The sequence below is a fragment of the Pinus tabuliformis genome, chromosome 2_1 (assembly GCF_031772625.1).
Source record: "Pinus tabuliformis cultivar Carrire ecotype Pingquan chromosome 2_1, CPIR1, whole genome shotgun sequence".
Classification (NCBI taxonomy): domain Eukaryota; kingdom Viridiplantae; phylum Streptophyta; class Pinopsida; order Pinales; family Pinaceae; genus Pinus; species Pinus tabuliformis.
The window spans coordinates 170,316,416-170,460,594 of record NC_142299.1 but is presented as its reverse complement, the minus strand read 5'-3'; the positions used below and the strand labels follow the sequence as shown (position 1 = coordinate 170,460,594).

At 38.1% G+C, this 144,179-nt stretch overlaps 1 protein-coding gene across 1 annotated transcript; it reads left to right on the top strand.

Moving 5' to 3' along the window:
* The first annotated feature begins 118,718 nt into the window (after positions 1 to 118,718).
* LOC149199251 (uncharacterized) lies at positions 118,719 to 119,441 on the top strand. Its single transcript, XM_089400506.1, has one exon. It carries the CDS (start codon positions 118,719 to 118,721, stop codon positions 119,439 to 119,441), a length of 723 nt encoding a protein of 240 aa, XP_089256632.1.
* Positions 119,442 to 144,179: the final 24,738 nt, after the last annotated feature.

Here is a 144,179-nt window from a genome sequence, read left to right as displayed (position 1 = left end):
CTTAAAAAGAAATAAAGACATCAAACAATGAACTAATGACATCGGCCCAGTATCTTTGTTGCTGAATGAAAATGAAAGTGAAATCTACACTAAATTCAATTAAAAGTAAGAACAACTGATCCACACTATTTCAACTCTTCAACTCAATCTTCCTTGTTAAAAGATATCATGAAATGTTAAGCAATGTGAAATCTAAAAGAAGTTAAACTGCATAAAAGAAACTAATCACACTACTTTAACTCTCTTGACCTTTTGCCTTTCAGCTTAATTTACCCTGTGAGAAACAATCATGAACAAGTCAAGCAATGTGAGATCTAAAGCAAACTAAATCAAGCTATAATGAGTGATATTCTGGTTCCTAGTAAAGTTATTTGATTTTAGAAAGAAACCATTAACAGATGAATAACATGATATCTAAGAGCAGAAAATAAATGTACAACTTAAGGAAATGACAGTACTGGAAATCAAACTTCAGAAAACAAGAGTCAGCGACAAAGACAAGATGATCTCGTATGCCAATAGTTATAAAAAGAAAAGGTGAAAAATTGCCCCGGGCTGCCTAAGAAAACCTGCAGAAAACACTGATCAGTTGTAACCATAAAAGAGCAGCAATGAAAATGTAAATCAACAGAAATCAAAAAGATTTGTTATGTACAGCTAATATACATGATGAAATAAGACGCAGCATTTAAATGACAACTGTACAACTAATATACATGAACAGGAAAAAAAAAAGTAATGCAAGAGTTAAAGGACAACTGTACAAGGCTTTAGTGAGCAGGGGCCCTCTGCCACTTCAGCCGATTCAATGAACAGCTACAAGCTTAAGTTTAAACCAGTCTTCTCATATATTAAACAGCAACGTAAAAGTGCAGTGGGGAAATACAACAACTTCAAATTACATTACAAGAGATTAACTTTTACAGCGTTCATGGACGCGTTATTTATAAGGAAAGAAAGCTAAACAAATTAACTAAATCTACGCTATTAACCACGCTGCCAGAGACACGTAAATCCTCTTTAGCCCGGATCTAGGTAACTGTCATCATGTTTATTAAATATGAGAGGTATGGCTGTTGGATTCACGCTACCAGGATGTCTTCGTGGCTAAGGACTGTGCCACGTTGCTTCACGTGCTCAAAAACAGAGCTACGCAGAGCCATGCCACCACTGAACACTTCCGTTGACTATCCTTTGCCCCTTGTTTGACCGCGGGCTTTTATGGGCGTGCTGGATGATCTGGAGGGACACATTCCATGTCCTTGACTCCTGTAACTTTCCCATGTGGCTCGTTTCTTCAGAGGACACCTGTAGCATGGTGTTTGACAAAACGGCTGTGGAATCCTGTGCTGGCTGCAGAAACCTGGGTCGGCTGCGGAAACCTGTGTCGGCTGCGAAAACTGAGAAGCTTCCGCAGCTGTCTGAAAATAATTCTAAACCAAACAATAGTCATCAGCGTAGTTAGAAAACCATGTCAAAAGCTCTTTTTTAACTAAAATACAATGATTTAATCAACTTGGTGGATGAAATGAGTGGAAAAAGAAGGCTGAGAGGGTGTATAGGAAGGTGCAGGTTCGAGGCTCAACATACCCCCACTGTAAAGGTGTTGCATGTCCTCATGCAACCAAAACTTAGTTATTTTCCCTTAATCCATATGCTCTGAGGCTTCTGGAAGAACATCTAGCCCTCTTCTCTTTCTCTTTGATGCTAAAATGGTCCTTGGTTTCCTGACTAGACATTTGAACTTAAGATTAATCAATGCCCTGCTCAACTTTTTACACTTTTTCTTCAGCTTCCTATTCTTCTTTTGCCACAGTCCTAAATGGAGCATAGTGTTATCATGGAAAATCTTGTCTACCTTACTCTGCTCTTTGAGTGCTTCGTTTTCCTGTTTGATGTGCCTATTTAGGACTTCCAATTCAAACACTTCTTGTTTTAAAGACTATACTTGTGCATCAAGTGGCAAGGTGGCGCTTGGTCCTGCAGCTGATTGTTCCAAGGACTCTAGGTAGTTATATACCTCTTGCTGATTAGGATCTACTTCAGGTGTCTTTCTTGGGCTAGGCTCAAAATCAAAATCTGGTGGAGGAGGAAGACTGTCCTCTCTTTCTGGCCGAAAAGGGCTTTCATCACGTGGAGGACTTGACTCAATGTCTGGCTGAGCTGGAGCTTTTTCAGGTGTTTCTTCACCTAAATCAATAAAGTGTGATTGTTTTTCTTGGGTTACATTCTTCTTTCCTTTTAGCCTACTGCTCCTCCTCACGTGTGGACTAGTGCTCTTTTCCTGTGCACTCTGTTTTCCTTTTTGTTTCTTTGTTATGGCAGCAGCTTGAAGATGTACTAATCTTTCTGCCAAAGTTTGAGAATCTTCCTCTATGGATGGTTCAGGTGATGGATAGGTTTCTTGAATGGTTATTTTGCCTTTGTCCTTCTTCTGTTTCTTGTTTTTAGCTCCCTCTTCTTCTTCTTTCTGAATATTTTCCTGAATGTCTATTGTAGGAGAGTCTTGGGCTGTAATATTCTTTTCTTTCCTCCTACTTCTCTTTGGAATTTTTGGGGAACTGCTTCCAGAGGCTTCAGTCAGTTCTTGGAAGTGGTTTCTTGTCAAAAACTTTTCCCAAGTATCCTTGGTGTTTTTCAACTGATCTTCAATAAGGATTTTTATGAACCCGTGATGGTAAAGATGGGGTTCAATATTGCCTACATGTTTTTGAACAGGAGAGCTCATTTCTTCAAGCTTGATAACAGAAAATAAGGCAAATTAAGGGTATAACCTTCCATAAAATTCATCATTAGCCTGGCATGATACATGTACATGGAACCAAAACGACCCTCACATGTGATAAATTTCTGGATAAGTAATAACAGAGTGGACCATTCTTCTTTTATTGCATGCACAGGGATTCCTTTTGTAAATACAGAGGTATCCATACCTAGGTTTTGGAGCATGATTCTCCATCCTTGATCGTCCACACTTCTGTTTTTGAACCACCTTTCACCTTCTTGTGGGAGACTTGTTGCAGCTGCTATTGTGGCCTCAGTCACTGTAAATTTTAAGTCTCCTATCTCCACTGCGTGTCCATTAAAGAACCGTGCAAAGGCTTTAGTCACTTCTTTGTTATAGCCCCTGAACTTTTGAATGAATCTCAACCACCTTGCTTTCTTCAACGACTCCTTCGTTTGAGGATAACCCTCGAGGTATTTTGGTCCTTCAGGTTCAGCTCTTAGTAGTTTTCCCATTCTCGGCTTTAAATTCCGACTGAAAATTCTACTGCGTATGAAGGTTCAGGAAAAAAATGGGCTGATTACGGGATTCTTAGGGTAACTGGAGTGGCCGTAATCGAAGTTCAAGATGTATGTGGTGACTGTAGCCAGGGTTTGGAGCAAGTTGTAGTGGATGCAGCGGAAATGGAGAACAGGGAATGGTATGAGTACCGAGGGATTAAAGGGTAAGCAACGGTAACGAGTTCAACATCGAATGCATGCGGGAGTGAAGTGATAAATGGGCAGAATAACGGCTGAGTCCTTTTGGATCGGATGACTTGCGCACACGTCTCAGCAGACGGCTGCGGAAATTATGGTGAAGGAGAGCCGTAGTACAGTAGGTCACGTCTCAAAAGTACGGCCAATAAATGGGAGAGTAGTCCATCTCGAGTTTAAATTTAGAATGATCATGGGACCGTCAGAAATGAATAAGGTGTGTGGAATGACATCGTGGAAGAGGAGTGGTATGGGGCTTGTCGTATCAAATCATTGCATTTAGTGGAACTTGCCATGGTTTAATAACTATGCATAATAATGACATTGAATTGTTATTTGGTAGAGATTTTTGATCATACCTTTGGAAGTTTATCATTTCTTGATTAAGGCTTCTGACCCATTATTTTTCTTTGACCTTGAAGATGCCCCATGTCTTTGTTGCACTTGGTGATGATGACACTAACCTTTGAGAGTGATGCCGGCTGTAAAGACAGAGTGATGCTGGCTGCGGAAATCGTTTCTGGCTGCGGAAACTGGTTCTGGCTGCGAAAACAGTTTCCAGCTGCGGAAACTAAGACAACACTCCTTTAACTCCACAAAGATAGTTAGAGAAGAACTAACTAAATAAAATAGTCCTGAGAGGGACTTTTATTGATGGAATGAAATGAAATGAGTGGAATGAGATGGAAATGAAGTGGAGTGAAGATGGAGATGAAAATGAGATGGATGAACTGAAATGGCAAATGAGGTGGAGTGAAGATGGAAAGAGAGAGAGATTTTTTTATTTTTTTCTTGGAAAATATAGAGTGTCAGGTGCCCCTGATTTTCACTCTACATTTTCTGTATAAGACTGCCAATCTATGATTGGTTTTCAGGCTTATACAAAAGATTTTTTCTTTTTTCTTTTTTTTTTTCCTTTTTTTTTTCAACTGAAAGAAACAAAGACTAGGCTGATGGAGGAGAAGGATTCCTCTCCACCAGCCTTACTGCAGAATTTTCATGAAACATTTTGACAAATTCCTCTTTTGAGAGTGGCTTATGATAAATTTTCAATCGTTGGCCATTCACAATGAGAGGAGTTTGAAACTCATCAATGGTCTTGACTCGAACTGCTCCATTGCTAAAGACTTCGTCAATCTCATATGGTCCAAGCCAATGAGTCTGAAATTTTCCTTTGAAGTCTTTAAACTTGGAATCAAACAGTAACGCCCAATCTCCCTTTTGAAACTTTTTCTCTTTGATATATCTGTCATGCCACTTAGTTCTTTGGTGCTGAACTAGATCAGTCCTTAAAATTGCATCTTGTCTTATTTCATCTAGCTCATTCAGCTTTTCCATTCTGTGCTTTTGGGTTTCTGATAGATTCATCCCCAACTGAACTGCCATCTTCAAAGTCTTGACTTGAAACTCAATGGGGAGCAGGACTTCTTTCCCATAAACAAGTTCATAGGGAGAATGTCCTGTTGTATTCCTCCATGTAGTTCTATAGGCCCATAAGGCTTCAGGAAGCCTTTCTGCCCAATCTCTTCTATGTAGATGAACAGTTTTGGTGATGATGTTCTCAAGGACTTTGTTTGTAGACTCCACTTGGCCATTTGCTTGCGGATGGTACGGAGTAGATTTTTTATGCTTGATTTTGTATTCTTCCATCAGCTTCTCCATCAAATTAGATCTGAATTGACTTCCCTGATCTGTTACAATTTCTCTTGGGACACCAAAACGAGTAAAAATATCCTCAAAAAGAAATTGAACAACTGAATTTTCAGTGGCAGAAGGCAATGCCTTGGCTTCTATCCATTTAGTAACATAATCAGTGCAAACCAATATATACTTCTTTTGTTTAGATGGTGGATTAATAGGTCCAATGAAATCTAAAGCCCATTTTTCAAAGGGTTCGATGAGTACCTATGGCTGTAATGGCATTTCATTTGAAAGAGTTGGTCTCGCAACTCTTTGGTAGCTGTCACACCTCCTGACATATTGCTTTGCATCTTTGAAGAGAGAAGGCCAATAATATCCTAAAGAAAGGATTTTATAAGATGTCCTCTTGTCAGCGAAGTGCCTACCGCATGGCTCATCATGACATGCCTTGAGGATGTCAGGCATTTCATCTTCCCGAACACATCTTCTGATCACACAGTCTAACCCTGTTTTGAACAATTTATTAGAAATCCCTGAATAACTCGAACTCTCCTGAATAATTCTTCTCCTTTCATTAGGAAATAAATGTGGAGGTAGTTTCCCTGTAACCAAATAATTAGCAATATCTGCATACCAAGGAGTTTTAGTAGTTACTGCAAACAAATATTCATCTGGAAACTTATCCTCTACAGGAGAATCTTCATTAGTATTTTGGATTCTATACAAGAAATCAGCTACCGTATTTTGTTTCCCTGGTCTATCCAACACGGTAATATTGAATTCTTGTAAAAGTAAGAGCCATCTGGTAACTCTGCCATTAGTAACAGGTTTTTTCATTAGATATCTAATTGCAGAATGATCAGTATGGACAAAAGTTTCATAGCCAGTTATATAGTGTCTAAATTTATTGATTTCATGAACAACAGCTAAGAACTCTTTCTCAGTCACAGTATAATTTAACTCAGTGGGAGTTAGATTTTTACTGGTGTAGTAAATGGCATAAGGAACTAAATCCTTTTGTCCCAATACAACTCCTAGAGCTGTATTTGAAGCATCTGTAGAAATATGGAAAGGAAGTTTCCAATTTGGTCCTCTCAAAATGGGTGCTTCAGATATTCTTGTTTTCAAAGTTTCAAATGCAGATTGACAGTCAGGATCCCAATTGAATTCACAGTCTTTTGTAAGTAATTTGAAGAGCGGAGATGCTATCTTGGTGAAGTTTTCAATAAATCTTCTATAATATCCAGTACTTCCAAGAAAACTTCTAACATCTCTTTGACAATTTGGAATAGGTAACTTGGAGATGACTTCAACTTTTGATCTATCAACTTTAATCCCATCTCCCGAAATATGATGTCCTAAAACAATCCCTTTAGTAAACATCATAAAACATTTTTCATGACTTAATGAAAGATTTGTTCCTTTACATATTATAAGGACTTTTTCCAAATTTTCTAATGCCTCTTCAAATGAATTACCATAAACTGTAAAATCATCCATATAGACCTCTACACAATCATGGATTAGATCGGAAAAAATTCCTAGTACTGCCCTTTGAAATGTGGCAGGTGCATTACATAATCCAAAAGGAAGTACTCGGTAGGCAAAAGTTCCCCATGGACAAGTAAATGTGGTCTTGTCCTGATCTTCAGGTGCTACCTGAATTTGATTATAGCCACTAAAACCATCCAAAAATGAAAAATACTTTTTGCCTGCTAAAGTATCTAATACCTGATCAATAAAGGGTAGAGGAAAGTGATCCTTCAAAGTTGCTTTGTTCAATTCCCTGTAATCAATGCAAACCCTCCATTTACCATTCTTTTTAGGTACTATAACCAAGGGAGAAACCCATTGGCTATCTGAAATTGGATAAATAAAGTTTACCTTGAGTAGTTTTTGGAGCTCTTCTTTCACTATCTCCCTAAGCTTTGGATTCATCCTTCTCTGAGGTTGTCTAATTGGTCTACTGTTTTCTTCGATGTAGATGTGATGAATGCAAGTCTTAGGGTCGATACCTTTCATATTGGTATACTCCCATGCAAATGCAGTAGAATGCTTTTGCAAGAGTTTGGTTAACTTTTCTTGTTGTGATCTTTCCAAGTTTCTGTTGATATTCAATGTTTTCCCTGGAAGGATCTCAATGGTGGAACTACCAAACTCTTCCATAGAGAAAAGAGACATTTGTCTAGAGGATAGATACTCAATGTTGGCATCCAACTGAAATCGTGTGTAGTCATATTCTGAAAGTGTTCCAAAGTTTTCTAGTGTGTTTAGAATGTGACTATCTTCACTAATCTCAGAAATGGTAAGGACAGGTTGTATAGTATCTTCATCATCGACCCACTCATCTTCTTCTATTTCTGTTATTGCCTTTGCTGGAGGATACAGATTGAACTTCTTTGTTGAATTACCATCTGAAATATACATATCCCCAGACCTACAACTGATAAAAGCATCAGCTGTCGCTAGCCAAGGTCTTCCTAAAATAAGAGGATGTCCTCCTAGATTACTCTTGGGAGTTAAAATCATGAAATCGACTGGATATTCCCAAGAGTCTAAGGAGACTGGAATGTCTTCTAATACACCATCAGGTTTGATAATTGATCGATCTGCAAGTTGCAGTAAAGTAGGTGTAAAGAGAAGATTAGGAAGTTTTAGCTGTTCCATAGTCTGTCTACTCATAATGTTGATAGCAGCCCCTGAATCAATCAGAGTATTTGGAATTTCAATTCCATTGATATGTGTTTTGACAATTGGACTACCGGGATCTATATACTTCTGCATGGTAATTTTACCCATCATGATATCTGCAATTTTTCCTACCAGGTGGATTCTTCTTGTGTCTCTTGGTTTCTTTCTTGGTCTTTTAAGGCTCAACTCCTTTATTGTTTTTGCTAGAATAGGAATCTCTTTAATGGCTTGTAACAAGGGAATCTTGATACAAACATTCTTCAATTCATCTAGAAAATTATAGTCAGGCAACCAAATTTGTTTTTCCACTCCTTTGTCAATTTGTAATCTTTCAGGAAAAGGAGGTGTGGATAAAGATGCAGGTTGCTCAACTATGGGAGTTGTGGGGGTTAACTCTTTTTCTTTTTCTTTTTGAGTGTTTGGGTTTTGAAGAGATGCTTCAGAACCTTTATTGGCTTCAAGAGACTCTTCCTCAAAAATGTCTTGTTTTTGGGAATCTATAGAAGGCTTATCTAAAATTCTACCAAATCTGAGTTGTACATCATTGAGAGGAACAATCATATAGGTAGGAAATTGTTGTCCTTCTACGATATAAGCATTTTGAGGGTTTTTATTATTGGGGTTTGGCAATGGCTGGGAAGGAAGTTGATTTGACTTCTGTTGGAATGGAAGCAAGAGTTGAGAATTTGGATTCTGTTGAGAAGGTTGTTGTTGTTGAAATGGTAATGATAATTGTGGATTTTGATTTGGAAATTGTAAAGCTTGTTGATTTGGAAAAGATGGAGGATATTGATAAAATTGAGAAAATATTCCATAAGGATTTTGCATACCTTGTGCCCATGTTTGAAAAGGATTTTGAGATTGGGACCAAGATTGCCAAGGATTCCAATTTGGTGGGTTTTGGAAGTTCATAGAGTTGTTAAACCCTTGATTTTGTTGCCCTTGCCAAGGTCTCCTTGCCACAAAATAGAGAGACTCAATTGTATTTGGATCTTCTTGAAAGACAGCTTTAAGGCCAGGGATTGAAGGACAATCCTTGGTCTCATGATTTTCTGAACAAATTGCACATGTGTCTACAAATTTTGCATCCAAGGGACATTCCCTTAGAGCATGTTTTTTTCGGCATTTTGGGCAAAAGATGGCCAAAGCCTCGGCCTCTGCTTTCTGCTTATTATGTATCTTAAGGGTGTCTAGTTGTTCACTAAGACTCCCTAAGATATCAGTTTTGAATTCATCTAGCATATTGCCAATCTCAGCCCTACTTACTGAACCAGTTGCAGATTTATTTGCTCTAATGAGAGAAGGATCTCTAGGCCCCTTTTTAGTTTTAGATTTTCCCCTTGAGAGATGGATACATAGCTCAGCTATATCATGGAGTGAAATTAGAGATATATCTCCCTTCCCCATCATGTTCAAAATATCTATCCATTCATCTCTGATGGCTTTTAATAGAAGGGCTTTTAAGGTATCCTCATCTTCATTACTCATTTTTGCTCTTTTCAGGTTGTATTGGAATCGTTCAAGCAAATCTTCCAAGTTTTCATCTTCTCCTTGCACCATTTTGAATACCTCATCCTTGTGATTGGTGGGCATACAATAGTCCAGGTACCTATCCAAAAATGTTTGTTTCATGTCATTCCAAGACCTAATGGATTGAGGATGAACCATTTCAAAGCTGCTCCTTTCAATGTTGAAGGAAACAGTTTGAGTTTTTGAGAGTCTTCCAAATAATCATAAGTTCGACACACGACCTCAAACTCAAATAGAAATGTTTCAGGGTCCTCATTTCTTATCCCATGAAAGTTTGGGAGGACAGATGGTGAGATGTTTTTCATGGTTGCTCGAGAGTCTTCATCAACTATATGAAACCCAAATGAGTTATCTCCATCTGTATTTCCCCCAATGTTACCTCTACCTTCTCCATTATTTCCTCCTCCACCTCCTCTACCTCTACCAAATCCGTTTACTCGTTCCTCTGTCATGATAGTTTCCCTAGAGACTTCAGAGTCCTCTGGTTCCTCTATTAATGGTGAACGAGGAGGAATTCCTCCCTCTTCTTCCTCAGGTGATTCTACTTCTTCAATTACAATTTGTCCTCCTGTGGAAGGAAGGAAAGGGTCTCTTCCTAATTCAGACTCGATAGATGGTGTGGGTGAGTCAACTACTGCATCTTGAATTCAAGGACCCTAGGACTAGGAGTGTGGGTTGGAGATGATGAAGATGTCTCTTGTCTATCCCTTGAAGTGGATGGACTTGTAAAAATCGAACTCTTAGCCCTAGCTAAAAACCTTCCCCTAGAATCTCTTGCTCTATGCATGTCATTTTTATTTTTTCTTCAAGTCGGGGTAATAATTCCTTTTCTGATCTTCCAGGTCACTCTAGGTGCAAGAAGAGAGCATACTTAAGAAACTATTAAACCAATAAATTTCTCTTTTCTGATCCTCCAAATCACTCTAGGTGCAAGAGGAGAGCATACTTTGAGAGGTTATTAATTTTCCTTCCTTGAAATTTTCTTGTTATTATATCTTTTTTTTTTTTTTTAAGAATTTGGCTACCTAATTTCACTTCCCCGGCAACGACGCCAAAATGTTTGGTCAATTTAGTGAGGTCTAAATTGCTACTTTAAAATGTCAACCCGGGGTTCATAAACTGACGAAGTGAAGTGTACTATATGTACTAGATAACCATTTCCTTAGTCTTTTGTCGTTTTTAGTTTTTTAAGTTTGTTTTTAGATTTATCTTTCCCTAATTTGAGATGATGAAAAGGTGATAAAGCAAGTGAAATATGGATGATTATGGTGATCTCTAAGTGGTTTTTCAAAACTTAAAAGAAAGAAAGCTTTAAAATAACTGCAATGAAATCAATTCTTAAAAAGAAATAAAGACATCAAACAATGAACTAATGACATCGGCCCAGTATCTTTGTTGCTGAATGAAAATGAAAGTGAAATCTACACTAAATTCAATTAAAAGTAAGAACAACTAATCCACACTATTTCAACTCTTCAACTCAATCTTCCTTGTGAAAAGATATCATGAAATGTTAAGCAATGTGAAATCTAAAAGAAGTTAAACTGCATAAAAGAAACTAATCACACTACTTTAACTCTCTTGACCTTTTGCCTTTCAGCTTAATTTACCCTGTGAGAAACAATCATGAACAAGTCAAGCAATGTGAGATCTAAAGCAAACTAAATCAAGCTATAATGAGTGATATTCTGGTTCCTAATAAAGTTATTTGATTATAGAAAGAAACCGTTAACAGATGAATAGCATGATATCTAAGAGCAGAAAATAAACAACTTAAGGAAATGACAGTACTGGAAATCAAACTTCAGAAAACAAGAGTCAGCGACAAAGACAAGATGATCTCGTATGCCAATAGTTATAAAAAGAAAAGGTGAAAAATTGCCCCGGGCTGCCTAAGAAAACCTGCAGAAAACACTGATCAGTTGTAACCATAAAAGAGCAGCAATGAAAATGTAAATCAACAGAAATCAAAAAGCTTTGTTATGTACAGCTAATATACATGATGAAATAAGACACAGCATTTAAATGACAACTGTACAGCTAATATACATGAACAGGAAAGAAAAAAAAAAAAGTAATGCAAGAGTTAAAGGACAACTGTACAAGGCTTTAGTGAGCAGGGGCCCTCTGCCACTTCAACCGATTCAACGAACAGCTACAAGCTTAAGTTTAAACCAGTCTTCTCATATATTAAACAGCAACGTAAAAGTGCAGTGGGGAAATACAACAACTTCGAATTACATTACAAGAGATTAAATTTTACAGCGTTCATGGACACGTTATTTATAAGGAAAGAAAGCTAAACAAATTAACTAAATCTACGCTATTAACCACGCTGCCAGAGACATGTAAATCCTCTTCAGCCCGGATCTAGGTAACTGTCATCATGTTTATTAAATCTGAGAGGTATGGTTGTTGGATTCACGCTACCAGGATGTCTTCGTGGCTAAGGACTGTGCCACGTAGCTTCACGTGCTCAAAAACAGAGCTACGCAGAGCCGTGCCACCGCTGAACAGTTCCGTTGACTATCCTTTGCCCCTTGTTTGACCGCGGGCTTTTATGGGCGTGCTGGATGATCTGGAGGGACACGTTCCATGTCCTTGACTCCTATAACTTGCCCATGTGGCTCGTTTCTTCAGAGGACACCTGTAGTATGGTGTTTGACAAAACGGTTGCGGAATCCTATACTGGCTGCAGAAACCTGGGTCGGCTGCAGAAACCTATGTCGGCTGCGGAAACTGAGAAGCTTCCGCAGCTGTCTGAACAGAATTCTAAACCAAACAACAGTCATCAGCGTAGTTAGAAAACCATGTCGAAAGCTCTTTTTTAAAGTAAATACAATGATTTAATCAACTTGGTGGATGAAATGAGTGGAAAAAGAAGGCTGAGAGGGTGTACAGGAAGGTGCAGGTTCGAGGCTCAACACATAGTTGGACTTCTAATTGAATAGACATTAAACAAGTGTAGCACTACAAGTTGTGAGTCAAGGTATCTTATGTGTTCTATTATCTTGTTCAATGTATGTGATGTGAATTGAATTGAATTTACATATGTCACAAATGCTTATCTAAAACATGATTTTCCAATGCATATGTCAATGTGTTTAGACTTCTATGGTTGTGTTGATAATGGATATAATCAAAATTTATTTCCAGAAGGCGAACCCTTAAAAACATATGAAACATAGTTGGACTTCTAATTGAATAGACATTAAACAAGTGTAGCACTACAAGTTGTGAGTCAAGTCTAACAACTATATGGTAGGTACCATTAGAAATAATATCAGACAATAGCTTGATCACTGTGTTATACTCAATGATGTTATTGGTAGAGCGACTGATACAAATCCCTTGTAAACTTAGTAACTCACCACTTGGAGCATATATAGTCCATGTTGCAGAGGAAAGGTTTCGAGTACTACGACTAGAGCCATCAGCATAACCAACATATGGTTGTAGGGACACTGAAATATGTAAACCAAATGTAAAGTAAGATTAACAAAGATGGTAGGAATCTCCAAAGGGAACACACTAAAAACACACTCAACACACCAATAGATAGTATGTACATAGTGAACTACACAAAAAATTACTTAAGCATTGTATTTTTTGAGGTGAAGTCCATTTCTGGGCTACACGAATAGAACTCCATCGAAATCAATAATCTCGTAAGCCCCTTTAGCAAGAACATGTTTAACAATGTATATACCTAGCCACATTGGCTCGCACTTCCTAAACCCTGACTTATCAGACTCTGGATCATACAATAGGACAATATCACCTTCCAAGAAGGCACACGGCTTAAAATTATTATCATGTTTCTCCTTAATGCATTTCTTGTGGGCCTCATTGGCCATCACGACATCATGTTGGGTTTCATCTAAGCATGTTAGATGCGAAAGACACTCTTCTTCTAAGGAGGTGGCAGGGAGGAGTTTGAAAACAAGTTCCAAAGATGGAATTTTTCACTCGATAGGAAGGTCGCTTCTAGACCATATACCAATTGAAACAGTGTGAATCCAGTAGCGGATTGCACTATTTGATATTCCCATAAGGCTGCATAAAGGATAAGATGCCAATCTGATTTGTGGATCCCTATCATGCACTGAAGCATCATTTTAAAGAATTTATTGATTGCTTCGACTTGCAATTCATCTATGGGTAGTAGGGAGTTGAACTTTCATGGTGGAGGCCCAACTTGGAAGTGAGCTTAGACATCATGTGATTATAGAAATTCTTCCCATGGTCTGTAACTGTAGCTTGTGTTACACCAAACCTTGCAATGGCGTGATTAAAGAGGAAGAGAGAAGTTGTTTCACTAGTGTTCTTATATGTAGGCATCACCTCGACCCACTTGGTAAAATAGTCTACTTCCACAATGATGTAGCGACGCCCCTTGACCGAGTGATGATTACATGTCATAAAATCAATGCCCTGTTTTGTGAAAGTTCCAACGACGATAACAAGGTGTAAAGGAGTTGGTGGAGCATGGGTTTTATGATCATATATCTGGCAGGAATGATACTTTTGGATCGCGAGGATACAATCGCGAAACATAGTATTCCAAAAGTAGCCAACACACAAAATCTTTTGTGTCATGGCATAACCAAACATGTTTCCACCACGTGCCCCAGCATGACATTCATTTAGAGATTATAGGTCGATCCCCATTGGAGTTGCTAATTTGTCATACAGAATTTACGATTGTGGACAAAGGCGAATTCCCTAGACCTAGTGGACTAGTCTAGAACAACAGAAGATAAAAAGCATAGAGTTTTGCCTAGAGAAGTTAGATAATGGGAAAGAGGCCTACCTCGAATCTGTAGCAAGCTTTCCTTTCCTCCTTTCTTGTAAGCTCCAATTATAGCTCCAAGTAATTAGAATTTGCACACACGACTAAAATAAGAAAATGATCCACAACAACCAAGTAGGATAATCTAACATCTCTATTCAATTTGAAATATATGATTTCAAAAATAACATGAAAAATATAGGACAATAAGATACTTTTGGTATTAATAGAAATAGGAGAGATTTTACAACCACAAATAGTAGTTGATATTGTAGATGTCTCCCCAAGTTGAATTGTGCTTCCTTGTCAAAGTTCACACCTCAATATCAACCCCTAATGCATGAATATGATGAATCCTTTAGGTTCAAGGTAGCAACATAAGGGAACTATAAATCTCCAAAATCTAACCTTGATGTTATGGATGGTAGTAAATTTATAGGATAAGGATGGTCGTTTAGGATTTACCATTATGGGCTTGAGATCCACATATGATGGGAGGACGAGCTCAATGGATAAGGGGTGAAGTCTCCAAGACACGATAATATAGGATTCGAGCTTCTTGTCCATGGTAAATGGTTAAAACAACCCTTGGAAGCTCCTGGAAGAGGAATCTTTGGAATTATTTTTAATTTTCCTGAATTTCTAGAATCAACACACGTGTAGAAGGGATCAAAATGCGTTGACTATTGTTGGTGCAGAAGGGATTAAACAGCGCTAAATGCAGGTGGCTAATGGGGCAGGGTGCACTGGGGCTAAAAACATTGGCTTTGAGTAATTAATCCCAGAACCTTAGAATTTTTAGAAATGTCAAAATGCTAAATCCTAACACTATATTAAAGGGACACAACATTACTTTGATCAACATATTAAGACATACCCTTTGAAATACATCTTACTGTCATCATGGCATACATATGAATAAGGCTCAGTAGTGTGCTCAACACTCCCTCATGACACTTTCACTTGACACAATAATATGACCATACACTAGACATGTAGTACATCGAATACAAGCATATAATCACTATGTGCACTCAGTTATCATTAAAATTCGACCACGAACCCTACTCGCCATAATTATGCTCTTACCATACAATAAACATGCTAGTTAAAGTATATGTATGATACTAGCAAGACATAAACATACTCTACTCTCATGCAAGCTACAACATACAAATATCACTTCCATAAAAAAGAAGCAAACTGATGAATGGAAAGTGCTCCAATCCGGGGTCTGTACTTAGCTATATAAATACTTTAGTAATGACATACTAGCATAAACGATTGAGACATAAGACAAAAAAATATGCTACCGTAGTCACTTTCCTTCATGCTCTATTATAGGTTTACAACACAATCAAAGTCTGAATTGAAGTCTCACACAGACCTCTCTTGTGATCAGCTACAAGTATACTCATCATGAAAAATGCTCACACATTGTCTCTCATCTACATATATTCATGCCCTTAATTCAACTTTGGTGACAAGTTCCAGAAACAATACTCTAACTTCTAGGGACTCCATCCTCAATATTATCCTTATACAAGCATCAATGACATCATAGTTCAAGTATGCATGATTATACAAAGTAGCATATACAATAGTGAGAAATTCAACACATAAATAATTACTTTCTCTAAAATTGACATGCATACATCACATATTACAGAAGTATGATGTTACTTACACACATGATCCATACGCACAGGTACCCTGCTAATTAGACTATATATAGGGATAATCATTGATAGGTGTTGTGAAGATAAATCCCCTCTATGGACAGAGGTGATCTCTCTAGTCCAATGAGTGGGTCTAGCAATAAACTGAACAAAATAATGAAGACTTTCCTATATTATGTTTAAAATGCAAAGAGAGAGAGATACCTACCTCGCTATGATGCTAATTGCTCAATCCTTTGATGGTGACTTTGATTCCTTCACTTCCAGGCTCAAACCTTGCTTGCTTCTTACGTCTGAGTACCTACAAGAGAGATAAAAATACAATACAAGATAAAAGAGCATGCATAACATATATCAAACATAAGCTACTTAATAGATCGAGGAGTATTAAGTTAAATGCATAAAAATTTACACATTTATGGAAATTGAACATCAAATGTATATAGTAATAAATTAAAAAGGGAAGCATACAACCTATGCCTTGATGTTGGAGACCTCCTTTTGGTGGATGTCCAAGTCCAAGACAAGACTCGTCAAGCACTCCTTCTCCAAGTTAGAATGGGTAGCATTTGGGCATAATCTCAGTATAGGAATGCAGCAATCAATGACCAACCATTTGGGGATGGAAGGAAGTTGATTTATAGGAAGGGTGAGGGAGTTAGGGATCCAAAAAAGAGGGAGAAGGTCCAAATCTCAAGGGGAAGGCCCTTAAAGGTAGGATCAAGAGCTCCAAATGGGAGAGCTCGACCATATCTGCAACCAACAACATCCAGTTCATTGTTTCTAAAAGTTTCTAGCATACAAAGCTTCTCCCCCATTTTGGGAAAACCTGCCAAAAGAGGTTCAATGCGAGTTTTCAGATCAAAACCCACGTTGGTATCACTAGGTCAAAGAACTACAAGCTTCCATCAACATGGGCAGATAGTGGAGCAAAACGTGTTGGTCTTGAAACTTAGGGTTTCAGTCAACCTTCTTCAAAATTGACTCAGGGAAGTTTCCTTTAGTTATTTAGGGATGTTTTTGTCTGTCTATCATGATGGACATACTTCAAATCTTTCATCATTTTGGCACTTTGGGATATGGAACAAGAAGTGAACAGGATGTGTGAAAAAATAATGTGTAACAGATTCCCCCTAAAGCATGAAGATAGAACATGGAGTGATGGTTGGAATGCTTTACAAGTCAAGGCAAGGACCAGAGCAACACCGTCAGGATACTTGCAAATCAAGCATATACATATACATATATAACATCTCTGGTATAAACATGCCTAATGATACATGAATAGGCATCTAATAATACATGAATCCATAGTATGGACACAACCATACGAGAAGAAGGGATTATGTGCATGGATCCACGGTATGAACGCAACCATCCAAATAGAAAGGATCATATGTATGGACCCACGGTATGGTCGTAGCCATCCATATAGAGAGAAACATGTGTACAATCATGAATAACTCATAACTCCATGCAACCTGTATTTTACCAGACAGAATCCAAGGTATTGCGCTTTGTCTCGACCCGGTAAATGTACGAATTCTAGCATGTGAATAGATGTGTTGAAGTCGAGCAGGATAGAAAACCACCTGATTACCAATCAATGATGTAAACCATTAATATGCACGAGAGGAACCACCAATAATGACAATGGATCTCAAGTTATAATTAGCACAATCCACGAGTGTGAATGATGAAGCTGAAGTCAAGCACCCATAGAATCATTCGATTGAAGGATAATGATGTAAACTTGTTTTCGAATGAGAAGAAAATGCCATTGAGGCATGCAAGCACCAAGGTACTGAAAGGAGTTTCTAGATTATCTTCCCAGATTATGAGCTAAAGATGATAGGATGTTATCTGTTGAAGGAGGGCCATAATGTATCCCACATAAGAGACACGAAACAAAGGAGATAGTAGAGTAATTGAGTATGATTCAAGACTATGGCAGAAAGTGAGATAGGGTATAAATGGTAAAGAATAGTAGATAAGACTTCTCTTGAACATATCATCAACATGACTCTGGAGTTCAGCAACATTTGACTCAACATAGGATCTGAGGTCATGATGACGAAGTAGTATAATCAGATGAGAGGAAAAATGGATTTCCCAAACCCAGGAAGGCAAGTGACTAAGTGAGTATATCCCCAAACCTGACACAAGCAATAGATGAGTGTCATGTTCAGAAGAAACATGCTACCTTTACAAAAATACAAAATATGTTTTCTTTCATTCCCCCCCCCCCCCCACCATTTCTAATGAGTACCCCATTATTTTTTTATTGCAAGCTTGAAGGGGATAGCATATGCTTGCAATATAAGTTCACCATTCGGATGAATCCATCCTAGTAAGTTTAACGAGTTCTAGGAAGGAGAAACTCGGTCTTTTCGTGCTGAGAAGTTCTGCATCATTTAAGTTTTAAGAGTTTGATGGAAGTGAAACTCAACATGTTTTTCATGTTTAGAGAGTTTGGAAAAAGAAGTGGAAAAGAAAACTCCACAGGTCAGTTTTTGTAAATCGCCTCTTGAACCCGAAAGTGTAGACAATGATATCCAACAGAACCTCTTAGCCATGTTCGACTAAGATATTCCTTTTTCATACAATAGTCTATCTTAGTTCAGAAAAGGGTTAAAATTATACCGGGTAGACATCATTTCATTTACTTTAACGAGTTCGAAACGACAAGTACTCAACAATATTTTCATGTTTTGAGAGTCAGAAAAGAGATTAAAGATGACTCTAGGGGGTCATTTTTTCTTCTATTTTTGACGAGTTCGAAAAAGTGATAAAATAAAACTTGTTGAATCAGTCAAAATAAATCACCATCACCAAATATTTATGACGCGTTGTTTCACAAGCAAACACACATGACCAATTTCGAGGAGAAATATTAAAAACTGAGTGAAATATGCTCTAATTTGGTAAAAATATTACTTATAACTTATAAAAAGCCCAAAAAGTAAATCAATTTTACCATTTTACCAATTTGCAAATTTGAGAGCATTTTTACCTCATTTTACCTCGATCTTCAGCCAAGGAGCATGATCAATCCCAAACACCATTCACCGAGTTGTTTGCTATAGGTAAGAGATCTACCCTTCCCTTCAGTTTGGCTGTCATTTCATGCATTTTCATCCATATATTAGGATGCAAAGAGGATTTTCAAAAAAAAATGTTGAGGGTGGTCAATGTGGATTTTACCCATTGGACCCATGCTGATCACCCTATGGTCAACTAGGCCAGCGCGAGAAAATTCATAAACAGTTGCACTGGCGTCGAGGTAAATTTTTTCTTATGAAATCTTCCATGTTGAATGGTTGTTTCTCAATTTGGTTTCCATAGATGTTCAAGAAATGTTGTTTTATGGATTTTCGACAAGATATTCAATCAAAGATGGCAATTTAATGGAAAGAAAGAGGACACGAAGTTGAAGGCCATCAAGCAGTTCAAGATCCAAATTGTATTAATGCCCTTCAAGCATGCGGATTGCTCAAGTTCTTTAGGATTCCTAGGATTAGAACCCAGCAATACTTACTACAACATTTGATTAGTTGGTGGGACGTGGATCGCCAACTATTCATGATTGGGGACCAAGAACTCGAAATAGATGTCGTGAACATTTATTTCATTACTGGTTTGTATATAAAGGGACAACATATTTAGCTGTATAGATCTCGCACTGGAGGGGAGAGTACAAATATGTTGATTGCGAGACACTGTCCAGGCACTCGAAAAATGTAGAGTGGAAAGATAGATATTAAGACCATCACTAATCTTCCACTATGAACAATCCTTCATACTATGGTTCGAATAGATGGGTGTCAGTCATTGTATGAAGCAACAAAGTCTCATTTCCAGTATGTAATCAATTGTCTAAGTCCCACGGTCTTCAACTGGTGTGAGGGTTTGTTGGTAAATATGAAGAGCCAACTTACAAAGTGCAAGTTAGGAAGGCTGAAACAATTTGGTTTTGGATCCATCTTAGTGATATTCTTCCTGGAACGTGTGCCATTGTTTTGATATCAGTGGATAGAAGTGGATGCACCAACACCCAGAGATCAACGATTACTTATATGGGGTGAGTTGATGCCTCAACATGGAGTTGGTCATCAAATGTCATTCCCTCTAGAATTTTTTGGATGGATGCATCAGAAGCTAATCATGGTTGATGATTAGGCATATGCAAGAACGAATTTCTGAGGAGATACAGATCTTCCACTTCCACCAGGTGCACAGTGGATTGATGTAGGTAAAAATAATTTTTAATTTTTAATTTTTAATTTTTTAATTTTTTTTTGTTTTATTTCATGTGTACTGAGATTTTATTTGTGATGATTTGCAGATGTTGGACCAGAGATACCCCCAGGGGTTTCTCCTATAGCCAGACGAGTGGCACGTTAGATTGAGGATGCTCCTTATTAGGAGGGATCAGACCCTATCATGAAGGTAGAGCATGACCTGGAAGCCTTAACAAGGGGCATCCTAGAGTACATATTGATTGATGAGGTGCCATTGCGGTACCAGAGGCACACAACAGGGGTTTCCGCCAGACTGCATCGGTTGTTGGGCCGAGTCATCAGGTTTATTTCATGCTATCATGAACACGACGTTAGTGAATATCCATCTCTAATTTAGTTTCTGCACTTACGTATGATTGTGAAGCCATGTGACTCAGAACATAATTTTTTACGTTTTGATGTAGTAAACTTTTTTCAAACACTCTATATATATATATATATATATATATATATATATATATATATATATATATATATATATATATAGATATATATATATATATGTATATATATATATATATATATATATATATATATATATATGTATATATATATATATATGTATGTATATATATATATATGTATATATATCTATATATATATATATATATATATATATATATATATATATGTATATATATACATATATAGATATATATAGATATAGATATATATACATGGTTTTCCTATTTAATGAGTCTACTATGTTATGGTTTTGTTTTACATATTTCACAAATGTCTATCTAGTACATAATTAGCCAATGCATCTGTTAATGTGTTCAAACATCTTGGAATATGTTGATAAGTGATATAGTCAAAGTCTCGTTCCAAGAGACGAACTCCCAAATATATTCTCAAAATTTGATGGTTTCTAACTGAATATTGTCTGTTAAGTTGTAGTACAATGATGCCAAGAGCTATGGATTCTGACAAAAGCTCGATAACCGCACTATATTCGAAAATGTTATTAGTAGTACGACCTAAACATATGCCCTGTAAATTTACTAACTCGCCATTAGGGTCATAGATTTCCCATGTGGCGGAAGATAGATTCTGTGTACTACGACAAGCTCCATCAGCAAAACCAACATAAAGGTTCGATGACATCCACAAACCAAGTAGAACACGTGGTAAGCAGAGGAAAACACGTTTGCAAAAGAAAACAAAAACACCAAAACCACAATGCACACTAATGTACAAGAGCATTTACACAAAAATTTACGCATAATAATTCTTGAGGTAAAGCCCATTTCGGGGCTCAACCAATTGATTACCTTCATAGTCAACCAACTCATAGGCACATTTTTGTAAGGCTTGTTTAACAATGTAAGGCCTGTGCCACATTGGTTCAAATTTCCCAGCTCCAATTTATCATTGGCTTGATCGTATATAAAGACCAAGTCACCTTCAACAAAAAATGTGAGGAGTAACAGTCTTATCATATTGTGCTTTAACTTGTTTCTTTTGAGCTTCAATTACTAACACAACAATACAACAAGTTTCATCAAGCCTTTTGAGGTAAAGTAATCATTCCTCCTCTAGTGAAGTGCCAAGGGAGTAACTCGACAACTAGTTTTAATGAAGGAATCTCATATTCAGTCAGAAGGGTTGCCTCTAGACCATACGCCAACTGAAAGGGTGTGAATCCAATGGTGGTCTTAACTATGGTTTGGTAAGCCCATAGAGCTGAAAAATAGAATAAGATGCCAACTTATTTTATGCATCTCAACAATGCATTGAAGCATTGTAACCAAGACTTTGTTGACTGCCTCAACTTGGTCGTTGTACTTTGAATAATAAGGAGTTGAGTTGTCATGACACGAACCTAATTGAGTAGTAAGCTCTGTCATCATATAATTTTGAAAATGAGAGCCATGGTAGGTGATGATGGCTTGAGGGACACCAAATCGAGCTATGACATCAATGAAAAGGAATTGAGCCAGAGTTTTACCATTAACATCATATGTGGGCATCTCCTCAGCCCATTTAGTGAAATAATTGACAACGACAATGATATAACCATGCCCCCCAACCGAGAGAGGGTTACATGTCATGAAATAAATACCCCATTTATAAAATGGTCCAACAGTAACAAAGAGGTGCAAGGGTGTGGGTGGGGTGCATAGTTTGCGGTTATAAATCTCGCAGGCATGACATTTTTGGACTGCTAAAATGAAATCTTTGAGGATTGAAGGCCAGAGATAACCGGTGCAGAGGATTTTTTGAGCCATAGCATATCCTGAGATGTGATCACCATAGGCCCTAGAGTGATGGTCATTTAGGACTCTCTTAGCTTCTTCAAGTGTTAAACATCGACGAAGGATGGAATCGACACCAACATGGTATAAAGTATCCCCAATAATCCGATATGGTTGGGACTGATGTCGGATAAGATGACTTTCAGAGTGGGATAACTCTAGTCGAAAATTTTGGGTTTGGAGATAGATAATGATATCCCCATACCATGGGTCGATAGTACTTATGAGGAAGAGATTTTTGTTTTCATATGTAGTGGACGTGGTTGCAGAAGGAAGGTCACAAATCAATTCGGTGAAAACTAGTGATTTCTTCGATTTGGCTGTACAAAATTCCAAATCAAATTCTTGTAAGATAACAATCCACTTAGAATACTTGCCCCCATCAACTAACGAGTCAGAATTTATGTCATGGGGTTGCAGTCAGAAATCACAATGGTCTTTCGTAAGAGGATATAGTGTCGAAAGTGTTGAACGTCGTGAACAACGACTAAATCTAGTTTCTCGACATGGGAATATTGAGTTTCAGTGTCAATAAGATTTTGAATCAAGTAGTAAATCACGTGTTCATTTCAATCATCATCATCTTGAACAAGTACCGTAGCAATAGTGGTGTCTGTTGCGACCAAGTAAAGGAAATACTCACAGTGATAATTTCGTGGATGCAGTAAAGGAGCACTAATGAAGGTGTTCTTCAATGCATCAAAGGATTTTTGAGCAACTTCATCCCAAATGAATGGGATCCCTTTCTTTAACAGGTGAGTAAATCCCTTGGCAAGTCCAGTATAATTTGGTACAAAATGATGAAGGAAATTCACTTTCCCTTGTAAACTTTGCAACTGATGTAAAGAAGATGGAGGGGAAAATCTACAATGGCCTTCACCTTAAGGGGATCGATCCATATATCTTCGTTAGAAACAAAAACCCTAGGGGACAACCAGAGTCCACACAAAATACACACTTATGTGGATTTAATCGAATATTGTAGTGTCTACAACAACAAAAAATTCACTCGAAGGTGATCAGAATGGTGTGGATGCTTAGCAGAATGTGTTGGTAAGTCATCGAGATATGGTTGAACGATGTGTTTAATGCCATGAAAATCATAAGAAATCGCTCGTTGGAAGGTATTATGAGTGTTCTTTAGAACAAAAGGGATTTTTTTGTAAGCAAAGGTTCCCCATGGACAAATAAAAGTGGTTTTGTGTTTATGAGCAAGTACAATGTTAATCTGGTTGTTCCCAAATATCCATAAAAGAAAAATTCTCACTCCCAACATACTCGTCAATAATCTGATCTATAAAAGGATTCATATAATTATCTTTCAGACATGCCCAATTTATATCACGATAGTTAACACAAACGTGGATAGTCCCTTGTTTCTTAGTCCCAGGAACAATATTTGAGACCCAATATGTCAATGGAATAGGATAAATTAAACCAACTTTAAGAGGTTTTTCAACTTCTCCCTTTATAGCAGCTTCTTTTCTAGGGTGCACTCGGCGAAGACGCTGAAGAATAGGCTTCACATTCAGATAAGTGGGTATTTCATGCACTACTATACTTGGACTAGTGCTAGGAATTTCTTCATACAACCAAGCAAAGACATCACGAAATTATTTGAAGAGGGCGGTATAAATATTGATCTCATATAGAGAACAAGAAATCCCAATATGGATATTTTTTACATTTCTTGGTTTAACAGAAATGTTGATGGGCATCGTAGTAGTAATGTTTCCCATGTTTCTTTCAGACAAAACTTCATGAACCAAAATAGGTGTTTGAAGTGGATGAGTCAGTGGGAAACAAAGGTTTCTAAACACGATGAAATCTCACCAAGACTGGGGAGAAACAAGGAACGATGATGGGCATCATTCTAGGGATTTTATTCAAGAGACATAACCTCGGTGATACTCTCATTAGTTGGAAATGTCTCATTCAAAGGATCCGAAGAATCCTAAGAACTGAGCGAAGGAGACTGCGAATATGTGTCTAGATGCATGCTGAGATTAACATGACTTTTAGAATAAACCATGGAAGCCAAAACAACAACTTGATACGCTTTCTATACTGGGCTAAGCAACATAACATCATAAAAACTGTCAACTTGATCAAGACGAGGAACGATCCAAGGATAGTGTGAAGTCAAGATCATGTTAATGGAAGTGATGTGTGGAGGTGGGAGGGAAAAATTTCCCATAACAGCATAATATTTAAAAATACATGCTCCAACACTCTCATAAGGGATGTCAATATTCCCAAAATATGGTACTAAACCGTTTGAAGAATCGGAAGAGAAAAAGGTGAGTTGATTGACTGTGACTATTTTCCCTTGATGAGGAAACCAGAGCACAAGAAATAGGGTAGAAACCATGCAAGACATTGCATGGGTCCAGCTATGACAAAGTAGAAGATTGTAATTTAGCTTGGCATCAACAACTTCTACTTCCAGATTAACTATTTTCCTTTCAATGATATGGGAAAATCAGTAAGAATGCCATATGGAAGGAATCCTTGACCATCAAAAGCTTACAATATATTAGGAGATTAGTTGAGAGGTGGAGAGCCAATAGCTTTCCAGCATGAAAGGGACATGATGCAAGTGAAAGAACCCTTGTCAACAACAGTCCTATAAATATTATTTCCTTTAATGATAACTTGGATCAAAAAGGCAAGTTGATGTGGAATATGTGGAACATTTTTTTCCAGATCAAAAGTAATCATATTCTAATCAGTAGGGTCAATTACTCCTATAGTGGATAGTAATTCCTTCCTTTCCCATGGATATGTCTGGAGGACTTCCAAAGCAGACATCGTCGAAGGTGCTTGAACTAAATCTTCGACAATATTATAATGTTGAGAAGCTCGCACATTCAGATTATATGATGATTTACGAAGAACACCTTTGGGAGGTGGTAGGATAATGGAGTCATTACTAGGTCATTCAATGTGAAAAGGACCAAAATTGGGTGGAGTGCAAGTAGAAGGTGTATCATTGGCTTCCTTTTCCACAACCACTTTGGTAGGAATCTGATAATCTTTCGATCAAGTGGCAACAGATATAGGAGTCGTGCCACTCAAAAGAACTTGATTGCCTCTAGATGTAGAGGATTGAGGTTGACCTACCAATTGAGTCTATTGTGATGGAAAGGGTTCTTTCAACACGACTGACGTCCCTTGGGTTCCTTTTAATAAATGACTAACCTTAGCACAATGGGGATAATCCTTGGTATAATGATCTTAATCACATATAAGACAAGTATATTTTGGCTTACATTTAGATGCATCATCAGCGGTTGATTTAGGAGGATCCTATTCCGGGGTATCATATTTGGCTTTACCTTTACCCTTCTTCTTTGTTTCAAGATTTTGCCTACTGTGGTAGATTGGACAGCATTAACCTCAGAGGTTTGACTAGGATTTTTAGAAGGATTCGAAGGAGAACAGGATGCAATAGTTGTAACAAATTTCTAATTTGTAGAAGAAGTAGTACTAGGAATTTGAGCCAATGATACAATGATGCCATCAATGGCCGGTGCCTCCACAAGTTTAGAATATGCTAGATTAGTGGACAGTCTCATAGCATCAGGCAAGAGATCATACAGTGTGCCAGATTGGGAATATACAAAATCTAGATACTAGGCACGAGCAATGGCTTGATCTTCAGTCACATGGCCACCCACATTTATGTCCTTGGAAATTTTATTAGTGATTGATTTGGTAAACCATTAAGTTAAAATTTCATTAGGAATATTGAACTTGATAATACGACGCTGACGTCTCCATTCATGGATGTGATTGGAAATGTGTGTAGCAGTTGTCTATTTCAAAGACGCAAGGAGATATTTATATGTTTCATATCGAACCAGTAGCTCGAAGCGAGTAAGGAAATCCATAGCCAAAGTGTTGAAATCTTGAAGACACCTTGAGGTAACTTGATGTACCACTTCGCAATAGCACCTGTTAGGGTTCATTGAAAAAGACGCAATTGAACGAAATCCTCGACCCAAGAATTGGAAGAAAACCATAAATGGTAAGTCATATCATGAGCTTGGGGGTCTTCTCTAGAATTCCCTTTTAATTTCAAACAATCACTAGGAATATTGGTAAGAACCGGAGGCCAATACGATGGATGAAGTATTGGGTCATTTGTGAGCCTCAACACATCCGTTAACTCCAATGTGGCTAAAAATGGAAATTGTGGATTAAAAGGCATAGGGGGCCTTTGATAAGGCCCATATTATGAATTCCAACCTTGTTGGTATTGATTCTTCCCCCAAAGTGGTGGATTTTAACCATAAGGATTTTGATATTTCCCCCACGGGGAGGTGTTCTGACCATACAAAGGTTGATTTTGTCCCCAAAAAGGTGGGTTCTGCCCAGGGTAAGTTTCATATTGACTCGACATAGGCCATTGAGAACCATAAGGTGGATAAAAAACCTGTGATGAGTATTGAGTATAAGGTTGTTGGTGTAACTGTCAACCTTAGTGATACGATTGTTGACCCCGTTGATACAAATATTGACCCTGCTGCTGCAAGGGTTGACCTTGTTGGTATAAGGGTGGACCTTGTTGATACAAAGGTTGACCTTGCTGTTGCAAGGGTTGATCTTGTTGATGCAATGGTTGTCCTTGTTGTTACAAGGGTTTGTTTTGTTGCTGCAAGGGTTGCCCTTGTTGGTACAACAATTGGTTTTTCTGCTATAATGGTTGTTGAAAGGCCCTTGCAGTACATAAGGTCCTTGCTATATGTAAGCTCCCTACTATTGATAGGTTCCTTGTGGAATTTTATGGGTTTTGGTTTGATACTGATAGGTCCCAGTAGTAGATTGAAATTGACTATATTCCCCAAATGAGGGATTAGGACGAGATTGCATTTGTGATCTTGCATGTTGATTAAGAGGTGGATTTGTAGGCTTTTGTGAGCCATAAGGAGGAGGGTATGGCTATTGGTAAGGTATTTGAGCTGAAAGAGGTTGTTTATATGGGATTTGACAAGATCCAGTTGGAATGGAAGATCCACTAGGATAAGGAATACTATCAACAGTTTGACTGACTCCCATAATGTGAGTTTGAGATCCACTCACATAAGCTCCACAAAATACAGGAGGTACATCTAGAGGAGGTTGTTGTTGCTCCCCATGCAGTGTCATAGGTGGTGGCACATATATCCCACTCGATGGAGGATTTGAGGAACCTATACGGACATTAACTGTCCCAACCGTAACTGTAGGTTGAACCAGATCTGAAGAAATCGCAGTGGGTATGGGAATTTGAGAGGCCACACTTGAAACAAATGGACCAGAGGTAGGCAGAATGCCATATGACTAAATAGCATGATGATAAAGTGAAGATGCACTTAGAGTACTTGAAACCAATTGAGCCAAAGAGGTATAACCTAGTGGAAACAAAGGTTCACTACTTTCAGGTGGGATAGGTGGTGGAGTTGGTCCACTCCTAGTATGAGGAGAAGACATATATGGAAAGCCTTCAGGTGGAAAATGATATCCATATTATTCACCAATACTAGGAGTATGGGTTACTGAGACTTCTGGAGGAAGATATCGAGGGGAGGTTGGAATCTCACCTTCTAAAGACATGGGTGGAAACAACTGGCGAGGAGGAATCCGCAATGGACTAGGAGAACGTTCCAAAGGTACATTGGGGTTATCAAATGGACTATATGGCTATTGAGGAGATATTACCAATGAATCGAAAAGAAGATTTAGAGTAAATAACAAAAAACTTTCAGGAACCTCAACAGTTTCTTTATCAGATTCCTGAGATGACTATAACGACTCTCCAGGTGGAGGATGAGAAGCAAGGGGTTGAATACTCATGAAAATTCTACGTTCACAAATTTGGGCTTCAAGTGACTCTATAATATCAGGATGGACTCCTTGTGGTGACCCTTCAGTGTCAGATTTTGAAGGGTGTTGGAAATAATACTGAGAGGGGGGGCTGAATCAGTATTATTATATCAATGATTTAATTTTCAAAACTAATATGTATATGCTACTTTAGCCTAGTGAACTAGTGTGTATACGCAACTATACTGAATGCAACCAGCGTATATGCAGAGATCTTTTGATTTACCCAAATTATCATGCATTGAACTTTAACTAGTATATCAAGAATTCATTAGACAGTGCAGTAAAAGAAGAATAAAGCATCACACATAAGCAACACACAAGAACACCAAGATATAAGGTGGAAGCCCAATGTGGGTGAAAACCACTTGTTGTTGTCGTCTCTGTCTTCTTTTAATAATTAGAAAAATCGGTTTACAACTTTTGTACTGGTGCAGTCTTATATCAGTATGCAGGCTTCTACCTGTAGAAGGCTACAACCTTCTCTCATTTTCCAGCTTCTACTGGAAGGGAGCTATAACCCCCTAGCTCTTGTACTAGCTGATATGTTTACTAGTACATAGGTGCCGGCCTACAGAAGGCTACAACCTTATCATTTCTTTCAAGGACCATGTTTCATAAATTTTCAGACTGGACCCATCAATAACATCATTCAATCATCAAATATATCTGCATCAATCAATCTCCTTTGAACCAATCACAATTGAATCAATCAATCACTTTGACAACCCATCAATCTGATCTTTCAGAATTTTGTCACCAAAATACAGTAACCAGAACCCAAGCCAGAACCTAGAACACTGCAACAGCAAACAGAAGCAACTAAAACATATTTTATAAGGTATACGCTACCCCCATGTGTCGAACCTACGTGCATATGTGCTTTCCTCAAATCAAACCAGCGTACAGATCTGCAAATCAAATTTATGATATATACGATGCTTTGATATGCATAACCAACATGTATACGCTCCTTTTCTAAATTGAACTTGTGTACAGATATGTAAATGATGATTTAAACATTACAACTATTCCAGACTTCAGTCATACCCAAATCATCATATTTACATACTACAACATGCGCCAGTTATTCAGATACATGATCAAACCACATAAAGATAATTCACTTCAAGCCTTGAGATCCTAATACATCATTAGATCTTATCTTTCATCAAACGCTAAGGTTCCTCCTTGGTACAGATCTAGCAATGCACCATAACCCAATAACTTGCATACTAGATCACAAACTTCATCAGATATTCAATGCTTGTGTCTCTTGGCCTAATGATCTTCTCCTCCTTTTATAGTTTTAGGCCTTTCTCAATACCATGGACCAAAACCACTTAGGAGCAATACCTTGGATCAAATACCTAGGGTCAATATCTTGAACCAGATACCTTGGACCAATACCATGGATCAAAATACCATAGACCAAATACTTTGGACCAAAAATTTAGTTTTCCAAGGTATACGTGCTTTTCCTTTTGTGAATGTACGTGTGTATGTATACCCGACTTGTATACAGTGAACCTACGTGTATACGCAACTTGGTCAATAGTGAACCTGCGTATACCTCTCTTTCTTCATTCTGTGAAGAGTGATCTACAATTCTTTGATGTATACCTGCTATACTGTGATCTTTCATCAGAGTGAGTTGCCTTTTGAACTGATTCCTTGAAGCTTCCCTGTATTTCATCACATATATAAACACTACTGTCATGCATTCTGTCACATCTGATATCTCTTCTATAGCTTCACCTAGTTACCATATACAGGTGAGTTGTTTTGCTACAAGTGGGTTGCCATCAAGTACAATACATACATCATAATGCCAACAATCTTCCCCTTTGGACTTGATGGAAACAACAACCATACCAAGCCACTGCAATAACCATACCAAGCCACTCTCCCCCTTTGACATCAAGGGCAAAGGGTCACGCTCCCGCTGAGTGCATGCTGAATTTTTTGATATGTTGAAGTGTGTTGATTGAGCTCCCATGATCGAGTCCATGCTCCCCCTGAGCATAAGCAAAGTCTGCAAAAAGATGTTCTAAAAGAAGAACATGACTCTATACATACATCACAAATGACTTTCCTATCACCAATGACTCATACATACATCCATCTCCCAACCAAGTGGGGATATACCAAATTTGACTCATCTACCCAACCAAGTGGGGATATACCAATTGTTTATACATGTCAAAAACAAGAAACATTACATCATCCATCCCATGCATAGTGAGGTTACAAATTAGGTCTTTTCATGACCTTTACATTAAAAGATATACATGACATATATAACAGAGACCAAATATCTTAAATAAGACCATGATAGTCATCAAAAGCTATCATATGATCTACACCATTAGCAGCATCTGTCTATCAGCATCCAGACCAGCAACCTGTATATGACCATAATCCGTTCCCAAACTATCATCAACCATGTTCTCCCCATGAACCTGTGCCACCTGTTTACTCTCAAATCTGATCATTGCATATGTCAGTAAGAGATATCAAAACATCATCATCAATCAGATATATATCAAGTTATCAAAATCTTTATGAGGACCAATATATTTCCACATGTTATCAGCAGAGTGAAACCATCATCAAACAGAACAGATAATTGACAGAACCATATCAAACCCCCCTTTTTTGAGTTTTGCCCAGTGATTTCCTTTAAACTAACATATACGCGACTGTGCCCACAGAAACCCACGTATGTACGCGACTACGCTTTATGAAACTCGCGTATAACCACCTTTCTTTGAAGAAAATAGGATTTAACAGCAGGATGATGTAGCAACTACTCCCAGCTTTTGTCTGAGATATTCAAATGTCTCTCTAGGCAGTGGTTTAGTAAATATATCAGCAACCTATTCTTTGGAGGGAACATATTCCAGTTTGACAGTTTGTTCAAGCACTTGTTCACGTAGAAAATGATATTTGATGGCTATGTGCTTGGTCTTGGAGTGCATGACTAGATTCTTTGAAATACTGATGGCACTTGTATTATCACATAGAATGGAGATGGGTGGAGTACATGTGATCTGAATGTCTTACAAGGTTTGCATCATCCAAAGTAGTTGTGTGCAGCAAGATGCAGCAGCCATGTATTTTGCTTCAGCTGTAGATAATGCAATTGAACTTTGTTTCTTGTTGAACCAAGACACTAACCTGGAACCCATATAGAATGCACCACCACTAGTGCTTTTTCTGTCATCAACACTTCCTACCCAATCTGCATCTGTATATGCATGAAGTGTAAGATATGTATCTCTAGGATACCATAAACCAAAGTTCTGTGTTCCTTGAATATATTTGAAAATCCTTTTGACTGCCTGAAGGTGTGTTTCCTTAGGATTTTCTTGGAATCTTCCAACTATTCCCACTGCATGCATGATGTCCAGTCGGGTACCTATTAGATAAAGCAGACTTCCAATCATGGATCTGTAAGTTGGTTGATGTATTGCTGCTGATTCATCATTTGAGCTAAGACTGCATCCTGTTACCATTGGGGTACATACTGGTCTAGAATCTTCCATGTCGTACTTTTTCAAGATCTATTTGAGATATTTGGTTTGTGAGAGAAAAATACCATCTTTATTTCGTTGAACTTGTACACCAAGAAAATAGGTAAGCTCTCCAAGCAAGGACATTTCAAATTCTTGCTACATTACTGAGGCAAAATTTTGACTCATGGATTCTTCATTGCTACCAAAAATGATATCATCAACATACACAACAATTATTAGAAATTTATCAGTGTCCATCTTTGTATATATATTGCTATCTGCTGACCCCTTTGAAAAACCTTGTTGGTGGAGATATTTGTCAAGATGGTAATACCATGCTCTTGGAGCCTGTTTTAGACCATAGAGAGATTTTTTGAGTTTGCATACAAGTTTTGCATCATTTCCAAGAATGAATCCTTTTGGTTGTTCAATATAGACTTCTTCTTCTAAGTCTCCATTAAGAAGGGTAGATTTTACATCCATTTGGTATACTTTGAATTTCTGAAAACTAGAAAGAGCAAGAAACATTCTTATGGCTTCAAGTCTAGTAACAGGTGAAAAAGTTTCTTCAAAATATATACCTTCTTGTTGAGCATATCCTTTGCAAACAAGTCTGGCCTTGTTTCTAATCACTTCTCCATTTTCGTTCAGCTTGTTTTTGAATATCCATCTAGTTCCTATGATATTCTTATCATGAGGCATACGAACTAATTCCCAAGTATTATTCTTTTCAATTTTCTCAAGTTCTTTATTCATGGCCTTGACCCAACATTCATCTATGCATGCTTCATTTACATTTTGAGGTTCAGTAGAAGATAGTAATGCTAGATAGCTTGAGGTTTCGACAATAGTTCTTCTTGTCTGCACACTTGCCCCTTTTTCCCCCAAAATTTGAGTTCTGGATGATTTTTCTGAACATATCTGGATAATGTATTTTCTTCTATCATTATGTCTTCTCTTGGTGCTTCATTGGTTTCTTCTTCAGAATCAGTGTGATTTGATGTGGGAAAATAATCCTCATCTTCTTCATTGTCATGGTCTTCGATTTTTATTTGTTTTGGATTTTAGCATGCTTCATCAACTACAACATCAATACTTTCAATAATTTTCCCAAGTATTTTATTATAACATTTATATCTTTTACTTCGAGAAGAGTAGCCAAGAAGAATACCTTCATCTACTCTAGGTTCAAAATTACCAAGTTTTTCATTAGTCCTTTTGATGTAACATTTGCTTCCAAAAACTTTGAAGTACTTTACAGTAGGAGTTTTACCATACAAAAATTCATGTGGAGTTTGAGTGTTGTTTACCCAAACATTTGCTTGGTTGAGAATAGTGATAGCGGTGAACGCAGCTTCACCCCAAAAGGTTGCAGGAGTTCCAGATTCATCTAGCATAGCACGAGCCATTTGTTGAACAGTTATGTTCATCCTTTCTACAACTCCATTTTGCTGAGGAGTCCTTGTAGTGGAGAACTGCCTTTTTATTCCATGTTGTTCATAGAAGTCAAAGAATTCATCCGAGGTAAATTCCCCTCCTCAGTTAGATCTGAGGCATTTGATTTTTCGATATGATTCATTTTCAACCAAAGCTTTGAAAGCTTTGAACTTTTCAAATGCTTCATATTTATGCTTTAGAAGACCTATCCAACACATTCTAGAAAAATCATCAATGAACAATATAAAGTATTCTTCTCCAACAGGTGACCTTTTCCTTAATGGTCCACATAAATCAGTATGAACAAGTTCAAGAGGTTTACAAGCTGACCCTTCCTTTTCGATGAATTGAGATTTGGTTTGCTTACCGAATTGACATGATTTGCATATAGTATTTTCAGGAATGTTGATATCTGGAAGATCACGAACAACCTAGAATTTGCATGCTTTTCTTATTTGAGAAAAGCTTAGATGTCCCAATCTTCTGTGCCATAGCTAGTTTTCATCATTTTTGCTTAGATAGCACTGTTGTTGTCCTCCCTTGAGTATGTATAGGTTGTTTGGAGTTCTTGTACCTTTAATCACGGTTTCTCCTATATCAAGCTCACGAACAACACATCCATTTGATCAAAACACTACTTCATTTCCTTGATCACACATTTGACTCACACTCAACAGGTTATGCTTTAAGCCATCAACATACATAACATTCCCAGCTTTAACTTTTTCTTTCAAGAAAATAGAACCTTTACCTTTTATGACAGCAAGAGTGTCATTTCCAAATGAGACACTTTTTTTGCTTTTCTAAGGCATTATATGAGTATAGTTTTTCTCTGTCACCTGTCATGTGTTTTGAGCATCCACTGTCGATGCACCACTGGTTTTCTTATACCACTGGGATTTAATGGAGTTTTCTCCTTTTGAGATATTTGCCAAAATTTACTCCTGCATTCAAATTCTTCATGACCAAAGTTGTTACAGATTGAGCATTCTATTTCATTTTCAAGAAGAGAAAAGTTATTATAGGAACTTTTCTTGATCCTTGTCACATTCCTTTGATTTCGTGCTTCTCTAATCATGATGGTTTTGTAAACAACAAGTTGAGCAACTTTGTGTCCAAAATTATGACATGAAAAACATTGACCATTAAAGAAGTTTATGTGATTATCGAATCTACTGACCTAGTGATTGTAGTTTCTATTGATATTCATCTTTGAGGAAAATGGAGTACAATTTACTTGAGATTGGTTGTGGCTTATGTTCATCCTTGAAGTAAATTGAGCCTTTTACTTGGTGGTCTACTTTATGCCTTTGCTGACGATTGTCAAACTACTCACTGCTCTTTGCTGCATCACGATAGCTTTTAGTGGAGGTTAACGACTTCTGTGCTTGAGATGCTTCTTTAGTATATCCAAGACCTGTCTTTATCAGAGGAGAATGCTACAATTTGATAATTTCATTTAAGGTTTCATATCCTTTAGTAAATCTAAGATTGAGAGCCTTTGTTTTCTCAAGATCCTTTCTTAGACCCACAATTTCACATTCTAGTTGTTCATTGTGTTTTTCTCTTTTAGCAAGTTGGTATGTCAAGGTGTCTATAATCATATTCTTTTCTTCCAAACAGATTTTGATTTTAGATATTTCTTCATAAAGGTCATCTTCATCTAAAGCATCCAAAAAGTCATCATCTTCATAAGCTATCAGAAGTCTATAGTCATTACTATTTTCATCTTCATCACTATTTGATAAACTATCGCTATCTTCATGAGTATAGTAGCTCTTTTTACTTACACTTTTTTTTCTATTCCATTTCGCAGATTCCTTCCCTTTATCATATTTATCTTTATGAGGACATTTGGCAGCATAATGACCTACTCTACCACAGGCAAAACATTTGAAAGGTAGTTTACCTCTGAATTTTCTGGAACCCCATTGAAGGTTCTTGACAAAGTTTGCTTCTTCTTCTCCTTCTGAAATATGTCTTGATTCATTGAGTTCTTCTTTTCCTTTTGCTAAAGCTTTAAATGTAGCTTCTCTCATATCTAATGGACCTCCTTTTCTCATCTCAAAGGCAGTTAATATTCCGTGCAGATGTGTCATAGTAATAGTCTGTAGATCCTACTTTTCTTCTATGGCAGATACTTTTGATTCAAACTTAGCAAACAAGGAGCTTAAAACTTTTTCAACTAAAGTAACTTCCTTTATCTCTTCACCTAGATTCTTCATGCAATTAACAATCTCATCTATACGTAAGAAGTAACTAGCTATAATTTCATCATTATGCATCTTGAGAGTTTCATATTGAATTATGAGAGTTTGCAGTTTAGCATGTTTTACCTGAGAATCTCCTTCGTAGCTTAGAACGATTTTGTCCCATATTTATTTGGTAGATTTTAGCTGCATAACTTTGAAAAACTCTGATTGTGATAGACTTCCCAACAATGTATTGACAGCCTTGTGATTGGTTTCATATTTCTTTTTACCTGTCATGTCTATAGGAATTGCTGATGGAAATGTATATCATCCTTCCACGATTTCCTAGACATCTGTTCCAAGAGATTGAAGATAGGTTTTGGTTCTTACCTTCCAATAAACGAATTTTTTTCCATCAAATATTGGCGGTCTAATGGATCCCCTGCTTTCTTGATTACTCATGATGATGGATCTTCCTTCAAGAGATCAAGCTTCTTCTGAAGGACCTGCTCTGATACCAATTGTTGGAAATAATACTGAGAGGGGGGGTGAATCAGTATTATTAGATCAATAATTTGATTTTCAAAACTAATTTGTATACGCTACTTCAGCTTAGTGAACTATCGTGTATACGCAACTATACTGAATGTAACCAGCATATATGCAGAGATATTTTGATTTACCCAAATTATCATGCATTGAACTTTAACCAGTATATCAGGAATTCATTAGACAGTGCAGTAAAAGCAGAATAAAGCATCACACATAAGAACACCGAGATATAAGGTGGAAACCCAATGTGGGTGAAAACCACCTGCTGCTGTCATCTCTATCTTCTTTTAATAATCAGAAAATTCAGTTTACAATTTTTGTACCAGTGCAGTATTATATCAGTATGCAGGCTTCTACCCACAAAAGACTACAACATTCTCTCGTTTTCCAGCTTCTACTGGAAGGGAGCTACAACCCCCTAGCTCTTGTACTAGCTGATATGTTTACTAGTACGTAGGTGCCAGCCTACAGAAGGCTACAACCTTCTCTTTTCTTTCAAGGACCACGTTTTATAAATTTTCAGATTGGATCCATCAATAAATCATTCAATCATCAAATATATATGCATCAACCAGTATCCTTTGAACCAATCACAACTAAATCAATCAATCACTTTGACAACCCATCAATCTGATCTTTCAGAATGTTGTCACCAGAATACAGTAACCAGAACCCAGAACACTGCAATAGCAAACAGAAGCAACTAAAACATATTTTATAAGGTATACACTACTTCCATGTGTCGAACCTATCTGCATACGTGCTTTCCTCAAAGCAAACCAGCGTATAGATCTGAAAATCAAATTTATGATGTATACGCTGCTTTGATATGCAGAACCAGCATGTATACGCTCCTTTTCTAAAGTGAACCTACGTACAGATCTGTAAATGATGATTTAAACATTACAACTATTCCAGACTTCAGTTATACCCAGATCATCATATTTACATACTACAACATGTGCTAGTTATTCAGATACATGATCAAAGCACATAAAGATAATTCACTTCAAGCCTTGAGATCCAGATACATCATTAGATTTTATCTTTCATCAAACGCTAAGGTTCCTCCTTGGTTCAGATCCATCAACGCACCATAACCCAATAACCTGCATACTAGATTTCACACTTCATCAGATATTCAATGCTTGTGTGTCTTGGCCTAATGATCTTCTCCTCATTTTATAGTTTAGACCTTTCTCAATACCATGGACCAAAACCACTTAGGACCAATGCCTTGCATCAAATACCTAGGGTCAATATCTCGAACCAGATACCTTGGACCAAATACTTCAAACCAAAAATTTAGTTTTCCAAGGTATACGCGCTTTTCCTTCTGTGAAAGTGCATGTGTACGTATACATGACTTATATATAGTGAACCTGCATGTATACGAAGCTTGGTCAATAGTGAACTTGTGTATACCTCTCTTTCTTCATTCTATGAAGAGTGATCTGCAATTCATTGTTGTATACCTTCTATACTGTGATCTTTCATCAGAGTGAGTTTCCTTCTGAACTGATTCTTTGAAGCTTCCTTGCATTTCATCACATTTGTAAACACTACTGTCATGCATTCTGTCACATCTAATATCTCTTCTGTAGATTCATCTAGTTACCATATATAGGTGAGTTGTTCTGCTACAAGTGGTTTGCCATCAAGTACAATACATACATCATAATGCCAACAATGGAAACAAAGGTTCACTACTTTCAGGTGGGATAGGTGGTGGAGTTGGTCCACTCCCCATATGAGGAGAAGACATTTATGGAAAGCCTTCAGGTGGAAAATGATATCCATATTCTTCACCAATACAAGGAGTATGGGTTGATGAGACTTCTGGAGGAAGATACTGAGGGGAGGTTGGAATCTCACCTTCTGAAGACATGGGTGGAAACAATTGGTGAGGAGGAATCTGTGATGGACTAGGAGAATGTTCCAAAGGTACATTGGGGTTATCAAATGGACTATATGGCCGTTGAGGAGATATTACCAATGAATCGAAAAGCGGATTTAGAGGAAATAACAAAAAACTTTCAAGAACCTCAGAAGTTTCTTTATCAGATTCCTGAGATGATGATAACAACTCTCCAAGTGGAGGATGAGAAGCAAGGGGTTGAATACTCATGAAAATTCTACGTTCACAAATTTGGGCTTCAAGTGACTCTATAATATCAGGATGGAGTCCTTGTGGTGACCCTTCAGTGTCAAATTTTGAAGGGGATATGTAAGGTGAACTCAGTGGTTCAGCCATGATGTCCTTTAATAAAAAACAAAAGGATAAGGGGTGGTTTATTTGAGCTTGAGTTAAAATTTACCTTTAATCAGGAATGAGGAGGCCAAGGAGACCTACATAGGTATGTCATGTTATTGTGGGAAGTTAATTTTAGCATTTAAAAAAAGAAATAAATAAAAAGGGTAAACTAGGCAAGAGGGCTTACCAAGTATCAGTGAACCGCTCTATACACCTTAGCCAAAACCAAGGACTTAACGCACGTCAACCGATCTCCCTGAATGTTTTGTTTGGTGTATCACATTTATAAGGTGGCTAAATCGGTTACATGTGGCTAAAGGATAGGAACATAATGGGGTCTCCCAATATATATGCGATGGTAGGGGGAGCACAAGTTTGTGTTAACATTGTCTAATGCATAACCGTTTGATGAGAGTGTTCCCATATACTTGCCATACATGGAGCGCCTTCGATTTACCTGAGATTATTGGAGAACAATCCTATATACTTCCGTACGTGGAACGAGATTTCATCCCCGAGATACAAAGAAGACAGTTAATGACAACTGCTAGGTTTATATATGATGGAACACATCTCTAGCCTAGACCTCTAAATGTTTGTGTTAACGACAAATGCTCCTTAGGTTGATTGAGTAAATTTAAATGTTTATCTTGAATTAAGTTTCAATTTTTTGGGCTCAAACGATGTCACTTGGATCCTAAAATGAAACTATGTGAGAAAGGGAAAATCTCCACTTCAATCAAAGCTAAACTAACTGAGGGAATAAAATTCAATCAATTAATGCATCAAACAACACGTCTTTCACTAATTTTCATTTTCTCTTTTCCAAATGCAATGTTCAAAATAAAACCTAATCTTCACTTTCACTATCCTAAATGCAACTTTTCGAAAGAAAAATGATTATTACTTTTACTAAGATGCACTTGTAGAAATGATGTTTTTCTCTTTGATTTTTGAATGCTCTAATGCAACTAAATCATAAACTAAAGCCAAATGAAAAATTAATTCAAATGCTTCTACTGCAACTAATGCACCAATCAAAGCAACACCAATCAAAATCAAAAGCACTAAAATGAAACTAATTTTCATTTTTTCTCTTTTGAACAAATAAACAACACACTCTTTTTAGCTTGTAAACCAAACAATGTGATCCATGCTTGATGAATAACAAATATGAATTCCAAATGTAAGATGACCTAAAGCAATCGAAAAACAAATTTGTAAAAGACAAGCTAAAACAAATGCAAACTGATGTTTTGAATGGTTTCTATAAAAAACAAGATGCAATCAACCAGCAAACCAATATCTCAGCAACATAAACAAGAAACAAGTGAGAACCAATGGACCTAAAAACACTAGAATTAAATCTAATTCCACTACAAGAAATTTAAAGTTAAAACAAAAATATTGTCCAATTGATGAAGGTAATCAGATAAAACACTAGTAAATACAATCACACAGAACATGAAAAATACCTCAGGGCAAAGACACACTGTATTCTAAAGCAAAAACCCTATTTTTTTCCAAATCTTTGATATCAGTGTGGCTGTAATAGCCAAATCCGTGCTGAAAGGGGGTTCAACGTGACTTATTTAAGGAAATACGTGCTGGAAACGCCACTGTCCGGGTCAAAAATTCTTTGGGTAAGGAATATGGGAAAAAATTAAAAAAAAAAATCAGAAAACAATCCAGACTTAACACTCTAAGATAGAAATAATTCAATGTGTAGACCTATACAAGCTCAAAATAACTAAGAGTTCTACTGTCAGTCAAACTGATCAGAAGATCAAATCAAAAAAGTGATTGAAGAGGCTATAACGTTGCCTAGTGGAGTCGCCATTTTTTTGTGAAGATAAATCCCCTCTGTGGACAGAGGCAATCTCTCTAGCCCAATGAGTGTGTCTAGCAATAAAATGAACAAACTAAGGAAGACTTTCCTAGTTTACATTTAAAATCCAGAGAGAGAGAGAGAGAGAGAGACCTACCTCATTCTAATGCTAATCACTCAATCCTTTGATGGTGACTTTGATCCCTTTGCCTCCAGGCTCGATCCTTGCTTGCTTCTTATGTCTGAGTACCTGCAAGAGATATCAAAAGACAATACAAGATACAAGAGCATGCATAACATATATCAAACATAAAATACTTAATAGATCAAGGAGTATTAAGATAAATGCATTAAAATTTACACATTTATGGAAAGTGAACATCAAACATATATATTAATAAAATAAAAAAGGGAAGCATACAATTTATGCCTTGATGTTGGAGACCTTCTTTCGTTGTATGTCCAAGTCCAAGCCAAGACTCAAGCACTTCTTCTCCAAGTTAGAATGGGCAGCATTTGAGCATATTCTCAGTATAGGAATGCAACAATCAATGACCAACCATTTGGGGATGGAAGGGAGTTGATTTATAGGAAGGGAGAGGGAGTTAGGGATCCATAAAAGATGGAGGAAGGTCCACATTTCAAGGGGAAGGCCCTTAAAGGTAGCATAAAGAGCTCCAAATGGGAGATTTATACCATATCTGCAACCAACAACATCCATCTCGTTGTTCCTCGAAGTTTCTAGCATAGGAAGCTTCTCCCCAATTTTGGGGAAAACTTGCTAGAAGAGGTTCAACATATGTTTTCATATAAAAACCCGTTCTGGTAGCGCTAGGTCAAAGAACTACAACCTTCCATCAGCACGGGTAGGCAGTGGAGCAAAACACGTTGGTCCTAAAATTTTGGGCTTCAGTCCAACTTCTTTAGAATTGACTTAGGGTAGTTTTCCTTTAGTTCTTCAAGGATGTTTTTCTCTATGTATCGTGATGGATATACTTCACAGTTGCCATCATTTTGGCACTTCAGGATATGGAATAGGAAGTGAATAGGAGGTGTGACAAAACATTGTGTAACAACATGATAAACACTTAGATTCACATTTCATGGCATCTAATCGCTGCAACAATACCATGTAATTTGTTATTGCAATAGTCTTACACAATCAACTATAGGTCCCAATCACAGTTTTGTTGCCATCCACTACACGTAACTCAGGTTGTACTGACAATATGTTGCACGTAGAACCTTAATCGACACATCATGTGATTACTGACTCAACAATTTCACGATGCAAAGAAACACACACATTCATATGCATACCTGGGTCCTACAACATTTCTAGCACTACCACATCTTACAAGTGGATTCGGCTACTACCAATCATTCACTATTGAATAAAACTTCCTTATCTCAATTGATGTTCACATAATCATAATTGTAGGCCAATAAAAGAGTGCGAAAGTCTATATTTTTAATCAATCTTTGAACGTTCACGAACGATGCATTGCGGTCATGCGTGCATCCTTTGTTTTTATTTTCTTGACCTTGTGAGCTTCATACTTTATGCTTGTCCTTACAATTTATAACCATGACCCTTTGGTCGTTAATAAATTCAAATTATTAAAAAATACAATGTGGCCCTACTAATATGCTTTTGAAAATATCCACTACAATAGAGTCGAAACATCGATCTTCCACTTTGGTTACAATATGACTTGGATCTGTCATCCTCACCAATAAGCTCTTCACTGGTTCTGGAAGTCAGTCTGTCTTCACAAATGGAACTCATCTTTTGTTGGTCATCTCTCTCACTAAATTTCCACGCTCTTTCTAGTTAAATGGAGGGAAAATGTTTTATTTGAATTCATTGATATCGTTGCTTCATTAATATGATAGAATGGCTCGAGCTTCCGATCAATCAAAATTCTACAGAATCAAGGAATTAATTTTTCCATTTGGAAATGTATGAGTGTTGAATATTCTCTGGCCCAAATAAAAAATTTAATCCTTCAGGAACATGACTTTTTATTGGGAATAATTTCTTCCCGCCAGTGAGACTCGGTCTCCACTTAAAGAAGGAACTCGACCTTGGAAAAATATGGTGGTTTCTCCTTGCACAAATCAATTACTTGGTTCCTTGATAATGGACACTTTCAGCTACAGATATCGACCTCTCCTCTGGTGTTTCTTTAGGAGTAGTCTTCAACAATATATCTCAATGACTTCCTATAAAATGCACATAAATTCAATATTCACAAGAAATTTATTTGTCCCATGGACTTACATAGCTTGTTGGAAACATTATGTAAGAATTTGGTACACTATTTCAAATCAGAACAGTCAATATGCTCCTGTAATAATTAAACTCCAACAAATATACTTCCTTAGGCACCTTGCAAAATGATCTAAAATTCACTTTCAAATCAAACTCAATGATGGATTAGTAATTTCTCTACAATGGTCAAAAAGGGTGGCTATGGGAAACCATCCAAATTGACGAGATTCTAGCTAGGGTGATTATGGAGGATCATCGAAAAACTAGTTTCTCTTGCAACCCTCAATCTTGTCATGAAATTAAAATACAATAAACTTTTACGCTGGTAGGAAAACAAACTTTGATACCACTGTCATATCCCAAATACAAATTTTACAAAATATTTCTTCATAAAATTATGTCATCAATTCGATGAATAATTTGCATATATTGAACCACAAAATTAATGGCAAAAACTAGAAATATAATCTACAACTGAAGAATAAAAAAGGTAAGCATGCAAAGAATCTCAACTTTATTTTATTAATATGGAAATATGTTGATACAAGGAACATGAATATGGTTGAGGTAATGGCCCCAAATATACATGCAATAATGTTGCTTCAGCCACTCTAATAATTGATATGATAAAAACACCTGTGAATTCTAGATGAATTCACCAAGGGAAGAGATGGGTTCTTGCTCGATCTTACTAAAACACTTGAATATTTTTGTCCTAGGGCTACATAAGTAGATAAATAGGTTCTCAAAACCACACCAAAGAGAAATACTTAACTCCAATATATCCCTAAATGATTTCCTCCTCCTCCTTTTAAATGCATGATAGATAGATCTCCAACCTTGTAGAAGTATTTTATTTTATTATTTTATTATTATTCTAGAAGCTCCTTCTTGACTTCATCTTATGTGACATTTAATTTATTTAAGTCACTTTTGACACTTTTCCTTTATTTAATATTTTTCCTTTTTAATTAAGTAACTAATTAAAGTCATTTTTAATTCAAGAAAATGGTAAATTGTCCACCATATTTTCTCTAGCCAATGGAAGTCATTTCTCGGCATCCCATATTGTAGATCTTCTCATTCTGGTTCCAACAAGCTATTACACTAAGGGGTTTCGTCAAATATTCCTCTTGGAATGCCACCTTGACCGTAATTAATTATGTTATGTTCAATAATAACCCTGTTTACGAGAATTATCAGAAAGAAATGGAACCAAAAGCAAGTTGTGTGAAACTTCTCTTGATGATGAATATGCCAAGCGAACGTCATCGTATCCCATAAAAAATCCTGAAATCGCCTTCCGAACTCCTGATGACATAATCCTGCTTCTATGTCCCGGCCATCACGTACCATGAAAATTCATCCTAGTTGTACTATAGAGGAAACTAAAAATGGGGACATTACATCCATTTAAATTTAGTGATGGTTTCATTATCAATATTCAAAACCCTTATGTAGCTAGGATCATTGGCTCTTCATCATGTACAAATATACATTATGAAACTAGGGGTCAAATATGGGTTTTTGTTATAGCTCCAAATCTCACTCTCATGGTTTGTGATGCTGTATTCATGGCCTAGGGCAACCCCTCCTTCCAGACCTGGTCCTAAAATTTAAAAAACAGTGTTTTATCCCTTATACGTGACATTGCCCTGAGTTAAACGCGTGTATACATGGGTATGTGTATAACCAACCCGCGTGTATGTATTAAAACACTTAAAAAAATATAACACTCCTTATTTTCGGGCGGAGATCGCGGGTTTTACCTGCTGATCACCTATTAGTGCCCGTGGCCCAACTGTTCCCAACCAACTCCCAACTAAAAAACTACTTTGGAGTTGGTATAAAAAGACCTCAAAGGGAAGGCCTAAGGGAGGAGAGAAGAGAGAGAAAGGTTATATGCTGAGAATTTTCCTTTGACCAGGTCTGAAGTCCCTTGTGCCTTCTGCACTTCCCCCATTTTGTACAGGAAACCTGTGTTTCCTTCTGTGTTGATGTTCATCCACCATTTATGACATCATGGAGAGAGTCATGGAAGGAGTTTGTTAGAGGCTTGAGGCTGGAATGGATCCGGAAGGAAGCTTTGCTTGGAGCCTGCTGAAGGTGACTCAGGTGAAAATATTCCTCTTTATGTACTTTATTTGTCTATAATAAAAGAAACACATGTCTTGGTTCCCGAAATGAATCTTCTTTATGTTAATGATATTCATGTTTAGAATTCATATACAAAAGGTTGTTTGGATTTCATAACTAACTACCTTTCTTTATAACATGAAGATGGTTTCTTTATAAGTTTTTGTCCATATACTGTTGTGTTCTTTGAATTGGTTGTTTTGCAGGACAAAAGAGAAGAAGGGAACTCCAAGAAGGGTTTGGACCCTAAAGGCCTTCTCAAAGGTAGGACCAAAGGTACGTACCCTTATCATAGAATTTGCTTATAATAGCATAATGGCTGTATGAATGCATGTTTCTTTGAATAGATAACTTTCAGTCTGCTAGGGTTTCAACCCAAAAAGCCCTAGTGGAGTAATTCCCTCTATCAGAATTGGCGACTCCCCTGGGGACAACACTCTTGTTGTTCCTAGTTTGGGTATTTTTCAAGCCAATCAGGGCTCAGCTGCCTTGTCTGCTTGCTGTTACTGTCTGGTCTGTTCTTGAACTTTAATCTTTGCCAGTTTCTTCAGTTTGTTTTTTATTTTTCTTGAAGCTTTTCATATACGTTGTTTTTCTTAGATACAGAGGCGTATATACGCTTGTTTCTTTGAGTAAACCCGCATATACGCAGGTTTCCTCAAACACAGTCGCGTATACACGCAATCTGTACTTCAGTACAGTCGCGTATACATTGCAATTTTCAAGATTTATAAATTTTTTTTAGTCTTTGAAGGTTTGTCTGGTGGTTTGAGTCAGTCTGAAACAATCATTTTCCAGTATCTGTTATTTGTTTTATAGTGAGCATCTCATTCTGAATTCTCTCTGATTATAAGGGGTATTGGTCTTGTTTTTGTTGATTGCAAGCGTCATCGTTTTTGGCTAAAGCACGCAAGATTTCTTGCTAGGAATCTTGGCTGCTCTATTTCATCAGGGTAGGAAGATTGAATTCAATATTTGTGTTAATCTTGTTTTTGGTGACTTTTTGTTTGCTTGACAAAACCGCTTTTTGTGACCATCCACTTCTTTGTTTCATGAAAGTTGTTGATTGACACTTTCTTGGAATTTGTCTTTTTGGATCTTTTGGTTTTCATTGCCAAAGCTTTCATTGCTGCTTTTGATTGTTAAGAGCGATTTCAAGCACATTTATTTTTGTTGAGTTTTCATCCATTGAGTGGTGTTGATTCGCAAAAGTGTTTAAATTGCCTATTCTTCAATCACAAGTTTCAGTGTTGTTGAGAGCATTTTTGAAAAGACTTTTTTTGCTTGTTGCTTTGAAGAAAATCTTTTGAAAATCCTAATTTTGCTTTCTTGAACTTGCTTTTCATTTGGTTTCCTTTTAGTGAAGTGAAAGTTCTTTATGTTTGTCTTAGAACTTGTTTTTAGTGTTTAGACGAAATGAATGGTAGCATCTCATATTCCATCTATACATTGTAAGTGGCAAGATAAAGATTGATAAGCAAGCAACTTTCATTTTTGTTTTTAGAGTAGTTTTAAATCTTGCATCCACATATAGTTGTTGCATTAGGATAGATTTGCATCCCTTTTTTAGGCATATATAGCTTTGTTAGCTTTCGTGAGTGTGAAGTATGAATTAACGAAAAGAAAAGAAAAATTTGTTTTATTAGAAGTACCTCTCAACCCTATAGAAATTGCTCTTCATCGAAAAACGAAAAAGTGCATGTGCATGTAGTTAAGTTTTTATTAATTTCTTTTGCGTCAAAAAACACCACTAGTTTCACTTTCGTTACCTTGTGACTTAAAGAACAGCCTAATAAAATCAAGCGCTAACTAAAATTCACTAGAACTTTTTGTTTTAGTCAGTTACACCAACAAGATTAGGATTTTAGGGCCTTGGATTAGGCGAGTGGAGAGTTAACTCTCCAAGGCCATATAAACGTCAAACGTAGGAGTCTGAATAACGAGAGAAAATCCAATAGCGTTAGGAAGACCAGGAAAGCTCCGGATCTGAGAGTTAAGCACGAGGGTCTGTGAAGACAGGGAAGAGAGATACCCCCTCTCCTACTTGTCCGAACTTACCTCACGACTGTTCTGCCTGGCTTCTGCGACGAGTTGGTATCCATAGTTGCTACTCCTAGGGAACTACACAAGTGGCTGTGGAGGGGAATCCCATGGCACCTGAGGTTGACGTTGCATCACTCTTGGCAGTACTACTGGAGGGCACCCTTGCGAAGCTTGGGGGCTTGCACCGGCACAGGCTGTTGTTAGGAGGTCAGCGTAACTTCCTCTGATACCTTCGCTGATAGGACTGGGCCCTCATCATCCCAGACTATCTTCAGAAAGCCCCTTAATTCACTTTCTCGTATTTTGGTGTCTGGTATTAATCACCCGGAGCGGAAATACTTGGAAGTTGTTTGACTGGCTGTATCTTTAGGGACTTTATAGTGTGTGCTCTGTGCTCCTAGTTGGCCTAGATTTCAAATTTTTTTTGAGTCTTTAATTAGATCATAACAAAAAATTCAAAGTGGCTGACCGATCTCCAAGACGGTTTCGAAGACTTCGTGGTCTTTCGCCACCAAGTTTAGAGCCTTCTCCTAGAAGGCGTAGAGGAAATACTACCGGTGGGTTCCGTCCCACGCCAGTTGATGCATCGGGGATTGATCCTCCTCTCGGGGGCATTAGCAGCCAAGCAAGGCCTGGCACTCCTGAACAAGAGAGGGACACTCCAGTCCTTTCTCGAGTTCTCTTTCAAGCGGAGAATAGCATAGAGGTAGAAGAACTTTCAGAGTTGTTAGCGGCTCCAAATTCTCCTCTACCATCTAGTCATCCAGACATACTACAATACGTTGGGACTCCGACACATAGACCGTCAAGTCCAAGTTACGCTACGCGCTTACCATCGATGACCACTACTGGAAGCATGGCTTCTACAAGTGATACGACTATGCAAACCCCAACATCGGTGCAAGGGGGAGGAACCATTTCCATCTCCTCTGCTTCCTTGTTTGGATCTTTTGCTAGCACATCTTTAGTTGGGTCTACCTCCATTCCGTCCACGAGTGGAAATGCCCAAACCAATGCTTTTGGTACTAGATTCTTCCCATTTGGCACCCACTCGCAGGGTATTCCATCGGTTCCATTTAGTGCCGCTACGTCCATGATGGGCGGATCGGCTTCATTCCAGGGTTTTCCTTTTGGAAGTGGTCATATACCACATTCCAACCCGACGATAGGATCCATGCCTTTTTCTTCTGTAGGACAAAGCAGCAATCCTTTCCAAGGTTGGAATAACCCTGAGGTTAATAGCGCGGGAACTGGGAATCCGTTTATCGGCCAACAAGGGAATAGGCTGTACTCCACGGTTAGCTCGTTTCAAACTATTCCTCCTCTAGCTTCGGCTTGGAATCCGTATCAAGGGTTATCAACTCCTTACAATCCTTTAGGAGGAAACTTTGCTGGTTATGGAGTTTATACGGCCGGAGTTGGTCAAACTCCGAATTTTGCTGGACCGCAAGGCTTGCCTTTTGGTTCAGCCGGTTCTACTGGTTACTTCGGGCAGCCTGGTGCCTCCCAAATTCCAGGACAATCTTTTCAGGGCTTTAGGAGTTCTGCCTAGTCCGGGTGGAATCCCCAAGGTCCTCCTAGGCTTCCGTTTCTGGCAACGTTGAACTTGCCAAATCTCACTAAGTTAACAAATGACCCAATCAAGTACAATCTAGCCTGGCCTCCGGTCCCAACCAAACTCCCTTCGGACATTCCAAAATTCGAAGGGAAGAGTGGTGAAGACCCAGGCGACCATGTAACCACATTCCATTTGTGGTGCTCATCTAACTCCCTTATCAATGACTCGATTAGGTTGAGACTCTTTCAGCGCGCCTTGACTGGTAATGCAGCCAAATGGTATATAGAGTTGCCAGGGGGCAGCTTTACATCGTTTGCTGACTTAGCCAATATCTTCTTAAATCATTTTCAGTTGCATGTCTGCTATGATGCCGGAACTGAACTTCTGGCCACCTTTCATCAGGATAAGGCAACCCACATTTCTAACCATATTCAGGAATGGAGATGGAGAAAGAGGCTCATTAAAGCCGAAATCCCTCCGGAGTACCGTCTCGAGTGGTTTTTGAAGTCTTTACAACCCGAGATCTCCAAGGATGTCTCCATGTCTAGAGTCTATTCTGAGGAGCAAGCCATTTTTAGGGCCCAGCAATTAGAATTGATCTACTCTCAGTCTGGGATCCTACAGAAATACTTGCCAGATGCTCCTGGATCTACGGTTGACGTAGCTAAGTCGAAGCCAGGTCCACATGCAGATGGTATCATTGGGTCAATAGACACAACTACAGTGAACTTGTTGAATCAATTGCAGCAGTTGTCCTTGCAAGCTGCTTCTAACAACCAAGTCACATCATCTAATCCCCCCGCTTCCCAAACTTCTTCAATAAATGTCGTCCAATCTGATAACCCCAAAGGAAAGAAAAATTCCAATGGGAAGAAGAAAGGACGAGGTAAGAAAAAGAACCAGGATGGGAAGCCTGATGCAAATAAATCCGGCAACAATGCTGGTGGTGGTGGAAATGAGTCGCGAAAGAAAGTCAAGTTTCCATGCAAGTTGTGCAATGGAGACCATCTAACTCATCTCTGCCCCAAGATTCAAGACGCTCAGCGCTTGTTAGGGCAGCAAGGAACTTCTAGTTCTCAGGCTGTGTTAACCAACCCTTTTCCCCAAGGGTAGCAACTTCTTGCTGGCGCGAGTTCAAACCCTGGTACCTCCGCAGGGGGCAACCAGGATGGGGACAAGTCATCAAATGTTTTCATGATGGGTGCTCACGCTAATGTGACCACACGGTCATGCGATTATGGTGAAGGTGAAACTTCCAAGGGTAAATTAGTTCCCGAAACTAACAACCCACTTCATATTGAGTGACCTTCTGTTGAGACTATACCTCGGGTGCCGAAAGGTTCCGCTAAACGCGCGACTATCAACCCTAATATTAGGGCAGCCCAGAATTACTCCATTGTTGAGGATCTAGCCCAGAGTCCATGTGCTATGTCCACGTTAGAGGTTCTCCAGTCGTGTCCTACTCAACGAAGTGAATTGCTATCGACAATGGGGGCAGTATATCCAAGTAATTCCTTAGCGCTCACTTTTGACATGTTAAATGTCAAAAAGCGACTCCCTCATCATATGGCTTTCCAGATAAAGTCTACCTACCAGAAAACGAATATTTTTCGGACGGTTGTAGATGAGGGAGCTTCCCCGTGTGTCATGTCTATGTCATGCTGGAAGGCCATTGGATCACCGTCGGTTGTTCCTTCACCCACCCTATTGACAGCATTTGATGGTCATTCTCATAGGCCATATGGGATTATCCCGGCCTTTCTTGTATGTGTTGGAGGGAAGGTCGTTAATATTGAAGTAGAGGTCATAAATGCTAACCTAGACTATAATCTCCTCTTAGGAAAGGAACTGGGTATACGAGATGGATGTCGTTGTTTCGTGTCATTTGCTTTCCTCATGAGGGGAAAATCGTTAAGGTTGATCAGTTGGACTATTGCCCAGTTGATCCTCAAGCAAACTCTGACTCTACTATTCCTTTAGTGGGTAACCCCCGTCCGCCTACTGAGAGTCTAGGAGTTGGGATTTACTCTTCATTGATGGGTACGTTTAATCTTCCCCCTCCTACAGCTGGGATAGATACAATTTCATCCTCCAGGGATCCTTTACGGAGAGAGTTTTTCCAACCTCCTTATTCTTCGAATCCTAGAACCTTAGCTTCATCTGTGACCACATCAGGTGACGAAAAGGTGGGTGGAATAGAATCTCTTATATCTACAGTAGAACCTAGATGTGAATCTATCAATTAATCTGTAGATAACCATTCTACTCCTTCCTCTGGGAAGGAAATAGATGGTGATGTGGCTCATTTTCGGACCCTTGATTCCACCTCTACATCGGATTGCTCGGATATTGCTTTTCCATTGGACGAAGCAATATTCGAAGCAATGACGGCTGTAGATCGACCGTTGGAAGATTTACATCGTCGGTTACACTTTCGTTCCCCTGTGCATGAAGTCGAATCTCGGTCCTCTAGTTCGACTAGTGATGTTTGTACGGTCCCTTTGGCTCCAACAAATTCATTTGCCAAAGAGAGTATATTGATTGGTTCAATCGTTGTACCTATAAACATCCCTAGAAGTAAGTTGGCGGAGCCCCCTGACGGGCTCTACCTAAGGAAGTGCTTTGCTTAGCTTTGGCCAGGCAATGGCTTCTTTGTATTTTATGTATATTTGTACATATATCATCGAGAGTTTTCTGATATCAGCACTTTTTGGTCTACTGTGGTAGGTGTTGATGGATGATTTGGTCTATTTTGGGTTCGCCGATGGTGCTAGTCAGCACACTCGGAATCTTGCTTCCGCAGCTTGGGTACTCTATTATCCAACTGGTCAATTGATGGCATCAAGAGGCGTGTGCATCGGTCCTGCTTCAAACAATATGGCCGAGTATACTGCTGTTATTAATTTATTATCCGAGGCAATCTCTCATGGGATCGACTCGTTGGTAGTATATCTTGATTCTCAATTGATAGTGTCTCAATTAAATAACATTTATCGGGTACGGGATCCATCTTTATATCGCCAGTATTTAAGGGTGAGGTTGTTGCAAAGATCATTTACTTATATTAATTATTTGCATATTCCAAGATCTCATAATTGGTTAGCTGATTCTATCACTAATCAAGCATTAGACTGGCATATCAATCATTCATCACAATAAAAGCAAGTATCAAAAAGTCAAACTGTATATATATATATATATAGATATATATATATATATATATATATATATATATATATATATATATATATCTATATATATATATATATATATATCTATATATATATATATATATATATATATATATATATATATATATCGTAAAACGTCTCGAGTGTACATATGTGTGTCCAAAAAATATACAAAATTGGGACTCAAATGCCCATAATCATGTCCGGCATATCTAATGCCTCAGCTCAGGATGAGCGTCTAAGTATGTCACTATAGCATTGGCCACACACCGAAAAATGCGAGCCCAGTCACGTGGCATGCCAACCACATGACGCTGCATATCCTCAGGAAGGTCCTCTATGACGGCCATCGGTACTCGGCAGCTCAATCTCGCCAAGTGTCGCTGGACGTTGTTCAGAGTCCAATCTGTATTAGCAGCCGCCTCTTCGGCTCCTCGGCCGCGCCATCCATGCCATGGGAATCCATCTGGTCGTACCGGCCCGATGTCTGGAACATGATCATCATATCAGTCATTTGAATCTCATCAAAAATATTTTTCAAAATTCATCATATTTGAAAAATCCAAAAAATCCATAAAATCAAAAAATCTTACCAATCTCGCCCCATGCTGCATTCTGTGGTAACACTAGATCAGGATCTCCTCGAAAATCCAGCCCAGCATAGGGGTAGTCATCCACGACGATGATCTGTTGATCCCACCAGGTGAAGAAGTCATCGTCAAAGGCAGTCATTAGGACCTCCCCACCCCCCAGACGTTTCATCAGATCAACCCACCGACCCATGAGTGGATCGCGTGGGGTGTTGATGGAAACTGCTACCCTAGGACGGAGTGCGAGAACCTTCTCGAGAAAGAAAGTACACAAGATGCTCCCATATCCAAATTTTTTAGTCTGGCCCCTCCTGATAGAAGTGAGCTGGCTCTTCATGTTGGCCAGAAGAGGAGTACATCAGTCGAACACAGTAGTGAGACAGTCAACTGCCACGCTCATGTTTTGCCGTGACGCCTGATGCAGAGAGGATGATCCGTTCACCCGAGCCATGGTAAACAGGATTATCCTAAGTGATAAACTCGCCACATGTGTGATGGAAATCTGGCTCCCAACCTTCTTGGGATGTCCCGGGCAGTATATCTGTACATAGTCCTCTATCGAAAGGGCACTTCGTGTCCTGCCCCGGGACTGTACTACCTCTCCCCTTCGGGAAAGGCCCGTGATAAAATAGATATCCTCCACTTCTACCCTGAGCGGCATCTGATCGATCATAAAAGCTTCCTCATCGACATCCCAATAATCAATGAGCATCTCAAGCAGACGCGTGTTCGCTTTCATATTTGGCAATTTGAAAAATTTAAGCAAACCACATCCCCGTAGGGCATCTAATGCTTCTGGACTGTTCATAACTTCATTGTCTATCGCTGCGTGCTCTCTTTCACGCCACGTGACAGGCATCCTGAGAAAAAATTGATTCAAAACCGTTAGTTTTTGTTTAAAGTGGTTCGCGGCGTATACGCGGGTTCCTGTGCACACAGTCGTGTATAGGGCCCGGGTTCCCCACATTGGTGTTGAGAAATCTAGTTGATGATTAAATTACTTCATTAATTGTCAACCAATGTTTGAGTACTTGTGAAGTGCATGTGCAAAATATATGCTAGGAGTTCTATTTGTGATTAGAAATGGCAAAGCGACTTTTAATCTATTGAAAACAATTCAAAAATGACTAAGTCTAAATCATCTCATCTCAATTTTATACACATGTTCACTCTGTCAATTAAAAAACAAGATGAAATTGAAAAGACTATTCTACTTGCATCGAATTGAAAAGACTATCTAATTGTGTTGAATTGAAAGGACTATTCTAGTTGCATTAAATTGAAAAGACTATCTAATTGCATAGAATTGAAAGGAATATTCTAGTTGCATCAAATTGGAAGGACTAATATAATTGTATTGAACTAAAATCTTAATCTACTATAACAACTTAAACCATGTTCTATTCAACATAATCTAAAATTGAACTATTTGAAATCAAACTTGTTCCATGAACTAAAGAGCATAAATGGAATTTCAACTATGATAGGTTACTAGTCTGTGCAATAGAGATATGAATCAATTCAAGCATTTAAATATGAGACTAAGTGGAAAATATTAATGAGAAAAACTAACAATTACGATATTTTTGGTTGTTTTTAAACTTAGAGAGCCCTCAATCCTGTGCAACAAAATCAATAGTGAGTAAATGGACAATAACTGAATAGAATATACTAAATGCAAACCCAATTGTAACTAATTGAAATGACAGTGAAATCAAAACATATAAAGTATCTTACAACTCTCCAATGGGTCTTCCTATTGAGTGTAAGGCGTTATAAATTCAAATCAAATATGCTATAAACACATTCACACTTCAGGAACAACACATTTGTATTAATAAAAGCATAGAGCCTTTAACATAATTTAAAATAGAGTAATCAACATCTATCATCCATTATCTCGACTCATAGAGCAAGGATATATTTATACGTTAGAAAATTAACCACTTAAAGAAAGAAATATTGAGGGGCAAGTTTATAGATCAATAACAATTTGTTTATTTATTTTGACTAGGAAATAGATTTGGCATGATTTTTTATGTCATAGCAAATCATGCATATCTTCTTCTATATATCAGCCACATGAAACTCACTCGCTTGGTATCATTTTTTCCATGTTCGTTTGATGTTGAAACCACTTCCTAAAACTCTTGCGCATGAAAAAAATGGTGTTGAGCTGGATGTTTGATCTAGGTGGATATTGGTGGCCACCTTCCAATTCCACTTGGACCCCCACCATTGTTTCTTTCAGTTTTTCAGTTTTCTTAATTCTAGAATAATTTACTATTTTTAGCATTTTTTCGGGTCCTAAACTTTCGGAGCCTTTTTGAGGCACTAAATGAAGGTTTTTTGGCAATCTTGTACCAACAATTTTTTTATTATCTAAACCCGTCTTTTCTGTCGTATTCCTCGGAGAGATCTTTCCAACGGGGTGTCATGCACATCAAACAGAGATAATATGACCAAGTCGTGAACCCGGGAAGTTGGCTGTCAAACTAACCCCAATGAGGCCCATAAACTCTTGGTGTTACATCTCCTCAGGTTAGGATTTTGGTTGTTTAGGGTTTTCTCTTATTGTTCAATAATAAAAGGCCCTTGAACCTCATTGTAACGCAGTTCAAAGGCATGTAGCCACCACATCTCTTCTTAGAGATAAGCTACCATTGCCCGAGCTAGTCTTATTTCCATTCTGTTTGTAAGCATATTTAAGTATTTGATATTAATGAAATGAAGTGCTATTTCTACTACATCTTTATATTTATGGTTATATTTATAATTTGTTGCGTTCTTGTTTAAATCTGGATCAACGTTTAACCAAAATGATTCTCAACCTAGTCAATCTTTTAAGTTGGCACAATAGGTGGGTGAGCACGTCCTTGACATTTGGCATCTGCCTATATCCTTTTTCACCTTGAAAGTCTTTGCACCCTTTCTAACCATGGACTGAGCTACAAAAAATTCAATCAACTACGAAAATGTGACAATTCAATAGCTAAAGATATATTTTAATCAATTTCATAAATAAAGTCTAGATTATGGACAATAAAAGATTTGATATCTTTTGTTATAGCTAAAATGGCATTGATGACCTTATGACCTATAAAGGTATACCAAAACATAAATGGGATGGATGGAAAAGAAGGAAAAAGGATGTCAATATAGAGGACAATTCAAGAGTCCAACATTCCCCCACGTTGAGGGTGTTGCATGTCCTCATGCACAAAAACTCAATAATGAAGTAGTACCCATTGTCTTTCTACTGCTTATGAGGCCTGAATTAATACATCCTTATTTCTTGGTATCTACTTGTTTTTAACCTTAATATTCCATCTAGGTTTTCTCATAAGAATTTTTTCTTGTAGACCCCTGACTTTATTTCTTAGCACTATGTTGTTGGCTTTAAGATTTTTGTTTTTCTTATACCATAAACCAAATCTTAACAACATAGTGTCATTGTTTGCCTGTAGGATTTGATTTTGTTCTTTGACCATTTTATTTTATTCTTTGATATACTTTTTTAATACCTCTAATTTAAAAATATCTTCCTTCAGAGTATGAATGGTTTCTTGTTTCCCTTGATCAGTAGTAGTATGAGTCTCTGAACCAACTACAATATTTGTTTGGTAAATCAACTGATGTTAAATTACTTACATGAATTATCAGCCAGGGCTAGTAAACTGATGAAATGTATGTGCACTGTATGTGCTATGAGTCTTTGTCACTCACACAATTCCTAAGTTAATTTGAGATATCAAAATTCACATGTGTCTTGACAGCTATGTAAGTAAATAAATCACTCATAAAAATGGAATCAATTCTATTTCTCTTCCTTAAAAGAAAGATCACACTCTTCTTGAAATAAAATTCACACTTGCTTCACACTTAAAAATAAAATCACACTCACGCTTTTCTTGAAATAAAGTCACACACATACTTGATTTAAAATGAAATCACTCTTGCTTATAAATAAAATCACACTTGCAATAAAATCACACTATAAATAAATTTAATTTAATAGAAAGAAAGATTAACTCTGCAAATGAAAATCTTATTGATATCACTGAAATGTAAAGCTATGCTTCTAATCTATTTTAACTTATACTCTGACCATGTGCCCCAGAGATCTCGCTTCACTTCAACAATGAAATGATTAGATAAACCTGCTACAAAACAATCTTAAACTTATATTAAAAATCAAAACTTAAGCAATTCAATGAACTAACAAAAATCCTATAGGAAACACAAAATGAAATATTAACTGCAAATAAAATAAAACCTTACTATCTCAAGGGGGCCCTCCTACGAGAAGCAAGTATCACTATAATTCTTTCACGAGATGATTAACCACACATTGAAATCACACAACAGATAAATAAAATGAAATAGAGTTTGTATATAAAAACAAAGTGTTTACACTATCAAATTCAAGTCTATGTTAGCTATGTCGAGAGGCAAATTTATAGAACTCCTCGCATTAAATGTTTCAGAGCATTACGCCTGATGCTTAATCGACATTATATATAATTAAATTTGAAAGAGAAGATATCATGATCTGCTCATGATTTGCTATCAACGCAACAAATCATGAGGCTAAAAATCTGCATCTCGCTCGCCTGGTTCGCCTTCTATGGTGGTTGACTTTCACTTTGACTGGGCTACTAGGGTGTCTTCTTTATCGATCCAAGCTATGAAAGTAGGAACAAATAGTTTTACTAGCTAATTTTCATCTACCCATATGCCTCATTCTTTGGTTGAAGCTTCACAACCCATCGAATCTTGGACTTAGCTGCAGAATCATTGTAATTCAGTAGCTCAGGTAAATATTGAGTTAAATAATAAAGACAAATGATATTTATGAAATAGAAGATGGTTATGTACCTATTATTCTATCAACCTTGTAAACTGATACCCAAATTGGAGTTATGAAGGTCAAAAAGGGAGGAATGGAGTGAAAAAGAGATGTAAAAAAGAACAAATTTTGGGGTTCTATAGGATCATCATCATATAAAACTTCTTCATGAAATTAAGTTTCTTCAGGGGACTTTATCTTTTCCTACACTTTGTTCTCTATTCTCCAAATATTCATAAACTTCTTGTTGAGATGGGTTAATTTCTAGAGTCTTTCATATTGGACTGTGATGTGATGGAAATTTTTCCTTTGTTCCCATGTAAACAGCATCTTCCTTTTCACGATTGAGAGTTTATATAGGATGATGGTGTGTTGGCCCAATTGAATGCTTGGAAAGTCACTTAATTCTTCTCAATTTATGCTCTGGTTCCATTGTCATTTCGTTGGCTTTCTCTCTTCTAATCTTATTTTTCATGTTTTTTTGTCTAACCTTTTCTAGACATTGACTAAGTGGTGCTTCCTCCTCTGCTTCCTTTGGTGAAATTTCCATTGGTTCTAGTTCATCAGTAATGAAACCCTCTTCTTCCACAGTGAATTTAGGGTTATGGTTTTTTGATGTCCATCATTGACTCCACTTTTATTTTGGAAATTCTCCCTCCTTTGAAGCTTCTACAAAATGATTTCTAAGTAGAAAAATTTTCCAATTATCACCGATAGAATCTAGATGAGCTTCGATGAGAATTTTTATCAAACCATGGTAATACAAGATTTATTGATATTTCAAGATCCTCTTCAAATATTGAATGTCATTTTATTTAAAATCCACATTAAATAATAAGGTAAATTCATTTCCTTTCCTTCTACAAAGTGCATGAGAATCCTAGCATGGTAAAAGAGCATAGTACCAAACCTACCTTCACAAGTTAGAAACTTTTGGAGGACGAGTAGTAAGTTTCTCCATTTCGTCTTCAATGTAGTGTCATGTATTCCCTTATTGAATGTCAATGTGTCCATCTGTGGATTATAAAAATAATTTCTCCAGTATTCGTCCATAAGCCTCTTGCTTTTGAACCAACTTTCTCCAATTCGAGGCAGTCTTGTTGCCTCTGCTATGAATGACTCAAAAAATTTGAGCTTAATATCCCTTATCTCAGCCTCTACACCATCAAAGGCTTTAAAAAAATATCTTGTAACTTCTACTTCATTTCCATTTAATTTCTCAAAACACTGAAGCTATCCCACTTTTTGTAGCTAGTCTCTCCATCCCACTTTCTGTAGCTGGTCTCTCACCTTCAGATAGGATCTAATAAATTTTCTCCTTGTGGCTCAAACTTGATAGTAACTCCCATAGAAGAAGAGAAGTTGGACCCTCAAATTATGTCTTTCTTGAAAGCAACAGATGGAGATGGATATAACAATGAATGAGTAAGGCTAATGGAATAGGGTATGGATGAAATAGGCAAGTGATCAAATTCAAATAAGACACCTCCTTTTCTAATGATTTCCCATGAGTTTGTTTGATCCATTTTTGTAGGACCATTGAGATCATGCAAATCATTTGCATATGGTGGGAATATTTTTATTATAATGAAATGGATTATGGTAATACGGTTGGGTGTGAATATCATATATTAAAGTATGCGATCATAATTTTAAATAAAGGTGTATCAAATATTATTATTCAAGCCCATAGATCTGTCATTCTTTAATGAAAAATGTCTTAATATCCTTTGTACGTACCTTTTTGTACCCTTTGTTGTAACCATTTGTCAATTTTTCATATTTATGATTCCATTTGGATTCTTACTTATCGATTCACTTTTGTAGGTTCGTCACTAGCTGTTGAATTTGAATTGAGCTATGGAAATTGTAAAATTTTGTAGTTTTCTTCTAAACTTTATAACTTTCTGAAAACTTGTTGTTGATGATGTGGTTGATATTTATTCATGTTTTTAACTTTTGAGAATGCTTCAATAAAACTAGGTCTCGTAAAAATGTTGATTAGACATGAAAAAGTTATTAGAAGAAAAAGGAGGGATAAAAAGGAAGTGGGACATGACAAGGAATTATGAAAATCCAAACTACCTAGAATTCTTGGTTTTCAGTTAAGATTTTTTGTATAGATATGCCAACAATGTTGGTTTTCATATCTATATTTATTTCTTTTATCATATATATATATATATATATATATATATATATATATATATATATATATATATATATATATATATATATATATATATATATATATAGTTGGAGAACGAGTAGAAGAAGCTCGTTTTGCAACCAACTTGTAATTAGAATTGAATTGAAAATATTTGACAAATTCCTCTTTTATTAAGGGCTTATGATATAAATTTAACCTATGCCCATTAACAAGAAAGGTAATATTTTCTTCATCAATAGTCCTGATTCTAACTGCTCCATTATCAAAGTCAATTTCTCTCATAAAGACCAAGCCAACGAGTTTGAATTTTTCCTTGAAAATCTTTGAATTTAGAGTAAAAAATAAGAGCCCAATTAGCTGGCTTGAAGTACTTGGTTTTGATGAATTTATCATGCCATCTCGATCTTTACAACTACACTATGTTGGTTCTTTGGATAACCACTTGTCGAATCTCATCTAGCTCATTCAATTGTGTTAATAGTTTTTTTTGAGCTTCAGATAGATCAAGTCCCATCTTTGTTGTTGTTTTAAAAGTCTCCACCTAGAATTCAATTAGAAGCAAGAATTTATTTCCATAGACAAGCTCATCAGGAGTATGTCAAGTAGTGTTTCTCCATGTAGTACGATATGCCCAAAGTGCCTCCAAAAATCTTTCTACCCAATATCTTTTGTGCAAATGTACAGTCTTGGTCAAGATTGCTTCAAGTACCTTATTGATGGATTCCACTTGCCCATTGGCTTGTGGATTATAATGAATATACTTTTTGTGCTTGATTTTGTATTGCTCCATGATTTGCTACACCAATTTTGATGTGAAATGAGCACCTTGATATGTCACAATTTCCCTTTGGACACTAATACGAGTGAAAATATCCTCAAAAAGAAATGTAACTGCAACATTTTCGATAGCAAAAGGAAGTGGCCTAGCTTCTACCCATTTTGTAACAGAATTTGTGCAAACAAGAATGTACATTTTCTATTTAGATTGAGGATTGATTGGACCAACAAAATCTAGAGCCCATATTTCAAAAGGTTCTACAAGTACATGAGGTTGCAGAGGCATTTCATCTTACTATATGGGTCTTCCCATTCTTTGAAAACTGCCGCATATTTTGACATATTCCTTAGCATCTCTAAAAAGAGAAGGGAAATAATATCCCAAAAGAAGGACTTTATATTTCTATCAACAAAGTGTACTCCACATGGTTCATCATGGAAAGATTTCAATATCTCTAGTGCTTCATCCTCACGATTGCATCTTTGGATAATTAGATTAGGTCTATTCTGATAAAATTCTCCCTCTATCCATGTGTAAGGTGCACTGGTCTTGATACTTTCCTATCTTTCTTTGGCTGAAAAATGGGGGGGGGGGAGGGGGGCTGGGGGGGATTTAGTAGATATTGCAAAAGGATATTCATCAGGAAAATTTTCCTTTAAACGGGTTTCTATATTATCATTCTATATTATGGAAAGGAAATCAACCACTGTTTTTTCCTTCCCAAGCCAATCTAAAATGGTAATATTGAACTCTTGTAGTAATAACAACCATCTAATAATCCTTCCATTATTAATTGTTTTATTTATTAAATACATAATAATAGAATGATCTGTATGAATGAAAATTTCATAACCAATAATATAATGTCCAAATTTATTGATAGCATGAATAACAATAAAAACTCCTTTTCTGTTAATATATAATTTAACTCTATAGGAGTCAAATTTTTACTTGTATAATAAATAGCATAAGGAGTCATATATTTTTGTCCCAAAACAACTCCTAAATATGTGTCTAAAGCATCAATTGAAATGTGAAAAGGAAGAGACCAATTAGGTCCTCTTAAGATTGGTGCTTCAGTAATTTTCTGTTAGATGTGGAGCCTGATTATATGTCTGATTCAAAGGTGTTGTTTCAGCCAAAAGTATACCCCAAGAATACTATATACACCTCCACACAGGGTCGGGGGGGGGTGTGGTGTTGTCCCCCCCACAGGGGTCATGGGGGGAAATCCCTCCCGGCTAGGAGGTCCGGGGGCCCGAACCCCCGAAGCCAGAAATTAGAGGAAAATTTGCCTTGTAAAATATTGTAACTTCATAATCAATTTAGGTTGTTCATTAGGCAGATGATCTAACAGTAGAAGTTATGTTAATTTAGGGTTTTTTTCCATAAAAGGCAACCCTTCATTTATATGAAGGAATTATATTCTGGTTGTGTATTATGATTTTGTGCGAGAAAGAGAGAGGAGACTGTGTGAGAGGGAAGAGAAATTCTCCCTCCTTTGAAGCTTCTACAAAATGATTTCTAAGTAGAATTTCTTTCCAATTATCACCAATATAATCTAGATGAGCTTCGACGCGAATTTCTATCAAACCATGGTGATACAAGCTTTATCGACATTTCAAGATTCTCTTCAAATATTGAAGACCACTTTCTTTAAAATCCACATTAAATAATAATGTAAATTCATTTCCTTTCCTTCTACAAGGTGCATGAGCATCCTAGCATGGTAAAAGAGCATATTACCAAACATGCCTTCACAAGTTAGAAACTTTTGGAGGACGGGAAGTAAGTTTCTCCATTTCGTCTTCAATGTAGTGACGGGTATTCCCTTATTGAATGTCAATGTGTCCTTCTGTGGATTATGAAAACAATTTATCTAGTATTCATCCATAAGCCTCTGGCTTTTGAACTTTCTCCAATTTGAGGTAGTCATGTTGCCTCTACTATGAATGACTCAAAAATTTTGAGCTTAATATCCCTTATCTCAGCCTCTACACCATCAAAGGCTTTAAAAAAAAGCTCTTGTAACTTCTCATTCATGTCCATTGAATTTCTCAAAGCACTAAAGCCATCCCACTTTCTGTAGCTAGTCTCTCAATCCCACTTTCGGTAGTTCGTCTCTCACCTTCGGATAGGCTCTAAAAAAATTTTCTCCTCGTGGCTCAAACCTGATAGTAACTCCCATAGCTAAAGAGAAGTTGGACCCTCAAATTATTTCTTTATTGAAAACAACAAATGGAGATGGATATAACAATGAATGAGTAAGGCTAATGGAGTAGGATATGGATGATGTAGGCAAGTGATCAAATTCGAATAAGACACCTCCTTTTCTAATGATTTCCCATGAATTTGTTTGATCCATTTTTGTAGGACCATTGAGATCATTCAAATCTTTTGCATATGGTGGGAAGATTTTTATCATAATGAAATGGATTATGGTAATACGATTAGGTGTGAATATGATAGATTAAAGTACGCGATCATAATTTTAAATAAAGGTGTATAAAAGATTATTATTCAAGCCCATAGATCTATCATTATTTAATGAAAATTGACTTAATATCCTTTGTACATACCTTTCTGTACCTTTTGTTGTAGCCATTTGTCCATTTTTCATATTTATGATTCCATTTGGATGCTTACTTATTGATTCACTTTTGCAGGTTCGTCACTAGCTGTTGAATTTAAATTGAGCTATGGAAATTGTCAAATTATGTAGTTGTCTTCTAAACTTTATAACTTTATGAAAAACTTGTTGTTGATGATGTGGTTGATATTTATTGGTGTTGCTAACTTCTGAGAATGCTTGAAGAAAACTAGGTCTCCAAAAATGCTGATTAGACCTGAAAAAATTATTAGAAGAAAAAGGAGGGATAAAAAGGAAGTGGGACAAGACAAGGAATTATGAAAATCTAAACTGCCAAGAATTCTTGGTTTTCAGTTAAGATTTTCTGTATAGATATGCCAACAATGTTGGTTTTCATATCTATACTTATATATATATATATATATATATATATATATATATATATATATATATATATATATATATATATATATATATATATATATATATATATATATATATATATATATATAGATATATATATAAGATGAAAATATTACCTTTCTTGTTAATGGGCATAGGATAAATTATATCATAAGCCCTTAATAAAAGAGGAATTTGTCAAATATTTGCAATTCAATTCTGATTTCAAGTTGGTTGAAAAAGGAGATTCTTCTCCTCATTCTCAACCAACTTGAAATCAGAATTGAATTGCAAATATTTGAAAAATTCCTCTTTTGTTAAGGTCTTACGATATAACTTTATCCTATGCCCATTAACAAGAAAGGTAATATTTTTTTCATCAATAGTCCTGATTCTAACCACTCCATTATCAAAGACAATTTCTATCTCATAAAGACGAAGACAACGAGTTTGAATTTTTCCTTGAAAATCCTTGAATTTAGAGTAAAAAAAAAGAGCCCAATCATCTGGCCTGAAGTTCTTGGTTTTGATGAATTTATCATGCCATCTCGATCTTTGCAGTTGGACTATGCTAGTTCTTTGGATAACCTATTGTTGGATCCCATCTAGCTCATTCAATTGTGTTAATATTTGTTTTTGAGCTTTAGATAGATCAAGTCCCATCTTTGTTGTTGTTTTAAAATTCTCCACCTAGAATTCAATTGGAAGCAAGACTTTCTTTCCATAGACAAGATCATAATGAGTATTTCAAGTAGTATTTCTCCATGTAGCACGATATGCCCAAAGTGCCTCCAAAAGTCTTTCTGCCCAATATCTTCTGTGCAAATGTACAGTCTTGGTCAAGATTGCTTCAACTACCTTATTGGTGGATTCCACATGCCCATTGGCTTGTGGATGATAACAAATATACTATCTACGCTTGATTTTTTATTGCTCCATGATTTTCTGCACCAATTTTGATATGAAATGAACATGTTGATACGTTATGATTTCCCTTTGCACAATAAAATGAGTGAAAATATCCTCAAAAAGAAATGTAACTACAACATTTTCAGTAGCAAAAGGAAATGGCTTAGCTTCTACCCATTTTGTAACATAATCTGTGCAAACAAGAATGTACCTTTTCTATTTAGCTGGAGGATTTATTGGACCAACAAAATCTAGAGCCCATATTTCAAAAGGTTCTACAAGTACCTGAGGTTGCAAAGGCATTTCATCTTACTATATGGGTCTTCCCATTCTTTGACAACTGTCACATCTTTTGACATATTCCTTAGAATCTCTAAAAAGAGAAGGGAAATAATATCCCAAAAGAAGGACTTTATATGCAATTTTTCTATCAACAAAGTGTCCTCCACATGGTTCATCATGGCAAGATTTCAATATCTCTAGTACTTCATCCTCTCGAATACATCTTTGCATAATTAGATCAGGTCTAGTCTGATACAATTCTCCCTCTATCCATGTGTAGGGTGCACTGGTCTTGATAGCTTCCTGTATTTCTTTGGCTAAAAATTGGTGGGGGACTTTCCTATGGCCAAATAATTAGAAATATCTGCAAGCCAAGGGGATTTAGTAAATATTGCAAAAGGATACTCATCAGGAAAATTGACCTTTACAAGGGTTTCTATATTATCATTATGTATTATGGAAAGGAAATCAACCACTGTATTTTCCTTCCCAAGCCAATCTAGAATGGTAGTATTGAACTCTTGTAGTAATAACAACCATCTAATAATCCTACCATTAGTAATTATTTTATTTATTAAATATCTAATAATAGAATGATCTATATGAATGCAAGTTTCATAACCAGTAATATAATGTTGAAATTTATTGATAGCATAAATAACAACTAAAAACTCCTTTTCTGTTAATATATAATTTAACTTTGCAAGAGTCAAATTTTTACTTGTATAATAAATAGCATAAGGAGTCATATATTTTTGTCCCAAAATAACTCCTAAATATGTGTCTAAAGCATCGATTGAAATGTTAAAAGGAAGAGACCAATTAGGTCCTCTTAAGATTGGTGCTTCAGTAATTTTCTGTTGGGTGTGGAGCCTGATTATCTTTTTTATTCAGAGGTGTTGTTTCAGCCAAACGTATACCCCAGGAATACTATACACCCCTCCACATGTGGGGGGTTTCCCCCCCCCCACAGGGGTCACGGGGGGGAAGTCCCACCTGGCAGGGAGGTCCAGGGGCCAGCACCCCCGAAGCCAAAAATTAGAGGAAAATTTGCCTTGTAAAATATTGTAATTTCATAGTCAATCTAGGCCATTCATTAGGCGGATGATTTGACGGTATAATTTATGTTAATTTAGGGTGTTTTTCCCTAGAAGGAAGCCCTTGATTTATATGAAGGAACTGTATTATGGTTGTGTATTATGATTCTGTGCGAGAAAGAGAGAGGAGACTGTGTGAGAGAGAAGAGGAAATTATAGTGGATTTGTTGTAGGTTGTATCTATTCATGTTGTTGGATAATATAAAAGGAAGTACTGGTTGTTTCTCTGTGGACGTAGCCAAAATTTGGTGAATCGCGTATATTTGTGTCTCTCTTGTTTTATGCATTTTCTATGTTTATGTTTCCAAAATATTTTATGTGTTCCATTGGTCTGTAATATATAATTTTCTAACATTTTATGCTTCAATAATTCAAATTCTATCTGATATTCAGAATTCCAAACAAAGTCACAATCTTTTGTGAGATGTTTAAAGAGTGGAGAATCAATTTTTGTGAAGTTTTCTATTAATCTTCTATAATATCTTGTAAAACCAAAAAAACTTCTAACAACTCTTTGACAAGTGGGAATTCCAATTATAGAAATTACCTCTACTTTAGATACATCAACCTTGATCCCATCACCTGAAATGTGGTGACCTAAAAATATTCACTCTTTAAACATCATAAAACATTTCTCATGACTTATTCAAACATTTGGTTCTTTCTATCTAATGATTACTTTTTCTAAGTTTTCTAGAGCTTCTTCAAAAGTGTTTCCATAAATAGTGAAATCATCTTGTTATGCAAACCACTCACAAAATAAAAGAAGATATAGATCAATGACTTCAAAATAAGCCTCTTTGAGGGGGAAACCTCCTTTAAATTACAAAAATGAATAATTCTTGGATGACACAAATGACAAAACCTTCTTTCTATATATAGGAGTCTAAGGGGTCACAATACAATTAGAGCAGACATAACAATAATAATTTAAGGGCACAAAAATAACAATAATGGTATTCTATGGGGCACAATAATAACGATGTGGGGACTACATGGGCACAAAAATACAATAAGGGTGTTGCACTACACTAGTAGTATAGGGACCTAACATGCCCCTCTCCTTCAAAAAGTGTTGTCCTCAATGCTTGAGTAGTTCTGGATGCTTCTGTATAAAATTCTCATCCTTACATGTGGAATCTTCAACGAGTAAGTTCTTCCACTTGATGAGATACTCTGAAATTGATCGATTTCGTATTTGGCAAGTTCTTGATTCCATTCCCGCTTCAGGTTCTAATATGATTTTTCCTTCCTCGTCAAGTTCCGACAATATTTTTTGAACTGGGAGCTTGTCACTTATAACCTTCTTTAAGCATGAAACATGGAAGATGGGTGCACTCGGGAAGATGCAGGAAGCTCCAATTTGTATTCCATAGTACCAATCTTTTGCAACACCTTGTAAGGACCATAGTAATTTGGTGATAATTTATTATCCTTCTTAGCTTGCTTGAGGGACATTTGTTTGTATGGTTGTAGCCGTAAAAATTCTCAATCTCCTACATCAAAAATTATTTCGCTATGATATTGATCTGCCTGTTGTTTAATTTGATTTTGTGCCAAAGTGAGGTTATCCTTTAATATTTGGAGAACTTGTTGTTGATGCTTGATGTGATATTCCATTGCTTGAACCTTAGAATTTTCTCTTAAATATGATGTCATGGATGGTGTATGATACCCATAAAGTGCCATAAATGGGATCATTTTTGTTGAAGCGTTATACCACCATTCAACCAGAGGTAACCACTTGACCCATTGTGTTTTTTTATCAAATACAAAGCAACGAATATATCCTTCTAGACATTTGTTCATTATCTCCATTTGTCCATCTATCTTGAGAGTTTGAGGAGTGGTAGTTCTTGCCAATGCGCTGCAAGATATGGTTGGATTCATTTCTTGTTTCTCTCGGGTTGGGTCCTGGTGTATATCCCCTTCTTTTGACGTTTCTTCATCCTTTTCTTCCTCCTCTTCACATTCTATGTAAAATATTTTCTTCTCAGCACACTTATGACCTTTAGTGTATTTTCTATCACAACTATAACAAAGCCCGTTTTCTCTTTTTTCTTCCAATTTCTATGATGTAAACCTTGTAGGTTGTGGAAGGATAGGAACAATAACACTTCTATTTTTATTGTTGTGAGTGGTAGGATTCCTTGTTTCAATAATTTTGATTTCAATTTTTCTTGCCAACCTAAATGCCTTCTCCAATGGATCAGGTTTCCAAAGACGAACCTCATGTTGAATGTTATCCTTTAAAGTCCCTATGAAGACATCAATCCTCTGCTTCTCTGGAATATCATTTACCCTTATATTTTTTTTTTTTAAGTCATCAATGTTCTCTTCCATTGAACCCTTTTGTTTGAGATTTATCAATTGGCTAAATAAGGTGTTGCTCTTTGTATCCTCATAATGTGTTATCCTTTCCTCCGTGAAAATTGATCAGGTGACAAGTGGTTTATGAGAACAACGCCCCCTATATCAGGAAAACTGATTTGGTTCTAAATATAAAGATGCAATACGTACATTTTTAAACATTTTTCACATCATGTAGATCAAAATATTTCTCCATCTATAGTATCTTAGATACCAGATCCCTGCAATCAAACTTCCTCATACCACTTTTTCTTGCTTTTAGGAGCTTGATCTTGATACCACTATAACTCTGTAATTTTGGATCTCCAAGTTCCAAAATTATGTATTGTTGTAGCCCTCTGAGTCCTCTTTACAACCCCACAGGTCTGATCGAGATTTGATTATTCAAGAAATATTTATGCCCAATTTCCTACGATGACCTGATTATATATGGGTTCAGTAGAGAGAAATTGTACAAAGTGCCACGTGCCACTGTTTTGACCTTCAGCCCTAAAAGTGGTAACCAACCAACTAAAGTCCATCCTCTTTCTGTCACTTTTTACGAAATTTTAATCTGATGGTCAAAGAAAAATTTATGACAATTTTCCCAAGGTCACTTGTTTGAGATGGAATTCAGGAGCCTGCAAAAACCCTAATTTTGTTGGATCATATCTGGAAATATAGCGAACCAAGTTATGAAATGCGTAAATAGGGTGAAGAATGATTGTGGCTCAAATGGGTTTTAATTTCAACTTCCGAAGCTTCGTAGAAAAGAAGTTATAGCAAAAATTCCACAGTGACCTATTTGAGATGGAATTCTGGAGCCTGCAAAACCCTAACTTCCTCAGCTCATATCTCTGAAACTATAGTGAGACAAGATCTAAAATGTGGAAATGAGGTTCAAAATGATTTCGGCTCAAATGGTTTTAATTTAAGTTATGAAACTTCGTACAAAGAAAATCATAGCGAAAATTCCATGATGGCTTGTTTGAAGTAGTGAAACCTAAAATCCAAAGCTCTAATACCAAATGTTATGCAACCAACTCACAAAATAGAAGAAGAGATAGATCAACGACTTCAAAATGAGGTGGAAAACTCCTTTACATTACACAAACGAATAATTATTGGATGATACAAATGAAAAAACCTCCTTTCTATATATAGGAGTCTAAGGGGTCACAATACAATTAGACCCGACATAACAATAATAATGTAAGGGCACAAAAATAACAATAATGGGCTTCTATGTGGCACAATAATAACAATATGGGGACTAAATGGGCACAAAAATACAATAAGGGGGATGCACTAATAACAATAAGGGGCTACACTAGTAGTATAGGGACCTAACACATCCATATAAACTTCCATACTATCATGAATCAAGTTAGAGAAGATACCTAGAACTGCTCTTTGAAATGTTGCAAGTGCATTATATAATTCAAAAGGAAGTACCCTATAAGGATATGTACCCCATGGACATGTAAAAACTTTTTTGTTGCGATATTCTAGCGCCAATTGGATTTATTAATGTTGTGGAAGAAATGCAGAGGTAACCACATAAACACTTTTAAGTTTAGAAGATAGCCCTTCTAAACTCAGAGAGGGATCTCTCTGTCAAATTTAGCTTTGTTGTGGTGGCATTTTAGGCTAGAAATAAGGTTCCGAATTTGGTTTTTTGGATTGTTTGGTTGAGGCTGCAAGGTAAGGCCATTGGGAAATGGATTCAAAGTCTTAGAGTGATCAAGTGCACAAATATCAGACCAGAAATGATAGGGAAAGGTAAGCATGTTGTTGGATTCGGAGCTTGATGGAGTGATAGGGAGGAAAAAGGTTCAAAATTGATTAAACATAGAGCAATTAAGAATTCTATATTTAATTTATGTTGGAAAACATATATATTTTTAAAAGCTAGGACATAGTCTAATTAAACAAGTTCAACCCATAATTTTCTTTTAAACAATAGAGGAAACAAACAAATATGAAAAAGGATAGATATATTACAGAATTAAAAGTAGAAAAAACACCACCAATTAAGCTTGAAACATGAATCCTAGAACACTGCATGTATCAATGAAAAATGATCACTTTAGCTCGATGAACAACTTTACATCAAATGGTAGTCCTTTCTTGCTACAAGTCCCAACAGTTGTACTTCGATTTTGAAAGTACTTATAGAAAATTATCAAAAAATACTGATTTGACGGATCCATGAAGAATTATCAAAGTGCCGTGACTGTATCAAATCAGGACAAACCTCAGAAATTTATGAACAAAGAGTGATCAGGAATACCTCTAGACAGTGGTAGTTTGCAGCCAGCAAGGAAAGACGAGGACCTCGATCAAAGCACACTGACCGAGGCCATGGAGACCGCGCAAGAGGCAAAACTAGCAGTTGGGAAGCCCGGATCAGGAAATGGAGAGAATTTCTGATGCGCGATTCATGCATAGCGGGGAAAAACCCCTCAAGAAGGAAAGGCCCCCGAGTGCTCGGTCACATGAGAAGCCGGGAAACCGTGGGGAAAGCGCTAAGGCGAAAGGCAGGTCCCGTGCTCCAAAACCGGTAGTATATCGAGGGCACCCTTGGGCGGTAAGCGGATTTGGCTGAAAACGAGCAATTCCATTCATCGCATGATGCGTGTCTGGCAAATGAGATAGAAAATTGCCTCTCATCGCGTGCTAACGGTCGAGCAAGTCAACCATGCAAAATGAGCGAATATCGTAGGATCTAGGGGCTCCAAATCTGACGACGGAGATTGTTCCCGAATGAGAAACCGGATTTGACAGGGGAATTAAGTCGCGGCATGTAAATTCTGAAGTCTAATTTGACCGCTGAGTTGATGGATGAGTCATTCCACAGTGTAACTGAATTACCGAATCGTTGAGGAAGAGCTGGTGCAGTTCATGAGAGGACAAGTGGCCACTTCCTTGTGGACGTTGGTGATGATTCAGAGGCAGGGAACTCCAAATGAATAGCAGCAGGCAAACCAAAGGGGTGGAAGAGGAATCGAACAGTCAAGGACAGATTGGCTTTAATGCATGAAGATAGAGAACAGAATGACGAAGAGAGAAGAAGAGAACGAAGACAGAGAGAGCAAGAGCAAAGAAAAGATAGTGAAGCAAGAAGCAAAAAACAGAGAGCCGAGCTGACCTAAGGCAACATCGAGCAGACAAAAGGCTTGAGAGGTTCAAGCAAATCCCTATGAGGATCTGTCGGGAATTGAGCACCACATTGGGCTCCTCCCATTAAAGACCAGAGGTCAAGACTTGGAAAGGGAAAGAGTCTGTGCACTCTAGTGGCTTGGGGAATCCAAGAACCACCCTACCAAGCATTATCTGTTTCAGGAGACTCAAATTGAGCTCCTCATTGTAAATCTCTTCTTTAAGGACACAATGAAAAAAAGGCCACCGCTAAAAGCTGGACCAGAGACATAGCACTGGAGAATAGGGTGAACTCCTTATTAAATTTGTTGTGTTCTTGCATTTGCTTACTGTGTTTCTCTTACTGTTTTCCATTCTTCCAGTGTCTTTGTATTTTGCAATCTGATCGATCCGTTGCCTAAAATAACATAGACACACACCTACACATGAGTTTGTAATACCTTCATTCAATAATTATTTAATTGAGATTGCTTAAGAGTGATTTTCAGATCAAGTGGTATCAGAGCTTTAGGCTATTAAGGTTAGACAAGCTTGTGTTGGTTTAGCTGTTGAATGCTAACTAGATCAAAGCTCAGATTAGGAGAAGGAGAGTTGGTCGAAACTAATCTTGAAATTGGGAGAGTCTATCCTCGGAAGACAATGTCAGAAGAAGGTTCTATGGGGCCAGACCCTCAATTCATAGCTAGTTTCCTAGCCATAAAGTCCATGGTAGAAGAAATATATAGGGACTTTAGAAAACATAAGGATGAAGATTCATCAGGCTCTAAGCAAGACAAAGGAGAAGATGAGTCACACCCCCATGTCCACTCAAAAGGAAAAGGGAAAGAGGAAAGCTTTCTCTCATCTCCTAATAGCCCTAAAAAGAAATCATCTTTTATCAAAGTAGATATTAAATTTGATTTACCTATATATGATGGAGAGTTGAATGCAGAAAAGCTGGACAATTGGATTAGCAAATTGATGTTTATTGCAGAGTGCAGAATGTCGATTCAGACAAGAGTAAGATTCAGCTAGCAAGCCTACGCCTTGGCGGCACTGCCTTGGTTTGGTGAGAAGGCAGAACCCAAGCTGACATGAAAAGACATGTTAAGACCATATCTGTCTGGAGTGAATTTGTTTCTGCAATCAAAAAGCAGTTCTATCCATTGGCCTACATGCAACAAGCCATGATGAGATGGCAAACTCTTCGACAATTGAAAGGGCAAAGTGTGCAAGGGTACACTCAAGAATTTAGAAAGAGAGCATTGATTCTAGGAATCTCATTAGACTCACCTGAGACTTTGTTAAAGTACATTGGTGGTCTACACAGCTACATGAGTGTTGTGGCCAGCAACAACCCCCCCCTAGTTCCTTTAAGTGTTGACCATAATACTTAAATGAATGGGGACCCTTAGTTAATTTTTAGAAAAAACAAGAGTTTCCTTCCCTCAAGATAAGGTTACCATCATGGGCTTAGGCAAGTCTTTTGAACATTTTAAAACCTAAGTCTATGATAAAGAGAAAATCTTTAAAGTTGCGTTGCGAAAAGATAGGAAATACCTCCATTTCTCTTTAAATATCGATATGCGCAAAATCTTCGTGTTAAGAATGTCATCGCGTCGCAACAAAGTAATCCTCATAAAGAAAAACTTGAGGATTCGCCGATCTGCGATAACGCCGATCGCAAGATCGCATATCGCAGAAATGAACCGACAGGATTTGGCAAACATCAAAGTTCTGCGATCTGCGATGTTGCGATCGCTGCGATATTACAACCATGCGATTTGCGATGGGGCGACTTGCGATCGCGCGCTATGCGAGCTTACGTAAGCAAATCATAAATCACTTCAGTACGAATCCTTTGGGCGCGCCATTCAAAGAAAAAGCCACTTACCATAATCTAACTTGAAATCATGCGCTTTTAATGATAGTAAATGAATTAGTTGTCAGTTATTAAGTGAATTAAAGACGCGTGCCTTTGTAGAGATTTACTTCACGTAAGGTGGCATATTTGATATATCTGTTGCATTTAAAACTCTCCCATCACCCTTCTGGATTAGTCATTTCCATTTCACTCGTAATCTGCAGGAATGAAGAGCTAAGACGATTCAAACACAGACGCAGGAAGAAATGGGAAAGAAACACAAATCTCAAAGCTCCGAAGCAAGGGAAAAGACAAAGGAGATGGCGCCTTTGTATACAGACACAGCCTGTAACAAAGATGCAGGAATATCAACATGGGAAAGCATGTACAGGCTGCTGGAAGAGGAAAATCCCAGAATAATGAAAGTTGTTGCTTCTGTGGGCTCGCACCGTGTTAACACCCAGGTTGTTCCCTATGACTCCCAAGGGAATATGGCCAGGGTAACCACTAACCAATCTTTGGGTTACAGTTCCTAGCCTAACTGCAACCAGAGAGGGCTCTCTCTTTATGATTTGTCTCTGTTATGATGATGTTTTAGGCTAGCTATTATGCTCAGGTTTTGTTTTGTGTTTGGTTGAAGGATTTCTTTCAGGTCTTATGAGGCAGTGTTTAGATAGTATAATACCATTGGGCAATGGAGTCTGGAGTTGTGAAATGATCTGATATGATGGTTTGGTGTTGTTTTAACTGCAGGGCCTATTGTGTATTTTAAACAGACAAACTAGATCAAATTGTGATGTATGTCGATCAACAGAAAGCAATTAAGAATTTCCTATTGAGCTGGTGGGTGAAGGTGAGCACACTGCACAGGAGCAAAAACTTTTGAATTCCTGCGACAAAGGTCACTGTGATAGATGTATTCTGAAAGGGCAGCATTTAAGAATTACACTTAACTAGATTACAGCTGAAGAAAACATTGATAAACAACGCAGATTGAACTCAGGTTACTCAGTGAATAAATCCTGAAAGCTATTCTTTTTCCTTGTTGCTTAGTATTGAAAACAGATAACATATACGGATTTTAACGAAAAACAGCTAATTAACAGAGAGAGATACAGAGACTTATTGTATGATGAAATACACAGGGATCCAGTAGTTATCAACAGACACCAGAACGCATCCAACACCTCAGAAATCCAAGAAATTCCATTGCTTTGTTCTATTAACCTCTGAAAAGGATTACAGCATAAGAACTTCTTCAGGAGAAATCAACAACAACCCCTGCAATCTTATGTGAAGGGGACTTTATAGAAATGTGTATACAAAATATCTCAGGCATTGAGTCATCTGAGAGAGAAAATATCTTCATTATTAAGTTCAGAAAGTAGGCAAGGAGTTATTACAATGTTAAATGCAGCGTAAATGCCCTTTATGTCTGTCAGAGGATTGTTTTGACTTTTGAGAATCACTGAGTCGGTTGTATTACTCTGTTTTAATTCTGGAGATACGCATTTACTTTTGGCTGCGCAGTGCATTCTCGGGTTTGCCAGCTGTGGTTTTCTTTTTCTGCTTTGTTGGCCGCTACATCCGCTGAGTTGGCTCAGCTTTGATTTATGCTCCATGCTAACTTTGCTGAACTATGCTTTTTACAAAAAATTGTAATAAAACAGAAATTTGGTGAATGCCTTACTGATTACAAAATTCTGTGTATTGCATCTGTCCACCATTCCTGTGTAGGGAGCTGATGCTTGAGGATGGCCTCCATTGTCTCTTCAGCCTCTGTATATTTGAAAAAATTTGGGGCTACATCAAACAAGTGATTAATTTCATTCATTATAAAAAGTAGATTTTCTATCTTACTATAGAAAATCTGCCCTGTAATAGGCCCTGTGTCTTCTGAAGTGCTGGCCTTCTCATTGACCTGTGCTGAGGCAAAAACATTTACTCTTTTAGCATACTGTTCATGGGTGAATAATTTCCCTCCGTTGTTCAGTAAGCTAGGGAGTCCTCTACTCTGCAACACCTGAAACTTCTCCATGAACCTATTTACCTCTGTCTGCATATCCTGGGTTCTTCTGTCCAATGTCTGCACCAGATTTCTAAGAATAAGAACCCTCTTAATCATTTGAATGGTCTCAGTTCTATTTTTGATTCCAATGGTGGCTAACTGAGAACTTGTTTTGTGGTTAAGCACATTGATCATTCTTGTAGCAACTTCAGGCATATTTCCTAATAAGGCCCTTGATGTTCGGATTTCCTTCTGTGCCTTTGGGATGAGCTCTAGTTGCTCATGGATTGTCTCGATATATGGCCATTGGTTGTTGATGGATTGACCAATATTGGACCATATCATTGCTCTGATCTCAGATATGATTTTATCTAGCTTGAGCTCATTCTCAAGCTCTTTGATCCTGTCTTTAAGGGCCTTGATTTCCCTGGCCTTTTCTCCCACCTCTCTTTTTGTCTTATCATGCCTTTCATTTACCTTGGCCAGCTTTTCCTTAGTTTCATTCAGCTCTGTCATCTGGGCTTCCAAAATTTGTATTTCATTCTTTAGTTTCTGCATATCTAGGCTCTGATCTGTGCTGATGGGTGCTGCTGAAGTAGATGTGGCTGTTTGTTCAGCCTGCTGAGGTGGAGGCACAGTGGAAGGAGGAGCATCCTCAAGATTGATAACTTGAGGAGAAGGCTGAGAAGTCTGACCCTCTTGTCTTTGCTTTAGTGCTGCTTGTAAGGCCGCTTGAGTAGCCTCAGACTCTCCTAATTTCTCTTGTGTCTGCAGGAGTTGTTTATAAATAGAAATCAATAAATCTGTGGTGTCCTTCTCCTGTCTTTGTTTGGCTACCTCATCTGTTTGAGGGTGCATGGTGGCTGGTAGTTTCATTTTCTTCCTCATGGCGGCCAAGTCAGCATCCCTCAACTTCAAAAGTTCCTGTACCCCTGAGAGATCTTTGGGATCATGCCCAATTTCAATAATTATGTCTTCCAGGGATCTTATTCTGTTGTCCTTTGCCTGGGATGATGCCTTCTCTAGTTCTAGTTGAGAGGCTGTGGCATTGAGACTGCTTTTTAGCTTATAATTTTCCAATGTCTCATCTGCTAATGAGGCATACACCATTTCGCCAGTTTGTTTATGCAGCTCAATTTTATCCATTGGGTGTATGTCTTTGGCCATGACCTCCAGGTTAGTCCTGAGGTAATCCGAGGTAGATTGGGGTTGTAATGCAGTAGGCATGAAATGGCTCATTATCATTTTGCCTTCACTTACATCAAAAGCAGACATAAGTCTCTGCTGATTGGAAGGAGCCATGTTTAGCAGGTGATTGTACAGTTGCACTTTAATAGGATCACTCCTCCTCTTGATGTCTATAAATTGCTGCTTGATGCTTACTTGTCCTCCTTTTTGCTGGCTGGAGGAGCTAACCTCTCCTCCCATGGTCCTGTCCTGTTCCTGCTGGAAGGAACTTGCTGAAGCTTCTCTGCTGGGTGGGCCCATGCCCAATGCCTCTCTTATTGCTATATCCTCCTCTGGAAAATCATTTAGTCTCTGCCTTTTCTCTCCCTGATTTATAGAAGATGTCAGGGGAGTTTCTCTGTCCCTTTTTATAAAGACAAATGTATCCTCCTTTTGAGGGGTTTGGAGGACCGAGGCATCAAAGGTAGTTTCTTGTCTTGTAGGCATCGTTCTTTCAGTGGTTTGAGGAGTCTCTACTGTTTCCTTTTGCTGGGCAGACTGCTCCTGCCTTTGTTCTTCTTGATGTTGTCGCTCTTGCTGTTCTGATTCTTCTTGTTGCCCTTGCTGCAGCCCTTCTGCTTGCTGCTGTAACTCTGCCTGCTGCTGTAACTCTTGTTTATTTATTGGCTCTGTCTCCATTTCCGTCTCTTTGCCACTGCTGGATATATTCTCCGTTACTTTGGTATTTTGCTGCTTGGCAGTTGAGGAGGATTCAGCCGCTCCCGTTTGTGTACTGGGAAGTGTGAATACCTGTGGACAAAGCTCAAGGTCAGCCAACTTCTTTAGATTCCTTAGTGCCCTCTCATTCAGCTCTTCTTGTGACAAGGGCTCTTCTAAGGTCCCTCTCCTCCATTTATCTTGGTTTGCATATTTTTCAATGTGAGGGATGCTATGGTGATCGTAAGCAGACAACTTATATTTGAGCCTCCTTGTAGTTATGAAATGGTTAGGGTCATAAGGTACCCATAGGAAACTGGTTTGCAGGCCAAGGGCCTCAAGCATTCGCTCTGCTTCCCTCCATCCTTGTTCTCTCTCATTATAGATAATATGGCCAAGTTGGCTTCTGACCTTCAACTGTGCCTTTTTGCCTTTTCCTGAAAAATGAAGCACATCAACTCTGCCAAATTGTCTAAAGTACTCTAGGGCAAATAGCCTCATAGGCACATACTTGGGTAGTTTGAAAGGAGGAAGATCACACCCATATATCCTGATGACAGTGTGGTTTTGGTAGAAGTACCAATCCCCAATGCTATCAACTTTTGACAGCTGAAGAATCCTTTGCATATCCTCAGTGAGTCTTGGTGGGGGTGAGCTCAGCAGCATTGCCATGGCTGGATGGATGAACAGATCCATGAATTCACAGTATGTGTATGGAGACTCGGGTCTGATATGGAAGACAGAGGACCAATAGACTATTGATCTGGGATTGCCTTGGGCATCCATTCTTTTGATTGAAAAGTGAAATTTCTGATGTTGATGATATAAGATCAAATGGTAAATGTAGGAGGTGTATCTGAACACCCTATCTCTCCTTAAATTCATCAATTGCTCATGAATCTTGTCTGATATGTAGGTGGCATAGTCATAGCAGATTGGTGACTTGCCAGGAGCAAACATAAGCATTAATACCAGCACAGTTGTATCAATATGCTCGACTGAACTATACCCCAAGATGGGAGAAATCATATCTGCAAGGTCTCTGCCCAGCTCATTGAGATATACATGAAGAATTGGAGGGGCCATTACAATATTGGTTTTGATGTATAGTTGATTGAATTTAACAATTTGAGCATCTGTGAGTTTATCCCCTTGTTTTATCAGATTTATCAGTGATAAAGGAGCCAATTTCTTCTGAGGGTTGAAGCAGAGCATGTCTCTGATAGCCTGAGGGGTAACATAGAAAATTGCTGCACCGGATGGGTCAAGAACAGCTCGCTGAGAAACATCATATTGTTCAGCACAGAGGTGGATTAGTTCAGGGAACTGGTTGACCTGAGGGAGCTTAAAGATAGGGAGAAAAGAGTCCCATAAGCCCAGTATATCTGTCCCATTTTCATGCTTGGCTTTTAATTCATTTAGCAGACGAAGGTGGAATTTGCTACTCATAAGCTTCTCTTCCTCAATTTGGTAATCCATATCTGCTAAGGCTTGCCATTTCAAGTCCTTTTGAGGAGCATTCAGAGGTTGAACATTTAGCACTACAGGTGTCTCCATCGCACAGGAGGATTTTGAATCAAGTGTATAGTGATTTTGTTTTGAGCAGGACAGCACAGGGGAATGCCTCTGCACCAGGGAGGTTAGATTATCAGAAATAGAGAGGGATTCTAGGAAATAGCAGTTGAAATACTATTTGTGGCAACTGGGACCAATATTTGGCTTTTCCTTTCTCTCTCAATGGCGAAATTTGGTTTAAATGAACCTGCCGCAATTGCACAGACAGGACTTAGTTTTTCACCAGAATGTAGATAGAACAAAGCTCGGCTGGTGTTTTTCGAGGTGGTAGTTGGAAATTGGAAGCTCTGCAGAGGAATCCACTGGTGAATTTATAAGTTTTAACGTCCTTTAAGCTTTCGGAGTGATTTATAGAGAATTGCAGGCGCACGGAGGATAAATGATGAAGAATACCTGGTAAACAGTGAGCAGAGGTCGCATATGCAGGCTGGACTCGTACGCTGGAGGCCTCCTGGTCGATTTAGCAGGTTGACAGCAAGCTCGGACGTGAACCGCATGCAGCAGAGAGAATGAAAAATGAATGAAAAGAACGTAAAAATGCGATTTTTGGCCATAATATAGACTTTTAGCAATTTGGCGCCTTTTTGCGATGACGTCAGCATGACGTCATTGGTGGGGTCAAGGTCGGATGACGTCATGCTGACGTCATCGGGTGACGTGGCGAGCCCTGACTGGCCCACGGGGATGATGAGGTGGCGGGACAGATCGGCCAGCGACTGGAGCGCAAGTTGACGTGGCGGCATATGTGGCGGTGACGTAAGGCGACGGGGAGCTGACGCGGCGAGGACGTAATACAAGCGGAATGGGGAAACCGGAAACCGGCAGCGGTTTCGTATCGCACCGCTTACGGTACGGTGGCGGTAAATATCAGTTGTACCTCCGACGCGCTGTGGCGAGGGCGCGTGGCAGCGGAGTGACGTAGTCAAAATACGGCCATCGGACGATATCATTCGTACAGCAGATGCGCTCCGATGCCGCGATGGCCGTTGGATCTGAAGGGGTAAGATCTGACGGTTATCGGGAGTTTGACATGACAGGAAGGTAGCATAGTTAATGATCGGGCGTCGGAAGGGGTCCGATGTGATAAAGGCCGTCGGATCTGGAGTTCCTTGATCGGACGGTCGTCGGGAAGGTGAAGCGATAGGCGGGTACGGGGAGCGGCATAGTTATTTAATAATAATTCTGGGGATCTGTGCAAGGGCGGGGAACCTTGGCAAGGTGGGTTTTTTACGAATTTTAGTGGAATGCACCCGCCCTTTAGACTTAGGATAAACGAAAAATGTTGGTTTTTTGATGTTTTTAGCCATTTTGAAGCGGGTAAGGGTAGAATTTAGGCTTTTTAGGGGTTTTTATGTGCAAAAGGGGTCAAAATGAAGGAATTAGCTCATGAAGGGGTAGAGGTACTTGGCCTAGGTTCATCAACATGACCAGGTGTCATTCGATCCCTGACTCAAGACTTATTGGCTATAATACCAAGGGGTGGGTATTTATATAATGCTTGGGGTTTATACACCATGGTGTTAGTACTAATAGGGAAAAAGGTAATATAGGGGATTTACATAGTAGAATTAGAGTTAATATGGATGAGAGGGTGAGTGGAGGGGAAACCATTTAAGTTTATGTGAAACAAACTTGGTTTTGAGAGTAGATCAAAATGAAAAGATTTTTAGACAAGAAATGTGGCTTTTAAAGATTAAGAACCACCATGAAAGCTTAGTCTTTTCCATGAATCTTAGCTGATGGGGAATGTTAGAAATGAAATTGGAGGGGAATGAGGGAAATTAGTCATGCTTCCTGCTGCAATTCGATGAAGAAGAACATCTTTTTCAATTAATTGACTTTGCTTTGATACCCATAGTTACCATCTCAGCAATGGTAGGGATAACCTTTCTGCAACCCCAACTACTTACCCAGCTACTTGCCTAGCATTTTTATTTCTTCTTGGAGGGTGCACTTGGACTTGCAGACCCTTACTTGCCTTTTCTTTTCTTTGGCTTTTTCTTTTGCTTTTTCTATCTACCTCTACCCTTATCTCTTCCAAGGTCCCAGATTAAGCTGTTGGGAGCCTTTTCTTCTCTACCTGAACTAGTTGTCTGCCAAGATTAAGCAGTTTGGACAGACTTCTTTCTCTATTCTATAACTCAAAATTGAAACATGGCATGATCCAGGTTAAACTGTTGGATCATCCACCAAAATTGAAATAAGGTCATCAACATTTGAAACACTTTACACACCTCTTGTTCTCTAGGAAATATGGGATCTTTGTGATACCAAAGCAGAGCATATTTGGACTTTCCCTTGCCAATCATGAAATATGAAACCTATTGGTATAGGTATCCAACACACCGCTCTTCTGAGGCGTCCTTAGAGGACCTAGCATGTTCATTCCTTCACAGAATAGCGGCAAGACCCAAAATCCTACCATATATGGATATGATCAAGTGGATATTGGATGATGCAGACATGAACAACAGACAATTCAAAGTGCAAGGACACGGGCTCATCGGATCGTTTGTTGCGCAAGACTTGAAGCTCATGTATCATCTTCCTGAACCACAAATGACCTATAATGCTCAATTAGTTAAGAAGTTCGCGGCAGAGAACCCAGACCTATCAGATACCACCAAAGATTGGTCTAGGAAAGAGGAGCCACTCAAAAAGGACAAAAACGGTATGTACAGCACTAGTTCCCTCACCTCTCCATATTGTTTTGTTGCGGCCATGCTCTGTAGGTTATTTGGTATGCCGGATATCAACAAGTTTTCGGCTGAATGGCTACCATTAATTGATGCTGCCACAAACGCTGATATTGTGGATTGGGCCAAAATTCTTTCTGATAATCTTTACATGGCTGTTATCAATTACCGGTCTAAAAGATCCTTGTCTCAAAGGGTCTATCCTCCTTTTTATCTGTCTGCATATGTTATGGATTATGTTTGTCTTGTGTCCAAATTCCCTACTATGGGTTGGAAATGGACTACCCAAGACCCATTGCCTATCCATGTCTATCATAAGGTGTTATGGGATTCTCAGTTTGCCCCTCACTTCTATCAGATTTGCCACGGGCTTATTTTGCCCTTGTATAGAATAATGTATGATAAAGACCCCCCGAGGTGCTCTCCCGAGGCACAAATCGACATCATCCCCATCACAAGATGGTTCGGGGAAGAATGGTTTACTTATGTTAGAGTTTTTGGAAGCACTGTACCTCCACATGTCCTACCTCTATATATCCCTGATAAACTTTCGGCTCGGGAAATTGCTTATCAAACTTGTTCAGAAGGTGGTTTGACCAAAGACCTAAAAGACAAAAAGAAGGCCATATGGCCTCAATTTCCTGTAGCTTGTGGGGCCTTCTCATTGTTCGATGTAGGACACGCTTTCGGCGAAGTGGAGAATGTGACGTGTCTTCAATTATTTAAATTCCCAGCAAGGCCATTTGACCCAAATGATATCGCCCAAGAGTTCACCACGAACGTCAAAATAAGAGTGTTCTCTGGGAAGAAAGATTTGTTTGATGATCTATTTCAGAATAGAAGTTCGCTCCAAGAAGTTTTACGAGAAGCTCGGTCGAGGTTGTCTCCAGATGACCTCCAAAGATTCATGTCATACAGGGAAAGAAGGTTGGCCAGTATTCCGCTAGAGAAGCTGCGACTGCCTGCTAGAGAACCAACTCCGAGCATTAGCCTCAGCGAAAACTCTAGCACTTCCAGATCTAAATCCAACACCGCACAAGGAGCACCTGAGCATCCTAAAGAGTCTGGATACGACCAAGGGAAAAGCGAAGAAACAACTAAGGATACAGCTCAGTCAAGTGCAATGTCTCAGCAACAAGTTATCGCCTCTCCGACAAGAGATGTCCCCCCTCCTGTCATCGAAGCACCGCTCGTCACAACAGAACTGGACAAAGAATGGGAAACCTTCAATGAATTGATCAATCTTGAAGGGCAAGCCCCGAAAACACCTGTGAACAATACACAGGTAGTGCAAGAAGTGGTCCCGACCATAATCAGCAGTGTCACAGAAACGGAGCATTTTCCTATCGCTCCACCTTCTGAGCTTCTACTTAATGTAGAAGAAATTCCCCCACTGGATGTATTCTATAGTCCCCAACACAAAGCAGTTGTAAGGAGGCAGAGAAAGAAAAGAAAACTAGAAAATACACTGCCACAAGATGCCGAACAGTTGGATGTCTTATGGAAAGACCCCAATAATAACCCAACTGAAAACCTCACTAAGCTGTCTCAGATTGCAGGAGCATATGCTTCTGCAACTATTGATAAGGCATCAGAAGTTCAGCAGCTATTGAAAGAACAAGAAGACCAGATACAACTGCTACAACAACAGTTGCAACAAGCCAATGCTAACACTGAAGCTTCCAAACAGCTCGAGAAGCTGCAGGAAGACTTTCAACAGATGCAGATAGGCTATCAAAGGAGTCTCGACGAAAAAGGAAAACAATTGCAGACTTTACAAGAAATGCATAAAGATGAGCCTAAGTTGACAGAATTTGTTTCAGAAACTATTGGCTTAAATGAGCAACTACTGCAGCAACAGGAGGAGTTGGGACGTAAAATAGCACAGTGGAGTCACTATTGCGAGCTAAGCGATAAAATCACCAATCAGGTGGTAGATTTGCGGAGTGACTATGATCAGAGTGACAGAAGGGTGACGGAATATTTAACATGGCAGGATGATGATGAAGGAAGAAGAGCAGGTGCACCCAGGATAAACGAAAACCATAAAGAACTGCTCTTTAAAAGATGGGACGATCAAATCAGGTAGGCGGAGCAAGCAGCGGAGACAGCGGCTACACAGGCAAGCATTCTCATCGAATGTGTAAATGAGAATTTACACAGGGACAATTTAATCGCAGAGACCACCCCGGGGTATCTACCAAAGAGGTTACAACTGGAAGCAGAAAGCGCAGGCAAAGGAGAGAGCAATCCACGCATTAGCCAGGTTGAATTGGGAATGTTACTGGACGTACCTAGTCAAGCCGCACAGCCAATGGATGACGGTGAAATGCATTACAAACGCGGCCGAAAAAATAGTGCCAGCACTCGTAGATGCTATTTTCGCAGCACAGCTCAGCGCCAAAATCAGTCAACCGACTCTTCTTAAGCCTATGCTGGATACTTGCAACTTTAAGGACCAAGTTCAGAAGTAGCCTTACTTAGAATGTTGTTTTTTCTTTTTTAACTAGATTAGAAAAAGGACGGTCATTTGAAAACCGCATCCTAAATTTTGTAATAATACTATTATTAGAATTAGGAAGTAGTATTTTAACCCTTCTCATGCATTTAGAGAAGGGTCCAGAAATTTGTCAAAAACTTGTCCTCGGAACATGCACTTCTGCACCCTCAGAGGAGGTTTTGATGAATGAATGGATCGAGGTTTATTAATGTTTGCATTTTAATGTCTGCTACTGATGTTGCACTTCTGTACTCTTAGTAGATGTTAGAACAAGTAGAGATAAATCGTTATTGCTTGAAGTTTATGAGTGAAATCAGTCATAAATGGTACTTTTATCTCTTGACCAATTTCTGCTTATATTCTTAGAGTGATATGCAGTTTTAGTTGTTTATATGTTAATGTATGAATGTGTGGGTTACCATTTGGCACTTCTGTACGGTGGAGTCATTTATTTGTGCTTGATATATGAATAACTTATTATGCGATACGTTGTTCACAACTGTTTTGCTTAACTTCTTATGCAGAATGGTTTATCTTAATTGATTTCTATTCTTATGATAGTTGAATGATCTTTATTACCAGTTATTGTTCGAAATCTTTTTAGATCGCATAATAGAAGAAATACACCCCAGGTTAGCGTAGATTAGATGTGTTGTATTTATTAAATTACAATAGCATAGAGTCAGTTTAGGAGTTAGAATTAAATTAGCTTAAAATACTTCTAGATCAGCATCATCCAACTCTACACACACACACACCCCTTAGATTGGGAAACTGGTCCCATTATCCCTAGTCGGACCCGCTATACCAAACGGACAAGGAGCTGCCAACCAAGTTCCGAACCGGGTGGGTATCCCCCTTGTTGTCGACCCGATTTTCGGGGCTTCAACAATGAGGCACACTATCCTCATGTTTAATCCCACTACTATAGATGAGGTATCTGTACAAGCTACTCATCTAGAAGCTAGAGGAAAGAATGGAAATCCAGAAGTTGGGGGATCATCCCAACCTACTGCAAGCAAGAATAAGGAGAAAAGAAAGCATAAGTGGAAAGCAAGGAAGGCTAACACTGCACAAAAAAGCAAGGCTTCATGCACTCATTGTAAAAAGGATGGGCATGATGATGAGCATTGTTGGATTCTGCATCCAAAGCTGAGACCTAAGAAGTTTGAGGGCAAGAAGAAGAAGACTACTATAGCTATTCAAAAAGATTTGGGGTCAGACTTGGGAGATGAAACAACCATTGCAGCCACAGGTATAAGAAGTAAGAATTCTGAAGTGTCTACTAGTAATTCTGCACAATCTACTATTGATGAAGAAAATGAGAGAAAAAGACATGAGCTTTTCCATATTCGAGTTATTTCCAAACATCAAAAGATTGATACTTTGTTTGATAGTGGCTCACAAGTAAATTTAATTTCTGAAGCAATTGTAAAGAAGTTGGGATTAGCAACTACACCTCACAAGAAACCATACCCATTAGGATGGTTAAATGATAAAGCACAACTACAAGTGACTAGACAGTGCAAACTCAAGTTTTCTTTTGGGTCAACATTTGTAGATGAGGTTGAATTAGACAATTCCTTTGGACATATGTGGAATTGTCTTAGGAATTCCTTATTTGTATGATAGGAAAGTTATTTTCTATAGAGCTGAGAACAAGTATCTACTTGTTAAAGATGGAATCGAATACTTTGTAAGAGTTCATAAGCTCGAGAATAATTATACTCTCATAAACTCAGGGCAAATGAAAATAATGATAAATTCATGCAAACAATTCTTACTGCTGGTTGTAAAGGAAAAGAAACCTGATAAAACCAATCTATTTGAGGGCTGTAATGCTAAACAGCAAGCTGATTTATAAAAGGTTGTTTAAGAGTATGATATCTTGTTTCAAGAACCTAAAGGTCTGCCACCCAAAAAGGAAATAGTACATGATATTATTTTGCAGCAAGATGCTCCATTGCCTAACATTGGAATGTACAGGTTGTCCGCTTTAGAGAATGCTGAAATCAAGAAGCAGGTGCAGGAGTTGCTCGAGAAAGGGTTCGTCAGATCTAGCACATCACCATGTGGGTCACCAATCATTTTGGTGAGAAAGAAAGATGGCTCGTGGAGAATGTGCATTGATTACCAAACACTGAATAAGATAACAATAAAAAATCATTATCCCCTTCCCCGCATAGATGATCTTTTAGATCAACTGAAAGAAGTTGTTTATTTCTCCAAACTAGACTTGCACAGTGGATACCATCAGGTCAGAGTTGCAGAACAAGATGCATGGAAGACTGCTTTCAAAACAAAGCAGGGATTGTATGAGTGGTTGGTTATGCCTTTTGACTTAACTAATGCTCCTGCTACTTTCATGAGTTAATAAATGATGTACTCAGACCTTTTCTTAATGATTTTGTTATTGTGTATCTGGATGACATTCCTATTTTTAGCAAAACGTGGGAAGAACACGTAAAGCATGTTAAGAAGACACTAGATGTTTTGAAAAGAGAAAACTTCATGTTAAACTCTCAAAATGTGAATTTGGCAAAACATCTCTGAATTATTTGGGTCATATAGTAGGGGGTGGTGAATTGAAGATAGATCCCTCTAAGGTGGCAGTCATTGTAAACTGGCCTAAACCCAAATCTGCTACATAAGTTAGAAGCTTCTTAGGAGCAGCACAATATTGGAGGAAGTTCATTTCTAATTGCAGCTCCCTTACATGCTTTAACAGGATTGAACAAGGTGTTTCAGTGGAGAGGCAAATAGAAAAACTCCTTCGACTCCTTGAAAGAAAAGATTAGTACAGCACTTGTACTAGCACTACCTGATCTTCAAAGACCATTTGAGATCCAAACAGATTCCAGTGACTATGCCATGGGAGTAGTGTTGACACAACACGGTAAACCCATATGTTATCATTCTGAGACTTTTAATCCTGCAGTAGTTAACTATCCTACATATGATAAATAATTGTATGCATTAGTTTAGAGTGTGAAAAAGTGGAAACATTACTTAATGGGCAAAGAGACAGTAATACATATTGATCATCAACCACTTCAATATCTACACTCCCAAACTAAGTTGCAGCAATCAAGGCATTATAGATGGATGGGTTTTCTACAACAGTTTCATTTAGTCATCGGATATAAAAAGGGCATACACAATAAAGTTGCAAACACGTTATCTAGACCTATTATAAATGCATTTACTATACTTAAGCATAATTATGTGCTACATGAAAGCTACATTGAACAATATGCTCAAGATATAGACTTTAAGGATGTATATGCAACTTTAAGTCAAGGCAAATGAGTAGAAGAATTGGATTATCATGTAAAGGACCAACTCATATACCATTGTGGGAAGTTATGCATTCCACAAACTAAGAGAGTAAAGATAATTAGAGAAGCACACACTTCTTTGATATCGGGTCACTTTGGGGTAAGTAAAATAGTTGCACAGCTGCAAAGATTTTGTTATTGGCCAAAAATGAATGAGATAGTTTCTAGATATGTAAGAGGGTGTACTATGTATGCTAAAAGCAAGCCCAACAACAGAAAACTAGGCTTGTACACTCCGTTACCAGTTCCTTCTCCCCCTTGGGAAAGTGTTTCCATGGATTTTGTTGGAGGACTGCCTAAATCTAGGAAAGGTCATGATTATCTATATGTTGTTGTGGATAGGTTCAGCAAAATGTGTATTTTGATACCTTGTAATAAACAAATCACAGTTGAACAAACTGCAAAACTATTTTTTGAACATGTATGGGTTCATTTTGGATTACCCACTTCTATCTGATCGAGACACCCGATTTGTGGGGAAGTTTTGGCCGAGTCTGTGGGAACTGATGGACACCAAACTGAAAAAAAGCACAACTTTTCATCCACAAATTGATTGCCAGACAGAAGTAGTCAACAGGACAGTGATCCAGTTTCTCAGAGGATATTGCAGCAAACATCCTAAGCTTTGGGATGAACATTTATGTTATGTGCAACATGCTTACAACAAAGCAAAACATTCTTCTAAACAGAGATCTCCTTTTGAGACCTGTTTTGGTTTCACATCAAGGTCTCCTTTGGATTTTGTTTTTGGTAAAGACACCACAGTTGAGGGACACAGTGATGTGGATAGGGAAACTAGGTTCATTGAACAAATTCAAGAGATCAACCAAGCAGTACAGGAACAGCTGCAAAAGAGCCAAGCCAAATACAAGGCAAGGCATGACAAGCATCGGATGGAGCATAATTTCCAAGTTGGTGACCAAGTCTGGTTGTATATCAACAAGGACAGGATGCAAGGTGAATGTAAAAAGCTAAAGCCTATCAGGTATGGACCCTTCAAGATACTTTAGAAGTTTGGTGAAAATGCTTTTCGCCTTGATCTACTAGCTTACATGCACATCTACTTAGTCGTAAATGCAGATTGCTTGAGGCTATTGAACCCTCTCTAATTGAGGATCCTAAAGAGCAGAGTCAACTTCCTTCTATTGATGACTTGCTACCTGAATATCTTAATGAATTGCAGGAAGACACAGTTCTGGATAGGAAGGTGAGGACGACGTGTAGAGGAGATGTTGAGTACCTCAGAATTGGGCTCAAGGGTTCAAAGCCAAGTAGCACAAAGTGGATAGAGATTGGACAAGTGAGACAATTGTACCCTCACTTAGTCGATGCTTGAAAACCAACTTTTGGTGGTCCAAAAGCTTTTCAGTGGGAAGGTCGTGATCCGAATCGAATCCATGAAGAATTATTAAAGTGTCGTGACTGTATCAAATCAGGACAGACCTCAGAAATTTATGAACAAAGAGTGATCAAGAAGACCTCTGGATAGTGGCAGTTTGCAACCAACAAGGAATGACGAGGACCTCGGTCAAAGCGCGCTGACCGAGGCCCATGGAGACTGCGCAGGAGGAAAAACTGGCAGTTGGGAAGCTCGGATCAGGAAACGGAGGGCATTTTTGATGCATGATTAGCGCTTAGCGCTAATCATGCATCACTGGGCAAAACCCCTTGAGAAGGAAAGGCCCCGAGTGCTCGGTCACATGGGAAGCTGGGAAACCGTGGGGAAAGCGCTAAGGCGAAAGGCGGGTCCCGCGCTCCAAAACCGGCGGTATATCGGGGGCACCCTTGGGCGGTAAGTAGATTTGGCTGAAAACGAGCGATTCCATTCATCGCATGACGCGTGTTCGGTGGATGAGAGAGAAAACCGCCTCTCATCACACGCTAATGGTCGAGCAAGTCAACCGCGCGAAATGAGTGAATATCGTAGGATCTGGGGGCTCTAGATCTGACGACGAAGATTGCGCCCAATGGAGAAACCGGATTTGACAGGGGAATTAAGCCGCAACATGTAAAATTCTGAAGTCCGATTTGACCGCTGAGTTGGCGGATGAGTCATTCCATAGTGTAACTGAATTACCGAACCGTCGAGGAAGAGCTAGCGCAGTTCATGAGAGGACAAGTGGCCACTTCCCTATGGACGATGGTGATGACGCAGAGGCAGGGAACTCCAAATGAACAATAACAGGCGAACCAAAGGGGCGGAAGAGGAATCGAATAGTCAAGGATAGATTGGCTTTAAGCCATGAACAGACAGAGAACAGGACAACGAAGAGAGAAGAAGAGAACGAAGATAGAGAGAGCGAGAGCAAAGAAAAGATAGTGAAGCAAGAAGCAGAAAACAGAGAGCCGAGCTGACCTAAGGCAGCATTGAGCAGACAAAAGGCTTGAGAGGTTCAAGAAAATCCCTATGAGGATCTGTCGAGAATTGAGCACCACATTGGGCTCCTCCCATTAAAGACTAGAGAGGTCAAGACTTGGAAAGGGAAAGAGTCTGTGCACTCTAGTGGCTTGGGGAATCCAAGAACCACCCTACCAAGCATTATCTATTTCAAGAGACTCAAATTGAGCTCCTCATTGTAAATATCTGCTTTAAAGACACAATAAAAAAAGGCCACCACTGAAATCTGGACCAGAGATGTAGCCCTGGAGAATAGGGTGAACTCCTTATTAAATCTGTTGTGTTCTTGCATTTGTTTACTATGTTTCTCTTACTTTTTTCCATTCTTCCAGTGTCTGTGTATTTTTCAATCTGATCAATCTGTTGCCTAAAATAACATATACACACACCAACACATGAGTCTGTAATACCTTCATTCAATAATTATTTAACTGAGATCGCTTAAGAGTGATTTTTAGATCAAATACCTTGAGTGAAAACCTCAATATCTTTTACAAAATATCCTAAATTGCTTGTAAAAATAGAACAAAAGTATATATAACTGAAACAACTGTGATGATATGAACTATCTTCGAGGCTTGCTATTATGATTGGGCCTGAAAAATTGTTGCTCTATTTCTGAAGGTAAAATTGTTTTTACTCCAAAATTTGACATAGCTAGTCCCATCTATCTTCATCTGGAATTGGAATTTTAACCAAATTTCTGTAATTCTCATCTACCTCGATGTATTTCTGGAAAGTTGGTTTGACCATAAATAAATGATTGATTTCATCTCTGATAAGCAGATCGAATTCCAAAGCCTCCATGAAATCTTTTCCTGTGATTGAGCCTTTGATAGTTGAAAACTTTGATTTGTCCTGGGCTATTGAGTACAACTTCTGCTGATAATCTACTAGGGGCACTAACTTGTCTCCAATTCCCTTTAGTCCTGGCAGTCATTTCAGATGCAATGCATTGAATTTCTTATGAAACTTCTGGATGTTGGTCTCCAAATGTTGGCACTTGTTTTCCAACAAGTACTAGGAAGTTCCTTTTAGTAAGGACTCTCCTGACTTCCAAGATAGTCTATGTCTTATCGGCAATTTCAAAATCTACTAACTCATCCTTGGTTTTTGAATTCAAAATTTTAATTAAAGTGTTATCTCCTCCTGGCCTCTGTCCCAAACATTTTTTGACTTCTTCCATTAACTCCTTTGATCTCTAAGTTAAGTCCTCATGTTCAAATATTATTTCAATTTAAGGCAAAATTTATGTGATGGCCTCATTTATCTCAACCCATATGCATTCTTTAGCTTGTGCTAGTGTTTGAGACATTACAGACTCATTCTCTAGCTACTTAATCCTTTGGGTTAGCCTGTGAGATTTCTACAGTTCTGCTATGTATGAATTATCTATCTTTAACTTCTAATCCTCCAAATTTTTAATTTGGGCTTTTAATTTTTCAATTTCCTACCCTCTGATGGACCTGTCTTCCATATATTTAACCGACTCGTTTGAGGAATCTGCAGTCCTTGCTTTTGTTGTTGCCGATGTAGATGTTGTTGTTGTGGTTGCAACCAAAATAGGCATTGTTGTTAGAGGAACTATGACTAGGTGTGATGACTGCTCCTTTTCCTTGAGCAGTATTTCCATTTCCACTTCCATATCTTTAATCTAACTACTTTGTTCAATTATTATCTTGAACGTGTTCTCTTTTTATTTCTCAAGTTCCCCAACTTCCTTAGATTGGGGATTCTCATTGGAGGGAAGTTTGAGTTGTTTCCTCAATGCTTCTATGTCTGCGTTTTTCCTCCTCACAATTTCTTTTGCTGCTTTTACATCTTTGGGGTCATACCCCAGTTTAATTACTAGGTCCTCCAATGATTTGATCTTGGTGTCCTTAGCCAGAGATGAAATATTTTCAAGTTTCAATTGTGATTGTATGTTGTTGACTAAGTCCTGCAACTTGGAAGTTGTCATGGCAGCCTTGGTCAAAGTAGAGTACATCATTTCACGAGTTTTTTTATGCAGGCCTATTTGGTCAATGGGGTGAATCTTCTCAGCATCAAAGGAAAATATGGACTTCTTGTAATCAACTAGAGTCTTTGGAAATGGAACATGTGCTTGAAGGAATAAAATTTGCATCTTCCCTTTTTCTGTATGGAAGGCTGAAAAAAGCATGTTCTGTGAAGAGGTTGTTTTCTTCCAGAATTGGGATTATGTGGTGGCTTTAAGAAACTCATTCTTCTTCTTAATTTCTCTATATCTTGAAAAAATATTTGGTTCGTCCTGGTCGTGAACCAACTCTATTGTTTGAGCTATATCTGGGGGATCTTGGGAAGGTGAGGAAGCTAGGGATCCTATGAGGATATATTCTACTCTTGTAGAAACATGATGGTCTATTAGGAATATGGTGGCTTGCTCCTCATCCTCCTACAGAAAAATTGTCTTAGTATTAGTCTTCTGCTTCTTCTTGTACATCAGAAATTCTTTGACTCCAATCTCTGTCACTGAAGGGGAATCATCCTCCCTTGGCCTCTTGTACCCTTTTTCTTGAGGTACTAGGATCTATGAGGTAGTCATGGATATCATCTATTCTTCTACCTCATGTAGCGTATTCTCCTCCCACTGACTTTGATTCATGAATTTCTCTATCTCTGTTTTACAAGTGTGAGTGTAGGGAGTGGTTTTCTGCTCCACTCTCAGTCTAGAAATGATGCCAAAAGGGTCATATGACCAGGTGAAACTCAACTTGAAGTTCATATGGTTAAGGAGAAAAGTTTCCTCCTTATATGTTGCTCTGGTGTTACAAATAAATGGTCCAACTTGTGCCTTGATTTTAAACTGAGACTTGTTTCTTTCTACAGAAAAATGAAGATCATCCATATGAATTATCTGCCTTATATATTATAGTGCTAAGATCCTCATAGGAACAAATTTTGGCAACCTGTATGGTGGTAATTCACACCCATAAACTCTAATCTCGATATAATTTTGGTACAAGTACCAAGCTTCTGTCTTGGTCTGCTCACTGATATGCAAAATTCTTTGTATCTCTGGTCCTATCCTAGGCTCTATATTATGGTTTAATAAACAAGATATCATGTGTAAAAATTGATCAACATAATTAGAGAAGGTGTACTCAGTGGAATTTTTCCTCACCAAGGATGTCCAATGGATTACTGACTGTGGATTACCCTGCTCATCTAATTTTTGCAAAGGGAATGAAAAACTTTCTATTTGATGGTAAAGAAACATATAAACCAACAATGAAGCATATTTAAAAGTTCCTTCAGTAGAAAACTTGAGGATCTGGTCATGAATTGATTCTGCAATGAACTCACTATAATTGAAAATGGTGGGTTTCTCACCAGTTGCCAAAACTAATAAGAAACCAACAATGGCCTCATCAACCCACTGATTGGGTTGATAGCCCAAGATGCATGAAATAATTGAAATCACTTGTTTAGTCATCTTAGGGAACATAGAAGATGAGTATGGGGGATTCTTCTTGGGTAATTGGGCTTCCTTAGGGAGAAAAATCTCAAAAATCTTGGCTCTCTATGGGAAGTGTAAAAACCAATCCAACACAGAACTATAACCTGAAATACAAACACAGAACTATAACCTGAAATACGGAAGCCTGAACATTAAATCGGTACATACCTCAACTGCTGCTGATCCTGCTTCTGTTTGGTGAATCTGCTGCGCTGTGGTTAATTTGATTCAATTTTCGCGAGGCCAATACCTCCCAACCTGACAGAGCAACCTGGTTGCTCAATCCAGAAAAGCTCTCCACAGAGGCTCTCTGTCCCTCCGTGCCCAGAACTCAGATCACTTAAAGCTCTTCCACTGATAAGTCCCTTCTCCTGGTTTCTGCTGATGAATCTATACTTCTCTGGTTTTTTCCCCCCACTTCAGGTTCAGGCCTCTGCTATTTATTCCCTGACCTGGCGGTGGCCGCCCTCCCACTTGCAGCCACCGCCTCCCACACATTGATGGCTCCCGATATTTCTTACTGTCCCAACGCTCAGTAATAAGTGTTCAGCAGGTTCGACCGACTTTTATTAATGGCTGGGATAAGTATAGATTCTTTTAGGGTCGTTGATATTTACGATCATAACATTTCCAGCATACGTGGTATAAGTTTTATAACTGATACCTTTATAACTTACATTATAATGTTATAAAGTTTAATGACACAGTATAAAGTTTATGTTATAATGCTATAAAGTTTTAAGATATATATATTATAACATTTAAATTAAATATGATATAAAGTTAAGTAGTATATCTTATAACATTTCTTTATATATGTTATATAAGTTTAATGATATGTTTTATACTTTCATATTATAAAGTCTAACCATATACTTTATAAAATTTAATACATATATATATATATTTCTATAAAGTTTTTAAAGTCTAAAATTTTATTAATGGGTTGTTACAGGAAGGCTAGGATTTTGTAGAATTCCATAAGGGAATCTAATGAAAATGGTTTCCAAGAGTCAATATTTGGCAATTGGAGCATTTGGGGGATGGATTCGGCAATGATGGTGAAGAGGATGTCACTGTTTTGGGCCACAAATTCCATCTGACTAGGGATATAGCTAAATTGACACCAGGAGATGAATTCAGGGAAGTGGTGTGTTTGGGGAAAAATGAATTGTGGTAGGAGAGAATCTCAGAGGCTCATTTCATCACGCTGGTCCAAGAAGGTATGTTTTAACCAGTTGTGAAGCTCAAACAGGTTGAATTCACAACTAGTTTCAACAATTTTGTAGTCTTGGTCTACCAGTGGTTGGTGATCTAAGTCTATGGTAGGGGGCAACATAGGATTGTCATCAGAGGCCTTGGATTTTCCTTTAGGTGCCATGATAGAAGAGAAAAGAATAGGGAATTTAAAATTACCTGGGAAAAATAGGCGAAGGCTAGTATCTGGATGGAAATTGACGATTAGGCACTTGGTTACAGTGACTGGTTATGCTGACTGGTCATAGTGATGAGCATGGATCACTGTCTAAACATTGGGGCACACTCTATTTGGTTGATTGTGCATTGGAACTTCTGATTTCCTGTTATCATGAAACCACAAAAGGAGGTGATGGAATAGGTTTTGGTGGGTTATATAGGAGAAATAGAGTTTATCGTTGTTAATTAACAGTTTCAACGAAGCGGGTCCATTACAGTGGGAGTGGATAAGAATTTATTTACTCAACGATCTGCTGATGTGGTGGCGGGAGTACCAGATGGTAGCATTATATTGGGGGAGAAGTAGTGATGAGATGTCATTTTGGTGGAAGGGAAGTGGGGTTCGCCGATGTGAGGTGGTGGACAAGCAATCGGGGAAAATGGATATGATGTAGGATCGAGGTGGGGATGGGAGGTCCACCTGGTGGAAAGTAAGTGGTGAGAGATCGGAGGGGGGTCAATGGTCAGCATAAGTGAGAGCGGGAGGGTAGTTTTCAAGGGGGAGAGGGGCGGTTTGCAGTTTTAGGCGGGGGGGCGAAACACCCAGAAGATGCCACGTCTCCGAGGATTATTGCCTTTTTGAACCCCCCCTTGAGGGGGTGGGGGCCAAATATGATCCCATGTCGTTGATCCGGGTGGGATGGATCATGACCATTTAAATATGTGCCCATTTTATTTCATAGCGACAAAACATGTCGCATCAAAAACTTTATTTACAAATTAGAATTGTGATTAACTTAGCAATCTATTTTACCATTAAATCTTAATCAACCACATTTAAACATTGTGGTTAATTAATTGTATTCTAACTAATCTAATTCAACCACAATTACACTGTGTGGTTAATTATTTACTAACCTAAACTAATTTTATTTAATCCATCCTAATCTCACTTAAAAAACGTGATTAAAATAACTAATCTACTTCTCTTACTTCAATGTGGCATTTGGACTAGCATCACATTATTCAAAATTTCAAAGGTATTGCTTATGCATTTTTCATTTTTTGAGTGGCATTTAGATTTGCTCACTTATTCTTTTTTGGGGTATTTTTCATTATTTTTTCTATTTTCTCATATATTTTTTATTTTTTATCTTTTCACACACACACACACACGTATATATTTGTATCCATTTTTTATTTTTTCTTCCTTTTCTCTTTTTTTTTTTTTGGAAATAACTTGTAGAATGAAAGATTATTTACAACATCTCATATACAAAAATCAACAAAAAATAGTAAGTTCATCCTATAAAATATAGGACCCTAACACCTACTAAAGTATCTAAGACTTGATCAATGAAAGGTAAAGGAAAATTAATTTTTTTCTAACTAATCTAATTCAACAACGATTACACTGTGTGGTTAATTATTCACTAACCTAAACTAATTTTATTTAATCCATCCTAATCACGCTTAAAAAATGTGATTAAAATAACTAATCTACTTCTCTTACTTCAATGTGGCATTTTGACTAGCAACACATTATTCAAAATTTCAAAGGTATCGCTGATGCATTTTTCCTTTTTTGAGTGGCATTTAGATTTGCTCACTTATTCATTTTTGGGTTATTTTTCATTATTTTTTCTATTTCCTCGTATTTTTTTATTTTTTATTCTTCACACACACACACACACACACACACACATACACACATATATTTGTATGCCCTTTTTATTTTTTCTTCATTTTCTCTTTTTTTCTTTTTGGAAATAACTTGCAGAATGAAAGATTATTTACAACATCTCATATACAAAAATCAACAACAAATAGTAAGTTCATCCTATAAAATATATGACCCTAACACCTGCTAAAGTATCTAGGACTTGATCAATGAAAGGTAGAGGAAAATGATATTTTAAAGTAGCCTTATTCAGTTCCCTATAATCAATGCACACTCTCCACTTTCCATTCTTCGTAGGAAAAATCACTAAAGGTGAAACCCATTGACTATTTGATATCAGACAAATGAAATTCACATTAAACAATTTTTGTAGTTCCTCCTTAAGAATTTCTCTCAGATTGGGATTCATCCTTCTCTGAGGTTTTCTAACTGATTTGGAATTTACTTGAATCCAAATTTGATGCATACATGTGTTAGGATCAATTCCATTCATATGAGTGTATTCCCATGCATATGCTAAAGAATGTTTTTGTAGCATATTTATTAATTGTCTCTTTTGGAATTCTTCCAGGTTACTATTAATGTTTAATGTTTTACCTAGAAAAAATCTACTAAAGAATTTCCAAACTTCTCCATAGAACGTAAAGCTACTTTAGATTTACAAGTTGATAAATATTTGATATTACATTTCTCTTGAAAACTTTGATCTTGTTCACAATATGAAGAAGAATCATTATTATTCATCAAATTTATTAATTGATCCTCTTCATCAATTTGTGAAAGAGTAAATATAGGCTGAATATCTTCAAAGTCTTCATTATCATCATCAATCCAAACTTGATTTTCTACTTTAGTTATTGTTTTTGCAGGTGGATACAATGTGAATTTCTTAGTAGAGCTACCATCGGAAATATACATATCAATGCATCTACAACTTATAAATGCATCAACTGTAGCTAGCCAAGGTCTACCAAGGATCAATGGATGGCCTCCTAAATTATTCTTGGGAGTTAAAATCATAAAATCTATAGGATACTCCCATGAATCTAAAGACATAGATACATCTTCTAATATACCATCAGGTTTGATAACAAATCTATCTGCTAACTATAAAAAGGTTGGGATATACTGAAGATTGGAAAGCTTTAATTGATCCATAGTTTGCTTTCTCATGATATTAATGGATGCCACTAAATCAATAATAATGTTTGGAACTTCAATACCATTAATGTGGATTTTTACAATAGGGCTACCTAGATCTAAATCTTTTTGAACTATTGGTTTCCCCATCATAATATCTGATACCTTTCCTACCAATTGAGTCTTTTTAACATTTTCCCTTTTTCTTCCTGGTTTTTTAATGCACAACTCCTTTTTTGTTTTTTCAAATATAAGTATGCCCTTTATAGCTTGAAGTAAAGGAATTTTTATGCAAATAATTTTCAATTCATCTAACATATCATAATCGGGTAAAATTATTTGCCTTTCTATTCCCTTATCAATTTGAAGCCTATCTGGAAACAGGGGGTTTTATAGGGAGACAAAAGGTTTCTCTACTAGTGGAATTGTAGGAGTTGATTTTATTTGGTTGTCACCTATTTGAGTAGGAAAATTTTCCTTTGGAGGATTCTTTTCTTGATCAAGAGGTGTCTCTTTTTCAAGAACCTTATCCTCTTTAAATTCTTGGATGACAACTGGTGGTGAATTTTTCTACAAAACCCTTCCAGATCTAAGTTGGACATCATTCAAACCTAAAGGAGCTATCATGTAGGCTTGAAAATTTTGACCCTCAACATTGTAAATGGGTTGTTGAGGACTTTTATTGTTTGGATTCGAAAGTGGTTGAGCAGGTAGTTGATTAGACTTTTGAGGAAATGGAGCAGATGGAAGAGGAAGTGGTTGATTGGACAATTGGGGTTTAAATTGTGGTTGAGAAGGTTGTGAAGGATGAGGGGGATAATATTGTGGTTGGTATTGAGGATATAATTGTTGGAATGGAAGATAATGAGGATTTATACCATAAGAGTTTCAATAACCTTGTGCCCAAGATGGATTTTGGGGTTGAGGTGGCTAGATTTTCCAAGGCATAGGTGCATTCCAATTTCTCCGTGGTTGTGTATATGATTGATATTGAGCATTGGGACCTTGTGCCATACCTGCTTGTTGAGGTTGCCAAGGTCTCTTAGCAATAAAGCAAAGTGATTCAGCTTGACTTGTTCCAGCTTCATCTTGGAAGACAGCCTTAAGCCCAGGTATTGAAGGACATTCTTTGGTATCATGGTTTTCTGCACATATGACACATATCTCAACACTATCAAGAGGACATTCTCTTAGAGCATGATTTTTCCTACACCTGGGACAAAAAATAGATAATGCAACATTTTTGTATTTTTGCTTGTTTTGTATCTTTAGAGTATCTAGTTGTTCACTAATATTTCCAAGGATATATGTTTTAAAATTGTCAAGAAAATTTCCTAATTCTACTCTACTTACTGTTCCAGATGCAGATTTTCTTACTCTTGACATGACTGGATCTCTTGGGTTCTTATAATATCTTTCCCTACCTCTTAAAATGTGTTTGCATAACACACAGATTTCATAAAATGGCAGTTGGGAGACATCTCATTTTCCCATTAAATTAAGAATGTCAATCCACTCATCCCTTATAATTTTTAGAAAAAGAGTTTTTTAGTGTCTCTTCATCCAAGTTGTGCATCTTAGCCCTTCTGATATCGTAGAAAAATATCTCCACCAAATCTTCAAGGTTTTCATCCTCCCTTTGAATAATGTTAAAGGCCTCATCCTTAAGGTTACGATGCATATAATAATCCTTGTATTTGTCTAGGAATATCCTCTTCCTTTCATCCCATGTCATAATAGAATGTGTTCCTAGACCCATAAACCATTTAAGAGTTGCATCTTTTAAAGTGGCAAGAAACAATTTCAATTTTTGAGTATCAAGTAAATAATCATATGATATACATAGTACCTCAAACTCAAAAAGAAATGTTTCAGGATCCTCAGCTCTTAAGACATGAAAATTAGGAAGGATAAAACATGAGATATTTTTTATGGTGGCTATGGTATCCCCATATAATATGGGAAATCCATAATGATATTCATGTCCACCTCTCTCACCTCAACCCCTTTTACCACCTCCTCTACCACCTCCTCTATCACCTCTTCCTATACCACCTAGGTCCACCATCTCCATTATGAACGTATCCTTCTCCTTCTCCCGCCATTGTAGATTCTTCAGAACTAATGTAAGATTCAACAATGGGATTGTCTACTTGTTCCTCTGGGTCTTCTCTAAGGTTATGCTGGAGAAAACTTCCTCCTCCTCTTTACTAGGCACTTCCAACCCTTGTCCTATGAGTTGTTCACATGCTGAAGAGAGAAATATAACTGCTTCAATAGGGGATGTAGGTTCTTCAACTACGACTTCTATAAATGTGGTTGGTGAATCCCTGGGTTGAATTTTAGATCTATGTACTTCAATAATTCTATGTCTACTTGTTATGGATGGAATGCAAGTGTCGTTGGATGGTGTAGCACTGCGTGGCCTAGCAGGGGTGGTTGGTGATGTTGGTATTGAACTACATCATATACCTCTACTTACAAATCCACCCTAGAACCTCGTACTTTATACATGCATTCTAAATGATTTTAATATGATTTTAACTATGTATCTAGAAAATGAATGCATCTAATATGATATGCAAATAAAAAAAGATAAAAAAAAAACTATATACACTTCCCTGACAACAACACCAAAATGTTGAGAAATATAATGTATGATGAAATTACTTCATTAATTGTCAACCAAGGTTCATGTAATTTTTAAGTGCATGTGCACAATATATGTTAGGAGTTCTATTTGTGATTATAAAATGACAGCAAATTTTAATATATTGAAAGAAATTTCAAATGGACTAAGTATAAATCAACTCATCTCAACTTTACACACATGTTCCTTCTATCAATTCAAAAGTAAGATCAAATTGAAAAGGCTATTCTACTTACATCAAATTGAAAAGACTACCTAATTACGTTGAATAACATTAAATTGAAAAGGCTATCTAATGGCATTGAATTGCATTAAATTGAAAAGGCTATCTAATTGCATAGAATTGAAAGGACTATTATAGTTGCATAAAATTGGAAGGACATAATTGTATTGAACTGAAATCTTAATCTACTGTAACAACTTAAACCCTGTTCTATTCAACAAAATCTAAAATCGAACTATTTGAAATCAAACTTGTTGCATGAGGTAAAGAGATGAAATGGAATTTCAACTATGATAGATTACTAATGTGTGAAATAGACATCTGAATCAATTCACCCATTTAAATCTGAGACTAAGTGGAAAATATTAATGAGAAAAACTAACCACTAAAATATTTTTGGTTTTTTTTTTTTTTTAATTTAGAGAGCACTCAATACTATGCAACAAAATCAACAATGAGTAAATGGACAAGAACTGAACAAAATAAACTAAATGCAAATCCAATTGTAACTAATTGAAATAACAGTGAAGTCAAGAAATATAAACTATCTTACAGCTCTCCAGGGTGCCCTCCTGTTGAGTGTAAGACGTTATAATTCAAGTCAAATCAACTATATACGATGTGCACTTTAGGAACAGAGAATTTGTATTGATAAAAGCAAAGAGTTTTTAACACAATTTAAAATAGATTAATCAACATATGTCATACATTATCTCGACTCACGAATCAATGATATATTTATACACTAGCGAATTAACCACTTAATGAAATAAATGTCGAGGGGCATGTTTATAGATCAACAACACAATTTTTGATTTTGACTACGAAATATATCTAAGAAGATTTGCTCTATCATAGAAAATCATGAAAATATTCGTCTACACATTAGCCACATGAAATTCACTCACTTGATATCCTTTTTTCCATGCTTGCTTGATGCCAAAACTGCTTGTTGAAACCCTTGCACTCAAACAAAATGGTGTTGAACTGGATGTTTGACCAAACAAATTCTCAATCTAGTCAATCTTTTGAGTTTCCACAATACATGGGTGGGCATGTGCTTGAAATTTGGAATCTGTCTATATCCTTTATTCGCCTTGAAAGTCTCTGCACCCTGTCTAACCATGGATTGAGCTACAGAAAATTCAGTTAGCTACGAAAATGTGACAATTCAGTAGCCAAAGAGATATTTTAATTGATTTCATAAAGAAAGTCTAGATTATTAGTGATAAATGATTTTGTTGTTGGGAAAAGTATCCAATTCGGAATGCCCCTATCCCACTCTAAGAGGTGATAGTGCCTTAGCAACAAACAAGGAAAACTATCTGAGTATTCTTCTTTATGAGATGTAAATAGCGAAAGAAGGATGTAACTAACCGGTGTCTTCCGCTAGTTTGTCGATCCAATCACTCTCTCTTTTGTTCGCTTCCCGCTGCCTGCTCTTTCACTGGTCCAGCTTCACCCAGTTCCTGCAAGATCACAAGATAGGAAAACTACACAAAAGACATAGATTCACATTCATAACTAGTTTAGGATCAGATGTAAACTAAATATGCAAATATAACAAAACATCATTAAAATACAAGCATATAGGAGAAACTCAAATAGCTTTATTGATATGGTAACAAGGTTCAAGAGGAGATACAACCAAGTGAGTCCCGATCCAGCATCTACCTCCCAGCAAAGGAATCCCTTCCTCTCCTCCAACAAAGCATAAATCACCCAATGTACTAATCTCAATCTCAAAACCAACAGCAATTCTCTGCAAAGTACAAAATTCCAGCCTCCTGAACCTCTGGGTGAGAGATCCATATATAGATGTAAGTAGAGAGGATGAGTCAGCTTATGTTTTGACTTGTGGCTTCTCTCTGTCAGTTCTTGCTTCCACTTGGAGGTTGAGAACCTCTTACTCATCACTTGGTCGAATTCATTGAGGCAAGTGTCATTGAGGAAGATTCTGGAAGCTTCCAGGGTCTTTCCACCTCATTGAATGAACTTGCCATTTTTCATTTCCCGCTCAGCACACCCTGGTAGTGCTTCCACCTATGTTGCAATGCACCTAGCCAGTGTAGCTTCTGCATTTCAACGCATGCAGCTAGTGGAGCCACTGAATTGATCCTAATTTGACCATTTCTGAGTTGTTTTTGGTGGAGAACTTCTGGGAGAAGCTGTCTTTTGTTGACCTTGTTCCTTTAGGGGTAGGAACAACTCTTTTAGGGACTTTGGATCCCTTGGATTATGGACATTTCATGCTCAATGCTGTAAGGCACAAAAATGTCTATAACAGTTGCCCCCTAAAGTATGAGGTTGTTGATCGGGTGAAATGCTTTATTAGGACGATCCGAAGTTTTTCCAATGCTGGGAGGAGACCTGTAATAAGATACAATACAATACATTATTTTTCATAATGCTTTCATGATCTAGCTGAGGCGGGCATTCCCATGCTCAGCTTTATAAATTCATTTTTCTGTACATAGAACAGACAATCGTCTGATGGTAGACTGATGATTTTGATGAAATCATCATCCTTTTGGTAGGATGATTATCTGCTGCAATGCTGTACATGTCAATGTCTTTATTTTTCCTGAATATATATCGCAGCCCAGATGGATGGAACTAGATCCGGGGTCTTCAATCTCGTTCGATCTTCACTTTAAGTACAAGTCGATCCATGTGAGAAATGTTCTGAAGTCGAACATGGAAAGACATCGCTTGATTACCAGTCAATGATGTAAACTGTTAACAAGCGCGAGAGGAGTCACCGATAATGATAATGACCCTCAAGGTACTGCAGTACAATTCACGTGGTGTGAATAAAGGACTTGGCGTCGAACACCACACAAAATCTTTCGATCGAAGTTCATTGATGTATACCTGTCGTCGGAAGTGAGAAACTTGCCATTGAGGCATGCAAGCTTCAAAGTACTGAAGGGGGTGTTCCTAGATCAAATTCTTGGATAATGAGCTGATGTCGACAAGAAGCGATCCGTCAAAGGAGGGCCTTAATGTATCCCACATCAGTGACACGGAATGGAGCAAATGATTTTGATGGAGGTGAAAACGATCTGATGATATATGGTTCAGGATGGCGGTCATGAAAGGATGAAGGATAATGTATGGTAGTGGATGGGACACGGTTGACTTCTCTGGATGACTTCTCTTGAACATATCGGCGACACTTGTGTGATGGATCGGCAGCATTTACCCCAAAGGTGGATGGTATGGCGAGACCATGGCGATGTGACCGGTGAATGAAACAACCCAACCCGACTCACGCACGGAGTGGAAGTGTCATGTTCAAGAGCGACTTGCTACCAATAAAAGTTCTTTGAGTTTCTTCCCAATTTTCTCCAGTCATTTCTGACCAGTACCTCTTTATTTTTGTCAAGCTTGAGGAGGATAACATATGCTTGTTCTATAATTTTCCCTTCGGGCAAACCCATCGCTATGTTTTAACGAGCCTAGCGATAGTGAAACTCATTCTCGTCTAAAGACAAGTTTGTCGCTATTAATGCTTTTTAACGAGTCTAACGACAAAGATAACTCGGTCCTTTTCAATTTTAGAGAGTCTGAAAAGGTACGTAAAGATAACTCCAAAGTTCCTTTTTCATCATCTAATCCCTTAAGTCCAAAAAAGTATAAAACAATACAGAAGGGATGAGTTTTCGATAGTTTTAACGAGCCGAACAAAACAAGCGCTCGATCTTTTTGTGCAATAATCCCTCAGGTCCAAAAAGATTAAAATTTAGAGGAGGGATAGCACTTCCGGTCGTTTTAACGAGCTGGAAGGCCAAAACTCGACAATCTTTTCATATTTTACGAGTTAGATGAAAAGAGCTTAAAGAAGACTCGTCTTTTGAGGAACGAGTGATGAAACAGGTTAGCAGTTGATTCCAGGTAAGGGTTGGAATTTTCCAATCATGGCAGTGTCACAAGGATGGCTAGTGAAATCACTCTTCGCAGCTGTTCCTCAAAATGGGTAAACAATCAAATGGAGGTGAATGATCGGCCAAATGAAAAGTGGAGGTGACGGTGCAAACACGACCAAGGCTTTAATGGCTGATAATGTTACATTCACGGTGGTTATTTACCAGGTAGTTCATTTTTTAACGAGCTTAAACGCGGGTTGAAACACTGGCTCGATCTTATGTTTATTTTTTAATGAGCATTAACTATGTGTTAAAACTGCTCAATCTTATGTTTATTTTTTAACGAGCATGAACTATGCGCTAAAACTGATCGATTCCAGTCATATGATAAGAATGTCTCATGTAAGATGCCATTTTTTATGGAGCTTGCACCTTACAAATCTTTGCCCCGAAATCCTTTCGTTATGCAAGTTTGGAAACGACTAATCCTACGAGTTCAAAGGGTTAGACCTACAGGTTTAAAGGGAGGACCTAAAAATTTAAAAAAATAAATAGCCGCCCCTTGCTTGCACTCCAAAAGGTTTGCATGCCCCCAGGTATAAAATAGAGTTTCAAGGTTACCCCTCAATTTGCAGGAAAAACATTTGTTTAACCGAGAGAGGCCTACCTCTTTCAGGTTACCCAAAGATTGTTTCATCAATGCAGCGAACAAAACACTTCTTTGGCGATGTTTACCGAGATAGACAAAGGTGAGTGACAACGAGCGCCAAACACATAACTTTGACAAAAGAATCTTATTCTAGAACAACCCCTCTTCCAATCACGGACGGGGTACGGACTAGTCATATTCTCCCGCGGAAACCTACTCTATACCCAAAGTTTTCCTGCCGAAGCAGACCAGGACACATGCCCCCTGGGTTCCAGTCATATCCCTCCGAATCACTCGCGCTCATCGGGAGGACGGACCGTGGGTTGAGACATTTCTTACGTGAAGAGACCATTTAGGGATGGTATGTGACCATTTGCGATGCGTGATCTGGGAAATGAAAGCTGGTCCACGAGCTTGACCACTCTTCCTTCGTGCGGAAAACACATTACTCTAAAGAGTGAGGAGACGATGGCTCCCGTGCAATATATATAGTCTCGTTGTTATAGACAATTTTGTGCCTTGCATGAATTGTCAATAATCCAAGGGATCCAAAGTCCCTAAACATGATGTTCCTACCCCTAGAGGAACAAGGTCAGCAAGCCAACAGCTCTCAGATCAGTTCTCCACCTGAAAACACTCAAAAACAAGCAATCCTGAAATCAAAGCAGGTGCTCCACTAGGCTTCTGCGCTGAAACTCAACTCCTCCATGGTGTACCTGCTTTGCAACGCAGGTAGAACAAAGGCCACCTGCGCTGAGCGAGATGGGACAAGTGGCACACTGAGTCATTTCTCTGGAATCTTCCAAAAATGACACTTGGATCAGGTATTTCACCTTGTGATGAGTCAGAGGCTTTGTTTCTCCAAGTGGAAGCAAGGTTCACCAAGTGGACTCAAGAACTGAAGATCAACTAAAGATTAACTGAAGAGAGAGAGGACACAAGGCAGCTACACATCAGTTGCAAGCTGACTCATCCTTTCTCAATTCATCTATATATTGAGCTCTCTCCTATGAGCTCAGGAGGCTGGAATTTTGTGCAAAGTAATGATATGCTGTTGGTTTCACAATAGATCTATTGGGTGATTGCTTGAAGGAGGTGAAGAGGAGAAATTCTTTCTGCTGGGAGGTGTTGTTGGATTAGGGCCTTCAATGGTTGTAACACTCTCAGAACTTTACTTCTTCTATTAATAAAAGCTATTGAGGTTCTTCTATATGCACTTGTTTCAATGTTTTGTTGTGATGATTGTATATTTGATTTATGCTAATCCTTGAATCAGTTATGATTGCATGCTTCTTGTAGTTCCCTTCTTGGTTATTTTGCAGGATCTCATTGTAGCTGGGCCAGCAAAAGAGCAAGGAGCTGGGAGCAAGCAAGCAAAGAGAAGAGTTTGGATTCGACATTAAGCGCAAGACAACGGTTAGTGCATTTCTTCATTCTCTCTTGCTTTCATAAAGAAGTAAACCTTAAGTAGTTTTCCTTACAGTTGTTGCTGAGGTACTATCACCCTTAGAGTGGGATAGGGTCATCCGAGTCGGATACTTTTCCCTACAACAAACTGGCGACTCCACTGGGGATCGTATCTGTTTGATTGGTTGTAGTATTTTTCTATTCATTTCCTGAACAAAAGAGTACCAAATCGAAAAGCTTTTGACTATATCAAAAGCGAAGTAGAGGGCAGCTACTCCAGCTCATTTCTGAGCAAGTTCATGATTTGAAGAGCTGATCTACAAGGATCCTTGTAAGCTCTTAGTGATAGCTTTTCACCTTCCTAATCATCCCTTTGAGAGTGCTTGACTGATTGTTTCTGATTTGAGCAAAAATTGTGCATTTTTGATAAAATTATGACCCGGAAACTGTGAAAACGAAACTCTCGTTTTCCAAAGCAGGTAGTACACAGGCTACCTGCTTTGCAACGCAGGTCCCGAAGGGGCTACCTGCGCTGAGAGCCAGTTTGGCTGTGCAGAGCCTGCGTTGGCCCAAATTTGCCTAGTGCATTTGGGGTTTCCTCCTTTCTCTTGCCTGTTTTCACTTAGTTTTGCTGCTAGGTGTCAGTCTTGTGCCTGTTTTGAAACCAATATTACTTGCCATCATTCCGCCTCTGTTATATATCGAAATTGTACTTGTTCTTTTGTATTTCTTACTCATTTACAATTTCCCATAACGAAGAGTAAACTAATCTTGCTTTTGGCCTCTTAGATCTGAACCTGTGTTAGGCATTTTGCTGGTCTAAAGAGTTAGCTTGTTTGCTGTCCCTAGCTGATTAGTCATTTACTTTCGTCATTATGGTTTGATTTCATGCATTTCCAGTGATTAAGCAAGTGAATCATAAGGTGTCTTTTGATTTTGGACTAGCTTGTTTACTTTCGCTCTAAATCGAAATCAAAGTTATATAACCACTTTCTTTTTGTTACCCATCCACATTAAGAAAGAGAAAAGAAAATACATGCATTGTGCATTTTGCATTTGACTGTGTGCTTGACGATTTAGGAAAATTTGCATTTTAGTGTGTGCTCTATGATCTGTGTGAAAAGATTTGCCTTTCTTTTCCCTCAGTAGTTAAGGTTTTCAAAGTTGAAAGATTGAAAAGTTTGCTTCTCATCTTAGACTGCATTCAGGAATTTGTTATATACATCTCGTGGTGATCCTTAAAGGCAAACTGATAAGCAAGATCAACATTAAAATAAATCCAATTTACATAACAACGCTTTGTAACATAACGCAAACATATAGAGGTCTAAGCTAGAGACGTGTTCCAGCGTCGTTAAACTTAGTGACTGTCGATCTCTACGAAGGTGGGTGATTCCTCCTGAGAGTCGGTGGCACTAATACGGACTTGTGCTCCCACGTACCGTCGCGTATATATTGGGAGACCCCTATAGGAATTATCCTTTATCCATAGGAAGCCGTGTCGGCCGCCCTACTGATCGCGATGCAGTGAACACAGCATTCACGAAGATCGACCACCCGTACCGTAAAACGTATTCTGTGGTTTCGCGAAAAGTTTGGCACACCCTCTGCCTAGATCTCCAGAGAAGTTTCTTTTGGCCTTTTTCAAACTCTATAATTGAAAAAGTCCATCCGAGCATTTGTCACTTCGGGCTCGTTAAAACATCGAAGGCGACTAGAGTCATCTTTAGCTTTTTCTCGACTCTTAAAACATGAAAAAGCAAGTTTGTGTCTAAAAACGTCGTTAATAAAATTTATTTTAAGCGGAACATAATCACCTGTTATTCCCACGTTGATCTTTCAGTTGAAAAGTATGGAGCCCACCAACCAAGGAAGTAACCTTGGCGGAAGTCCAAATCCCTTCTCCTCTTGGGGAGATGTTGGTGCGCCTCATATGGCAACATTGTCACTTCCAGGATTGACAATTGGCCTACCTGTATGGCTCTTTTCAACTAATGTAGTCCAGATCGCCACTAATCCTGAGCAGTCGAATCAACAGTCAGACCAGTCTAGAGCTACCCACCAGCCTTCCACTTCTTACAATCCTTCCTCTGATCCTTCATCTTCGCAAGGTAGAGCCGGCAAAAGTCAGCCTCCCATGGAGAAGAAGGAAAAGAAGAAGAGAGAAAAGAAGCAGAAGGGGCCTATGGCGAAGGCGACTGGGGGCAAGCAAAAGACAGCTGACAAAAACCCACACACTGCACCAACCGGGCCTAAATCGCCATGTGTCATTTGCAAAGGGGCCCACTTCCATCGTGATTGTCCTTGTATTCCCCGGATACTAAGGGACTGGTCCCCAAGGTTGCACAATCCGGTAGCATCAACCTCTGGTAGTCATGTTGATTGCAGTTCGTCAACTAGCGAGAGTGAAGGACGAAGAGGGAGACCAAGATCACCCTGTATATTGTGTGAAGGCGATCACGCCATCCACAAATGTCCATTCTTAGATGAGGCAAAGAGAGTTTTGGAAGATCGTCCGGTTTCACCGTTGCGACTTCCTCCTGGATACCAAAAACTCGCGCCTAATCCCTCGATAGTTGAAAATCCAGCTGACCCGCTCAAGTGGTCGGCTGAAGTGTCGATCATTGAGAATGAACCTGCTGAATCCAGACCAGACGAAAGTCTAAAGGTCGAAACGGCAGTTGACCCGGTTCTTCCTTCAGAGGTTTCATCCTCAAATGACTCCGTCATTGAAGATCCATCTTCAAATGACACCCTCAATGAAGAGGATAAGGATGACACCGTCCATATTCTTTTCATCAGCACAGACTCTGATGAGCATCAGGGCAATGTGCCCATTCCTTTATCGCAGGAAGGAACATCGTCAGGGTCGTATCCGGCCGTATATTCGGTCCCACCACCAAGCAACCTAGTTGTATCCTTTGACTGGAATCAACTAGGCAGACCCCGGTTACCAGCCAGTATCCCATTCAGAATCATTGTCCAGATCTACAGAATGGTAATGGCTGGGACTATCATTGATGAAGGGGAATCTGTGAGTATCCTTTCCTCTGTTTCTTGGAAAGCACTGGGTTGCCCGGCGCTTTTACCTGAGATGAGAAATCTATCAGGTTTTGATAAAGGAACCAGTCACCCGTTAGGGATTCTCCCCAATGTTCCAGTTACATTGAAAGGGAAGACAGTTCATATGAACATCATGGTCGTCCAGGGACCCTTGGCATATAACTTACTCCTTGGACGAGACTATATATATTGCATAGAGGCGATAGTGTCCTCACTCTTTAGAGTTATGTGTTTTCCGCACGAAGGAAGAATGGTCAAGCTCGTAGACCAACTTTCATTTCCAGGATCACGCATCGCAAATAGTCAAATACCATCCCTTAACGGTTTATTCACTCAAGGAATGCCTCCACCCCCGGTTCTACTTCCCGATGAATGCGAGTGATTCGGAAGAAAGAACTGGGACCCAGGGGGCATGCACCCTGGCCTGCCTTGGGCAGAGGAAACCTTGGGTATAAAGTTGATTTCCGCAGAAGAATATGACTAGTCCGTACCCCGTCCGAAGGAAGGAAGAGAGGGTTGTTCTAGAATATGATTCTTTTGTCAAAGTTATGTGAGCGGAAAGATCGCTCCCTTTGTCTAAAAAAGTGGGCTCTCCTAAGGAGGGGGTCTATTTGTAGCAGCGAGAAGGCACCATCTTTGAATGTCAAGCCTCACCCATTAAAACAATATGTTTTAAAAGAAGTAGGGGCAGTCTTCAAAGAAAGAGAGGAAATTGCTACAACAAGTAGTCGCCATCCTTAGCAACCTAATGATAGACATCGCCGAAAAGAGAGTTTAGTTTGCGGCAGCAAACAAAACCATTTTTCGGATAATAAGTAAGAGGCAGCGCCTCGAAATTATACTTTATACCTGGGGGCATGCGAACCTTTTGGAGTGCAAGCACGGGACGACTATTTATTTTTTAAATTTTTAGGTCCTCCCTTTAAACCTGTAGGTCTAACCCGTTAAACTCGTAGGATTAGCCGTTTCTAGCTTGCACAAAGAAAGGGTGTGGGGCAAAAGTTAAAACTTGCCAAATTGGAGTAATTAGTGAGGTATCGCTCCTTAAATAAGATTACCTCACCTAAGGCGTTCCTTGTATTATGACTGGTATTGTCGAGCAGTTTTAGCAATGTTCATGCTCGTTAAAAAATAAACGCAAGATTCGAGCAGTTTTAGTAATGTTCATGCTCGTTAAAAAATAAACATAAGTTGTGAGCAATCTTTCCCTAGAGTTCAAGCTCACCCAGAAAAAATGAACCGGTAAATAACCTTGGTAAAATGTAACCTTTGACTGCCATATTAAAAGCCCTTGGTCGTGTTTATATGCCATCACCTCCATCCGTTCATTTGGCCAATCGTTCATCTCCATATGATTGTTTACCTTCTTTTGAGGAACAGCTGCGAAGAGTGATTTCACTAAGCCATCCTTGTGACACTGCCATGATTGGAATATTCCAACCTGTACCTGGAATCTGCTGCTACCCTGTTTATCACTCGTTCCTCAAAAGGCGAGTCTTCTTTGAGCTCTTTTCACTGACTCGTAAAATATGAAAAGTTTGCCGAGTTTTGGCCTTCCAGCTCGTTAAAGCGACCGGAAAGTTATCCCTCTTCTAGATTTTAATCTTTTTGGACCTGAGGGATTATTGCACAAAAAGACCGAGCGCTTGTTTGTTCGGCTCGTTAAAAGTACCGAAAACTCATCCCTTCTGTATTGTTTTATACTTTTTCGGACCTAAGGGATTAGCTGACGAAAAAGGAATTCTGGAGTTGACTTTATGTACCTTTTCAGACTCTCTAAAAATGAAAAGGACCGAGTTATCCTTGTCGTTAGACCCGTTAAATTTATTAAATAGCGACAAACTTGTCTTTAGACGAGAACGAGTTTCCCTATCGCTAGGCTCGTTAAAACATAGCGATGGGCTTGTCTGAAGGGCAGGTTATAGAACAAGCATATGTTATCCTCCTCAAGCTTGACAAAAATAAAGAGGTACTGGTCAGCAATGACTGGGGAAAAATTGGGAGAACCTCACAGCTTTAATGGTAGCAAGTCGCTCTTGAACATGACACTTTGTCCTCCGTATCACATCGGGTTGGGTTGTTTCATTCACCGGTCTCATCACCATGGTCCTCGCCACACCATCCATAGTTGGGGTAATGCTACCGATCCATCACATCAGTGTCGTTATATGTTCAAGAGATGTTGTTCTGCAAAGAGTCAACCGTGTCCCATCCACTGCCATACATTATCCTTCATCCATTTCATGGCCGCCACCCTGAATCATACATCACAGTTTGTTTTCACCTCATCACAATCACTAGCTCCGTTCCGTGTCAATGATGTGGGATTCATTAAGGCCCTCCTTTGACGGATCGCTCCTTGTCGACATCAGCTCATTATCCAAGGAGTTGATCTAGGAACAACCCCTTCAGTACTTTGAAGCTTGCATGCCTCAATGGCAAGTTTCTCACTTCCGGCGACAGGTATACATCAATGACCTTCGACCAGAGGATTTTGCATGGTGGTCGACACCAAGTCCTTTATTCCAACCATGTGAATTGTACTGATGTACCTTGAGGGTCATCATCCTTATCGGTGATTCCTCTCGCGCTTGTTAACGGTTTACATCATTGACCGGTAATCAAGCGATGTCTTTCCATGTTCGACTTCAAGAAATTCTCACATGGGTCGACTTGTACATCGAGTGAAGATCGGAAGAGATTGAAGACCCCGGATCTAGTTTCATCCATCCGGGCTGCGATATATATTCAGGATATAAAGACATTTGATATGTACATCATTGCAGCAGATGATCATCCTTCTCAAAGGATGATAATTTCAGCAGAGAATTATCAGTCTACCATCAGACGATCATCTGTTCTATGTACCAAAATGAATTTATAAAGCTGAGCATGGGAATGCCCGCCTCAGCTAGATCATGAAAAAATATGAAAAATAATGTATTGTATTGTATCTTATTACAGGACACTTCTCAGCAGATTGAATGAACTTCGGATCCTCCTAATAAAGCATTTCACCCGATAAACGACCTCACACTTTAGGGGGCATCTGTTATAGACAATTTTGTGCCTTGCATGAATTGTCAATAATCCAAGGGATCCAAAGTCCCTAAACATGATGTTCCTACCCCTAGAGGAACAAGGTCAGCAAGCCAACAGCTCTCAGATCAGTTCTCCACCTGAAAACACTCAAAAACAAGCAATCCTGAAATCAAAGCAGGTGCTCCACTAGGCTTCTGCGCTGAAACTCAACTCCTCCATGGTGTACCTGCTTTGCAACGCAGGTAGAACAAAGGCCACCTGCGCTGAGCGAGATGGGACAAGTGGCACACTGAGTCATTGCTCTGGAATCTTCCAAAAATGACACTTGGATCAGGTATTTCGCCTTGTGATGAGTCAGAGGCTTTGTTTCTCCAAGTGGAAGCAAGGTTCACCAAGTGGACTCAAGAACTGAAGATCAACTAAAGATTAACTGAAGAGAGAGAGGACACAAGGCAGCTACACATCAGTTGCAAGCTGACTCATCCTTTCTCAATTCATCTATATATTGAGCTCTCTCCTATGAGCTCAGGAGGCTGGAATTTTGTGCAAAGTAATGATATGTTGTTGGTTTCACAATAGAGCTATTGGGTGATTGCTTGAAGGAGGTGAAGAGGAGAAATTATTTCTGCTGGGAGGTGTTGCTGGATTAGGGCCTTCAATGGTTGTAACACTCTCAGAACTTTACTTCTTCTATTAATAAAAGCTATTGAGGTTCTTCTATATGCACTTGTTTCAATGTTTTGTTGTGATGATTGTATATTTGATTTATGCTAATCCTTGAATCAGTTATGATTGCATGCTTCTTGTAGTTCCCTTCTTGGTTATTTTGCAGGATCTCATTGTAGCTGGGCCAGCAAAAGAGCAAGGAGCTGGGAGCAAGCAAGCAAAGAGAAGAGTTTGGGTCGACATTAAGCGCAAGACAACGGTTAGTGCATTTCTTCATTCTCTCTTGCTTTCATAAAGAAGTAAACCTTAAGTAGTTTCCCTTACAGTTGTTGCTGAGGTACTATCACCCTTAGAGTGGGATAGGGTCATCCGAGTCGGATACTTTTCCCTACAACACTCGTCCAAGGAGTAGGTTATAATCCAAGGGTCCTTGAACGACCATCACGTTCATTTGAACGGTCTTCCCTTTCAATGTGATAGGCACATTGGGGAGGATCCCTAAAGGTCGACTGGTTCCTTTATCGGAGCCTGTCAGATTTCTCATTTCAGGCAAAAGCATTGGCGAACCAAGCGCTTTCCAAGCAATAGAGGAAAGGATACTCACAGATGCCCCCTCATCGATGATGGTGCCAGCCATGACCATTCTGTATATTTGAACGATAATTCGGAATGGTATGCTTGCTGGCAACCGGGGTCTGCCTAGTTGGTTCCAGTCAAAGGATACAACTAGGTTGCTTGGTGGTGGGACCGAGTAGACGGCCGGATATTGCTCTGACGAACTTCCTTCCTGCGATAAAGGAATGGGTGCATTGCCCCCGTGTTCGTCAGAGTCTGTGTTGATGAAAAGAATCTGGATGGTGTCATCCTTATCCTCTTCAGTGACTGTATCATTCGAAGATAAATCCTCTGAAGGCAAGACCAGGTCAACTGCCGCCTCGACCTTTTGACTTTCGTCTGGTATGGATTCAGTCGGTTTATCCTCAATGATAGACGCTTTAGCTGACCACTTGAGCGGGCCAGCTGGATTCTCAACTAACGAAGGACTTGGCAAGAGTTTTTGATATCCAGGAGGAAGTCGTAACGGCGCAACCAGACGATCTTCCAAGACTCTTTTAGCCTCGTCTAAGAAGGGACAACGGTGGAGGGCATGGTTGCCTTCGCACAGTCTACAGGGAGGTCTAGCCCTCCCTTTCTGTCCTGGAACTTCACTTTTGCTAGTTGACGGTGTACTTTCAACATGGCTATCAGAGGTTGACGACACCGGATTGTGCAAACGGGGAGACCAGTCCCTTAGTATCCGAGGGATGCAGGGACAATCTCTGTGAAAGTGGTCTCCCTTGTAGATGACACATGGCGATTTAGGCCTGGTCAGTGCTGTGTGTGGATTTTCATCAGACGACACTTGTTTTCCCTTATTTGCCTTTGGCTCCTTCTTCTTTTTCTCTTTCTTCTTCTTTTCCTTCTTCTCCTTAGGAACTTGGTTTTTATTTTTACCAGTCCCGTCACGCGAAGAGGAAGGAAGAGAGGAAGAATTATAGGAAGTAGAAGGTTGGTGGGAAATTCTGGACTCGTCTAATTGTTGATTCAACTGTTCAGGAATAGTGGTGTTCTGAACGACATTGGTTGAGAAGAGCCAGACCGACAGGCCAATTGTCAGTCTTGGAAGCGACAATGTGGCCATATGGGGCACACCAACATCTCCCCAAGAGGAGAAGGGACTAGGATTTCCACCAAGGGGAATTCCTTGGTTGGTGGGCTCCATTTTCTCAACCTAAAGATCAACGCAGGAAAAAGGGGTGATTGTTCCGTTTAAAATAAATTTTAACGACGCTTAGACACAACTTGCTTTTTCAATTTTAAAGAGTCGAGAAAAAGCTAAAGATGACTCTAGTCTCCTTCGATGTTTTAACGAGCCCGAAGTGACAAATGCTTGGATGGACTTTTTCTGTTATAGAGTCTGAAAAAGGCCAAAAGGAACTGCTCTGGAGTTCTAGGTGGAGGGTGTGCCAAACTTTTCGCAAAACCGCAGAATACTTTTTAGGGTACGGGCAGTCAATCTTCCTGAATGCTGTATTCAGTGCATTGCGATCAGTAGGGCGGCCGACACGGCTTCCTATGGATAAAGGTTTTATTCCTATAGGGGTCTCCCAATAAATACGCGACGGTACGTGGGAGCACAATCCGTACTGGCACTTATCGTCTCTCAGGAGGAATCACCCAACCATCAGTGAGGCGACCAGTGACCAGGTTTACGACGCCGGAACACGTCTCTAGCCTAGACCTCTATGTTGTGTGTTATGTTACAAAGCGTTGTTAAGTTCATTCAATTTATTTTAGGTTGATCTTTCTTAGAAGTTTGCCTTTTTGGATCACCATGAGATGTATGATACAATTCCTAAATGCAGTCTAAAGATGATAAGCAAGATTTTATATCTTTTCAACAATGAAAATCCTAGCTACAAGGGGAAAAGAAAGACACCATCTTTTCTCAAAGAGCATAGAGCACACAGTAATGCACTTTTCCCTAAATCAACATACAAACTGTCAAAATGCAAATGCACATATGCATGTATTTGTTTTCACTTTCTTAATATTGATGCCTAAAAAGAAAGCCGTTGTACAAATTTGAATTCGATTTCAAGTGAAAAACACAAACAAGTTCCTTTTTCGAAATCAAAAAGACGATTACAACACTTTATGATTTACTTGTTTCGACACTTGAAATGTATAAATTCAAACCAAAAGACAAAAGTAAAAGCTAAACCAACTGTGAACAGCAAACAAACTCACTCCTAAGATCAAAACGACACTTACGACAGGTCTAGATCTAAGGGCGACAGTATGACTAGTTTACTTTTGTAATGGGAAACTGCAAATGATGTAACAAATACACAAAGAACAAATACAATTTCTTTATACAACCGAGGCGGAATTGAGGCAAAGAAAAGGGGTTTCAGATAGGTACACTGACTGATAACAGGCTGCAAAAAACAGAGATAAAACTGAGCAAAAGGAAGCAGGGAACCACAGCTGCACAAGGCAAAGACTGATCAGCGCACCCTCAACACAGAGAAACTGAACTTCAGCGCAGGTAGCCTTCACGGGACCTGCGTTGAAATGCAGAACCTCTTCACAGAGTCTGCGCTGAAGCAGAAATGAGAGTTGTTTCTAGGTTCTGGGTTACGGTTTGCAGTTTAATCTACAGTTTTTGGCCGGATAAAAGCTATCAATTAGGTACAATTAGAAGGATGATTTAAAGGAGGACTAAGATCTATCACAAAGGGCTGTTAGAGCACTTGTGGATCAGCTGTTCAGATCATAAACAGGCCCAGTGAGTGGACTAGAGTAGCTGATTCGGCACTCTTGAGTTTATGAAATGAATAGCAATAGAAACACAAGTAAACTAACAAGATACTCTCCCCAGCGGAGTCGCCAATTTTTTGTTGGGAAAAGTATCCAATTCGGAATGCCCCTATCCCACTCTAAGAGGTGATAGTGCCTTAGCAACAAACAAGGAAAACTATCTGAGTATTCTTCTTTATGAGATGTAAATAGAGAAAGAAGGATGTAACTAATCGGTGTCTTCTACTAGTTTGTCGATCCAATCACTCTCTCTTTTGTTCGCTTCCCGTTGCCTGCTCTTTCACTGGTCCAGCTTCACCCAGTTCCTGCAAGATCACAAGAGAGGAAAACTACACAAAAGACATAGATTCACATTCATAACTAGTTTAGGATCAGATGTAAACTAAATATGCAAATATAACAAAACATCATTGAAATACAAGCATATAGGAGAAACGCAAATAGCTTTATTGATATGGTAACAAGGTTCAAGAGGAGATACAACCAAGTGAGTCCCGATCCAGCATCTACCTCCCAGCAAAGGAATCCCTTCCTCTCCTCCAACAAAGCATAAATCACCCAATGTACTAATCTCAATCTCAAAACCAACAGCAATTCTCTGCAAAGTACAAAATTCCAGCCTCCTGAACCTCTAGGTGAGAGATCCATATATAGATGTAAGCAGAGAGGATGAGTCAGCTTATGTTTTGACTTGTGGCTTCTCTCTGTCAGTTCTTGCTTCCCCTTGGAGGTTGAGAACCTCTTACTCATCACTTGGTCGAATTCATTGAGGCAAGTGTCATTGAGGAAGATTCTGGAAGCTTCCAGGGTCTTTCCACCTCGTTGACTGAACTTGCCATTTGTCATTTCCCGCTCAGCGCACCCTGGTAGTGCTTCCACCTGCATTGCAGTGCACCTAGCCAGTATAGCTTCTGCATTTCAACGCGCAGCTAGTGGAGCCACTGAATTGATCCTGATTTGACCATTTCTGAGTTGTTTTTGGTGGAGAACTTCTGGGAGAAGCTGTCTTTTGTTGACCTTGTTCCTTTAGGGGTAGGAACAACTCTTTTAGGGACTTTGGATCCCTTGGATTATGGACATTTCATGCTCAATGTTGTAAGGCACAAAAATGTCTATAACAGATTTGATACCCTTTGTTACAGCTGAAATGGAATTGATGACCTTATGACCTGTAAAGATATACCAAACCATATATGGGATGGATGGAAAAGAACGAAAAAGAATGTCAAAATTGAGGACAATTCAAGAGTCCAACAATTGTTTCCTTTGTAGTACAACAACAAAGGTCAAGTTTTTCACCTTGAATTAGCTTTGAATTCTAGCATGATTATTTCTCAACAATAAGCACAAATATCAACAATAAGAATTAAACAAGACCACTAAATCATATTCAAGATTTAATAATAAACATAAAAATAGGTAGTTCAATCGATTCTACCTTGAGATTCTCTTCTTGAACTACATTTTAATTATTTTATAATTCTTTCTCAACAATAAGCACAGGTATCAACATTGAGTAGCTAAGTTCCTTGATAAGAGAAATGAGCACCGAATAGCTAAGATTCGAAGTATGAGTAATAAGGTTATAATGAAAACCAATAGGTCTTTGGGCTCTCTTAAGAGTGACAATAGGAAGGAATGCTAGCGAACATACCAAGAGGTAGGAAGCAATGCACATAAAACCACCTATAACAAGCATTATCGAATACACCCCACACCATTCAAACACGACATTTTTTCCACATTCCAGTAGTGAAAAATAATCATCAGCTTGGATTTTAAAACAATTTCTTGTTCAATTTCACTGTATGTATCAAATATGTACTTTCTTTTAAATGCAAACAAAAGAGAGATTTGTAATTCTTTATTCATTCCATTTATAAATTCTCATGATATTGATTTCTATTGGAAAACATATATGCCATTTTCCTTTGCACCAATAACAATGCTCAATGAATCCTAATCAAAATTTGTGTTGCATTCAACCTAGTAAAGGAGAAAAGTATCACCCCAACAATTATTTAAATTGTTTCCTGTCTTCCAAGCTATCTAACGGTCCACACTTCTTCACATAAAATTGATACAACTCATATTTGAGACTAATATATGCATTATTCAAACTTTCAGAAACCTAAAAAAGGTTCACTATCACAATTATAAATGCACTGTATAAGTTAGTCAGAAAAACCTTTTGGTTTTATTATTCCACCAATGTGATGAATTCAAAACCTAAATGTATGCTTCTTTCCATTGATTAGTGTTCTTTCCAAGAGAATTTAGCTGAAGGATTTTTTATTTTGTTATGAATATTAATCTCATTCAATTAAATATACTCCAAAAAAATTCCATGGAATAATTGCAACCCTATACATAAATTCAATTTTTGTCTCTTCCAATATTTATGGTCAAAATTAAAATTAAGTCAAAATCAATAACTTTTATTATGGAATGTTGTAAAATGCTTCAACCAAGTTGGAATCATAGATGAAGAAACATTATTTGAAAAAAAAATATAATAATAATAATATATATATATATATATATATATATATATATATATATATATATATATATATATATATATATATATATATATATATATATATATATAGATATAGATATAGATATAGATATAGATATATATATATATATATAATATTTAAAATAGAAATAAGAAACAATGAATTTATAACGCAAAAAACAAAAAACAAAAACCAAAAACATGAGAGAATGCAAGAACTAATAGACAAATGTGGTTATTGAAAATAATATGTGACAAAATCTATTTCATAATATTTAAGATTTAATTACCAACATTACACCTATCAGAATATAGTGTGTTTGTTTACTTTGTTGCAAATTTACTTTAATTTTTTTGTTTTGTGATAGAAGTTGTTTTCCATTCTTTTTTACAATAACGGGTTCTATTTATATGATTTCATTACCATAATATATTTAATTTAATAGGTGGTTAATCATATTAATAAAATAGGTAAGGAGTCGGCTCTGCAACCTAGGGTTCTGAAGCGCCCCTGCAATGGTGCAACCTGCTCTCCTTTTTCTGACTCCTCTCTTCGTTGGGCACTCCATACCGTGACTACAGCCTATTGTTACTCGTTGTGCCACAATGGCATTTCCCCAGGGGTGGGTTTCAATGCCCTCCCCCACTTCTGAAAGTGTTCCTCAAGCGATGAATATGACTGAGCCTCTGGGGACTGATCAACATGACAAAGAAGAACGGGACCCTCCGATGCAGGAAACGACAAAAGACTTCACTGTGCAGCCTAACAGAAACAATGAAGAACAAGAAGGAAAGTCCAAGCAACAGGAAACGCCAAAGTGTACCTCATCGACATGCAGACCTATAGCCGCTAAAAGACCCAAAATAGAACTTCCCAGCCACCGAATCAACGGTCGGATCTAGAACATGAAGGACCATGCGCTCATTGGAAAATTTATTGGATTCTGGCCGACGGAAAAAGCTTTGCAAGGATGGATCTCAGCCAAATGGAAACCCAAGGGACAGGTCACTTTGCAGCTAGGACCAAAAGGGTTTTTCACGGTGATTTTCTTCTGCATCAAAGATCGAAATAGGGTCATGGATGAAGGTCCTTATTTCTTCAACTCTGCTGGTCTGTATTTAAGAGCTTGGAGAGAGAGATTCAACCCTGACAAGGAGGATCTCAGCTGGGCACCAGTATGGATTAGGCTATACTCGCTCCCCGCGGAATATTGGGATGAAGAATCACTCAGAGACATAGGTAAGGGGCTGGGAGAGTTTGTCAAAATTGCTGAAGAAATGAAGCTGTGTAGATATACCTCATACGCCCGCATCTGTGTCTTCATGCGCTTGGACAAAGCCCTTCCGGAATCGGTAAGTCTCTTCCATGATGACTATGAATGGATTCAACCCTTAGATTTTGAACATGTTCCCTTTCGTTGTCGTAAGTGCCATGCCCTTGGGCATCTGTTCAGGGACTGCCCTCTAAATGCTTATCCACAAGCCTCTGAACCCTCAGGCAAGGCGGACCATGAGGGTTTCACCAAGGTTGCAAGCCGTAAGAGATCGCACAAAAAACCTTCCTCTGGGAAAAACCCCATCAGGATGTTGCTTCCATCCCCTCCACGAGCAACAGCTTCGAGGTTCTAGCAAAAACTTCGGAAGACCCAACCCAGATCTCTGTGCCAATCCCTCAACCGATTATCCCATCTCCCCTCATCCCTCCTTCACCCTCCTCTCCCATCCCCCTGCCTCCAAAGCAGGCCCAAAAAACCTTGAATGGAAATCCAAGGAAATGGATGTGGACGATCCCCAAAGCCAATCCATGCACTTAGCTCTCATCTCAGAGGAAAGCAGTCAAGCGCAACACATGGATGAAGAACCGGAAAGCATAGATCTGGGCGGTCTAGACATTTTTGAGCTGGAACAAGTTTGCAGAAAGAAGGAGTATGATAAAATCCAAGTGCATCAGCTTAGTACTCTGGAAGTTATCATATCCAGAGCCTATCAGCAACAACAATTGGGAATACAACCGGGAAGTCAATGGGATGGCTACTTCCTTCCAAAAGACTCCAAAAAACGTGGAAGAAAGACAGATCTCCAGCGAACTATAGCCATAGGGAAAATCCTGGTTGACTCAGGCAGATATGCTAAATTGACAAAGTATTACAAGCCCACTACTAATAGTGAATCATGAAGCTCACTTCATGGAATCTAAGAGGGCTCAATAGCCCCAGGAAACTCAGAATGATTAAAAATATGATAAAGCAGGAACAGCCCCAGATATTCTTTCTGCAGGAAACAAAATGCAACAGTAACACTCTGGGAAACATCCTTTCAAAAGCTTGGCCAGGCTGTCACTCGGTTGTTGTGGATGCGTCAGGTGCTTCTGGAGGATTGGCAATTGCCTGGAATACGCAAGCAATAATGCTTTCAAATTTCCATGCATCCCATAACATTATTCAGGCAACGTTTCATATTATTGGCACCAACACTCATGGTCATCTCACCAATGTTTATTTTCCGTAGGAAGCAGCCAACAAAATTGCTCTTTTAGACACCATAGAAGCACTCAACTCCAATAGAGACCATCCTCTATGGATCATTGGAGGAGACTTCAATATGATCACCAAGTTAGAGGAAAAGACGGGAGGTCGGGCCAGGCTGGAACAGGAAACTGACCACTTCAAAGATTTTATCCACAACAATATGCTAATAGACATGCAAACCTCCAATGGAATGCACACTTGGAGCAATCGCAGGGCTGGGCGGCATCAAATTGCTTCAAAACTTGATAGATTCCTCATCTCGGATAATGCAGTGCATCTCGGCGGCGACCTCTCAACATCCATTCTTCCATACTCTGGATCTAACTACTGGCCTATCTCTCTCCAATGGCATCAACCAGGCAACTCAACTAGACGTCCATTCAGATTTGAGGCATTTTGGCTTTCCCATCCCGCTTTCAACGACTTCATCAGATTCTCCTGGAATAACTTCTCTGCACTAGAGGGATCAAAAATGTTCCAGTTTCAACAGAAGCTCAAATTCCTAAAAGCCCAAATCAAACGCTGGAATAAAGAGACTGTTGGCAACATCTTTCAGGCCCAACAAGACCTCAACAAAGAAATGAGAGACCTCCAGCAACAGATAATCATAGAGGGATATAAGAACGGGACTCTGGACTGGAAAGGCACATTCATAATCAATTGGAGGAGAGAAGAAAGCAGGAAGAAATTCTCTGGAAGCAGAAATCTAGGATTAGATGGCTGAAAGAAGGCGAAAGAAACACTAAATTCTTCCACAGAACTACAATTCAAAGAAGAATGCACAATACTATCTCTTTTATACAAAAGCAAGGAGGGGAAAGAGTGGAAAACCACACAGAGATTGAATAGGAATTCATCAATCACTTCCAGGAGGTCCTACAAGAACCCCAGATTGATAGACGGCATGCTATAGAAAAGATCACTCAAAATGTGCCAAAAATTATCACAGAAGAACACAACCAACTCCTTCTACGACCTGTAGCGCCCGAGGAGGTGGATTTGGCCATGAAGCAGCTTAAGGAGGGCAAAGCACTGGGACCGGACGGCTTCTCCACAACTTTCTTCCACTCTTTCTGGGAGCTTATAAAAGAGGAAGTGTGGCAAGTGGTGGAGGAATCGCGCTCTCTACACTGGCTATTGCCATCGCTCAATTCAACTTTTATCGCCCTCATTCCCAAAGAAGAAAGTACCCTCACTCCGGACAAATTTCGCCCAATCGCTCTTTGCAACGTCATATACAAGGTTATATCCAAAGTCATTGCCAACAGGTTGAAGCCGCTGCTGCCCCTGCTCATATCGCCTGAACAATCTGGTTATGTTGAAGGACGTCAAATTTTGGACGGCATCATCCTCACTCATGAAATCATACATTCCCTCAAGAATTCCAAACAGGTAGGTATGATTCTCAAGATTGACCTTTCCAAAGCTTTTGATAAATTAAGTTGGACTTATATTCAAAAAATGTTACGTGCCTTTGGTTTCTCACCAATGTGGGTTCGTTGGATTCAGAGTTTAATCTCCGCTACCTTCTTTTCAATCCTCATTAATGGCATTCCCTCTCGACCTTTCAGCCCCTCCAGAGGCATCAAGAAAGGGAATCCCCTATCCCCTTTCCTTTTTGTTCTAATGGCTGAAGGGCTAGGTCGACATATCAAGCATGCCCTTCTCTCCCAACATCTCAAAGGAATTTCCATTCACAATTCCCCTGCTACCACTCATCGACAATTCGTTGATGACAACATGCTCTTCGGGTACCCATCTGTTCAGGAAGCCACCATCTTCAAATCCCTCCTGAAGGATTTCTCAGACGCCTCAGGCACAAGCATAAACAAAGCCAAATCGCAGATCTTCTTTTTTCACACACCTCCTATCACTCAACAGGCTATTGCCCACATTCGAGGTTTTTCCATAGCATCCCTGCCGTCCAATTACCTGGGAGCCCCTCTTATAGACTCTGCTATCAAGCACGCCTCCTAGCATAGGCTCCTAGAGAAACTTGAATCTCATCTCTCTTTGTGGACTCATAGAGCTCTGAACATAGCCAGTAGATTAGTACTTATCAAAGCTGTGCTTCAGGAAATGCCCCTCTATCTCTTCTCAATCCTGGTAGTGCCTAAATGGGTTCTTAAAAAAATTAGAGATCTTCAGCGCAATTTTCTTTGGGGGGCACATGGAACAAATCGCAAATGGGCCCTTGTCAAATGGACTACAGCATGCAAGCCAAAGGAAAAAGGGGGCATAGGTCTGCGAGACCCTAATCACAGTAATGAAATCATGGGTGCAAGAATATGGTGGCAATGGCTTTCTGCGCCCAATAAGCCTTGGGCTGCCATCTGGACAGCCAAATACGCCAATCACAGACCAGCGGAGGAGCTTATAAGATTCACTCCTTCTGAGAAAGGTTCGCTAATTTGGAATGCAGCTAGTCAACATTTCTTGCTAATCCAACAACACAGCTTTTGGGAAATTAGAAGCGGCAGCACAGCTCGATTCTGGACGGACGCCTGGAATCAGCTTCCAAAGCTTGATAGCATCCTCAACCTACCACCCAGCCAAGATTGGGAGGAGCAACAAAAGGAATCTGTCAAGCAACAGTGGACTCTGGAGATAGAACAAGGGTACAGACAATGGAAGCAATCCGACAGGCTTATCAGAAATGTTGACAACCAGACTAAAGAAATCTTGGAAAGAGAGCTCCAAAAACGTCGAATCAGATACTCCAAAGGCAAAGACATCTTGAGATGGGGATATACCCCAAGAGGATCCTTCACTACGAAAGAGGCCTACAAAATTAAATGCCAAGATTCCACGCCTCAGGATCCTATTTGGGGAAGAATCTGGATTTCGGGCATTTGGCCCAAAGTTTCCTTATTTCTCTGGCTCACTGGGCACTGAAAAATCCTAACTTGGGACAATTTAAGGAAGAGAAACATTCACAGGCCCTCCATATGTCCCAACTATCAGTCTCAAGAGGAAACGTTACAACATCTCCTGGACTCGTGTTCTCTGGCCAACCATCTGTGGGAGAAGACCAGTTTCCGCTGCCAAAGAAAATGTCGAGCGTCCGAGGACATTATCAACTCCATACGCCTCTGGCACTAAAGCCCATATAAAATCGCACTTCTCAACCATCTATGGAGAATAATTCCTGGCCTCCTCCTATGGACTATATGGAAAGAAAGGAACAAGCGTATTTTCAAAGACCAAAGCACTCCTTTAGAAATCATCTGGGGCAACTTCTGTCACAACCTGAAAGAGACTTTGGCGCTGAAATCATGGCTTCAGGATGACTTTCCCACGCAAGCAAATGAGACAGCCATATGGGAAAATTGGAACATTCAACTCCCTCAAGGAATTCCTGCTTGCAAACCTTCAGAAAGCATGAATATCAGTAAGCACTCATGGTTCCCCCCTCCAAGGCATAGATTCAAACTCAACTTTGATGGAGCTTCTAAGGGTAACCCCGGCAAAGCAGGATTTGGCGGCATTTTCAGAGATCATAAGGGCTCCCCTCTCCTGATCTACCTCGGCAACATTGGATGGGACACGAATAACTCAGCTGAGCTGGAGGGTCTCTGGCAAGGATTACTCCTATCCCAGCACCATGGTTTCCAGCCTCTCGAGATTGAAGGAGACTCCCTAATCCTCATCAACTTGGCCAACCAGCTGCTCAATGGAGCTCATGCGAATAAAATCGCCAGCAGCTGGAGACTTGAAGCCAAGCTGGACGCTATAGAAAAACACTCAACACCAACAGAGCAATCATATTCAACCATGTTAAACAGGAAGGCAACAAGGTCGCGGATCTATTGGCCAACCTGGGAGTGGAAAATGGGCATTCTCTTCTCACTGGGGCTCTAGACATAATTCAGAATCATGAACAAGAACAGGAATGCAAAATTCTGGTCCAAAAGGATGCAGCTCCCCCGGATGCGGGTGCTTATACCATTGGTTAATGTGATGGGACAGGGGTGCGGCGAGGCAGGACGACACCTGCCTGCCCTGTACCACTTGGTGTATCACCTGACGCAACTTAAATAAGGGAATCTGGTTTCACTTTTCACGTCATGTGGCTTCGTTATGCCCAGCCTGTCCTCCGATTTCTCCATCGCTTCCACATGCTCTGGTCTGAGCTGGGCCTCGGCTCTCTTTAATGCTGGAGTTATGGCGGGTGCAATCCGAGGAAGGGCGGATAATGTTAAATACAGGCTCAGCTCTGGAATTGTTTTGAAGCCTATGGTGCTTTGCTGGTCTGGTAAAGGTGTGTTTTGGTATGCTGCTTGGTTATGCTCTATCGCCCTGTTATGCTCAGCCAATTCTGCGATGCTACCTCTGTCTTCTCCCAGGCTTTGTTTGGAGGCCTCCAGCCTGAGTTTGGATGCCCAGTTGAATAGGCCGAGCTCTGAGGAGGTGGTTGAGTGGTCTTGTTTACAAAGGGTGGCTGAGGTGCTAGTTATGCCCCGTCTTCGCCATAGAATGAGGAGCCGCAGGGGAACTCCTAGGCATGTGCCCTCCCGCCCGTCCTCCAATTCTCCCTCCGTCTCCAGTGATCTCTCCGCCGGCCATTACCCTCACACGCGCAATGGGAGAGGGTGTCTCCATCTCCCCAGCCATTTCCCTCCTGATTCCTCGTCGTCTCCCTCTTTTGGCTCGATGATTTTCACCTTCAATTGTTCCCTGAATCGTCCTCGAATCACTGCTCATGTCTCGGTGTTCTTTCTTGAAGAAGGCCAGGAGGTAGGGGAATCCAGCTCCCATCAGGAGGACCCTGCCTCTGTCTCTGCGCAGATTCCTTTCTCTATGCAGGTTCCAGCGGTCCCAACTCTCAATGCGATGGACATGGTAATGGAAACGGAAGCTCTTGGTCCTTCTGAACCTGATACTGCTCATGCAAGGGATGATACTGATGCTACTCGTGATGCTGCTGATACTGAGTTCGGTTGGTGCCGAATTGTGGAGGAGCCTCCAGACGCGTAGTTTCTTTCTCTGGTGTTCTGGTACTGGTCACGCGGCCCTTAATTGCGGGCACTTTTTGGTTTAGGATGCTATTTTGGGTTCACTTCTGCAAGTTATGGTTCGTTATGTATGCCTCTTTGAATTTTTGTAAGCTCAGTAAGAAAGTCTATACGTGTTCCCCCGCGTGGGATTTGAATACCAGCTCTCGGCTAAGTTCACTGACATAGGCAGTTTTTCTGACTCTCTTTGCCGCTTCTATAGGGCAGTTGTTTTTTACTACAGTCTAGATGTAAATTACCCCTTTAAAGTTAATAAAATAGTTTTATTTAGAACATATATATATATATATAGATATATATATTAATAAATTTAATAATATTTGAGATTTAATTATCAACATTACACCTATTAAAATATAGTGTGTTTGTTTACTTTGTTGCAAATTTACTTTAATTTTTTTTGTGATAGAAGTTGTTTTCCATTCTTTTTTACAAGGTTCTATTTATATGATTTCATTACCATAATATATTTAATTTAATAAATTTAAATATCGATGAATTTATATAATTGTAAGTTAGATAAACAAATGGTTTTTTAATTAAAGAAACACAATGTATATATTACTTTAAAAACACTATAATATATAATTCAAGTATGATTGTCGTTTATTTGACATTTAATTATAATATGTATTAGCCATATTACCTATAGTTATGTGGGTATAAACTTACATGACACTTAGACTCACTTCAATAAAAATACCTCAGATTTGTTCTAACGTAAATAACATAACCATTTTGTTACAATATGACTCTTGACCAGGTCGAAGGATATCATGTAATATCATGCATGCACTAACTAATAAACAATTGAATTAAAAAATGAATCTTTGTTAGATTTCTCAAACATATACGAGTTCAATTTAAATGTTTACTCAAAATTTCTTTTCATGAAATGATTAAAACAAAATGTTTTTAAATCACATTATAAACAAGTTTATAATTCAAACATAATCTAATGTTGAATACAATTGCAAAAGTATTTTATAAGAAAATCATGTTATATTTAGCAATTATCTCAAGCTGCAAGACTATGACATTAAAAGAATAAGGGGTAAATCCCTTCGTGATTTTGAAATATTGCATTAATTCCCCATGCTTTCCCTATTTTTGTTTCAACAATGATGAATCAAATTGAATAGTTATTTGTTAGTTGAGCTTGTCTCTCTCTATCATATTTGTAGGGCTTCAAAGACCATCCATTTTGTCTCTCACCCATCATATTCTAGTTCCATTCATTTCAATACTAATATCAAAATTTATCAAAATTTTTAAATGCTTGTGATGTTTCATAATAACTAATAATTATTATATGATGCTATGGATCTCTAAAGAGAATTTTGATGTAATTTAAGATTTTGGTTAAATGAATGGTGGAGGCTTCTAGAGATAATGAGAAGTAGAAGAATAAAAGAGAGATATGTGTGCGAAAATGATGATGAACATAAGCATAAAAATAAGTCAGGTCACATATTCATCCACAAAATAGAATGTGAAGACCTCATGATTCTTTTTGTGCACTTCATCATCACATGCATGATTGCAAATTACACAGGCATTTTAGTGGCAGTGGAAAGGGAGGAGTAAGTTAGGTCATCCTATGGTGAGATGTATTGAATTAGACTTATAAACATGCATACATCAGAGTGATCATCTTTATTCTTTGTGATTAGGTAGTCATTATCTTTAATATAATATTAAGTTCAACATTAATATTATTATGTTTAACATAATATAATATTATAGTATTAAATATTAATTAACAATATAGAAAGATTTACATAATATAATATAATATATGTTTACATTATATTATATAATATTATACGAAATATGGTTTCATAATATTTAACATAATATTAAGTTAATATTATATGCTTAATACTATATAGTATCATAATAATAATAATAATAATAATATATATTATATAGGCGCAATAGGAATAGGAGGATTATTTCGGGATGCAAATTCAACTCCTTTTCAACTCTTTTCGTTTTCTTGTGGCAATACAACAAACAACCTAGTTGAATTTTGGGCGTTAGAAAAATGACTGCAAATTGCTCAGAGGGAAGGTATTAGGTTGTTACAGATCCAAGGGGATTCCCAAAACACAATTCATATGGTGCAAAAATTACTCATAGGTCACCCTCCAAAGAAACTCATCACTAGTTGGCACCTCTAGGAAGTAGCATGCCATATCCAGGAGCTCTTGGATTCATTCGATTATGTTATTCCTCTACACACTAAGAGGGAAGGAAATACTCTTGTAGATAGTTTAGCCAAATGGGGTAGTAGTGAATGAGATGTTGTAATGGACGAAGATTGGAGGACATGGGTGAAACATGATATTCTCTTAGAGCTGTCTAAGTAGGTTGAAGACGATAAACGACATGAGGTGGAACTGATCCCCGATGGGGGTGTATGGTTGGAAAACTATCGTCGATTTTTTATTCCCCAACGAGAAGGTCTTTCCTCAGTAAATCATTGACATGCATAACATCTGCTTGGCTCAGCCAGAGGTAGTGTCCTAGAGGCTACTTGGCGATATTCACTTCACGTGTGGCAACTTATCGATCTCTATAAGGTCTTCGTTTGAAGGATGAGGTGGCACATTAAATCATACAGGTGAAGAGGAAGCATGCCTGTTTCCAGGTTAACCGCAAGATGATCTAGTGTTTTTGCGTAAGCAAGGTAGGTACCATATGTGGGGATGGATACGGTAGGGAATTGGTCTGATAGGAGATCACCTCCCATTTATGACCTCATCTCTCAGTATTTCCTTAGGATGTTGGATTTCAGGGAGAGTCTCAACACTTGGCACCTACTAGGCTCTTGTTTTTACCCTTGGCTCCAAGCGAATAACTGGTCTAATGAGTGTGTTGGATTATATATTAGCAATGTGCATGAACAAAGGTGGTGAATGCTTCAGGATGCTATAGGGTGGCGAGTTCTTTAGGTTATAGTAAGGTGGAGGCTTTACATCTTCGTGCACTCAAGGTATGCCTTGTTGTGCAACCCTCTAAGCTTTATTTTCCGATTTATTTATATGAATTATCAGCTAGGAATTTTTGTCCTCATCTTCGCTTTATCCAAATTTGTGGTTACTTCACCCATCTCTGTTGTTTCTTAGTCCATATTTCTTATTTATTCGCCTCTCTACTTTTTGGGTCATCTGATTTACCCTCCCTGGTTACTGTCAACGGTATATATCGTTCTGCATCAGATTAAATGGTGTCATTTTTTACTGAATTTAGTTCTTCCTTCATTGCAATTGCGTTGTGTGGATGAATTGACATTGGTTCATAGGCTGTTGCTCCATCATATTTCCTTCAAGTGTTTCATGGTTAAGGGTTACACATCTCAAACACTATGTAAATGTTTTTGTGTGTTTTCTCCATAACAATTCCTCATGTCCATCATTTGAGATTCTCGTCATCTTACCCTATGTGAATATCCAATTGTTTGAGTTGTCAAGTATTTCATTTAATTGCCTAATGTTGTTGGTGGGTGTCTGATATAACGGTTCCTTATCAATTTGGTTCTGACCTCATTCTCTGTCGACCTTCTTGGACGACTCAAGTGGTTAATACTGGGTTTTCTAGTCCTGAACAATTTGAAGTTATACAGAAACAATGTCTCTCCCTCTATACTTACATCGGGGTCATTCACTTAAGTCCTCTTGTTTATCAGCACAACTTTAGTGACAAGTCTTGTTTCATCTGTTTCGCTCTTCCTAGTCTTACTCATATTCTATCAAGTTCAATTCACTCTGTCTGGTTCAAAACTACTAGAAAAGAATCCTGATCAATCCCATACAGTAATGGCTCCACGTAAATGTTTAACCAATTGAAGAGGAGGATCACATGCAGGTTCTTCTTCTAGACATCGCAGACTCTGGTTAGGATTCTATAGCAAATTTTTTCGATCTTGTTCCTTTTGAGTTTCATAAGGAAATTCAAACTCTAGAAGCCAAACAGTTCAGAGACCGCGTGTATTTTTCTGACTCTAAAGTTAATATTGGCAGCACCAAATGGGTTCTTGATCCTATAAAGCTCTAGAAGAGGAGGTTATACATCATGAATTCCATACACACACATAGGCAGATAAAGACTCTCTTGCACATGGTTATCCGATACAAGCAGGTTGACAGTTATAAGCTCTTTGTGGGTCAAGAGGACTTGAAACAAATTTATAGGGACCTTCATTATGACATGGACGAGATCGTGGTTCATTTGAGCAAGATAGAATGTTACAATGTCTTAGATTCTGATACAAATTCACATTTTTCCCTAGATGGTGAAGCGGTTATTAATGCTCAACCAATCAACATGGTTACTGCAAAATCTTCCCTGGACCAGTTGGTGATTGTCTTGGATGACTAAGTTTCTTTCACAAGTCCTTCTGGTTTTTGGGTTTGTTGCATCTATGCTTTGGATGTCCTTCTTTTGCTTTGTCATTGGCTAGTCGCTTAGTAGGCATTGCCAGAAATGTTCTCTCTTCCTACTGTCTTTGTTTGGTATGGCAGCGATAACCTCACAGTGGAATCTCTTGGTTAGTCTTGTGATGTTGCTTAGTTAATATCTCTCCAGTGATGTTTTTTGTACTGAACTTATTCTGGTCTTCTGACAAGGACAATATTGGGTGAAACATGTTGATCTTATGTACTTTTGTTTTTTGGATATATTATGAAAATAAGGTTCGAATATTACAAAAAAATATATATATGGTATTATATAATATTAAATGTCATTAACCATAGAGGAGAATAAGTAAGGTTTCAAAAAAGGTAAAATAAGTTGTATTTAGAAAGTCATCGAAATCTCAAAATTAGATAATAAAAAAATGAGATATCAAAAATTATAGATATTTCACTAAATTAAGGGGGTAAAGGCATATGCAAGTTATTAACGAGTTTAGATTACTTTTACATTAATTTTTTTTATTATTATCTAAGTAGCTACATTGATTTCAACATAGATATTGATTTCTAATCCTATTTGATTGATTGCAACCAATGCATTGATTTTAGTGTAGTTGTTGATTTATAATCCTATTTGATTCTTTGCATTTGATGCATTGATTTCAATGTATATGTTGATTTCTTGTCCTATTTGATTGTTTGCACTTGATGCATTGATTTCAATATATATGTTAATTGCTAATATGATGTAACAAGAATGATCACGTATATTGTTTTCAAAGTAAATATGTTAATAGTGTGGATTGGTTCCAGTCTATGCACAAAGTAATTATTAACAACATACATTGAATTCTAATTAATAGTGATCATCAACCTAGATCCATATTAAATAGAAATGAACAAAAAAGAGCTTAGATCCATATTAATAGGAGCAAACAACAAAGAGGAAGTTGATAGAGAAAGGCGCATGAAATGAAAATTGAAGATGCATTGGTTTCAATGTAGATGTTGATTTTTAATCCCATTTGATTATTGCACTAGATGCATTGATTTTAGTGTAAATGTTAAATTTGATTTGGTGTAATCAGATGGATGATGCACATTGCTTTCAAAGTAATTAGATTAACAATGTGCATTGATTTTAGTGTATGCATAAAGTAACTATTTATGATGTGTATGGATCTCTTTGTTATAGTAATCATCAACCTAGATCCATATAAAATAGAAATGAACAACAAAGAGCCTAGATCCATCTTAATTATCAGCCTAAATCCATCTAATTAGAGATGAACAATGAAGAGCAAGTCAACATAGAGAGAGGCATAATAAATGACAATTAAGAAGTGTCAACAACAAAGAGAGAAACAAAGAGAGTCAAAACGACAATTGAATAACAACAAGAACATATGAAAGATAAAACTTAAGGATGAAGAGCATGTCAAAGAAAATATCAAAGAGCATATCTACAAAGAAGGGCACAATAAATGAAAACTAAAAAGTGTCAATAACAAAGGATACAAGAAAATGCACAATGAAAAAGAAATCAATAAAAAAATATAGAGGGAATAAATACTAGAGAGCATGAAGAACAAAGGAAATGAAAATATAAACAACAAAAAGCATATCGACAAAGAAAACAATATTCAACAAGCTCAGGCATAGTATAAGATGTAAAAGAAAATCCTATGAAAAAAATATGTTTAAAATATATTTATGCCCAAGCTCAACCTATCTAGCTGATATGAATATTGCATATTGAAAATTTCATGACAGGATTTATCAATTAGCTCAAGTTCAAATGTGTAATGTGTTTGAGGAGTCATCTACTGGAATTCAAATATTTAATACAAATACAAGTCTAATGTACATGAGATGTCTAGAGGAGAATGAACTCATCATATTAATCCTAGACATATTTAACATATTTAAAATGAGTATATTAATCATATATTTGACAAAGTTTGTGTGGTTTTGCACAATTGATATTGGCCTAGATCCATCTTAACTCCATATCTATCAACTGCCAAGAGAGATCAACTCTCTCAAGGTGCAAAAATTTCCTCAAGTTTTTCTGTCAAAAGAGATTTGCACTTTGAAAGATTTGATCTTTCTTGGTACTTGATACATCTGAAATTAAAATAGACATAAACTAATTTATATAACATACACCATAGTGTGTAAGATTATTAGATTTGACGTGGACATTGGTAGTTGAAATATAATATCTAAACATAATATTGATAACTATAACATAATATCTCAACAAAGATACTTTCCAAACACATCTTGTTAGATTTTATATAGATATTAATAATTGACTTCTATAACTTAAAATATTAAGTCATTAAATCATTTATATAACATAACACATGAGATATAAGGATATAAGGATATTGGATATGACATAACTATTATTAATTGAAACATCTCGATATAAAGATATAAGGATATTGGATATGACATAACTATTATTAATTGAAACATCTCGATCGTATGTTTATGCCATTAAATATTTTATTTAATATAAAACGTATATAAAATTATTAAGTTTATTTTATTTAATATAAAACCTACGTAGAGATATTGAATTTGATATGATATATAAGATTATTGGATTTGAGATCAACATTATCAATTGAAACATCTCAATCCTATAAAATAAAGGTTTGTATTATTAAATATTTTATTTAACATAAAAATATATGTAAAATTATTGAATTGTTTTTATTTAATAAAATAGAGTTATTGAATTTGATTTGAGAATTAGTTGAAAAATCACAATCTCTCCATCATTAAATTATTTGTTTAACCTAAAATATAAAATTATTAAATTTAACATAGACATTGATGGTTGAAACGTAATATCTAAATACAGACATGAGTAGTTGGAAAATGGCATTAAACCTAGAGACTTTGACATGATATTAAACACGAAGATTTTGATCATAGATGAAACACGTGTATGATGTGATTGGATTTAACATGTAAATTGGAAATTGGTGAGTAATTGGACTTTTTTCATTGACCAAATTCCAACGCATAACTTATTGGTTCGAGCCGCTTTGAGCAGGGAATATATAACATCTGCCATTTTGTCTTGCCACCCTCACGTCCACAGAAATTTGTAACCCAACTTATGCAAGTCAAGTCAAGATTCCTAACCCCGCCGCCGTGCTCACTTGCTTTATTAACCAAAGAAATTTCTAACCACACTTTATGCAAGTCAAGTCGAGAATTCAAACCCAATGATTTTTCAATATGTCCAATTAGTTGAGAATTAGTTGAGGATGAGTTTAGTCAACGAGTTGAGGATGAGTTTAGTCAACAAGGTGATCCAGGACTAAATTTTACAGGGTTGTTGTGTCATGTGTTAAGCGATTTTCGAGTGACTTTGACGATTTAGATGCCTCTGGGTCGTGGCTCCTTAAGCCACAAGTCAATCCGGAAGGATCACAGACAACTTAACAAAAAAACGACAATAAGTTTTGTAAATTTTAAAATTTGAATTCCCAACTTGACAAAAAAAAATGGACAATAAGTTTTGTAAATTTTAAAATTTGAATTCACTTAAGTTGGAGAGATGTGATAAGTTGGAGGAGGTTCCAAATTTACATCAACTCCAGAATTTAAGGAAATTTTAAATTTTAAATTGCTCTAAGATAAAGAAATTCCCAATGGAATTTGGTGAAAATGGAGCATTTCCTTTATTGGAGATATTTTCAATAGTTTCATTGAAGAATCTAGAAGAGTTGCCCATGATAGAAATAGGTGCAATTTCTTCACTTCAAATTTTCATCAGTGTGTTATGTGAAGTATTTAAGACAATGCCAGAAAATTATTAGAATATCCAAAAACTCCAAAAGTTACCTATGATAGAAGAAGATGCAATGTCTTCACTTCAAATTTCACCATTATGTTATATGAAGTATTAAAGATAATCCCAGAAAATTATTAGAATATCCAAAAACTCCAAAAGTTACCCGTGATAGAAGAAGGTGCAGTGTCTTCACTTCAAATTTCACCATTATGTTATGTGAAGTATTAAAAACAATGCTAGAAAATTATTAGAATATCCACAAATTCCAAAAGTTACCTATGATAGAAGAAGGTGCAATGTCTTCACTTCAAATATTCACCGTTATGTTATGTGAAGTATTAAAGACAATACCAAAAAATTATTAGAATATCCCAAAACTCCAAAATATAAGAATGTGGGATTGTTCAATATTTCTAAACCACCTCAAAAATGTCAACATAGCAAAGACAACAACAAAAGTAGAAACAATGGTTACAACTCAAGTCAAAAATATTTTATAAAGATCAATTCAAGTGGAAAATATAAGAGATAATTATTTGTATGGTGAATTGTGTTACAATGCGTTTTTTCTTTTCTTACAAGAGATGGGGAGAGAGCCCCCATACCTACATCTGCATTCAAACCTTAAGGGAATACAAGTTTTACATGGAGTCACTTTAGATTTCTAAATTTTTATTACATATGTATTAACATGTTTGTTACTTTTATATTTTTTTCTTTAAATATGATGTATTAAAAACAGTGTCATTGTAACAATCTTGGTGAAAAATCCATGTAATAAAAGTTAAAAGATAACCACTGATGAATGAGACGTTATTCCAAGTTAAGTGTTGGGCAGGACATCCTATTGTGGGTGTTCATCGGTTTAATGGCTAAGGAAATTGGCAAAAGCAATGACTAAGGCTTTGGAAAGACAAAATGACATTTTTTGGCACATTAAATATGAAAATAATGGAAATTAGGAGAAAAAGGAGGTGAAAGGTCACATGTTGCAAGTGAGGAGAAAAATGAAGGAAAATAATGGAAAATGAAAAAAATAGAGGCCTCATTCATACAAAGGCTTCTGAGGATCATTTGTTAACCTTTTGTCAGTTTAGCTTTGGAGCTCTCTCATTATTCTCTCTCTATCTCTCTCATACTCTTGGACACTTGGTGTTTTCTTGGAGCACTTTGGCATTGGATCAAGAAAGGCAAGAGGAAGCAAAGATCAAGTAGGGGAAGGCAGGATCAAGAAGCTACAGCAGGCTTCATTGTAGGTATCGACTCACATGTGCATTTTCCTTGCTAGATTTGGCATGCATGCGATTACATGTGTTTCTTTTCTACCATGGCATGGGTTTTGCCAAGTGTGACAGTGTTTTCATCTTAGCCTTGCATTTCCTGATAGTTTTGATATGATGGGTTCTCTCATGCAGTTTACGTGGGATGCCCAGATTGGATTCGAAGCTAAGTGGGGTGGATCTCCAAATTGACAAACACATGGTGGTAGTGGTCCTTGAACTAAATTGAGGATGCACGAAGCCACTGGTCTAGTAACCCCTAAACCGAACTATGGGTTGCAGTAAAGCCATATTGTGTGCCTCAGTGGGCCTAGGAATCCTTGCCAATGACTGACGAGATATACAGTGAAGCCAAGAGGTGGATTTTCTCTCTATTGGGCCTAGTGATTCCAGGATGGAATGCACAATAAATCCTGGAGAGTATGTCTCGGTGTAGGGCCTAGTGATCCCTGGATCGGACTGCGAATGCATGGTAAAGCCTGAGAGACTAGGAGGCACTCAAATTCCTCACGGTGTAGGCAGAGAACTCTAGTGGCATCCACATTGATTGGTATTTTTTATGTGTTCTATGAGTGCCACATTCATGCTTGCAATATGGCATGGGGATGATTGGCTGAAGAGAGACTTGGCTCAACCAATCTATGGTCGAGTGGAACGTGGTAGTCCCATCTCCGATTAATTCATTGCATTGATTAATGAGAAATTCATTCCATTGATTTTCATGAATACATTTACTGGTATATATATGGATTTTATGGCTAATATGTTTATTGTATTTCTGTTCCTATTATGTTGGTTATATGTACATTTTATGGTAGCAACTATGTTTGGATCTCAACACGTTTTTACTTGTATTTGAATGGATATTGTATCTATGACCTAATAAGTGATAAGGTAGCAAATGACATGAGAAAACAATGGTTCATGGCCATTCTCAAATAAGTATGAGATCCAGACACTTAATTATGTTATTTACACATGTAGGTTACATGTTGATAATATGTTTGACAAACTATCTGTCATGGCTAGTAGGGGTATGGTTAAGGTCTTGTTGAGCTTATTGTTTTTGCATCATTGTTTCCATGTTCTTTATTTGATTCTAAGCTTTCATTCCATTATGGGTAGTGACCTGGGCTCTGGGCCTGAAAAAGTGGCTCAAATCCTAGAGTTGTTAGCATAGCACTAACAAATTGGGTCTCTAGTCACTGGAAAAAAAGTCTATGAGAGCGAATTTGGATTTTTGGTCGCTCCCTTACGTATAGCATGAGAGCAACTATGGCCTAAGAGGTTTAGAACAACAGTGGGACCCAGGGACAAGTTGTTTGAGTGACTGACTTGTCTCATGAGTGTTTTGTTGATGATATTGGATGACTCTGTGTGATGTTCCATCAATTCCACTTCCTTAAGGTCACATAGGAGGTCAAATCTAATCATAGTAGCCTCTTGTCTCATGTTTACCCTAGTTGGCATGGTTACTTGGGTGGATGTGGGAGAAGGGCGTTACAGTCATGAAGTTTTAAGGTGTTCAAAATAAATTTAGATTAATGGTTGATAATTAAAAATAGTAGTTAATGGAACTTAAAATCAAATTTAAATTTTGAAAATATTCACTCTATTTTAAGATATAGAAAACAATATTTGGAATAAATATTTTTAGAAATACAAAAATATTGTTTTAAGAAATTTGACATAAGGATAATATGTAGAAAAAAATACTTTTATAATCATAATTATTTTTTCAAAAAATAATTGTAAATGTACGCAATATTTTCATCTACCCTTACAACGTCATCATAATTTTGATTGATTGAAAATTAATAAACAATGGTTAAATAAAATTTTGATTTTTTTTAATGTTATTTCAATTTGATGATATATATATCTATATATATATATATATATATATATATATATATATCGATTTTTTATTACATGTCTAATTATACCAATATAAATAATTACCAAATGTAATTAATTTTTAGAATTGTTTATATATTATTGTTGATTAATCACATTTGATAATATAATTATGGATTTTTTTCATGATTAAATTCACTTAACTTGTCAATCCATTTGTAAAACTATAATAAATATTATGCTTTATAAATTATTTTCCTATAATATAGTAATTCACTTTGTTATTAAATAGATTGTTTGAATTTTTTAATGAAATCTAATTCAATAAATAACAAATAACTACTGAGTCTTGCATGGCCCCTCAATTGCTCTTCTAATAGCTAGTGCCAATGGAGGGATCATTGCAGCAGGCTATAATCATATTGAACAACCTTTTGCTGCAAACCCTCATATTCCCAATCAAAATGTTAAGGGGGAACATCAAAATGGTTTTCCACCCAACTCCCCACCATGAAAATGAATGCACGATGATCTCCCCAAAGAAGCAAAAGATTCTAAATTTGAAGTACCATCTAGCCATAGTAGGGAATATATTCAATATATGCGAGATCATGCCCTCATTAGGAAATTTATGGGTATTTAGCCCTCAGAAACATCACTCTCCCAATGGATCCAACCAAACTAGAAACCTAAGTGGGGAAATCAAACTGGAACTGAATGCCAAGGATATTTTTATTATAATATTTGCAAGAATTGAAGAAATAATGCAGGTTCCTGAAAATCTCTCACACTTCTTCAACTCCACTGGACTCTATCTTTAGTTATGGATGGAGAGATATGTTCCTAATAAAGAATATATCATTATAGCTTTAGCCTATGTCAGAATGTACTCATTGCTGTTGTAATTCTAGGACGAGGAAACCCTTGCTGGCATCGACAAATATCTGGGACATTTCATAAAAGCCTCCAAATCTACAAAGCAAGCCATATATCTCTCATTCTTGCATTTTTGTTTAGATGTATATCTCAAAGCTACTCCTATAGTTCATTGATATTTATCATTAGGATGAACTCTAGAAACAAACTCCAGATTACAAGAAAATCACCTTTGGATGTCAAAGATGCCATAAGTATGGTCATCTTTATAGAATTTTCCAATTCTAGCTATAAATGGTAACCATGATCCTACACCCACCTCGGATGAGGATGAATTCACCAAAGATGACAACAAATTAAAGGGACCGAAACCCCTACTATCCCCCCTCTCAATCCAATCATACGGGGAAGCAACCACCCACCAACAACCATTTTGACCCCAAATCCACAATGGAAAACCCAGACCCTCTTGTGTCCACGCCATCCCCCGAAATCAAAACGATGGACTTTGATCCGCCCCCACATACCCCATATGAGCCACCTTGTTTCTCTTTGGCATCACCCACCCCCGCCAGCCCTTCTACACTTTGTCGTCCATGAGAGTGGTATGGACCATTCTTAGGATGTCAGCAAGGACATGGAGCTAGATACCCTTTACCTCCTAGAAATCAACAAATCTCATAAAGTCAACGACCCCAACACATTCCCTAAGCATAAGTTAAATATCCCGGGTTGGGCATATTTTAAGTACCACCAGTAGCCTCCAAACCATGTTTTGGATGAAATAATATTGACTCATTATGATTCCAATCCTTGTAAATGAAAGAAACAACAAAACCCCATAAGGAAGGAATGAATTATGGAAAGAAAATCAACCAAAAAATCTTGGAAGAACTAGGATACATGTTGGTCAACTCAGGGTGAATAAAATAAATTATGGAAGTCTTTCCCTCCACTAATATTCCACCAACATGAAAATGATCTCTTTGAATATCTAAAGCCTAAATTACAAAGGAAAATATAGGCTCCTCAAAGTAAAGTGGTTCTTTAAAAATCTCACCTTTATGTTTTTATAGGAAACCAAATATTCAAGTGATCTAATCAACAAGATAACCACAAAATGGAATACAAATTGCAAAGTTATAGCTCTAAATTCTCAAGGAAAATTAGGTTAAACTACCAATTATCTGGAACACGCAGGAGGCTCTCATTCTCATCAAGATTTCTTTGCATTGAATTCTCACTATCCAATTTCAACTTACCGACTCTACAAAAACATGTTAGCTATCAAAATTTTATAACCCCCCCTCCCCTCCGCCCTCCACCCTCACCCCCCTCACCAAAGGACAACCCTGTTTTTCTCAAATATATCACCAACACTTGATATCTATTATCTCCATCCCCTTGGATTTTAGGTGACAACTTCAACATGATAAAATCCATAGTAAAAAAGAGAGGTGCATAATAATACTCAATGTTGATTTCATTCAATTTTAGGACACATTGTTGTTATCTCCCCTGGTTGATTTGGACAATACAAATGACACTTTTACTTGGAAAAATCAAATAGGAGGTACCCAACAAGTGGCATCCAAACTAGATAGTTTACTAGTGTCATAATCAATAATGCACTGGGATAGATTTTTGGAAGCATATATTCTCCCCATCCTTGGATCAAATCATTGATATATTTGTATAAATATTAACATTAAAAAGAAGCCCAAGAATAGACACTTCCACCTTGAGAGATTTTGGTTTCATCATCCTAATTTTCAAGCCAATATCAAGAATGGTAGAGTGAATAGGTGAATCTGGAAAGAACCACAATGTACAACCTGCAACATAAGCTCAAATACATTAAATGGAAACTCAAAGGATGGAAAAAATAGAAATTTGGAAACATTTCAAAGGAAAAGTAGAAATTGGAAATGAGAATGGAAAGAATCCAATAAGAAACCATCCTCCGTAGTAGATCGAAGGATCTTGTTAAAGACGAAGTGATTACTCTCACCCAGCTTGAGGAACACTGGAAGCAAAGAGAATTAATCTGGAAATAGAAATATAAGATACAATGGCTCAAAGGGAGAAAAAAATACAATATTTTTCCACAAATCCATGTTGCAACACCACCACCATAATTGGATCTTCTTTGTCGAAAACTAAAAAGGTGTTAAGTTGCAAGAGCATCAAGATATAGCCTATGAGATCATTATATTCTATTAAGATATTCTCATAGAATCCCATTCCAATAAAGAACAGGCGATCCAAAAAATCACAAATCATATTCCTTCACTTGTAACATAAGAATAGAGTAAATCTCTCCTCAAATAAATGCACTTTGAAGTGGAAGAAACTATCAAAGTAATTCCTAGTAACAAATCTCCTGGCCCAGATGATTTCATGGTAGAATTATTTAGAACTGCTATCCCATTATAGGCCATGATGTATGGAAAGAGGTGAAATAATATCAACAAAAAAAATCCATATTACCAATCCTTGATTGCACCTTCCTCACGTTGGTTCCTAAAAAGGACAAGGTGGAGGACCCCAATGGTTACCAACACATAGCTCTCTGCAATGTCATTTATGATATCATTACCAAAATAATAGCCAATTGACTCAAACCATAGCTTCTAAAGCCCATTTCACTAGAGAAAATTAGATATGTTAAAGGTCATTGGGTCCTCAATGAGATGATGGTTTCTCATGAAACCATTCACTCCCTAAAGCTCTTAATAAAACCAAGTATGATACTCAAATTAGACATCTGAAAGGCCTTCGCTAAATTCAATTGTAAATACCTTTCTAGGATCCTTAAAGACTTTGAATTTGATGAAGATTGGATCATTTGGATCAAGTACTTTTATCATTAACATTTTACTTGATCTTGGACAATAACTCCCCACCATGCCATTGAAAACTTCCATAGGAATTAGGCATGGAGACCATCTATAAATGACAACTAGGGGCTTACTAACAATTAAGTACTAGGTGACCTATTTAGGCACTAGTCAATAGTGGAGACAATGGTTACCACAAGGTTGGCCACCAAAGACAGAGGAGGAAGCATGGAGTCAATTCTTGGATAAAATATGACAATGGCTAATCCCACTCTCCTCCAACCAGATAGACTATGATGGGATACAACTCTAAGGGCTCCTTTTCCATTTAAGAATATTACCACCTAGATGCAGGGCATTAGGAATTGCAAAGAGATATGATTGGATGAATATTTGGAAGCAAAACTTCTAGTAAAAAATATCATTCTTCTTGTGGCTCCTAGTGCAAAAAAGAACCCTAACATCCATAAATGAAACCATCATGGTCCTTCTAGATTCCCTCTCTTCCCCCTTCACCTGAACATCTTTTCAATAGTAGCACCTTCTCCAATGGTATATTTAGAAATTAATATCAAAGAAACCATCAACATTGTCTCCTAGTTACCCCAAGACCAGTAAGTGCATGGTTTAGGAGCCAAAATTCTCATCAAATGGAACCTTTGTTATGCTCTTGACCTGCAAGAAGATACTAGAATACCAAATATGCGAAGAAATATAATCCAGAACACAGAAAAATGAGAAATAATAGCATGTATTTTATTATTCAGAAAGGAAAGCAATGTTCACTTGCCTCTTCAAAGGAGCAACCTCCAATAGAGCAGGGATCGATTACAAAATAAGACACGACACTCCTCAATGGGGAGTCTCTATCCTTTATATTGGATTCATACATGCAATACCATGGGTCAGTACCATGGTTCTTATTAATATCATATGTTATCACTCAGATGTCTTCCCTAGAAGTTATCAAAGAAGGAATATTCTGAGGTAACCACAAACCTAATCTTTTAGCCCCATGTTCTAGCCAACCTCAGTCCAGAGAGGGCTCTCTCTTTATAATTTAACTTTGTTTTAAGTAGGATTTCAGGCTAGTTCTTAGTTCTCATGATGTTTTGGTTTTGATTGGGTGGTGGAATTAAGAAAACAGATGGGCAGAACAAGTATTCAGGCCATTGGGCTATGGAGTCAATCAAAGAATGGCTTAACTAGATCAGATCAATCATTAAAGTAAGAGTTCACAGGGCAGGCTAGCATAGCAAAAAACAAATATGCAGGTTTAGATGGATGAGGTAGTCCTAACCAGGGATGAAGAAAAGTAGGATGATCGGTATCAAAGGGAAACTAAGAATCCTTTACTATGGATCAAAGTGGGGGAGACTACGGAAGTAAGGGAGCAATTAAGAATTCCTAGACCAAGATAGTTTAGCAGAAAACATATAGAAAGTAAACAGTTAAAACAGAGAGCATTTAAGCTAATTCTGAGATATCATTCCTTGTTTACTTTTCAGATTTCATAAGAGACACATGTGAATATTTATAACATGACAAGAAAACAATATTTAAACATGAAGATATAATACTTATTTGGTTCCAACTGTGCACAAGAATCCAGTGAAATGTCCTTAGCTTTATTTCATAATCCAGCAAAACCAGTCCAGTCTTGAATACAATAGATCCTTAGCTCAATAAAAAATGTCTACAGAAATGTATTTTAATCCACACTAATTACTTCAATTTGTGAAGTATTTATAAAAAAATTGCTACAAAATATCTCATAACAATATGAGAATTATTCTAGGAAACCGAAATATCTTCAAGCATGAAGATAGAGATAGATGGAGAATTGTCTTCTTGCTGTCCCTTTTTATTATGACTGTGTTGGCTGTTGTAATTTGGATTTTTCTCTTTCAGTTGCTTGATACTTATGTGCTAGAATTACTTTATGTCTTCTACCTACTGATACTCTTTACCTGCTACATTTTTACTCTACTTTACCTGTTTTAACTGGAAGCCACATAGATTTACTGCAATAACTTATAGTAAATCTTTTAGTTTCATCCACCATTCACTGTCAGGGAATTTCATCCTTATCATTTTCCTATATATTTCATCAGCTTCGGTATACTTAGAAAAATTTGGCCTGTTGACGAATAAGTGATTTACCTCATGCTCTATGAAAAACAGATTTTCCAAACTATCATATAATACCTTCCCAGTGGGCAAATATTTTACCCCTGAAGTACTAGCTTGGCTGCTGGCAAGCTTGTTTAGTCTTTCAATATAATCATCTTGGGTCATCAGCTTGTCATGTATTACCATGGGACTGGGGAATCCTTTTTCCCTTAAAACACCATACTTTGTCATAAATATATCAATGTTTGCTTGGATACTCTGGCATTTTTATGACAACCTTCTTGATTTCTATGATTGTTCCTTTTTTGTCTTCTATTTCTAGTTCATCAAGCTGATACCTATTTCTGTTGTTCAGGAAATTTATCAATTGGTTGGCTTCTTCAGGCTTATCTCCCAATTCTTCCATTTTCTTGTGGATTGCTTCTATTTCCATTTTTACTAGTTCAGTTTGTTCAAAAATTACTTGAATATATGGCCAAACATCATTGGTAGAATCAATGATGTTGGCCCAAAGAATTTCCTTCACGTATCCAAGTGGTTGTTACAATGTCAAGTCCTTTTCAAGGACTCTTATTCTTTCTCCCATTCTTTGATTCTTCTAAACTTCCTCCTTTTGTTGTATATGTGCAAGTTTGCAATCAGTCTCCAAACTTGACACTTTTTCTCTAAGCTTTTTAAGCTCAGTAGCCTGGATGCTCATTTCCTCCATAGCCTTTACCAATTCAGTTGTCTTTTCTATGGATGTCCCTGCACTTTTTGATGTACCTGTAACTAGTAGAGCAGTAGCTGGTGGAACTGTTGGTGCTAAAGAAGCAGCTAATGTGGAGGGTACTGCTGTAGAGACTGTAGGGATTACAATCTAAGGAGTGGTGGCCAACTCACTTTTTTTAGACTATATCAAGTTATCCAACTCCTTTTCTGTTTCTTTTAGTTGTTCATTCAGCTTAAGGACTAAGTCCATAATCTCTTCCTCCTTCTGAGTTTCCAATACTTCAGTTGTCTGGGGATGATAAAGAGGAAGAATTTTGAGTTGCTTTTTCAGTGCAACTATGTCATCATTTTTCTTTTTAATAAGCTTTTATGCAGCTTTCACATCTTTGGGATCATGCCCCAGTTCTATGACTAAGTCCTCTAAGGACTTTATTGCGGTATCCTTGGCCTGTGAAAAGGCCTTCTCTAACTGGAATTGCACTGATATGTTATTCAGTGAATTTTGGAGTTGGTGAGCTGCCATTGCCTTGCTGGTCAAGGTGGAATAGACCATTTCCCTGGTCTACTGGTGTAATTCTATTTGGTCAATAGGATGGATATCCTTTGCCAATACTTCAAAGTCTATTTTCAAGTAATTTGCAATTGACTTAGGCTGCTGTGTAGTTGGCTTCATGAAAGTCATCTGCGTTTTACCCTCTTTCATATCAAAGGTTGACATTAGCCTTATCTAATTAGTAGGAGCCATTTTTAGGTAATGTGCATAGCTTTGGGCCTTCAATCTTTCATTCCTAGCCTTTATCTCTTTGTATTTCTCTCTAATGTCTTGGCTCTGGTTAGTTGGAGCTCTGAAGGAGGATGCCTCCACACTCTGTTGTCTCCCTAACATCTG

Bases quoted from the DNA above. Each gene is read 5' to 3' on its own strand.
- LOC149199251 (XM_089400506.1), top strand. From the start codon at position 118,719: ATGAAGGACCATGCGCTCATTGGAAAATTTATTGGATTCTGGCCGACG.